This window comes from Elgaria multicarinata, chromosome 5 (assembly GCF_023053635.1).
Source record: "Elgaria multicarinata webbii isolate HBS135686 ecotype San Diego chromosome 5, rElgMul1.1.pri, whole genome shotgun sequence".
NCBI lineage: Eukaryota > Metazoa > Chordata > Lepidosauria > Squamata > Anguidae > Elgaria > Elgaria multicarinata.
Window position 1 is genome coordinate 100,548,469 of NC_086175.1, and position 143,060 is coordinate 100,691,528.

Consider the following 143,060-nt stretch of genomic DNA (forward strand, 5'->3'; position numbering starts at 1 on the left):
GATAGAACTTTAGATGGTGCATATTATTATAACATCAATATACATTTACTTTTATTGAGTTTTAAAAGTTAGCGTACATGAGTCCAGACTTTCTAAATGTGAATTGTCACTACTTGTTTTCCTATTACTGAATTGTCATTATTTTATGGTGCAATCCTATGCATGTTTAGACAGAAGAAAGTCCAACATGACTGGCTGGAGAACGCTAGGAGAGGTAGAACTTTTTTCTGTCTGAACATACATAGGATTGAACCTATACAAAGAGCTTCAAATGCCAAATGAAAAAGCTGTATAGATTATTATGTTGCTTTCAATCATCCTATCCCAGTGCAATTGAATGTCACCAAAGCAACTGATTCCTTCTGAATGTTGGCAGGAAAGCAGGTTTAGACAGGAAAAAAAGTCCTACAACTCCCAGCATGCCCCAGCAGGCTGGGCAATGCTGGGAGTTGTAGGATTTACATGCCTAGGATTGCGCCCTAACAGTTTGTGAGTTTCCAAGTGGCCACAGAAACACATTGAATTTAGGGTTCTCTCTTTTAAAGTACGTCTCCAGCTTGGACAAGTGACCAGCAAAGGCGTCAGCTTCTTCGCCTCATAAGAGTGAGTCTGATTTGCACAACTGCAACTTTATTGCATGACATATTTTTTGAGTTGTTGTTGGGAGGCGACATCAACACATACTTTTTTGCACGAATCCCTTGTGCAATACAACCCTTAGTGCGTCTGCACTGAGAAGTTAAAATTCATTATCGCCGAATTCAGGGGATCGGCTCCCCAGGTGAACGTGGGTAGATGACAGCGGCGCTACGTCCACCTCACGCGGCGCTGTGGCGTCCCACGCTCTTTCCCCGTGGTTTTGTCCTACGTGCTTTAAGCCCATACCTGCTGTCTTGGGCAACTAAGTATTTACCCACTTCCACGCCCCCTTTCCTCCTACTCGGCGGCACGTCTCAGTTGGGCGCTGCTGGGAACTGTAGTGTGAAGGCAGCCTGCTAGCGACACGCGTGGCTGACGGCGGGACTACGTTTCCCAAGAGCCATCGCTCCGGTCTGCCTTGCCTCCCCTGCCGCTGAGGCGAGGGGTGTGTGCGCGTTTCCTTGTCAGGACCGGCGGCGGCGGCGGCTGTTGTGAGGCGTCTCTGAGGGAGGTCCGCGCTCGTCGGTGGCGGCCGTCATGTCTCGTCTTTTACTCGGGGTTTGCGCTATAGGCGCCCGGGCTCTGTCGCTAGGCCCTAGGCGGCGCTGGTCCAGGAGTTTCTGCTCCGGCGGCTGCGAGTCGCCGCCGGGCTGCTCTTCTCGCTGGACGGAGAAGGGGTGGCGGCGGGCGGCGCTAGCCTGGGGTGCAGGAGCGGCGGCGGCGGCGGCGGCGGCCGCGCTGGGCTTCGCACAACGGGCGGAAATGGAGGAGCAGCGGCGGTGGAGGCAGCGGCAGCAGAAGCTGCCCCGCCAAGAGCCCGACGGCGCGGGAGACGACGGCGACGACCTGGCGCGGCGCTGCGAGCGCTTCATGGCCCCACCCGTGAGCGGACTGTGCGACCTGCGGGACCGGCGCGGAGACATGCGGAGTCGCATGGAGCTGCTTATCATGGAGACGCAGAGCCAGGTGTGCCACGCCTTGGCCCAGGTCGACCGCGGCGCCTCTTTCACCGTGGACCGCTGGGAGAGGAAGGAAGGTGACCCAGGTTCTCGGGGGTAGGGTGTGAAGGAGAGGAGGAGGGAAGAGTCTCTCTTCTTTAACCGCGCCTACGCGCAACCTCTCTCTCTCTCACGCACACACACAGGTTGCATCCAGTGTTGGTCCTACTTACAGTAAACCCGTGGAAATGAATAGGACATGCGGTAGTTCTGATTAAGTCAAGTCCCATTCAAGTAGACCCGTCGAAAAAAATGGGACATGACTTATGTAAATCCCATTCATTTCAGCCACTCTGCTCCAAGTAGAACTAACACTGGATACAACATTTGTATTAAGGGTTAAGTAACCCAGAGTAGTTGCCACTGTATGTGGCTCTACTCACAGGACTTGGTTTGATCAGACTTGCAGTCTTATCCCTTATCAGTTCAGTGAAGTTTTAATTTCCCAGTAACTGCGCAGGGTTGAAATAAACATCTTGAATTTATGTCCCATTTTCTTAATTAAAACCCCCAAAATGTTTAGGCAGCACAGAGTACTGTACATGTTGGAGCTGCTATAGAACAGTAAGCAGGGGTTAGAAGTCTTACATTGAGGATTAGTTCACTCTGACACATTTCAGCAGATCTGTCATACTTACAGCTTGGCTAAAGAGTATTCGCCTCATCCACCCTTTCACTGTGTATTTATTTATTACATTTCTATGCCGCCCAATAGCTGGAGCTCTCTGGGCGGTTCACAAAAATTAAAAACATTCAAAGTATAAAACAACAGTATAAAACCATAATATAAAATACAATATAAAAGCTTAACCAGATAAAAACAGCAGCAATGCAAAATTACTAATTTAAAACACCAAGTTAAAATTTATTTATAGACTGTTAAAATGCTGGGAGAATAAAAAGGTCTTCACTTGGCATCTAAAAGCATATAATGTAGGTGCCAAGCGAACCTCTTTAGGGAGCTCATTCCACAGCCGGGGTGCCACAGCAGAGAAGGCCCTCCTCCTGGTAGCCACCTGCCTCACTTCCTTTGGCAGGGGCTCGCGGAGAAGGACCCCTGAGGATGACCTTAGGGTCTGAGCAGGTACATATGGGAGGAGGCGTTCCTTCAGATAGCCTGGCCCCAAGCCCTTTAGGGCTTTAAATGTTAATACCAGCACTTTGAATCGGGCCGGGACCTGGACTGGCAGCCAATGAAGCTGGAAAAGGACTGGCGTAATGTGGTCTCGTCGGCCAGTCCCTGTTAGTAAACGTGCTGCCCTGTTTTGTACCAGTTGAAGTTTCCGGACTGTTTTCAAAGGCAGCCCCACGTATAACACATTGCAGTAATCCAAACGAGAGGTTATCAGAGCATGGATAACTGTAGCTAGGCTATCTCTGTCCAGATAAGGGCGCAGTTGGTATATCAACCTAAGCTGATAAAAGGTGCTCTTTGCCACTGAGTTCACCTGTGCCTCAAGTGACAGTTCTGGATCCAAGAGCACCCCCATCTTATGAGTGAATTTGAATTCCTTAGTGATGGTGACTGTTCAGGTAGGATGTAGTAGTTTATTTTTGTGTACAGGAATGTGATCTTTATGTACCTATCGAGAAAATGCCCAAAATAAGGAAGTGACAGATGGGAGGGGGAAGCTTAAATAACTTGACACTCTTCTGATATATGTCTCATTCTGTGTATGAGAGGGAATTGTATTGGAACGTGCTATATTATGTATGCTATATCATGATGAAGCTGTTGCTTTATTCCCTGGAACGGAGTCGATTAATCGTCTAAAGCAATGAACCCAGTGGCAACAAATGAATAAAAGGGCCAATAGGGTGTCTTGCCCAATGGAAGCCGTATCCAGATGTTTTAAAGCATTATTGGCATGCATTTAGGAAGTTTGTGCTTGATGTTCAGTATAAAAAATAGTCTTAGGACTCTAAATATATCATTAAAGTTATGGGATCTAACGTGCAAACTGTTTCTGCTGGTAATGCTGTGTGCAGGTCCCCCTGGTTCATTGAGACCAAGGCCTCAAGAGTTGTTCATTGATGCTTTTATACTTTTTTCTCAATTAGCCATATTTGTGTAGTTCTTCTGTAGCTCTGGACTGATGTTGTCAGACCTATAACAAAATGTTTTGTAATAGGAGCAGAAGGCTTGTAAAAGTTGAAGTTGCATAATTGCTTGGAATTGGAACCAGTTTTAGAGGCAATGAGTCTGCATCAGTTGAACAACTGGATGTTAAGGATAAGCAATACTCATTTCATGGGAGGGCTTTTTATGACTGAGTCCTGTGCTGCATGCATGGTGTATGAGGTGAAGAAGATAAGAAAGGAGGATCCCACTTGGAGGTCCTGTCTACTCTTGACAAATATCAAAGAGCACCACGTCTTTAAAACACACCACACACACACAGAAACCTATCACATATATAAATAAATAGTTTGAGGAGAAAAGTGGCTGAAAGTGACTGTGTATCCCTTTATTATTCCTGAAGTTAGAGAGAGATGGCCAATTGAAATTCCTTTTACTTATAGTAGCTCTGACTACAGTCCTGCTTCTGCTTAGTGACAGAATGTAAATATTCTTTACAAACTTCAGGTCACCAATGTCCATATCCACATGGTTTGAATGTATTAACTGTAATACTTGCTGTGAACTTTTAATGCCTCAAGATATAACATGATTATTATTTAGTGCTTTATCCACCTTTTGTCCCAGTGCTTGAATTAAGGAGAAAAATTAGGGAAGGCTCTAATGAAATCCATTAGCTCTACCCATAACTGAAGTCAATTTTAGCCAAATCATCTCCCGTACCTCCCCAGTAACCGCCTAAAACTACTAGCTAAGGGGAGGACATAAGAAAGAATAAAGGTGTTGGACTCCTTGACATCCCTCTAATTCAATGCCTCCCTTTTGCATAGGCTTGGGTAATATACTTTTAATATTTTAAAAATTGTTTGGTAGTGGAAGAAAACACTGATTCTTGTATTTAATAGGTGGAGGAGGCATCAGCTGTGTACTTCAGGATGGTGAAATATTTGAGAAGGCTGGAGTCAATGTGTCTGTTGTTTTCGGACATCTTTCTGAAGAAGCAGCTCAGCAAATGAGAAGCAGGGGGAAAACTCTGAAGTCCCAAAATGGTGAGACATATTACTTGAAAGTTGTTGAAGCACATAAGAGCAGTCCTCGTGGATAAGACCAAAAATCCATCTAGGCCAGCATCCAACTTTCCATCGCCAAAGGCTTCTGGGAATTCACAAGCCCTCTATGCATGATGTTATTTGGTTATACATAATGCAAACTTATTTTATTTATTTAGAGTATTTTATGCATGTCTATGTAGACATAAGTCCTATTGAAATTAGTGTGATTTATTTCCAGGTAGCTGAACATAGGATTGCAGTCTAAGACTTGAAGATGGCCTAAAGCAGGAAGATGATGTTACTATAGAGTTCTCATTTGATTTTTTTTCTAGATTTTAATGTATTGTGAACAATGAGATATGATGCTAATTTAGTTTTCTGAAATATTGGTGTCTTTGAAAAAAAATTTGGCTGTAGGTGTGTTGTTTTAGAAATGCAAGCTGCAGAACTGGAAGCACAATTAGAAAGCTTTTGTTTTTTAAAGATTCATGGGCTAGGATCCAACAGTGTCCCAGTAGCGCAAGCGATGTTGCTCTAGCATAAACCAATGCTCATACAACATACTTAGCGTAGTGGGGAAAGCAACAATTTTCCATTGATGTTGAGGAAGTGTTGGTTTATGCTAGCTCAACAGCATTAGCACTTGCACTGGGACACTTTTGGATCCTACCCAATGTGCTACTCTTGTTGTCAAAAAAGACTTCTTTTTTGTTTTACCATCCAGGAAAATTGCCATTTTGTGCTATGGGTGTAAGTTCTGTTATTCATCCAAAGAACCCATATGTTCCCACCATACATTTCAACTACAGATACTTTGAAATTGAGGAGGCAGACGGTAAGATCTGTATCTATATAGTGTTTATGTAAGACTCATGGTGACAAACTTCATATTACAGTAATGGATTAAGAATTGTGTTGGACCTCTCTAAACTTTGCTGTCAAAAGCTCATAAGGCATTGTAACTTTACTTTTTTTTTTAAGGCAAGCTGCTATATGAACCTGCCATAAGGTCTTTGGCTTATGTGTAAAAGCATCATAGATAAAATAAGATGAGTAAAGGTTGAGATAAAGAGAACCAAAGATTACTAGGTCTGGTAAAATATTGGTTCAGTAGACATAGGCCGTTTCCATACCTGCCTTTTTTCCGGGGATCGTCCCGGGATCATCCCTGTGCATGCAAATGACACACAGGGGATCACTGGAGCAGGCAGGGACGATCCCTCCATTTTCCTGGGATGTAGGTGTAGAAAGGGCCCTAGTTTGTGCAGCAATGGTGTAGTAGTCATTTGTACCTTGGAAAAGCAAGAAGAACAGATCAGGTTGTAGTTAAAGTACTTTTTATTTAAAGACAGAGACAGGGTCTTTAAGGAGAAGCTAGACACTTTTAAAAATTCTCTGGAATTATTCAAAATATCATTAATGTTTTCAGGAGGCCAGCCGTTAGATTTAGAGTAAGAGGCTTAAAGAAAGCTAGACCACCTTATAATAGCCAATCAGTAAACTTATATCATAATAGATAGGAAGGATGGTATAAGAGAAGTGTTAGCATAAAAGGAAATTTTAGTTGATGGGTGAAGTTCCTGTCTTTTTGTCTCAACTTTAAAAACTTCTTTTTGGTGAGAGGGGACAGGGCCTCTGCTGCAAGATTTATTGCAAGTGTAACTCTTTTTAAGTATGAATGGGTGTGTGAATGAATCTTTATAATAAAAGTATTTCATTTCTCTCTGTGTGTAAATGATAGTATTATATATGAAACTTCAGCACTTTATTGTGTCAACACAGTCATATGTCCAAACCCAAGTCAAATTCTAGAAGGCAGGAATTAAAATCCCGTCCAGAATCATTTTACTTCACTGCACTTTGGCTCCTTGGTCTCACATAATGTCCTGGTGTATATATACACCAGAAATTATGTGATAAAAAGATAGAAGTGGCAAGCTGCCTTTTATATCTGTGATGTTTGATTTTATGTCACGTAGTTCTTAGATTGCGGTCTTCTCTAACCTCTAAGCATGGGAAAGGCTTGCAATTAAAATAATGACACCACATAATCAGTCTTCTCTGTTACTACTGTGATCCTTCATAAAGTATATTGGCAAGTATAATTAAGGCAGTTGCTTTAAGTTCACTTTTTTGTGTATTACTGATCAGTTAGTAAGTAACTGCATGTGATTATTCATATACTACATGAGTAACGGAGGGAAAATGTGCCTAACTTGTTCTTATAGGTAAAACATTAAACTCTGGGGTGGGTTTTTTTCCCATTAGGTACTAAACAGTGGTGGTTTGGGGGCGGAACAGACCTTACTCCAACATACTTGGACAAAGAAGATGCAGTTCATTTTCACAAAACTCTGAAAGAAGCCTGTGATGAGAATAATCCAGAGCTGTATCCTAAGTTTAAGAAATGGTATGTAAGATGCCCTAATCAACTTTTCTCCTGTGGCAAGATTGGATTATCATAAAGCATCTGGGGTTTAATTTACAAATCTGCTCTGTCAGTATGAGTACTGTGGAGGTGTTTCTGAATGAATTTGCCTGTGAATGTTCTCAGAGAACATCAACAGTCTTTTTGTCTGAATTAGTAAAGAAAATGTTTTTCCAGCAGTTATTCTGAAGTTATGTTTCTAAGTACCAATTCATGCTTTATCAACTTAATAAGAGGATCTTCCTTCCACATATATCAGCCTTTGGAAGGTGGTGACAGGTGCTCTTCTTTGGCCAACACAAGTGATAGTGACTAGAAAGTACTTCCAAAGATGGACTCCAATGCCTTGCTGAGCACTGCTAACAAGAAGAAATTCTCAGTTTTTGTTCCTCCTGCTCATTCACGCTGAACCCAGCTCTTCTCATTTCTTATTTGCTGTGGCGGTGGCTCTTTTCGTTGGAACAAATGGTGCAATTGTTTTTCTTAACAGGCTGTGAGAAGCTTCTTGCAGAGAAAATGTACTGGGCCTTTCAGATTAGGGTTGTGAGATCAGTAGCGGGCAACTTTTTTGGAGTCAAGGTCGGTATTTCCTCAGGAGAAAGTGGGTGGGGACCACGTGCTGGCGACAGACAGGGCCATTGTCAAAAGTGGGCAAGGATGACCCTTTCCTCTCTCCTTCATTCATCCATCCATGATGATGGATGAATTTACCCAGTAAATGAACCTCATTTACCCAGTATATCCATCAGCTCTGGGACGTGGAGCAACTCATCCTCAAACATTCCCTCTGCCTTCTTTCTCGTCCATTCTCTCTCTCTCAAACACACACACACACACACACACTTATCCATCCACCCTCATTCCCACACTTTTCTTCCATCCACATATCCTCATTCACAATTCCCTCCCATGCTGGGTGGGGAAGAAGAAACTTCTCTGTCCTCCAGCCTAGCAGAGAAAGAAAAGTGGGAAAAGCAGGGAGGTGGGAAAATTCGGTGGGGGGATGGCTTAGGGCGCCTGCTGTGGGAAACAGTGAAAGTCTCCAAAGGTTACCCGTATGTATTAGTCACTGAATTTTTGAAGACGTTGTTCTTAGTCCATTTGATCTGTGACCTATTCAGATTTTCATTCCAGGCTTCATAAACCCAAACAATCATCCAAACAAGGTCAATGATGATATATCATTGTCTAAAATTTGAGATATTTTTGAAATTTGTTCTGAAACTATGTTTTATTATAAACATTTTTTTGATAAATCTTAAGTGCGCCTGTAAACCGTCTTGAGTGCCAGTTTGTGGTAGAAAGATGGATACAAATCAAATAAATATATAATACAATATATCAACTATCCAATAGATTAAAAGCTTCCTGTATGGAAAGGGGATTTGCCTTGCTATAGAAAATTCTGCTATTGTACAACTAGAGTTTTCAGTGAGAAATGTATTTGAAGTTCAGTGTCCCAACTTCAGAAAATAAATTTTTAAAACTTGTTCCTCCTAACCTAAAAACATTGCTTATGTGTCCACCATAATATCTTTTTAAAGGTTTGCTTGTCACTCATATATAGCAATATACTTTAAAATCTGCTTTTGAAATGCATTTTTGTGCCCAATGTTTATATCCAAAGGAAAAGTATTTGCCATTTTATAATGTGTAGTCTTTTGGTTATGTTTAACAAGCGTAATCTTTTCTATAGTATACAATTTGGGGATTTTAGACTTCTGTACTTGTGTGATATCTTTGATTTGGACTGTTGGTGATTACAGGTGTGATGAATATTTTTACATCAAGCACCGTGGAGAGCGACGAGGGATTGGAGGCATATTTTTTGATGATCTGGATTCACCTTCTAGAGAAGAAGCCTTTAAGTTTGTGCAGAGTTGTGCCAAAGCCATTGTGCCTTGCTACATTCCCATTGTGAAGAAACACTGCCATGACAAATTCACACCAGAGGAAAAATTGTGGCAGCAGATTCGTAGAGGAAGGTGAGTGACAGAGGGCCTTGTATGTTTGGGAGGAAAGATGGTGTTCAGGCTTTCAGTTGATGTATCCATCTAGACCACAAATCCAGAACATTTTGATTCTTTTAAAAAAATCACATGTAATGTAATACATTTGAAGTGGCCAAAAATATTCTTAATTAAGTTGGGGTTGTCCCAAAGTTCAGTGCTGTGCTACTTGTTTATGGCTGAAAATTCATTGAAAAATCTGTATTGTTTATATTTTATTAAATAAATAAGCCTATTGACTTATTTACTGTTGGTTTATTTAAAAGATTGATATATTGCTTTTCAGCAAAACTTCCGAGGTGTTTTACAAAATAAATCTAAGATTAAAATATAATAAATAACACCATGTTTTTAAAAAATACATTTTAAAAACCTGGGAGAACAGAACGTTTGGTGCCGAAAAGATGACAATGTTGGGACCAGGGGAGGGAATTCTACATACTGTGTGCCACCACTAAGATAGCTCTCTCTCTGGTTGCCACCTGCCTTACCTTTAATAGCAGGGGCATCTAGAAGAGCTTCTGAAGATGACCTCAGTACCCTGTTACATTGGTATAAGAACAGGTATCCCTTCAGTTTGCTACCTGGGTCCTAAGCTTTAAAGGTAAGCACCAGCACTTTGAGTTGTGCTTTGCATTGGGCTGGCAGACAGTGAAGTTCTTTTAGTAAAGGCAAGATATGTTCCCAGTCAGCCTAGCAGTTGCATTTTTTCCTAACTGCAGTTTCTGAAAAGTTATGTTCTGCTGTTTGTAATATCAAATATTGACAACTTCTGATTAAAGGACTGAGTATTCAATGATGTTTGTAGAAAAATGACAGAGAAAAGAAGTTTAGTGGAGGAGAATACTAAACTACCAAGTTTAGTATCTTCCTCTAACGGCATGGTCCATTGTTGGTGTGTACCGTACTGTTTTGATGGCTGGGTGTTGGAGCAGAATTGTGTGTGTGTGTGAGATTAGGGCATTGTTTGAGGGGAAAACAACTATCAGGGTCTTTCATGCCTTTTGATAAACCATGTAAAGTCTGGGATTAGGTTAGCTGTGGGTCGTTAGTTGAGTTCTGTTTTTCTTTGCAATAAGATAAGAAGTTATTACAGCCCCTCCTCTTCCTATCATCACGCATTGTGACTGGTCCTAAAGATTGCGAGCTCCATGCTGTGAGGATTTTGAAATGAAGTAAATACCAGCTTTTGCAGTAGTTGAGACTGTTGCTCAGTTTTCTCATTAGATAACGAGAGCTGAGGCAAAGTATCACAGGAGCCAGTTTGGGATGAGGCTTCACAGTTTAAAATTGCAGATATAGAACCTCTCAACCTTGCGTTTCCTCCTCTCCTCTACTTGCTCTCTGCCCCATCCAAAAGTTACAAGCTACTCATTATTCTTACACTTGTGAAGAAAGTTCCATAGAAGACACATTTTTGCCTTACTTTTTGCTCATCTTTTGAAGGAACAATTTGCTGTTTCACTACCCCTCCACTGCCTGTTTCTGTTCTTTCTTTTCAAAATTAGAGCTTTGGAGTGAGTCATCTATTAACGCCACTCTTTCCTTCTTTTATTCAAGGCACTGAAAATACGTGCCATTTCCAACTTTTAGAATATTGGTAAAATTAGTTACTGGGGTTTTTCATCTTATTGCAAAGACAGTGGTTTATTCTCTCAGGATGCAATTAGATGAGATGACAGGAGATCACAATCGATCTCTAATAGGTTATTTACACAATAGCTGCAGCAATGTGGGAGTCCAATTTGGATTGGCATTGGAGCACAGTAAGAGAGTTTTTTAAAAAAAACTTCCCAGCTTCTGCTCCAGAAATATGTGAAAGGGCTGTAGCATAAGTAAGAATTTACTCAGTGGGATAAGGATGCTATTGTAGTATCAAGAAAGCTTTTCCGATTGATTTGGGTGAGGGAAAGGAAAGCTATGCTAAAGTCAGTAATTTTCAGTCCATTGTGACAGTATGCAAGTGTGTTCTTATTTGATAGTCCATTCAGATTGCTTATTTGGAACCCATTTTCCTTCTTTTGAAATGTGTACATTTTTCTGCACTTCCTGTTGTTTTAAAGAGGCAATGCTGACCATTCATTGCTATACAGAAGTTGGTTCCACTGATGCTTTTGATTCTGAGCCATACCGTTGAACCATGTAGTATTATTCAAATGTTTCATTTATTAGCAGTTTTAATCTATATGTGGAACTGTGTGTACTCCAGGATTCTGTGCAAGCATGCATATTTGGCACTGAATCCAATAGTTCAAGATCCATAGATTGTGTGTTGTGTTCTTTGCTGCCGGTAAAGATTGGCTTGAAAATGTGTGGGCAATGTCTAGTAAAATCTTGAAAACCATAGTAGAGGCTGAGCAGGATTTCTATGGTCAGATACTGAGCTGCAGTGTGCTACATTGCTCCTTGCCTTTCTCCATGATAAACAAAGCTTGAGTAAATGAGACAATTTTAAGGAAACAGGAATTGCTTTTCTTGAACACAGTTTACCTCTCACCACTACTACCACCACATGTCAATTTGAGATTAACATTTCATGCATCTGATGAAGTGGACACCATCCATGAAAGTTTGTGCCAGAAGAAATTCGTTAGTCTTAAACTCTTGTGTTTTTGCCACAGCAGACTAACATGGCTACCCCTCTGTAAATTGAGTTTTTCCTGTCTTCTCCAACAGGTATGTGGAATTCAATCTTGTTTATGACAGAGGCACAAAGTTTGGTCTTGCAACACCAGGATCAAGGATTGAAAGTATTCTAATGTCTTTGCCACTCACTGCCAGGTAGGATTATAATTATAACTAGCCAAACAGACTTTTCTGGTATTCTTTTGATAGGAAATTAATAGGTTCTTTTACTTTTTGTTGTAAATGAGATATCATTGCAGGTGTGTGTGTTAAAGACCCTGGTCCAACTCCACATACGTTCATCTAGTCTTGTGTATCCCCCATCAAGCATATTTCCATCTGCCCCAAGCTCTGCATCTAGTGTCGTGATCAGCAGGGTCAAATGAGTTCCAGGATATGGGTACAAATGTGCATGCAGTTAAGCATTTGCATCTGTTATGTATATCAGCCTGGTTCTGCATGCAAACCTCTGTTGCTGGGTTGATACAAACAAAGTATTGCATTAAACTTGAAGGATTTTCTACTAATGTAAAATACATAGTTAAGAAAAAGGAGGAATTCTAATTTGATAGTTGCAGCAAGACTGGTGTTAGTCTTTGGAGATGGAATAAGAGATGGAATAAGAGAGCCGCTAGAAAAGAATGAACAGCTGGTTACTGCTTTGGTATGTTTTACTTGTGGTCTAAAGGGCAGTAGGTGAGGAATGTCCTTGCCACCATGAGGCTGGTTCCCTGTGGAGAGACCAGAGAGACATGGGGATAGTAGCATACAGCTGCGAGAGAGGTTAACTGTTGCTAGGTGCTCACTGAGTGGGTAACAGAGAGAGGGAGACAGGCGCTCCATTCTCCCAGTGAGTGCACACTTGCTTATAGTTCCCTGGATACTTATATTTGTGGGAGCTCGGGTGGATGTGGATAAGACAACCTGCTTATCCACTGTAAGGAGTTTCATTGGAACTCTGCATGTGGTCACTATTTGTTCTACTGCCTTGGCTCTTATGCTGCAATGAGGAATACACTGAGTATTTGGCCAGCACTATCAGCCATGCTCCCCCTTGCCTGCCTCAATGCACGGTGGAAACTCTCCTGGTTTTGTGCCCGACAGTTCACCCCCCTTTATGCAAGTTCAGGCACTGCGCAGGGGGTTGGATTCGATGGCCTTATAGGCCCCTTCCAACTCTACTATTCTCTGATTCTGTTATGGAGGTTGTAGTCCAAGACATCTGGAGATCACATCTGTCTACACTTGTTCTAGATCATACTTCCTGCTATGTAGAAGAAATTGTATGTTAAAATTTGTAAATTAAAGTATTGGTGGAGGGAGAAAGACATAACAGCTGTTTCCCCTCCCCTCTTGTATACAGGTGGGAGTATATGCATTCACCTCCAGAGAAATCCAGGGAAGCGGAAATCCTAGAAGTTTTGCGTCATCCCAAAGATTGGGTGCACTGACATCTGATACCTGCTGTATACAGTCAGCCACGAGGAAAGGACATAAACACTTGACCACTTGGTCATCAAACTGTCATTGGGTGGCAGTTCGTTTTTGTCTACTTGTTCTCTTATCATGTGCCTTAGAAATAGTTTTCAGTTTTATTATATACAAGTATTCTCTTCAAAAGTCACAAGCGATTCCATTTGCATTTTCCTGGTGGATGAATTCAATGACTGTTTGTACAGGTATGAAAACACTTGAAATGCAGAGAGCTTGGGGAAGGTGGCAAGAAGGGCAAGGTAAGGTGTACTCAAAATAGGAACAGCACAGACTGCGTAAAATACTGCAAATTGTTTAAGATTTTGACTCCCAAGTCTCTGTTTGAGACCAAGCAGGCAGTTATTCTAGGGGCCTATTCTTCATTACCTTTCTAATTGAAACAATTACTTATAGAATGCTCTCTAGCCTATTTCAGCAATTGTTGCCTGCTAGTGTTTGTTATACCTCTAAATCCTGTTTCTGCTGTGATGAGTCATTTATTTTAAACTGACTTGTTAATCCATTTGGCCTTTTATAATTTGTCAGATGTATTGTGTGGCAAGGAACCTTATGCAGTGGGGACACTGCTTCAGTAAATTGTGGAAGAAATAACATCACATGTAGTGCAGCGGCTTCCTATCATTGGGTAAATCATTTTGGTGAAGCTTGGTAGCACAGTTCATCTTCAGATAGCTTAGGAGCAAGAATCTGCAGCCACCCATGAGATGTCCTGCCTACATGTGAAATATTCGCTTCTAGCACAGCGTTTTCTGAATGGTCCAAATTCCTTGCTTCGTACATGTTCAGTTTCTGGCACAGATCTTGTTTTAACTAACAGAATTAGGTTTCACTAGAAATAACTTAGATAAAAAAAAACTCTTAACAGTTGTGCTGTAAAACTGGAGTAGAACTGAATGTTAATGAAAAATATTGCTAAAGCTGTGTTTCACCATTAGATTGTCAACCATTGTTCACACATTGCCATTGTCATTTTGCAAAACATATATGGGGAAAGGTGAAAAGTTCAGGTTCTTGTAAGACATGTTCACTGCTGCCACCACTACTGTACTGATTAATGTATAAATTATACTGTATATGCATGCATGCATAAGCATGCACTGTTTGCCTACGCATGTACAGAGTAATGTTCCTCTTGGTAATCAAGCGCTAGATCATCTAGTTGAAAGCTGCACTGATTAGAATGTGTACCTTTCAGTTTTAAGAATTCTGTCAGTCATTAACAACATTCGCAAGTGACTCATCCCAGTCCAAAAGGCATTCCTAGTGGTACTTTGAAAATTACACTGCTTTTGAACCAGAAGGGCCCCCAAACCAGTTCTCAAAGAATTAAAATATAAGTTGGTCCTGTTGAGGTTGGCAGAATTCACTGTAGGGATATGTGGTATGACTCTGTCATCTGTGGGTGTGGAGATGGAACCTGAACATCTGACGACTGTCACAAAAACACCCAGGAATGCCTAGAATAAGAGCAAAACATACCTCTGACACACCTCAATCCTGTTTACACTTTCTGGGAGTAAGCACATTGAACAGAATAAGAGTTACTTTTGACTATACATGTATAGGACTACATTACTGGATGAAATCATACTACTTGGTGATTTTATGAAATTTAAGTTTAAATGCCTTAATTTTATTCAAACAATAGTTAAAAGTATGCCCAAAGTTAGATGGAGCTTCAAATGGCTCAACAGATACAGTGGGCTGGGTTCAGAGAGATAAGCAGAACTCCACTTACGCAGGAGGACTTTCTTGACTTCTCCCTCACTGCCCCGACCCAGCTGCTTCTAAGGTCCAAGAGTCCCTCCAGAATGGTGTGTGGTGTAACTAATGTAACTAGGTGCTAAACAGGATGGGAATTTGGGAGCATTTGGCAGCGCTGTTTTGTACAAGTAGAAGTGCCTTTCCAGTTGGGCAATATGTCTCTGGATCAAAGCCTATATATCTAAATATAGCTAAAAAAATTCAGTTGAGAAAATAGGAATGAAATGACAATTGAAGAAACCAACACTGAGGTCCAGATTTTAGTGCCTGGGCTCAGAAGGACTGGCCTTGATACAAAGGACTGTGCAACAAGTTCCACACACTCAAGGAAGCTATGAGTTTGTGCTTCCCGAACAGTACCCCCTGCTTTCAACCTCTTTGAAACTTGCCTCAATTTTAAAAAGCTGTCTGTGATATGGCATTGGGGCATTAAAAAAATAATCCTGGGCATCCCAAAGGTTTTGGACACATAGACCTTGATATTATTGTGCAGAAATAAAGGCAATTTGATTTTAAGAGAAAGCTCAGAAGAAAAGCATCTCTATCATGTTAGGTGTAGTAATAAATTTGGATATTAATTACACTGAATTTTTTCAATAGTAAATCATGCACTGAAAATGTAAAATTTTATGTACACTTATCTGGAGTAAGCCCTGTTTGAACTTTTTAAGGCACTTCTGCATAGGATCTTTTACTTTGAATGTTATGGGCTTCAGAAAATGGAAAAATTGCATGAATTGGAAGAAACTTCACAACTTTTTTAGATGTTTATTCCTTTATTATGTGTGTGTGTCTTCAGACATTCATCAGTTTCACACTTGATGCAGAAGATGCAGGAATATAAGACAAGGGAGAAGAGTCAGAGGCTATGTTGTATAAAGGTTTTGCCATGTTTAGTAGGTTCCCGGATTTGACAAACTACCTAGAGCTTTTCTACATGAGACATTGTGTGCTCATCATACTTTATTCACAGTTGTTTACAGATTCTTTAGACGACATCTTAATTCTCCACTTTCACTTCTGTTTTTAAAGAGCACTTTCCAAGGTTTTTTAAGAGGAGGGAAAATAAATTATCTGGAGAGCAAAAGAAAATGTAGTTTTTACTTGTGTAATGGCAATATTCCACTATAGCACAGCACCACCTAGAGGTTATGAAATGGAAAACCAAGAAAGAAAAAGCTCTTTGTATAGAACTCTTGATCTCAATTTTGTGGTGAAACCAAAAGTAGTTACAGTGGATTAACAGCCTCGTGTAGAAAAGCTTCTAAAGACATTCTGTATTCAGCAACATTTAAAAGTGCATTCTCCAACATACTGTTGTGTTTTGCACTTGCTTATTGAGTAATCCAGTTAAATACAGGAGCAATGCTATTACATTACTAGCTTTGGCATTTTAGATCTCTGAAATTTCCAATAGCATTAATTGGCAATAACAATGTTTTTCAACATTGCTCATAATTTTGAAAGAGAAAATATTGGATAACTTCATTTTCAATTTTCCCCTGGATTTCCTGTCATTTTATGGCTCTGGGAGCTATAGGTGGACTTTATCCCTTGATTTCAGTCTTTCTCCCCCCTTTTCTGGGCCTTCAGTCTCTACCTAGAAACTGTTAAAATGCAAGTTTTACTCTGTGCTTAATTTCTGTTGCCAACAGGGCTTGTAATTCTCTACTGTGAAACCAAAACTGTGAATAAAGTTGCTGGGGCTACAAACAAATCCATATGGTGTTTGTTTTTATTTTAGGCCTTGGGGAACAAACATTTTTGTTAATCACTATACATTTAGATGAAAAGTCATTAATAGTAATTTAAATAGGATCTAATCTTCTGTCGCTAATAAGGCAGTATAAGCATAACAAGAAGCCTAACTCTTTTTTTAGTATAGGTAGGCTGTTTTATAAATCAGAAGGGCCTGTATTATGTAAACAAGTACATGTGTATGTGTTGTTTGTGTTGCAGTGATGGGAATTGCTTCCCATTTATTAACTCCCCCCCCCCCCTGCTGCTGCTGCTGAATATCACAAATTCATTACCCTTCCCATCCCAAAAATTTGGGGTTGGTAATGAGGCATACAGATGGTTATAATGGTATTACAGCTACATCTCTCTACCTACCTATCATTAATCCCAGAAATGCAACCCAATAGATAGGCTTTGGAGTTCTTGAATGGTAGGGTTGCAACCCAGTGTAACACACTTAAGTTGAACTATTCCTATGAATTGTCTATTAATTTGCATTTGGGTAAAAACTTCATAAAGCAAGAAGTATTTTGTTTGGGTTGGATCCAGAATCTGCCTTCCTGAAGAGGAAGGGCTCCGCTACCCAAACACCCACACCCACCCCTGTTCTGCAGGGTATCTTGACTCTAAAATTTTCTGGGGGCTGAGGGGTTGCTGTGTGAAAGGAGGGAGTGGTGAAATCCATCATCAATGCAGTTGATCTATCATAAATCTGGATCCAACCCTTTGTTTTTAGATGATGGCATATACATTGTAATAGGCATCACAGAAGAGGCATTCCTGTATGTGATGAGAGAGATTTCCTCTTCTCTCAGGATAGTGCTTTTTCCATCTGCATTAAAAAAAAAAGCACTTGTGTTAAACATTTTAACTGCCTAATTAAGCAGGGGCATCCTTTTTAGTTGCTTGCAAAAACTTTTTTGATTGATTGAACATTGCAGCCCCATTAAAAAGCTTTTGGCTTTCAGTTTTGTGAAGAAGAGAGCTCCCAAGAAATCTTTCCTATCCTTTACTTTTGAACCTTTAACTGAAAGTTTTGGATTTCTTTTCTGAGTTGCAAAGTTTGAAATTATGGGCTTCTGTGAAGGTTGTTCAGTTTCCCCAAATGATAGAATTATCTTAAGAAAGGAGTACAAATCTCTTTATTTGATGGAAGGAAAAGAGCTTGACATGCTGGTAACTCCCATATTGCCTTTTTTCACTTTGCCTTTCCTTCCAAGAAGTGGGCAAAGGATTTATGCATTTTGGTCTGATGACAAAATGGCATAGCCCAAGAATCCAGAATGACAGTCTAGAGATCTAGAACAATCCCAGCCTTGGATCCCCAGATAAAGTTGGACTACAATTTCCAACATTCCCAGCTAGCACAGCTGATGCAAGGATAATTAGGGTTGCGCACCATCACATCAGGGGGCCTTCAAATATTCTTGGACTGCAACTTCCATCATCCCCTCATCATTGGCTATGATGGCTATGGCTGATGGGTATTGCAGTCCAACAAGCAGCCCCCACCCCACCCATAGTATCATGAAAATTGTCATACAAGAAGCAGTTATTTGTGACACTCTTGACTCAAGTTAGTTGTAGAAAGGGTAAGTAAAAAATTCACCAAACATTTTAAATATTTATCCAGCTGTGCTGTCCAGTTCTTTACTTTGTCTGAATAGAGGAGAGGAAAAAAATAAAAGGGTGTGAGCACATACAACAATAGAAGAGTAGTCTTTTACTTAGATCAAAAGTGGAGGGGGAGGACTCAAGAAGTCATGACTAACGTGATCAAAAAACAATGCAACCAAACCCTGTATACTTACAGTAGGCTGTCACAGTAATAAAATAGTTTGAAATCTGCCCGGTTTGTCATAAATTTAAAGCAAATCCTAAGGAAAGTGCATTCTTGGCGATCCGCAAGGCTGGGGAAGGCTGAGCAGCTTTTCTTGCAGAGAGGGAAAACAGTAAGAAGGAAAGGCGTCTTTAAGGCACAGTCCTATGGATGTCCTACATCTCCTAAAAGTGCTGGCTGGAGCATGCTGGGAGCTGTAGGACTTCTGTGTAAACAGGCATAAAATTGCTCTCAGCGCGTGCGACCTTTCCTCTGATGTCCTGAGCAGCCGACAGATGTGCTCCCGCCCCCGAGTTGGGTCGCTGAAAAAAGCTGCGCCCGGTTGTGACTGATGATCGACATGGGCTAACAGGCGGGATTCATACAGAAAATAAAGTCATGACTTGTCCTTTTGTTTCTCCCTTTTCTATTTTTAATAACCCGAAAGAGACTCATCGCGGATTAATTCAAAGTCGTGGTGCAGCGCGATCCTGTACATGTCTACTTTAGAAGTAGGGCTAAATTCAGTGGGAATTACTCCCAGGGAAGTGTGAATAGGCTTCCAGCCTAAACGTAGTGGAGAATTTATGCAGCTGGCGGAAAACCTATGCACGCTTTCCTGGGAGTAGCTGGACTCAATGAGGCTTACTTCTGAATATAAAGGTATAGGATTTTACATCGCACTGTTCAATGTAAAATGTGTCTTCGGTGTGAATCTTTAGGACGCAGAACGTAGCGTTCAAAGCATCAAAACCGAGGAACACCGAAGAAAGGTGGTTAATACTTCGCTCAGTTATACTTCGCTCCAGAGAGGTTTATATCTCTGCTGAGCCGCTGCCCATATGATAATGTGTTTTTTTCAGAAGAGAAAAGTTTGCTTGTAATTGCAACTTCCGACTAAACGTAGGATGAAACCAGCGCCACCTTTCTCTACTAGTCTATGATATAGAAATTTGCAGGCTTAGTTTGGCAGCTCTCTGGTGGCGCGCCGTGATCGTATAGTGGTTAGTACTCTGCGTTGTGGCCGCAGCAACCTCGGTTCGAATCCGAGTCACGGCAGTTTCTTTTTCTTCCTGTTTTCTCAGTCTAATTTAATAAAACATAGAAGCAAATTTATTAAAACGCATTTTGTTTTCTGCCTTTGTATTTCTTTTAAAAGTATGATTTTCATCATCAAGAGTAATAGGAAAGTATCTCTTTTCTAGATACTTTTAAGCATAATTTGGAGATGAAAGATACACATGTGAACGACTAAAATAAATCGTTTAGTACAATTCTAGACAAAGGTGCAGCATATGATTTAGAATTTTAAATTATTTAATTAAAATGCAACTGCAATGCAGAGATTATCGTGGGGAACAAACTGGGAAACGTGATACCGGCTACGGAAATATCCCCATCGAGTAACAAAAAGTCCCCCGGAACGAGTTTTTGCCCGAAGTGCAGGGCGAGGGGGGATAAAATGAGAAAGCATCTGGCCCGTACGGGGATCGAACCCGCGACCTTGGCGTTATTAGCACCACGCTCTAACCAACTGAGCTAACCGGCCGTGCTTGCAAAAGGTTTTCAGATTTTCCCTCTTCCAGAAAATCAATGCTAGGCCGAATTTTTTATTTCTGGTCCAAATATATGTGTAATTTCAACTGATTTCTTCAGTGAACAAAAAAAGAAAAAGAAAGGGTCCCGTCCCCCCGCCCTCCACTGCGAAGGAAAATTGAGACTGTCGCGCAGCCTCTTCCACAGGCAGTAACGATGATCAACAAAACGCAGTAGCTTCGGCAAGCATGGATAGATTCTGCATCTGCAGTTCCAGCTGCTTTCTGTCAAAGAGAATCCCTCTCGGAAGGATCAGAGAGGTGCCTAACACAGCAGGCTCAGGCTGTGCAGGAGAAAATCTGGGTTATAATTCATCCATCTTCATCTGGGTTTTTAATCCCAATCCTATATTGTTTTCCCCAAAGACAGAGGGATGGGTTTGTTTTGGGGTATGAACAGTGGACATTAGAAAGCATCAGCCAATGTACTGAAATCAGGGTCATTAAAAATGATTTATAGCAATAGTCTGGCAGCTGAAGAGGAAACTAGATTGCTCAGGGCCCTAAGATGGCTTTTTGTCACCATCCAAAGGTGAGAAATATAAAAAGGAGTCGAAAGGCAGGCTGCCTTCATCAGCTACTCTCTAGCATTGAGAGGGCTCTTAGAAAAGTATTCTTCAGCATCAGTGAGCTTGCCAGACAACGGCGGTGGTGCTACCTTGGTAGCCCCAGCTTCAAATGGGGTGCCTGGCAGCCACTATTTAAATTTCCTACAATGCCCTGACATGACAATGCTATGGTGCATTGTGGAAAATTTAAAACAGCACCCCAGGGCTTGTGGTGGTGGGGGATTGTTAAAGGAGGGGCTCAGCTCTGGTCAGGCATGAGTCGTAGGTCCCAGCTCTTTGCTGATGTCCGGCGTGGCGAAAAGACATCCAATATCAGAAGTCTGGATTTCTGCAATAAAGTTGATAGTTTTTAAAGGTACCACCAGAAGTCAGGCATTTATAAATGACTGCCATCACTCATCAAGTAGCAAACTTCTAATGGCACCTGTTCTAAAGTAACAGGTACCTTCATTGGGAAATACAAGGAACTATTATGATTCAGGAATTCCTACTCAAAATTATAAAACACTACATGCATTCTTGAGAGGGTGCCCTGACCGCGCTATGACGTAACTTTGGGCGCCGTGGCTTAGCTGGTTAAAGCGCCTGTCTAGTAAACAGGAGATCCAGGGTTCGAATCCCAGCGGTGCTTCGGATTCTCTTCTTCTACGGCTCTCGTTTTTGAAGATATAAAGCAGGGTCTCCAGAGCTACCGCTTTCACCCCACTATTCTATGTTTTTTGCTTGGTAGCACTCAAAGTGGGCAAAGTATTCTTAAGCTTGCAAAAGAAAAGGGTTAAAAGCACAAGCCACCGAGCGCGGTGGATGTAGAAGGATTTCTCCCCACTGCATTTGTCCTACTTACGAGTTTCCCAGCCGTCTATTTAAAGGGCTCTGCTCCCCTTAAGAATGGAGAGTGGAAAACAGAAAACGACCTGTCTTAACTCGGTAGTCAATACATTAAACAAAGAAAAACACACTTTCTTCACTGCCATGGCACGTTTTCGCTTCCGCAGTCTGCTTTTAGTACCAGAGCTCAGCAGTAATCGGGTGAAGTGGTAATAGTTCCATCTGAGCATGTGGAGAGTGCCACGCCTTCCCCAGAGTATCCGCAATCAAATAGATCATCTATCAGAGGACCTGGGGGCATCCAGGCAGCCTTGAAGCCCAACGACGTTTCAAACAAATGCATGGAGGAAACTCCCAAGGGCTGCAGTTTCTTTAGGACCCGTCGCAGACTCGTGTCTCCTTGAGGCTGCCCTTCACGCTTCTGTAGCCCTGGACCTCATCTCCCTTCCTAAAGGCACCACTGACACGCGCGTGCGTGTGTGGACGCTTCCTTCGTCCCTCTAACTTCCACGCTATTAGCCGCTTCTTTTGCATGCTTAAATAGTGAAAGTGTTTCTCCGCCGGGTTTTCTTGAAACGCACAATACCCAGCAGCCTCCAAACACTACATTAAAACAAGGGTTATACGGATTCGAAATTTAAAACAATATCTGAAGGCATTTTCTAATATGGGACCACCCCAGCTTTTTTAACAAAATGAAAACGGTGGGACTAAATAGTGAAACTATAGTTCGTAGTACTATGGACATGAAGAAAATATGTGCTTGTCAGAAGTGGGATTCGAACCCACGCCTCCAGGGGAGACTGCGACCTGAACGCAGCGCCTTAGACCGCTCGGCCATCCTGACAGGTACACGAAACTCTCTCAAACTAGTACTAGTAATCAATTACTATTTATATACACAGTCTTGTATCTACATTATTATGTAGCTATCCCTCAAATTTCCTTCAGAAAAACTTACCAGTTTTTTTTCCTTCCACACACACACCTCCTCCTCCTTAAGTCTCACCTTAACGATTATGGAAATTTGTTCCACCAAGCTTTTAATTGTATTTGATTAGAAGAAATTAAAATACCCATCTGTGCTAAGTTTTTTTATTTTGTTTAAGTAGATCTGTATGTGGTAGATCTGAAGAGGATACAAAACAGGATTTCAAGCCAATGAGGAATCACTTTGTAGTTTAGTAAAGCAAGACCAATTTTTCATAATGCAAGGCATAATTAGGCAATTTACTGAGTGCAACTTGAAATGAACATTGCAAGTCTGATATAGCAATATTGCAGTTTTGACCATAATATGAAACAAAAATGTCCCAAAACTATACTTTTTGAGGATCAAACAGACTACTCTACCTTGTTTTATTCACAGCTAAAATGCTTCCTTTCTGAGACAGCACAATGAATGAAATATATTTACAGACCTACAACATTAATAATGCAATCCTAGACATATCTACTTAATGGGACTTAAGACTTCTAAGTTCAGTGGAGCTTACTCCCAAATGAGACATCAGATTGCATTGGGAAACAGATGAGATGCGGCAGCACATTTGTTCCAATATCATGCTCCAATATTTCTGGCTGGTACTTTTTGGTATCATTCAGTATAGGGACTGTTGCACCATGTCTTACTTTGTTGGTCCCTGGTCGACAGCTGGTTGGCCACTGTGTGAACAAAGTGATGGACTAGGACCCTTGGTCTGAGCCAGCAGGGCACTTCTAGTTCTTGAAGATGCGTTTCCCAAAAGCATTGAAAAAACACCACAGTCTGAGTCTTCCCAAATACCACGAGGGAGTCCATTCCAGGCACTACGTTGGAAAAGGCATGGAGGGCGTGCCCAGTTCTACCATCCCATTTGAGCTACTTGTCCATCCTTCCATGTTTCTGTTCACAGTAAATTGTTCAATCTGAATATTAACAGAGTGCAATATTAGTTGTTGTTCTGGATACTATTGGTGTAACACTTTTAATTATTTTGAGCAATGTGTCTAAAGTTCTGCACCTTAAGGAGATTTCCTATCTAGGTGGCCTTGATTGGCTTGTTCATTTGGACAGAAATTCAAACCAGTGGATCCTTTTCCTAGCTATATGATGTGAACAGTAGTCTTGGAATGGACTACATTGGATAGGTGAAAAAACACTGGGTAGGTGAAAACACACACCACTCTAGCAACCATTCAATATCAGGCATATTTTTGCATCCCCAAATTTTGCATTGTCTCTGTTCCTATTTTTCACAGGTACGGCAAGGCCTTCCTCCTAGACAGCATGCTAACAAAGAACGAGACAAGGCAACTTGTGCAGTAGCACTGACCCAGTATTTATTAATACACGATAGTCAACTTTTAAAAAGGCACACATATGATTTCTGCATATAGGGATGGGAGGGGGAAGCAACAGTTAAATGCCAAAAAGGAGTTTGAGGTCTGCCAAGGTGAGCTTTGTGAAGGAGTCTCCTTTTCCGGACAGCACTTTTTGGGCCAGCTCTTTTTTCTTGGTTTGTAGCTCCGAGATCTTCTCTTCTACTGTCCCTTCACAGACAAACCTAAAACCAAACACAAGGCATGATAAGTCCATAAGAAGAGCCATGCTGGCTCAGACCAAGGGTCCAGCATTCTATTCACATAGAGGCCACCCAACTGTCCATAGGAAATCCACAAGCAGGACATGAGTGTTATAGCACCCCACTATCACCCATGTTCTACAGCAACTGATGTACATAGGCATACTGCCTCTGATACTGGAGGTAGCACATAGTTATCAGGGCTAATACCTATTGATACCCTTCTCCTCCATGAATTTGTCCAATGGCCCATTAAAGCAATCCAAATTGGAGGCCATCGCAACATCTTGTGGAAGTGAATTCCGTAGTTTAACTAAGCACTATGTGGATAAGTACTTCCTTTTATCTGTCTTGAATCTCCCACCAATCATGGGATGCCCCCGGGGTCTAGTATTATGAGAAAAGGAGAAAAATAGCCCCCTACCCACTGTCTCCACACCATTACAGTTTTTGCACTGGACCAAACTATTAAAAAACAGTTGGTTCCCCATGGACAGTTTGTGGAGAAAAATCAAATCTAATGAAAGCTTTAAGTTAATTAAAGCTGTACAGAGACTTCTACATGTTCTTTTGTTAAATTTAACAGCTGAAGACTTCATTTCTGAGCAATAACTAAACTTTGACGGGGTTCTTTTAACTGTAGATGTCTCTTAATTCCTTCATGATTTGTTTACAGGTCGTATGTTACTGGTACATCATTGTATTTTGGTTTGCACCTGTGCTTATAAAGGTATACAGAGTTTTTGTGTGTGTTCAGATTTCATTTTGCTCCAATTTGCAATTAATTATGTTTAATTATATTTTTATATTAAAAATAAAACTTTATAGTTGTTACAGAAGATAGCCTAATTCTAATTCTAAAACAACAACAACCCCCCAAAAACCTTTGTGGACATAATTAGATTCCTGACTTTTAATTGTAGTGAAAACCATTGTTATTTGTGGAATCTGTGTATCAAGAGCTTTCCAATGAAGTGTGTTCCATGAGAATCAGTTAAATGGAAGGCAGTCAAAAAGGGATGACCAACTAACTCCTGACTTTGAATTTTATACATAGATAGATATTTTAAAAAAACTGAGCTATGGTCACTTTAAAAAACCAGATAGTGATGAGCAGAGTGGGCTGCAAGAATTTCGCCAACACAACTCCCTTTGATAAGACACTTGAAGCAACATCACAACTCATAGAAATTAAGACACCACCAGTGATGGTGCAAGACATTTAGCGAAGCTTGACCTGTGAATCATGACATCGTTTCGCTGCCCCACACGGTAAATACGGTCACAGGCTTGATCCTCCAGGGCTGGATTCCTGAAATATAAGGAAACTGCTCTAGCATTCGGCTATTTATGATTGTAGTTGAATTCTGCTGAAAGCTAGAAATTTTAGTCCACACATTAAGTTGAGTGAATAGTATTGGCAAGTTTAAGGCTGCAGAGGTCTCCTAGAGGTTAAAATTAGGTGGGTGGTGGGGTGGTGGTCAGGCCTGTGAGCCAAATCTAGCCCTCCTGGGATCTCAATCCAGCCCTCTGGGGTTCCCCAAATGGCCACACACACCCTTTTCCCAACCACTAATTATTGGGGGGGATTCCTGGCTTTTGTGTATCCCCCCGCCCCAATTCTAAAAGTTCAAAATGGCTTTCCTCAGGCTTAGTTACTGGCAATGAGAGCTTTAATCTACAACATGTTCGCATTTATTTCTTTTTGCATTTTTGGCCCTGCCTCTTTGCTTTGGCTCCACCCACCCACCCTAAGAGCTTCTCCAAATATATTTCGTTTCCGCAGCTGAAAGAGGTTCCCCACCCCAGGTTTAAATCCTTCCCTGGCTTGGAATAAGCAGTGACAACAGCAGGGCCCTCTTGTTTCCTCAGGCATCATTTCATCTATCAATGCAAAGAGCTCATCTAGGAGTGGATTAGCCAGTTTAGGAAGAATATATGTTTACTGTCCTAGTCAGCCAGCAAACATATAGAAGATACTTTAAATTTCAAAATATATTTTAAATCACAAGGACTGAACCAAATATATAATTTGGACACATTAATTCATGATCTGATCCTTTAATCAACAAATCTGATTCTTGCAGCTGCAAACAACATAGAATGCCTCTGCTATTTATTTATTTCAGATGTGGAGGTAAAAGCTGCCATATCTTTACCAATGCATGTCAAGGAGGAAGAGATGGTTTCCTCCTACCAGATTAAGGCCAACGCCCCCAGCCAGGAGAGAGATCAACATCACCTGTGACAAGTGAGAGAAAGCAGTTATTACGCAAGACACAGATACACCATTTCTTCTAGGTATGGTTTAAGACGAAGCACCCACAATGAGATCCTAAGTCATTTCCCATGCTTATTTGTGGGGAACTTTGTAGTAGAACCACACCCTTTGAGAATAAGACACCCCTCTCTATAGGAGCATCAGATTTCACACATAGAGAACTCAAACCCTCTCCCAAAAAGCATTCAGCAAGACAGCTCCTTGACATCCCATTTAGAATGATCGGCCAGAAAAGGAGAACAGGGCTCTTGTGTCGTTAACATTTAAGACACTTCAACAGGCACAGTTTGGGGCTCTCTAACTATTATCCCCCTCTTCTGTAGTGCTATGTAATTATGAAGCTACAGACAGTTGAGTCTTTGCATTTAACGTACATTATCTTCAGTTCATCGATAGTACCTGTTGCCATGCCTACTGTTTGCACTCTTGTGAAGCTTCGCACATGCGCAACTGTGAAGGAGCAAGTTGGGGAAACCAAAACAGGAAGCCCCACAGCAGTGCCAGAGAGGTAGAATCTGCCCCCAAAGTACGCCCACCGTCCTAACCGCATTCACCCCACCAGTGACACACGATTGGAGAACTGCAGCAACGACACACCAAAGCGAAAATATGTGGCAAAAAGCCACCATGAAAATGCGCAGCTTTGGGAGGAAAACCACGACGTGGCTGCGAATTGATGGCTGTGCCATGTGTGCAAAGGTGTGGAAATTCGCATCCCCGACGGAATAAATATCCCATGTAGATATGCCCCTTGTCAAGTAGAGGCATTATTACTTCATCCAGCTATTAAAACTGCAGTCCTATGGGGCCCAACTTGGAAGTTAGGCCCCATTGAACTCAGTGAGATTTCTGTGTGAACATGCATAGCATTGAGCTGTCAAGGCACAGAACCCCTCCCTCCTTTGCATATCCATCAACCAGGGGAAATATTGATTTATGTGACCTATTTCAATGAGATGTGGATATACGGAGTTATTTTACATTATTTATGTATTTATTTTGCTGTTCATTAGCAGTCAAAGACCTGAAACTCTGTTTCCAGCTACTGATAAATCTGGTTGGCGACCAACTTTGGCTTCTGATATTTTCAAATGGCATTGCCTGCACAATTTTTAGGCCTTAGCTAGACCTAAGGTTTATCCTGGGATCGTCCTGGGGTCATCCCTGTTCATGTAAATGACACACAGGATATCCCGGGAGCAGGCAGGGACGACCCTGGGATGATCCCGGGATAAACCTTAAGTCTAGCTAAGGCCTCAGTCTTTTGAGCTATAGGTGCTAGAAAATTGGGGTTTTATTCTGTTCTGAAAAAAAGAGAAGATTCTCAGAATTCTGGGCCTAGCATTGCACACTTACTTGTAATCTATGAAGCCCTAACCATGATGAGTATCAACTATAGGACTTTCTCTTTTACTTGCAGTTCAGAGCACAGCTTCATCTTGCAAGTCTAACCCACTAAACTCACTGCATTAGACTCTAAAGTTGTTCAGATCCTTGAATTGCATGTGACCTTTGGAATGAGTCACTCCGGTATAAAACAAACCGTTCTCTCTCACACACAGAGGATATTAAAGGGCACACAGTGTGTAACATTTCAGTACAGACCTTGGCCATCGCGTCATTTTGAGCAGCACTTTACTTAGACCAGTATTACTTAAAAAAACAGAAATGTGGTAATTTGAACAATATCTGGATCAAACTCGAGAAAGAGAGATTTGGTCAGTCAGGGTTAGGCCAGTGGAGGCTGGTGGCTCCAATGTCAGTGAGGCAGTGAATCTGCTTCAGGTTTCAATCAGAACCAGTCAGAACTCTAAAGGAGCTATCCAAGGTGCAAAGCATGGCTGGCTCCTCCTCCCCACCCTCTTTCTTTTCCACTTCCATTTTAAAAACAACAACAACAAAGTTTATTATTGGCAGCTGGGATTGTTTCCAAGCAAAGTGAGGGCCTCCAGATGCTGCTGTTCTTAATTTCCCATGAACGCCTCTGGGCCACACATGGGGCTCAGAGACATTTTTAAGAAATAAAAATGGAGAGTGTCTGCAGACTGATGCTTTCATCTGCAGCCCGTCCATCCACCAAGAAAAACGGATGTCACTTCTGTCTGGTAAGCTACATCTCCAATGGCAGCCATTTTGTGGTGATGTCCAGGACAGTTTCTCAAATTGCCAAATGGGCCCAAAAAGGTTGCCTGGAGTAGACTGTCACTGCCAAGTCATTTAAGGTAGAAGATTACAAACCATAGTGAGTTGGATCAAGAAAAGTTTATCAAGTGAATTATAGACAGAATATTGGGCTAAAATGACAACTGGCGTACTCCTATCTGGCAATTAAGGATCTGGTCTAGTACTAGAAGTCACTGACAAGAAGCTAGCTACTGCACAGCTGCACTGAAAACTCTAGTCTCTTTCCGTACCTCAGGTCCTCTAGGATTACTGTTGAATTCCTCAACCACATCCATCCTCTGCTTAGGGTTTACAGAGCCATCCACTGTGGCGTATCTCAGGCCAAGCCTCTGAAGGTGTCCCGCCACGACCTTCAACATACTAGTCCACTGGGACACAATGACACTGGAAAGACAGGGCAGAGAGTACAAATCTCACCTCAACTGCAAACTCACTAGGCGGTTTTAGGGAAGTTACTGTTCTGGCAACCTCCACCCCCCTCCTCCACTCTATAGTATGCCGGGCTATTTTACAGGGCTGGTGTACGGATTATGGAGATGCATGTATACAGAATGCTTAAACACACTCAATGTGTACTATATAAGCTGTGAGTCTTCTAAAATGGCTAAAATACAATACATAAACATCTTAAGACAAATATCTTTCTGAATGTTAAGCAATCAGAGGGGGTTATTCATCTCCTTCCCCATTTATTTAAACAATGTACTGAGCCATTAGCCATGGGCAATATTCCTCTATCCTTAAGTACTCTAGAAATGAAGTTAGAAATGCCAGCCACAAGCTTTACTCTTCATATGGGATCTATCTTTTGAGTTGCTCTACAGATATCCCCATATTCCAATGTATTTGGAAGCCTCAGGTTGGAATTCCAAATTTTCAGGTACCACACCATGCTATGAAATCCCATTTTGAAAAATTGCTCCATTAGTATCTCAGTCTTCCTCCAAGGTATTAACACTACTCAGGTTCCTGAGTAGTCTCCTTCCCAGGTACTGACCTAGTCTTTTGCTTCAGGAGAGGAAACCGTAGGTTCCTCCCACCATTCTCTTCACTTTTGCATTGGATAGCATCCCAAACCCACAATACCCTCTGACAGTTGGTATGCCCCGACTCACCTTTTTTGGGAATTCCTTTGGATAGCCTTCAGCTCTTCCAAGAGATGCGATAGCTAGAAGTATGAAGGAGAGAAACAACACTTAAAACCCAATACCAAGCACATTCCCCGCCCCCTCTCCAGAAATAAGTCCCAGAACCAAAGAGTTGAATGGGGCTAATTTCCAAATAACTCTGCCTAAGATTGGAGCCTTATTTATTTAAAGCATTTTTACCCCACTCTTTTGTGGCTTACATAAGATCAACAACAAACTAGATAGTTCCCACCCTCAGGCTTACATCTAACAGATATGACAGAAAAGGAAAAAAAAATATGGGGACAGAAGAGGAAAACAAGCAAACTCAAGCACCAGTTCTTAATGTTACTTAATTGTTCTTATAATGATCACTGAGTGGAAACAATTCAAAGAGAGGAGAAGCCAAACAGAGATGGTCTTTCGGCAGAACCAATGGAGCGGGCCCTACTTCACCTCTACCCCTGTACTGCAGCCTGCCTTAGTAGCTCTCCTGTAATTATGAGAGAGAGTTTGAGGTCAACCTAATTTTAGTCATACAGTTTTTTGGAAGGGAAAAGTCTGACCTAATCTAAGACTGGCTTTCCCACCTTGCCATAAGAAGTAGCTATAATGTTGAAACAGATGGGCAATATACTGGATTTCACCTATATGCATGGATATAAAAGAGAAAGCAAACCCAAGGACTTGTGTCCTGGGCAATATGCATATAGCAACACTACCATCTCGCAACGTGATGCAAGACTATGTAGTAAAATAAAATACAGCATTTTGTTATTTGTACACTTTACTCCTTTAAGCAGACTGTTTTGTGGTAGCAATTGGGGGTGGGTGGGAATGGTAGTCCTGCCCTTTCAGTTAGATCTTTAGTGGGTCTGTAGTTGTATTTTGATGCAGACTACTAGTTTATTGCTGTCGTACAGTGCAATCCTGTGCAAGTCTGCTCAGCAGCAAGCCCCACTAAGTTCAATGGGACTTATTCCATGGATGCGTGTGTTTGACTGCACATTGTTAAAAGGGAAAAACAACATTTTGTAATAATGGGCCGGTTCTTATGTCATGGTGGCAAACTTAATTTAATTTAATTTGCAGGGACACACACTGCACACAAACTGCTTCCACTTCCTGTCAATAGCCTCTGATCAGCCCTTTGGAGGCTGTGAGTGTGACATGCAAACCTGGACCAATAGACTGTTATGAGGCTAAACAACTCAGGGGTTAATCCAATAACAAACCATGGGTTAACCACTGGGTTGTTTAGCCTATAAACAACCCAGTGGTCCAGGTTCACAAAACATGCTCACAACCTCCAATCCATCTGTTTGCAGAAAGTGGAAGTGGCTAGCACACAGCCTGCATTCCCCAGAAATCATGGGTTTGTTGCTGTGACTTTCAAACCAGTTCAATGAATTACAGTGTATTTGTAAAAAAGTAAGTTAAATTGGCTAAATGAATGAACCTGAATTGAGATTCTAAAAAATAAAAAGATAAAAAAGAGGAGAAATTAATCCACCCTTATCACCAGAGTTTTCTAGAAAGGGTTGCCAAAGCCTCCATACCTTGGTGCTCTGCCTGGTAGTTTCAAAGAGATCCACACTGAAACCAGTACCAAAGAGGTACACCATAGACTGAGGGTCACTGCTCTCTGGTTCAGACAAGGTCAAGGCACTGAGCTGTTCTTCCAGTGTGAGAGAGATGCCTTCGCTGTTCAGGTTAGCCTGGTCCAGAGCCTGCAATGAAAAGAATCAGTAGAGCCAGGGCCTGGCAACTTCTAAACCTGGACACAGAAGCAGCAGTCAATGATCGTACACGTCTGTCACATAGTTACCACTTTTAGTAGGGAAAGATGACAGCAGCACTGACGGAGCCTCAGCAACAGGGACAGGATGTGAATGGTCGTGGAGATGGGAGGAAGATCTTTGCCAGTCTTTTCCAAGGAGTTTGGTTGACCAAGTCTAAACTGCTGTGCTCCTACCCAGAGACAAAACTACATACATGTCAAGAGCAATAGCAGCAGGCTATTGATTGATGTAAGGAGAATAAAAAACAAGAACAGTTTTCTTCAAGCTGGTGCCCTCCAGATGTGTTGGACTACAACTCCCAACATCTGGAGGGCAAATCAGCTGTGGGCTTGAAAACATCTACATCAGATTCCTTTCAACACATTTCTATAGATACTGGAGGAAGGCAGATTGAATACTGACCTTTGTCAAATGGGTTCTCCCCAGCTTTCCCTGTATGCTGGGCCTCCTGCCGCTTAAGGTAGGATTGGAGTGTTGACCTGGTGGAAGACAAAGCACAATTAACAAACATCCAGACTGTTCCGCGTGCCGAGAAATGTAGACAGATGGGGACAGTTTCAGCATGAGGAGAGAAGCAAGCTGGGAAAGGGACAGTGTCTCAGTAGGACAAGTCAGTCCCACCAGAAAACCCTCCAAACCCTGACCAGAAGAGAGCTGCAGAGACTGAACCCAGTTTATCAAAGTGATTGTCTGCAAACACTAAAACAAACAGCAGATCACCAAGACAAGTCTGAAGAAACTAAACTTATAATGGTAGACATGCCAATTCACTCCCCACCCCTCAAAACCTCATCCATTATAATATCAGGGGACTGGAAGGATTTAGGCCATTGAGAAACCAGAAGGCATAGGAATTCAAGGAGATGGAAAAATATTGTACACCTAAGCTTGCAGAGGGATCTCACCAAGGTGGCAGCTTCTACCACAAAGAGAATTGAATTCTCAGTACATTTTGGGGGGATGGGGGGATGGGAGCAGAGCATGTTTGCATCAGAAAAGATACAGAAAGTGAAGAGGGGTCTTGTATCTCCCATCCTTTAAATGCTGTTCCATAGGGGGAACCTCTAGCTTAGGTTGAGTCAACCACCGAAATGAATTTATTCTTCAGGATTTCACAGACATCTCTCGTACCGTGATCTTGCAAACAGCACATCATACACTGACTGTTCACCTTCTGACAGTTTTAATGTGTGCAGTCGAGTGCGACGCTGAGGCAGTGGTACCTAGATAAAAGGAAGAACCAGATAGTGTTTTTCTAAAAAAGTGTGAAAGCACAATTGGCTACAATGCAGCTGTGCAAAACCAGCAGAAGCGTCACGTCCCCTACGAAAGGGCCAGGTGGCACATTTTGCTTTAGGCTCCCCTGACTATGAGCTCTAGGAAAGCTATGCAGATGGAGTATAAGCACCTTTTATGCTTCTTTGGATTTGTGACCTGAACTACTGGGACAATGCCTAGACCAGGGATGGGGAAATGTGTGACCCTCCAAATGGTTTTGGACTGCAATTCCCATCAGCCCTCACACTGCCTACAGTTGATGGAGTTGGAAGGTCACAGATTCCGTACCCCTGGCCTAGATTCAAGCTTCCCTAAAGCTCAGCATCACATGGACTTTTCAAACAGTCAAGACTCAACCTTAGTAAGTCCAAAGAGGAAACTTCTATCTGATACTTAAAATTAGGGCTGTGCACCCCCTCCCCAAACCGCTTCAGATCCCGCTCCGGACCTTCTAGATCGGGCCTGAACCGCTTCGGGTCGATCCGGACCTCAGCTAATCCGCTCCAGAACCGGAGCAAGATCCAGAGGTCCGGATCAATATTCGGCCCCCATTTTGCCCCCCCTTCCCCACTTACTTGCGGGGGCAGGTAAGTGGGGAAGGGGGGACAAAATGGGGGCCAAATAAGTCTCCCTCCCCCCCCACCTGGCTCCACCGTCTGCTGCCGTACAGACTGCGGCAGCGGCAGCCGCCGGTATCAGGTAAGCCCCCCTCCCCCTTACCTGCGTTCATAGCAGTCTAGGCGGCGGCTTCAACTGCGGCCCAGGCCGTGGCCTGCTTCTGGTCTGGGCTGCAGTTGAAGCTGCCACCCAGACCGCTACAGATGCAGGTAAGCCCCCCTCCCCCCTTACCTGGCTCCATCGCTGCACGGACTGCGGTGGCGGTGCCAGGTAAGCCCCCCTCCCCCCACTTACCTGGGTCCAGAGCTTCAGAATGGTCCAAATCGCTTCAGACCGTTCCAAACCGCTCCGAGCTGATCTGGACTTCCCCCAATCCGCTCCGGAACTGGGCTTCGGAGGTGCGGATCAGCTTGCTCCGCTTCGGATCCAGGAATCCGTAACGGAGCGGAGCACACCCCTACTTAAAATCCCCATGCCTAGAATGCCTCTCCCCCTCTAAGCAATCAATCAAATCAGTCATACGCACAGAGGATTAGATACCTCAGTTTAGAAGTAAACTACAAGTCAAAAGTGGCATCGCTCAGGTCCTGTGTCCAATGTCATGGCATTTTTTCGTTTTTTCTTACTTTCAGCTGCCCCTCCATTTTTCAGATTAAAACGATGAAGACTGGTGCACACATGCAGCAGAGTGAGATGGGGAGAGTAAACCATGCAAATTCAGATTGCACAGAGGGGATGGCATTTTAGATTGCCTTCCCATGTAGAAAGCTAAGTTCCTGCATGTTAAAACACACATGCTAGCGTATCAGGAAGAAAAGCTCTCTCTCAGGCCACTCCCTGCTCTATCAGAGCATGTAATTTATGTGACACAGGAGAGCATTAAAATCTGTGATTTTTTGACCTCCATCACGGTGCGATTCTTCCACCTCATTTGGCTGCAGAACTGGCCGTGAGTAAAAGGAGCAAAAGAGTTCTTTTTCCCACCCGGAGGAAATGAAAGAAAAGAAAGGCCAGTTGTTACCAGAGGCTTTCCAGACGAGTCCAGCTGGTCCTTAGTTCTTCGCAGTAAAAGGCTCCGGGTTAAAATGGCCAACCTCTCGCCTCCTTTTCTTGTGTTATTATCCACCTGAGTCTTCCACACCTTGAATTCATCGAAAGGAGAGCAGCGAAGGAATCTATGACGACAAAAGGCGGGGAAGAGGAAAGAAGTTGTGACAGGGAAAGCACCACCATTAAGGTTTCGGGGAATCAGGACCAATTATTTTTCATCTAAATCTAGGGTGACCCTATGGAAAGGAGGACAGAGCTCCTGAATCTTTAACAGTTGTACAGAAAAGGGGATTTCAGCAGCTGTCACTTGTATGCATGCAGCACCTGGTGAATTTCCCTCTTCACTCACAACAGTTTAAGCTGCAGGAGCCCTGCCCTCTTTTGTATCTGGTCACCCTATGTAAATCAGTTGGGCAAATCCGGACCCCTAATACATATGTGTGTGCGTGGGCCTATAAATACACACAGAGACATACATATATTAGGTATGCATCTTCTTCCCACAAATTCTGGTAGCAGACACACCAGGAAAACAGAAATTTGCCTTTCTGCCTGAGCGCTGAATTCTATTTTGGAGAAGAGGGAGGGAGGGAGAACATTCCAGGGGAGGGAGGCTCAAGGCAAACAGGATGGGGCCACTACGCTCAGCCCCAAAATACCAGCATGTTGTAGCTTAAAGCTCTTACTGCCTTAGGAGAGCCATTTTCCTTTAGGAGAGGGGTGGGTGGGTGGGGGAAACAACACAAAAGCCAGGAAACCACCCAATGATGGCTGGCTGGGGGGAAAGGGGCGTGGCCTTTCAGGAGACTCTGCAAGGCCAGACTGGGGTCTCCATCACACGTAATTTCCCCCCCTGCTTTGCCTCTGTGTTTTTTTTTACCCCCGATGCATAAGCATGTCAAGCTTACAGTCCCTTTCGCATGAATATGCTGCGCTTTCGCTTGTTTGCTCTTCCACTCCACACCGCCTCTTTTATTTCCCCTTCCCCCACTTTAACAAGACAGGTCCTGTCAGATGAGTACTTCAACCATACCGCCTTTCTGCCCAGCAAAAATTGAATGACACTTTAGTCTGGCTCTTTGGGAGCATCAAGGGAGTACAATCCTGTCTCTGCAGAGATTTGGGTGTTGTACGATTTTGAAAAATGCTTTCGAGCCTGGGATGCAAGGTTTGGGCTTTCTATTGAGGCTTGGAGCCAGCTGCTGGGAGAGATCGCTTTTCCCTGCCAGGACCTGATGCAATCCATTCTAGCCGACAGCAAGGCTCTCGTCACAGCACATGCCCCCAAGAAAGCAAAACACGCTTAGGGAAAATAATCCAGACTTTAGGCGTTCTAGGAAAAGACGGGGGAAGAGGTGGGGTGTCAGCAGGACAAGCACAGCGTCATGTGAGTACCGTGATGCAAATCCACACACCAGGCAAATCGCTGGTGTGATGGAGCTCTGGGATCCCCAGAGGGCTCAATTTGGCCTCCAGGTCTGAAGTTCTGTACCCCTGAGGAAGTAGGGTCCTCAAGTTTAAAGTCCTTTAAGGAAGATACTTACAAACCAGGTTTAACCGCCAAGACTTATGTATGCTGTTGCGAGTTCACAAGTGAGATCAGCTTACCTCAGCAGAGAATACATATCTAAGAGGTTGTTCTGAATGGGCGTGCCCGTGACAGCCCATCTGGCAGTAGCTTTCAGTTTACAAGCAGCTATTGAGGCCTGCACTTTGGGGTTTTTGATGTTGTGGGCCTCATCCAGTATAATTCGGGCCCAGTGTATCCACAGCAGGGGAGAGAAGGGAAGTGATTTATCCTGAGGAAGAAAGTAGATTTTGCATTTAAAGTCTTAAGAAAAGGGGTCTGAAGTACAGCACACATATTAAAATCAGCTATAAATTAGATTTATGAGGTCAGGGAGGGGGAAACACACACACCCCGACTAAGTTCTTACATTCTTGTTAAGGATTTGATACTTCAAACAAATAACAAATATTTTACATTCCAACTTTAGAGAGAATAAAATCCTGTGCCCAATTCTACCTAGCTCTGCAGTTACATGACTCAGGTACAGTGAATGGAATTGAAGGTTTATCAGATGTGAATTGCTAATTTACAGATCGTCCTGCTCCTGTTGGTTGGGGAAAGGGGTAAGATGCAAACAAATTCAGCATCTGGGAGTTCAAAAGGGAAGGGAAACAGGACGAAGCAAGAAGAACTGGCTGGTATAGTTAAGTGCAGAAGGCCCAATCCTGGTCCCTGGAATTCTCTCCCACCTGATTTATTTCTATGTTTTAGCAGGAAAAACCAATGAATCTTCAAGATCTCTTTCTGCTTTCAACTGAGAAACTAGGGATTTTCACTCAGTGGCATTTTCACATGTGTTCACTCATAAGTCCATTCTGTCCAGTTTCTACATTCATCTGCTGGGGGTCGGGTGGGGTTGGGGTCTTTTTAAAAAAAAAAACCACAAAAATGTGCATGTAACTATATACTTTAAAATGCCCTTCTAAATGTGGTCTCCCTCAACTGATCTGACACATCTTTTGAGCAGAGAACTGCGTCAGAACATTCGGACCAGTGCGCAATGGTAATGGATAGTTAAGTTCCAATCCACATACTAGTCCAGAAGGAGCAGAGGTAGGTCAGTTTGTACCGGAATTCACAAAGAGCAGATTCTTCATGCATCCTATGAGAAACACGAACATGCCTCTCTCATTCCGTTAAAATCCATAAAGTATAATAGGGAGAGGAAATTGCATCATCATCATCATCATTATTATTATTATTATTAAAAATTATGAACTGTCCTTCATCCATAAGGGATGAAATTAAAAACAAGCAAGCAAATAAATCCGATATGAAAATCATACAATTACAGATTACACTTTTATAGGCATCATATTTAAGTGTTATAAATACATGTAATTAATGAACAGATTTTTAAACTTCTTGCATTATATTATTATTATTATTATTATTATTATTATTATTATTATTATTATTATTATTAATATAGTGCTGTCAATGCACATGGCACTTGGACTACTTACAGTTACAATACAGTAGCTTTCCCCAATCTGGTATCTTCCAGGTATGTTGTACTTCAACTTCTAGAATCCCTCAGCATGCATGGCTTGGGGATGCTAGGAGTTGTAGTCCAACACACCTGGAAGGCACGAGGCTGGGAATGGATGCAATACAGTGTTATGGCTATCTTGAGGATTTTTGTTATTGTTGTTGTTTTCAAAGCTACAAGAGTCAAAATATGGCACAACCACATCCACTGAACAGATTGGGTTGTATGCAGAATCTGCCTTCTGTTGATGGAAGGATTTTTTGTGGCAGGAACCCTCTTGCCCTCTGCACGTGCCCCCCACCCCCATATCCAGCAAAATCACCTGACGGTCTGTGTAACATTTCTAGGAGGCTGTTAAGGGCTCCCATGGGAAGGCAGGGTTATTATTATTATTAATTATTACATTTATATCCCACCTTTTTTCCTCCAAGGAACCGAAGGCAGCATACATAATCCTCCTCCTCTCCATGTTATCCTCACAACAACAACCCTGTGAGGTAGGTTGGGCTGAGAGTCTGTGACTGGCCCAAAGTCACCCAGTGGGTTTCCATCACCGAGTGGGGACTAGAAACCAGATCTCTCGACTCCCAGTCCAATACCTTAGCCACTACACGACACCCGTTTCTGCTAGCCCTCCTGTACGCACCTAAATCTAGCTCCAACCATTGTTCACTGCAATTATAATGAAAATTCAATCAAAGGCAGCACAGCCTGATAATCTTCCTCCATGTATGTCTTTGTAGAAACTGACTCTGAGCCAAAGCTCTACACATACATACACACACTTGAACATATGGCTGCAAGAAAGGCAAAAGCTATTTTGGGCTGCATTAATAGAAGTATAGCTTCCAAATCACATGAGGTACTGGTTCCTCTCTATTCAGCCCTGGTTAGGCCTCATTTAGAGTATTGCGTCCAGTTCTGGGCACCACACTTCAAGAAGGAACCAGACAAGCTGGAGCGTGTTCAGAGGAGGGCAACCAGGATGATCAGGTGTCTGGAAACAAAGCCCTAGGAAGAGAGACTGAAACAACTGGGCATGTTTAGCCTGGAGAAGAGAAGATTGAGGGGAGACATGATAACTCTTCAAATACTTAAAAGGTTGTCACACAGAGGAGGGCCAGGATCTCTTCTCGATCCTCCCAGAGTGCAGGACACGGAATAACGGGCTCAAGTTACAGGAAGTCAGATTCTAGCTGGACATCAAGAAAAACTTCCTGACTGTTAGAGCAGTACGACAATGGAACCATTTACCTAGGGAGGTTGTGGGCTCTCCCACACTAGAGGCATTCAAGAGGCAGTTGGATAACCATCTGTCAAGTATGCTGTAAGGTAGATTCCTGCATTGAGCAGGGGGTTGGACTCGATGGCCTTTTAGGCCCCTTCCAACTCTACTATTCTATGATTCTACATACAAACACACTGTTATGCCTTTTGACTCAAACACAGCCTTTATTTCAACATATATCCTAAAACAAGTATACACTTTTCATTCACCTCTACTGTATAGTCTTTGGCTGCAACGTCTGCTTCTTCTTTTTGTGTGGGAATTTCCTTGGCTAGAATACTATATGTAGTGACAACCATGTCAAACCCAGCAAGGCTGCAAAGAAGAAAAGAGAAGGCTGGTGAGCCAAATGATCTCTCGAAACTACCGTTTTAGGCAGGACCTCCTAGCTTTGCACTTACGCAGTAGTACTCTTCATTCGGTTGGGTCCATGATACAGGCAGACTTTCAGTTTACCATTTCTTACATGTCTTTCAGCCTCCTTTTTCCAGTGATGGATCAGCGACGCAGGGCAGACAATCAGAGTGCCGTGGGAAAAGATAACACGGGAATCTTGAAATGCAAACATTAACAGGTGAATACAAGTGCGGGATTAGACTGTTGCGAAGAGCTTCACATGCCTTTGAAGGTGGCTTGGCAGCGGCCGCTAATGCAAAACGCCATGGCAAGGCTGCTTAGTGGAACAGCCTACAGGACACATATTACCCCACTTCTGAAGAAGTTGCACTGTCCACTTATCTGCTACAAATGAAGTTCAAGGTGCTTGTCAAGACATACAAAACCTTACACTGCTCAGGACCTGGATACCTGATGGAGAGTTTTCTCCCATATGCACCTGCTTGGATATGAAAATCTAGTGAGGAGGTCCTCTGGCTGGTGCTTCGCTTGCCAGGGATTTGATACGTGGCAAGCCGAGAGAGGGCGTTCTCAATACAGGCACACTGACTGTGGAATTACCTTCCTGCTCAAATACTTAAGAGACTTCTAAGCGTTCAGCACCAACTGAAGACCTGTTTATTCACCCAGGCTTTTGACTGAATCTGTATTGCTGCACTTTTAAAGTCGCTTTTTATTTGTGTCTGTGCTCTCCCCTTTTTCTCTTATTGTTTACTAATTGATTGTACGATTTTATTGTGTTTTATTGGCACTGTACACACTCTGAAATTCTTCTGTCATGAAAAACAGTTAATGACATAAATAAATATTTATTTATTATTATTGCACTTATATCCTGCCTTTTTTTCCACCAAGGAACCCAAGGCGGTGTACATCCTCCTCCTCTCCATTTTATCCTCACAACAACAACCCTGTGAGGTAGGTTGGGCTGAGAGTCTGTGACTGGCCCAAAGTGACCTAGTGGGTTTCCATGACCGAGTGGGGACTAGAACCCTGATCTCCCAATTCCAGTCCAACACTTTAGCCACTACACTACACTGGCTCTGGTGTTAAGTGGCATCTGCAACAAAATTTAGCAGCATAGATGACTTCTGTTCAGGGTTCCAGCCACTCCCTTCCATTCCCCCCTCCCATTTTCACTCCCCCAAAGTCTACCAGCATTCTATGCCCACTGAGCATGCCCAGTTCTCATTATGCTGTTTTGGGGTTCCCCCAACCCCCTTTAGATTTCTCCCAAAGGTTTCTCTTATTGTTTTGGTACCTCTGCAAATCTTGGGGTGCTCCCAAACTTCCAGATACCCCCTTTTGTATGCAGGGATGGTGCCATTTTGGCAACTTAAGAACCAGCCCTCAAGTTTGCTGTTAGTATTATATAATATATGAGAGGACGTTTCACAGTATCGCCACAGTTAAAAAAAAAAAGATGACAATACTGCAAACAGCTACCTCAGACACCATATTTCCTTTCTACACAACCAGTATAAGAGAATTCAGTTTTACTAGGCTGCACAAAGAAGTCGTCAGACAGTGGCAGTAAAGTTGCCAGTAGCTTGTTATTTCTCTACCTTGCCTTGACATCCACAGCTCTAGTTTCTTCTCTTTCCCCTTCTCTTTCTGTAAAGTCTTTTGGGTCAAGACAAGAGCAATCATAGTTAAAGTTTTCCCTAAGCCCATATCGTCCGCTGGAAAGAAAAAAAAACAGCATAAAAGAAAACAGAAATCAGGGCATGGACAGATTGTAGACATTCACTTTCCAAATGGATTTTGTCTCACACTTCAAAGTGTGCAAATTCTTAAAAGAATTTGGTGAGTATGACCCTGTGATGCTCCACCCTTCGGCACAGAAGGAATGTGGATTTGTCAGGCCTTTTTAGCCAAGCCGTAGTCCTCTGGGGATCTCGTTCATGGTTGGGCAACTGGTGGCCCTCCAAATGTTTGGCCTACAACTCTCATCAGCCCATGTTAACATAAGCAGTGGTGAGGGATCATGGGAGTTGTAGTAGAGCATATGCTTTGCAATCAGAAGGTCCTAGTATTGACCTTTGGTCCGTCCACCCCCGTATTGTCGACGCTGACAGGCTCCAGGGTTTCTGGCATGCGTTTCTCCAGCCCTACCTGGAGATGCCAGGGATTGAACCTGGGACCTTCTGCATGCTAAGCACATGCTCTACCACTGAGCTATGGCCTCTTCCAGGATTGCACTGCAGGTGTCCACTGATCCTCAGTAACAACCTTCTCTTATTCCAAAAGAGTTGCTTGCAATCCTTCCAAGAACTAGAGGGCTGAACCCAAGACTCCTTTTCAAGGATCAGATGGATATATATTTTCCCACTCTTGGGTGGGAATAAGAGACCACACTGTAAATTACTCACCCACCCTATGACACAAACTCTAAACACAAAGCTATTTTCATTACTGTTGCTTAAACAAAGAAAAGCACATGTTCCAGAACCATACATTAGCTAAAAGTTCCTTACCCAGAATTCCTCCATGTGGTTCCTGATTCTCCCTCCATATGAGCCATGCAAGCGCCTGTTTCTGATGCAGCAGCAGGGAGACCTGAGAAAGTCAACCACAAGGTGTGGAATTAATTTTAGTATATGTATCAGTCTGGAGTCCAATGACACAACATCTGCAGGGTAACCAAAACATGCATACATGCATCCTTCTGATAATTAATTGCTATTGGCAGCAAACGGCACTCACACTTTGGTCCCAATAAAGCTTACAGTTTGGCTTAGCAGAAGTCATTTCATTTATTTACAAAAACAATTGCATTTATTATTGCATGAATTTGTTTATAAAACACGTGTTAGATAAAATATATCCAGGCAATGTATAGAAATAAAACCATAAAAATAAATACACAATATAACTAAAACATAATCAAACCCATTAAAAACAGAGAAAACAAATAGAAATGACAGACAACACAAATAAAACACTGAGGTGAACAAGGGCGTGATCCTAAGCATGTTGAGACAGAAAAAAGTCCTACATTTCCCAGGATGCTGGAAGTTGTAGGACTTCTTTCTGTCTAAAAATGCATAGAATTGTACCCTAAAAGTCTTTAACATGTGTCTGAGCTGCATCAACGTTGGTGTATGTGTTATTTCTGAGTGCCACCACAGAAAAGGCCCTCTTCTTGTTTGCTGCCAGATGGACATCTGTAGAATGTGACACAACCAGGAGAGCTTTATTCCACTTTTCTTTGAACCACTCACATGGGGCTCCTACAGTCTCCCATCCAGGCACTGAACAAATTCACAACCACTTCACTTCAGCAGTGTTACAGCACTGGGTGCTCCCAGACCATTAGAACCAGGGTAATGCAGTCAACCCACACATGTTGAATTACTTGTTGATTTTTTAAAACATTTAAAACATTATAAATAGAAACAAGATAAAAAAGCTACAATGAAGATTCATTTTTGAACATACAGAGGCCTGTTCTAACAAATACATTTTTCTGTACCCTTGCTTTGACTTAGGTATCTCTACAGTGAATAAAACCAACACACTTGAACCAATTCCCAAATGGAGTGCAGTCCTCTATTCCTGATCTTTCAGCAATGGATAGTCACAATGAGAGAGATTACGCATGGGCACCATTAACTAAAAGCAAAGATGGGGACATCTTTCATTTCAATAGACATAAATGAAGTGACATTATATGGATAGAGAAAACTACAATTTTGGGACTTTAGTGGAATTTCAGGAAGGTGAACAGTGCATTAGGAAGGCTGCCAGTCCAGGTCTGGGCCCGATTCAAAGTGCTGGCATTAACATTTAAAGCCCTAAACGGTTTGGGGCCAGGCTATCTGAAGGAACGCCTCCGCCCATATGTACTTGCCCGGACCCTAAGGTCATCCTCAGGGGTCCTTCTCCATGAGCCCCAGCCAAAAGAAGTGAAGCAGGTGGCTACCAGGAGGAGGGCCTTCTCTGCTGTGGCACCCTGGCTGTGGAATGAGCCCCCTAAGGAGGTTCACCTGGCACCTACACTATATTCTTTTAGATGCCAGGTGAAGACCTTTTTATTCTCTCATCGTTTTAACAGTCTATAAATTTAATTTTAACTTTGCTGCTTTAAATTTGTATTTTAAATTTGTATTTCTGCACTGCTGCTGATTTTATCCTGGTTGTGCTTTTATATTGTCTTTTATATCATGTTTTTATACTGTTTGTTTTATACTTTGAATGGTTTTAATTTTTGTGAACCGCCCAGGGAACTTCAGCTATTGGGTAGTATAACAATGCAATAAATAAATAAATAAATAAATAAATAAATAAATATTATTTCGTCCTTAGAACCCTCATAAACTCTTTTAAGTCCCTTTCCATTCGCCCAACCCCACTGTTTGCGCAAAATCATTCAACGCTTAAAAGCACTCTGCTAACGTGCTTCTTAGGGTACGTGAAGTTGGTGAGAGACCAGATGATAAGGAAAGCAAGCTGCACAAAGGGTTTTCTTTCACTCTGCTCACCTTCAATTCAGGTGGATCTTCAACCACTGTCTTCTCCGTGGGGCAAGATTCAAGGGTTTTGTGGAGCTGGTTAATCGCATCACTTGTGGCATTGTACACAGCCTGGACACGATCTTCAGTCATCCGGCCTCCATAAAGGGCCTCCATATGGGAGTCCTCTAGAAGACAGTACCAAGTAAGGCAGACAATGAGCACAGATCCCTAAGCAGGTGTGATGTCATGGTTAAGGCAGAATGGTCAACAAGTGAACCAAGTTAAACATCTCAATGGGAAAACATTTTCTCTAAAACATGAGAGTACAGCTAAACATGTATTTTATTTTATGGTATGCCATCTTCTTCCTTCCCACTAGTAAACAGACGAGCCCAAAAAATGGACAATCTTTATAATATCATCTGAGACACGTAAGAAAACCATGTTGTTTTTACTCATTTCATTACTAAGTGCATAAGTCCCATTAATTGCTAATGTTACAGCTCTTCCCCCACTCTTACCTCTGGAAGCATTACTGCAGTTCTGTCTAGATCCCAAAGGAGGATGGATCTCTAAGGAGCTGGCTGCACGATACTCCTGGAACGGGTGTGGTCCTTTCCTCATCACACTGCATGGCTGCTCTAGAGTGGTCTTGCTGAATGGATTGCGCTGTATCTCTGCACTCCTCATACTGCTCAAACCTTCTGCTGCACCAACGCCAGCTGAAAATACAGATGTGGTTCCTTCCTTTCTGACGGGACTAAGTTCTGACAGCAAGTAGGGAGCGTGTGTGTGTGTGGGAGGGGGAATGGCATATTTAAATGCTTCTCTGCATGTGGAAAGATCTCATATCAAGAAGACTTCAGCATGGAAGATTGACTTGAACCCCTGTTCACCTTTTTGGTGTTTTTATACTGGGGAGCACTCAAAGGTGCAACTCCCCCAACAGTGGTCTAAAGTGTCACAGTCGAGGAAGGGATGTCTCACACAATTTGGGCATGCAGTTCAGAGGAAGATGAACACAAACGCACTGCAACGTTTCAGAGAGAGACAGACGCATAGCATGGTTTAGAACCAAAGAAGGATTTCGCAGACGCCCACAGCAACTGGGCTCACCCCTCACCCCTCTGCCAATATGAGAGTCAGTAAGTGGTCTGTCCAAAAACGTTGCTGGCTATTAGCTTAGTTTCCAAAGGCCATACCACAGTAGTTCAAACAGAGAATGAATAACTATTGACCTACTGGGTAGGGGCAGGTAGGCTGCCAAGTCCCAGAAAGTCTAAAGTGCCTGCCCTTTTTGAGAAACTTTTTGTAGGGAACCCAACAAAACGCCCATACTACAGTAGTTCTTGACTATGTTCCTCTTTTTCTGGCTAAAGAATAGGATCAGAGTCTTGCATATTAACAGAGACCGGAGTGCTGAAGCACCATCGCAAGAGAAACCAAGCTCACAGAATCATAGAATAGTAGAGTTGGAAGGGGGCTACAAGGCCATTGAGTCCAACCTCCTTCTCAATGCAGGAATCCACCTTAAAGCATCCCTGACAGATGGTTGTACAGCTGCCTCTTGAATGCCTCTAGTGTGGGAGAGGCCATGACCCCCCAAGGTAATCGCTTCCATGTTTCTCCAGGTATCATTCAAAATATTGGTAATTACCTTTAAAGTCCTAAACGGCTTAAGTCTAGGATATCTTAAGGACCACCTTCTCCTATATTATCTTGCCCTCTGTCTAGAATTGAGACAGAGGACCTTCTTTATGTACCTGCTTATTGTGGGAGCATGGATGGATAGGACAAAAGAGGCCTTCTCCGGGGCCACACCCAAATTATGATACACCCTTACCCTATGAATGACTGTTGGCCCTTCCCTTGCAGTTTTTCACCCATTGTCAAAGAGCTTTTCATTCTGGAAGGCTTTTGTTCCGCAAGGCAATCAGTCAGTGCCGGCTCCAGGTTTTTGAGGGCGCTTTGGCAAGGCACCCTAAATTGGCTCCTCCTCCCTCAGTGAATTTGTCCTCTCATAGCCCTTGCCACCAGCTGCTATTGCTCCCCGTCCTCTTTCTCAGCACTGCTGCTTGCTTGCTTGTCTTGCCTGCCAGCAAGAAGGCAGTGGCATCTACTGCTACGCCGTCCCTCTCCGGGCCAGAGAAAGAGGCAAGTAAACAAGCAGTCTAATGGTGAACAGAAGCAACAAGTCCAGGGGGCTCTTATCAGTGGGCCCCTCTTAGGGGGTTGGGTCCTCGGCACGTGCTCAACTACGGCTACTTTTGATGCTGGCCCTGCAGACAATGATCTCATGGTTTGGTTTTAACTGCTGCCCCTGTCTCCTTTATTGGTACTTCTATCATCTGACGAAACTGTCATTTTAAACTGTTGGAAGGTGCCCTGAGTGGACCAGAAGACTGGGATACAAATGCTTGAACAAACAAGCCCTCCCCCATTAAAACAGGTACGCGTGGGCCTGTGCTCTCACTAGCAAGTTTGTAATTAGAATAAATTGATGTCTGTCAAGAAATTGGGCCACACAATGGCAGATGCAGACAAACATAACTTGGGAACAGGTTAAAAAAATCAGCGAGATGCACAAGTAAGTTATGAGAGTTGAGACAGTTGATGGGACAGGCTAAGTCTTGGGGCCTGAGTAGTTCTGAGCCAAGAGGCTGCTTAAGTGACTGGCTATGCTGCTAAGAGATCTAGAATAAAATCACATATACTCAGTTACGAAGAAAATATGTTTCCTTAGACATCTGGAACATTCAGTGGAGGTTGATATTCTGATGTCACTGGGGCGGTAAATCCACTCTGGGGGCATGTCTACACCAGCCCTATATCCTGGGATCGTCCCTGTGCATCCAAAGGACACACAGGGGATCCCGGGAGCAGGCAGGGACGATCCCTCTATTTGCCTGTGATAATCCTTAGGTGTAGAAAGGGCCTGGGTTTCGGTCAGAACCAGTCAGAGCTTTAAAGGAAATATCCAAGGTCCACTGGGAACAATCCTACCCAATTCTGAATGAAAATGCTTTACCTCCTTTTACACCTCCTTCTGCTTCCAGGTTCAGAGAGCTAAGTGCAGCTTCCAGGTCATGCACCTGTTTTAATAACCGTTCGCCTTTATCTGGCAGAGCCTGCACGTTCACCAGTTTCAAAGTTCTCTAGAGACAACGAGGAAGGAGGGGAAGATGTTATTGCTTAGTTACAGGCTTGTGCCCTTTATCTAATAATAATAATAATAATAATAATAATAATAATAATAATAATAATAATAATAATAATAATAATAATTTCTTACCCACCTCTCCATTTTGATCGAGGTGGGGAACAACAATAAGTGATAAAATACATAAAACTGAATTAAAACATAATATATATTTTTTAAAACATCCTAAAAAACATCCTAATAATAATATTTTTTTTTGCTCCACAGCAGCTTTAAAATATTTAAGTGTCACATAGGATTGACTAGCAAGCGGCAGCAGCAGCAATAATAATAAGAATTTAGCTGTGTTTTATGACAATTGCTAATGCTCACAGAAGTCCACATTTCCAATCCCACCCTCCCCTCGCTGTGTATTGTTTAGGGACTGGGTGTTGAACCTTTTCCACCCTGATGGATGTTGTAGTCCAACAGTGTTGGAGGATGCCAGGCTCCTCCAACTCTGTTGGACTACTATTTATTTATTTATTTATTACATTTTTATACCGCCCAATAGCTGAAGCTCTCTGGGTGGTTCACAAAAATTAAAACCACAATAAAACACCCAACAGGTTAAAAACACAATTACGAAATACAGTATAAAAAGCGCAACCAGGATAAAACTACACAGCAAAGTTGATATAAGATTAAAGTACAGAGTTAAAACAGTAAAATTTAAATTTAAGTTAAAATTAAGTGTTAAAATACTGAGTGAGTAAAAAGGTCTTCAGCTGGCGACGAAAGCAGTACAGTGTAGGCGCCAGGCGGACCTCTCTGGGGAGCTCGTTCCACAACCAGGGTGCCACAGCGGAGAAAGCCCTCCTCCTAGTAGCCACCTGCCTCACTTCCTTTGGCAGGGGCTCACGGAGAAGGGCCCCTGTAGATGATCTTAAGGTCCGGGTAGGTACATATGGGAGGAGGCGTTCCTTCAGATAACCTGGCCCCAAACCGTTTAGGGCTTTAAATGTCAATACCAGCACTTTGAATTGGGCCCGGACCTGGACTGGCAGCCAATGAAGCTGGAAAAGGACTGGCGTAATGTGATCTCGCCGGCCAGTCCCTGTTAGTAACCTTGCTGCCCTATTTTGAGTGACAACATCCATCATCCGTCAGGTTCAACACCCATTCCCTAAACAATAAACAGCGAGGGGTGGGTGGGATTGGAAATGTGGACTTCTGTGAGCATTAGCAAGTGTCATTTGCAAAGGCTCAAGCATTGCTATTTTGACGCAGGAAACTTTCCAGCCCCATTGAAAAGGGATGCTCAGAGACACAGGAAGAGCAAGCAAGCATGCAATAGCAAGAGAGACCTTTTTCTCTTTCAGCTGAGCTGAAAGTTGGCTGTGAAGAGCTTGGGAATCCACATTTTCTTCCCTCTGCAGGGAGGTTGTTTCCGGAGACACAGAAGACAAATTCCTCTGATGGTGATCGTTTCCCTGTTGGAAAATGGATCCCTGCCCAATGGGAGGTTTGGAGGACACAGATACATCGTGCTCATCACCACAAACATTTTTACTGGTACAGATCCTCTCTTCCAGAGCTATTCCTGTCTGTACTACTGTTGATAGTTTCTCTAGGTTTGCTTTAGGGTGCACCGTTGGGAAACACTCTTCCGTTCTCCAACTGCCACTTGATTTCATTGTTACTCTTTCGTCCCTGCAGGTTTCTGATCCTCCCTTTTGGCACTGGTCCTCATGAATGGGCTTTGCGCTTGCTGGTTGGCTACTGAAACCTGGCAGTGATTGCTTTGGTCTCTCTCCTTTTGGCAAACCCTGTTCAGTAGACCTCACAGCTGAATCCTGTCCTGTGCGACCAGAGGGCATCTCATACTTTTCTCTAGAACTACATTTGTATGCATCCAACGATATTTTCACCCCCATTTCAGTTGTGGGCTCACTTGATTTTGTTTGGGTTTCCCTGTGTGAACTTGCACATTTTTCTCCAGGCTGTTTGTTCTTGATCTTCATGGCTGCTGGGAGCTCATTCCTAATAGATTCAGATGATAACTTCTGCCGATCCTTTCCTTCAGAGTCTTGAGCCTCTCTTTTCTCCATTTCTTTTTTTGCTGAATTTCCGTCCCCGCTGCCTTTTGTTTCTCTCAATGAGTCTGTTTCATGATTCTTGTTTAGTACTTTGAATGGATTTCTTTGAGCTTGATGACCATGAAGCAATTCCAAAGTGTGCTGAGATTGTGCTTTAGTTGGCAGTCTGGTGGCTTTTGAGTCCTATAAAACATACAAGGAGAAACCTTAGATCTACCAGATCACTAGATCTCATGAATGTTAAGGCTGTGTTTTCTCTGTACTTCTGCATAGGAACTGATATACAGCATAAAAATTGACATCTAGAAGATCTTAATTTTCCATGAATTTTGCAAAGTTTCTAACTGTTATAATCATGAAACAAGTAACAAACTATTTTTCTGTAACCACTGAATATTCAGAAAATACATCAGTACCGGGCTAAACTTTACTGTCCTGTACAGGATGGAACTGTACAGGACAGTAAAGTTTAGCCCAGTACAGTATACATATACTGTATAGACAGTATTTCCAGTACTGGTTACCGTACCCAAACCCAATACTCTTCCTCCCACTCTTTCCTTTCACCGTTACCTCAAGTCCTTGCCCAAAAATTCCAAACTGTTTGATCCAGAATGATGCAAGTCAAACACATGTGTATTAAATTATGCTAAATATATTTAATCTACAGATGAAAACTAATTTCCTCAGTGCAGAGCCAAAATGATCTTTTAGAAGAGTACATTCAACCTAGACCAATACTTAATTCTAGATCCTTAAACCTAAAATTCCTTAGTGAAACTTGATGGTTCAGAAGGCTCAGGATTAACTAACTTCTTCGGCTGTGCCAAGATTGTCTGGAGTAAGATTCCAAAATATTATGGTACCTAATTTCACTGAACACCAATATGGCTTTGAAATCTTTATGCCCAACAGAAGCCCCCAATAAAGTTTAAAATAGCTTTTCGGAAGAGCCAGGGAGTGAAAATGAACCTGTGGATCCTTCTTGCAAAGCAGAATACACTGTGAATCTTGACCCTAAAAACACATTCCTCTATGGAAATTACCATCATTAGTCTTGGGGCAGTATCCTATTGCGTCCATATGCCAGTGTGAGAAATGGCTGGTTTAGCAGGTCTATGAACAACCCAAAACGACAGGAAATGCTTATTTCCAGAATGGTGCAGGCCAACAAAGCTCACAGAAAGGTGCTCTGCTGGCCTGTCTTGATCTGGAAATGAATGTTTCTACTCATCTCGGCGGTTGCTTTTAGGACTACTAAAACCCTGTTGCAGTAGCAGCAGTTCCTGTTGGCACAAGACAATCAGTAGAAGCACAGGGGCCCTCTTGGATATGGCCCTGTGTTTTCTAAGATTGGTAGTTCAGATCGCAATGAAGAATTGCACCTCAGCTAACCAAGCCACACTCCAAAAGCTCAATGATGCCAATGGCTGGCAAAATATAATGCTTAAGGAGCCATGAAGTATTTGTACCTGCCATGGGACACTTCCACACCACTTCTTTCCTTCCAGTTTAGCTTGACTGCATCGATAGAACAGCCTAGTGAACAAAATGAAACAAAACACGGAGTGTCAGGCTGGCTATTAATATCTGAGCCCCCCATCCCTGCCATAATAATGTCAAAATGTCAAGAGTTCTTCAGAAAACATACTTGTACGTATCCACCTTCTGTTGCTTTAGCAAAACTTGCAGGTCCACAATGTACTCTTCATGCACCAAGCAATGAGAAGGGCAAAGCCTGTGGAAAGGAAAATGGTTATTCACAATAAGTAAGAACATTTAAGTGTTACTGAAAGGCTTTCAGCAAAAATTAAATGCCCATATTCTACTATTCTCTCAACAGAGTGGAGCAAAAATATTATCGCCTGATCCCAACTATGGAAGGCAATAAACACTGTGAGCAAAGCAATCCCCCTGCCATCCTCAAAGAAGTTATTATAGCACACAAATCTATTTTCATATGATAACTAAGAGCCCTCCCCTAAACACTAATCAGGAGCTAATGTGTATGTGTATGTATGTATGTGTATATATATATATATATATATATATATATATATATATAAATAAATACATTTCAATTCTGAATTGAAGACATGAAATTTTACATTAAAAAAAGATTTTACTGTGCAATTATGAATGGCAGCATTTTTTTACTTTAACATGAGTGGTCTAGGCAAGCAGGTAGAAATTCCCAGAGCTTAGGCTTTTAAAGAAAAGCGTCCAACCTACTCTGTGGGGAGTGCAAATCCACATGGTTGCTGGCTTTGGATTCCACACACATAAAAACTTTTGCCTTTGTTTGGGCCATCCCGGATACCGGTCTTCAAAAAGCAAGGATGCCCTGTGCAGGAAGAAAGCGAGAGACAGAGATGAAGAGAAAATCAACAAGAAGGCTCAGTCAGCCAAGTCAAAACCTCATCTGACCCAGACCTCTCACAATGATTACATTTTGTTACATTTTCATCTCACCCTTCCTCATTTACCTTCACTAGAGCCCTGAGAAGTAGATTAGTCTGAGAGAGTTGGATTGGCCAAACGTCAGCCTCCCCAGTGTTGCAAGCAGTGAGACCTTTCTGTGCCTTTTGGAGGCATATACATCTGTGGCCCTTTCCCCATTCCCCTTTAACATTTTTGAGCAAAAAGGACCACTGAAGTTCTACAATACTGCATGTGGGTTCTGCCCCACATAGGAGCTTAACCCCATGTTTTTTTTCCAAATAGGTAAAAATCCCCTTTGTCAACACTGCAAACTATTTCATAAAGCTTCGTTAATTGCCCAGTCTGCAGGTTAGTGGGGAAGCGAGCAGAGTGCACCAGCCGCAGTACAATTTCTATACCTGTCTACTCCAAAATAAGCCCCACTGAGTTCAATAGGACTAAGGGGTGCTTCCAGGCAGAGTGCTCCTAACGCTACCAATTAGAAGGCATTGTACAACTATTCCATTCTTTTTCTCCTTAAGAGTTATTCTGATGTAGGAAAAAAGGTTAGAAGAATGGCAGGAAATCACAGGAGGATTCCAAGTGGAAGACGATGCTGTCTAGACCCCCGATAAAATTCCATGAAGGGGACAGGTTGATAGTGCAATAAAAGCTCTGTCTGGAAGCAAGCTTACTCCCAAGTAAGCTACCACTAGGCAGAATGAGGAGGCCACTTCAATCAGGTGGTTTTGGGAATCAAGGAAGGACAGCAAGTTATTTTTATGATAATGATTACCATATTATTATATTTTATTGCTAGGAATGGGTTGAGCCCTTCCAGGATTTTCTGCCTCAGGTGCCACAACAACTTGACTGACCTCAGTTACTATGTTCCTTTGACATGGGCTGGTGGGGGCATTTACTAGTCTGCCTCAGGCAGAATGTGTCTTGGGCCTGCCCAATTTACAACCCCAAGCACCTTAACCTGAGAGCGGTACACACTTGTAAATAAAAGTGCAGGAACATAGGAAGAAGTCAGACCATTGGCCCATCTTCCTCAGTATCATCAAAACTGACTAGCAGCAGTTCTTCAGAGTTTTGGACAGAATCCTTTCCTAGCCCTACATGGAGATACCATGGATTGAACCTGGGACCTGCAGCCCTTTCCAAAACACAGCAACACCTGGCTCTTTTCCCAGGCATTTCTACAGCTGCCACCGCCATCTTCCCCTCTACATCCCTGCCCTCTTTGAAAGCAGCAGGGAGGCCACGGGCAACAATGAGGGCAGCCTTCTCAAAGCTGGTGCTCTCCAGGCATTTTGGACTACAACTCCCAGTATTCCTGACCATTGGCAATGCTGGCTACGGCTGATGGCAGCTGAAATCCAAAACTTTCACTTGGAGGAGGAAAAGGTTGGGTGCCCGGCTGTCCTATTTTACAAAGGGCAGTTGACTACTTGAAGGCCTAAGGATAGACCCCTATTTGAAGTATTCAGCTTAGGGCACAATCCATAGCTCATTGTGATAGAGCTATGGATTACACCCTATGGAGGCTGTAACTCATTGTGACAGAGCACCTGCTTTGCATGTAGCAGGTCCCAGGTTCAACCCCCGGCTTCTCCAGTTAGAGCAAGGAAAGAATCCTGCCTGAAAGCTTCAAGAGCCGCTGCCAGCCAGTGTTGAAAATACTGGGCTAGATGGATCAATGGTCTGACTCGGTATAAGACAGCTACTTACGTTTCTCTGTTTAAACAGAAATGAATCCTTCAGCTCCTAGCATTTATGGTGCAAACAGATTTAGGGCACAACCCTTTGCAGAAAAAAGCCCTACAATTCCCAGCATTCCCAAAATCCCTAAGAAGTTGCCCATCAACGGTTAGCACCTGGACAGCAGAGGGAGCAAAGGGCACTTGGTCTGTCTTCTTGCCTATGGTAAGATGTCTTGTATTTCTATTTTAATCACAGTAATTGTTTCCAAATTTGCATCTATACATATAAATCAGCGCATACAGGCTTTGTGCAAATTGAGTGCCCTTTTTGGGCGATGTGAGAAGGCAGGAAGGCAGGCAGGCTGAGCCTCACCCACTCCCACCCCCACGCCCCCAAATACCAACCCAGCCACTCCCAGGAGCACAGCCAACTTCTGTTGTTGGTCAGTCTTCACCGCATCGGTCTCCCTGCCCACTCCTCACCATGCGCAGCGCACAACACTTTCTCCATCGGCGAGCCCTAAGCCTCACTTTGCATTCACTTCTCATTAACCCGGTGAAAGGGAAGGGAGGAGCCGAGCCGCGACCGGGATCGCCCCCCCGCGCACCCAGATTCACGAAGCTGCCAATCCCAGGGTGGTCTCTGCCTGCGGAGCCAACCACCACGAAGAATAGGCAAGATCCCGCCCACTCCTTACACCATCACGACGTAGGATTTTTCGCTTCAAAGCGCGGAGCGGACGCCAATGGAGTTTCTCCGCGCGTGTTCTACCCAATCCAGGAGAGGAAGAGGCCGTGGAGTTGAAGCGCTATTGGACGAAGAGGCAGCCAATAGGTCCAGACTGAAATGCTCCACGCGCTGGCACGGAAGGACGACTTTGGACAAGTTGGGAGTTAAAAAAAAAAAAAAAAGGGAGGACGGAGAGCGAGAGCAGGAGATGAGGTCAAACAAGGCGGAGTGAGCAGGTAGCGCGGTATATATAGGAGTCCTCCCCAACCTGGCGTCCTCCGGAAGTTTTGGACTACAGGCCCCATAATCCACAACATGGCTGGGGGTGATGGGAGCTGTAGTCTGACACATCTGGAGGGCACACCATTGGGTAAGACTGGTTTATCATTAGATCGGTCTTCTGGAGATTATCCTGGAAAACAAAGTATTTATTTATATAAATTATACACTCACACGCACTTATATATAAACACGCATCCCTCAGTAGGCATGTATAGGATTGCTCTGTCAATCTGTTAGTCTGAGGATAGGAAACCTGTGGCCCTCCAGATGTTGGGATTCCCAATTCCCATCAGCCCTAGATTACTGGCCAACAGTCAGTAATGATGGGAACTGGAGTCAAACATTAGAAAGCCAAAGGTTGCCTACCCTAATTTTTTTTTTTTTTTTGCAGATCACTTGAAAATGGCTGGGGTTTGGTGGACCACCTTTTTTTATTCCACAAAACAGAACACACATATGATTTATTATTTTTATGGCTGTTTCCTTTCTAATGTGATGGCTATGCCTGTTTTGTGAGCAAAATTCTGTGAAGTCATGTGAAATGTTTGTAAAGGATTGTTCTGCACATCAGGTAAGTGCTCCATATGTAGATTATTGTACTGAGAAGTGATGTGGCATTGCTATTAAATTACCACTGGCTTGTTTTGCACATGATACATGATTTCTATAGATCACAGCAGTATAATAAGTTACAGAATGCCAATCTGGGGCACAATTTGTAATTAAGACTGCAATACTGTATGCTTACTTAGGAGTAAGTTCCACTGAACTTTGTGGGGCTCCCAATTTATTTATTTACATGTTTTATTTATTGAATTTATGTACCGTTCTTTACAATCATAAAGCGGTTTGCAAATAAAAATACAAAACACAAACACTAATAAAACCCTAAAAAAAATCAACCGGTTGTTAGAGAATAAATACAATAGATGGTTCTATTACCTTGATTCTATAAGTAAATAATTTCATCTCAATTTGAGCTGCAGGAAATTGGGCAAACATACTGTGATTTTGAGCCATCTAAGCAGACTTAGTTTAGAATTGGTATTTGGACAAGGGATTGGATCCAGACTTTGTCTCCCATGAATGGAAGGTCTCCTTTTGCCTGTGGAAGACTTCAGAATCAGCAGAGCAATGCTGTTAGTGGAATTCAGGTGATGATTTTAATTTGTTCCCTCTCTTCCTGTAGCCCTTGATCTCCACTGCTCCCAAATTTACTTCCCCTGTTTCCACTAGCAGGAGCATCCTGAACAGAACTCTGCTGAACGGTCACAACTGCAGGTGGAAACAACCCATAATCTATGTATTACCTTTTCTCCCCTGAGGTTTTCTTTGAGATTGGAAACAAAATTCCACAGTTTTCATACATATTTATTTTTCAAACGTTAATATAGGAAATCATGTATCCTTTCTAACACTTGGGAAGGACATACAAAATGAACATGCAAGACTTTTTATGAGAACATCCTTTCAGTAACTTAATTTTGTCCTCAATAACAGGGTACCATTAACACTCCCCGAAATTTTTTCCATTATAATGGCAAACATGGAGGATTGTTTTGCACAATCAAATAAGCCATCATGGTTTATTTAAGCTATGGCAGGCTGTGGCATATGCCAGTAGCCATTTGGAATATTCAACCATGGCTTGTCATGTTGTTCAAACCCAGGCAGTGTGCATTGTGCAAGGGTTAAACAACCCTTCCATAATCTATGGGCTGTTCTAGGGTTTATGAGGGCTGTTTAACCCTTGCAAAACTCACTCTGTCCAGGTTTGGATGACAAGACAAGCCGCAGGTTGAAAGTTCAAAAACTGCATGCACCACAGCCCACCGTGGCCTCTACAAGCCACGGTGGGCTGTGGGTTGCAGTGTAGCTCACTGCCTTATCTATACCTTCCACTGTAAAAGTATAGCCAGTATCAACAGTCCAATTATTAACTAAGAACTTTTCTTTGAAAAATAGAAAAAAAGGCGTATCGACCTCTTGAAAATACTTTTGTTTTCTTAACATGGGGCATAAACTTGACCGGGGATGGCCTGAAGTCTGTGAAGGCTGGTGGCAGTACCTTGAGGACACATCATAGATGTGACAATAGCATGGAGACATTGCAAGATGCTAAGCCATTGGCAGGAGCTGTTAGGATACTCTTCCCCCAAAGTGATTTTGCATCATTCATGCTTGTACTATTTTTAGTTGCCAGCCATGGGAACCTCCAGCTGGTACTGATCTGAAGCTGATTCCATTATATTTGGAAAGTATGGCTGTTCTCAATTTACAACAGTGGAAGAGGAAAAGCAAATATAAAAAGTATCATTTTTCTGTAAAAAAGAAAAAGACATTAACAGAAGTGTTTAAACACTTACCAAAGTTATTAAGAGCTGCTCTTTACACACATTACACACAGTACATTAAAATGTTTCAAGGCTGTTATTAGCACAGTTGCAATGTTGTAAACATAATTTTGGGTAAATGGTTAGGGAAAGGGTCTGTGCAAAATGCTGACTCCTATCACAATAGCCCTGTTGGGTTAGAATAGCATTGGCTTTCTTTAAGACTTTTGAATATATTTTGTCACATTCAGATATAAGGCTCACCTTTGATTAAACTTTGCCAAAGCCTGAAGCTACAAAGATAGCTACTTAGGGATATAATAAATTGCCCCTAGTTTCACTGGATTCAAGTTTTCACGTTTTTTTGCAATCTCTAAAACAAAACCTCTTAAAAATCAGAGATCGATAGGTTCCCATAAACATCCGTACCATGAACAATTGAACACTTGCATCAGCTTGATGGCATATGAATGGCCTGAGACAACATGATAGTCAATGGTGGGGTAATAATCAACTACACAGTTGTTTATCTAGGTGGTTGCTCCCCACACAACATGCCATTAATCAATCGTGGTGTAGATTAGGATCAGCGTTGAATTGACTCTTAGTCCATGCTGAGTTGACTCACTCATCCCCAGCCCCCTCTCCCCCCTCAGTGCTCCCACTAGTATCCCATCAGCCATTGCTGCTAAAAATCTATCCTGCCAGCTGGACTAGAGTAGCACCCACTGCTTTGACCACTCTTGCCTTGCAACTCTGTGGCTGATGAAATAACCAATGGTGGCCAAATAAATAACCAATGGTGCCCTCCACACAACACAATAACCAATGGTGGTTCATATAGCCAACTGTGCACAGCGTTGGTTATTTGCATTGGTTAATTCGGCCAAATAATCAATCGTTGGTTATAAAACTCCCTCCACACAACACAATAATCCATGGTGGGTTAAATAACCAAACATCAATTATTTAAACCACCACTGGTTATCATGTTGTCTGAACCCAGCCAATATGTCTGAATGAATTCCAGGCTTGTGCTTCAAACTTTCAGTTTATGTTATTAGTTATTAGTTCAGGAAAACCTTGATGCATAGCTTAGATTGAAATTAAATCAATTGCATGGAAGAACTCATTCAAATATTGTGTATTCTTTAAACCCATGGTACTCCTCATTAAAGCAGGGGTAAGCAACCTGGTGCTCACCACATATTTTGAACTACAGTTACCATAAGCCCCAGCCAGCATGGGCAATAGTCAGGAGTTGTAGTCCAAAACATTTAGAGGGCAACAGGTGGCATGAAAGGAAGACTATACTTTGGGCACTTCTATCCAACTGTGAAACCTCATGCTTTATTTTCCTTCCCAACTCGGTAAGGAACTAATCCTTGATACTTATATAAATTACTTCTTTTCCATTTCTTCATTATGATATACCAAGGCTGCTTCCAAGTGGGCAGCTCCTAGCACAACCCAATCATTGTTCTTCCACTGCAAACTACAAGTGGAATTAAAAAACCAAAAAAAACAAGTGGAATTGCAGTTGACCTTCCACACCACTGGGGGTTCTGCGCTTTTTCTCTGTACACCAGTGGTCATGACATAGCTGCTGAGGCTAGCCATTTGAAGCTTTGCACCCATTCACTATCACCCTTGCAATGGACACAATTTTATCGAATTGTTGATTTATTTTTTAATCAAGCTTTTAGGGCTAAAATGCTTTCCCAAATTTTAAAAATATTAAAGTATTAATAAAATACCACTTAAATGAAAGAGTGTCATTGCTATATCATTTTTTTTAATGATGGTATATATGTGTGTTATAACGCCATACTGGCCCCATTCAGAAGACACCTTAAACCATGGCTTTAACCATGGTGGTTAAGTCAGAAAGCCAGGCCGTGTTCAGAAGACACCTTAAGCCACAGCTTTAACCATGGTGAATAAAGCAAAAAGTCTTGCTCACCATGGTTAAAGCCATGGTTTAAGATGTCTTCTGAACACGGCCTGGCTTTCTGACTTAACCACCATGGTTAATGCCACGGTTTAAAGTATCTTCTGAATGGGGCCAATGACTATTTGTTTTTAAATGATTCCCACCCACCCCAGTACCATTAGAGCAACATGCTTAATAGTTTTAACTGTTAACGTTATTTTTTTAAATGGCTCACACAACAAAGATTATAGAGTGTTGAGTCGTGATAGGTTCAGTGGTCAATGTGTCCTTGCCCACACCAAAGCCCACCCTTTAAAAAAGATGGAAGAGTGCTATAGGGACACCTATACACCTGTGGAGGTTGCACTCCTATTCTAAAAAAAAAAAAAGTTGAACTTTCTGCAGCCTCACAAAAGAAAGGAGAACCACAGGGAAAATACAGGATGACAATGATTGAATGACATCATAATGCAGACACCCCACAAAAAGTGAGCAAATGAAACATGGCAATTCTACACTAAAGGCCTAGCATGGAAGCCATTACTGAGAATTTGACATTTGTTCTATTAAGGCAACGTTTTTTTCTTCATTGTATTGTTTTCTAGGAGCATGTGGAGGACATTGTAACATTTATCTAAGTGGGGAGAGGAGGGAGGGAAGCTATCTTGAAAACTGATTGCATCTGTGGCTAGAGTTAAAAGGAAACAAGTAGGAAAAGGATCCTTCAAGGAAACCCGTGCTACTAAAAACAGGAAAACAACCTGCAGTTTATCATGGAAGTTGTGAGCAGATGCTTCTCCACTCCCAATTTCCCTTTTGCTCAGCATTCAGGCACATACATGGTGGCCCTAACTCTATCCTACCGCAGGGGTGGGTAACTTTGGGGACTCCAGAGGACAATTTTAACTCCCGAGAACCCCCTGGGGGGTTGTACCCCCAAATTTAGGGGGCAGCAGCAGCAAAAGGATTAATGTTTTGCTACCGTATTTCAGCAGCAAACCACAACGCTGGCCAAAAAAAAGGCCAAACGTAGCTTTAAAGCAAGGCTTTAAAGATAAATTTGGCCTTTTTAGGCCCCCATCATGGTTTGCCACCAAAATTTGGTAGCCAACCGGCAATTGTTTTGCTGCTGCAAATTTGGCAGCGGCGGGAGCGGCACTTAAGGCCAAGAGACGGTGTGCAGCCTGCCTGTTGTCTGCCCCTGCCTGACAGGGTGAGGTACATATTTTATATATACACACAAATTCTAACACTGTTAAGACACGTCTTCGGGTGTTTTCAAAGTCCTTGACTAATGCACTGGAGGCTGTTTTGTTTTCCTTTAGAAAAAGAACAGGCCTGTATTGTCCTTAGTGGTTTTGTCTGCTCCCTGTTGCAGGGGTTTTAAGTGTTCCCTTCCTCGATGCTTTGTAGCTGTAGTCTCTGACCCGCGTGGCTCCTGCCGCCACGCCGCGCACAGGCGTTGCTGCCTGCCACAGTTCGCACTGGAAACAAAGAGCCAGGCAAAGCGTCTCCTCCGAACAAGGTGATTCTCACATCCGCCTCAATAGCTTTGGCCAAGCTGGAAGCATAACTGTCCAGAGACTTATGAACGTCAGCTTTTACGTGAAGAACAGAGCTCTTTGCTGATTCTGAATAGAAAAAATCAGAGAGGGAACTTAGCATACTATTACCATATAGATGCATATATTTGGTTATTATAGACATCTTTTATAGGAGAGCAATACTTCAGGGAGTATTTATTTATTTACACTTTAGTTTCGAGGATTCAACTTGGAATAACATGACAATTTTAAATCTAATAAAATGGGGAGCTGAGCCAGCATACATGTGATACTTATAACTTAACAAATAAATAGAAGGCAGTAGTTTTTAAATGACTAATATATAAGATGCCTGAAAGCACGCAACTACCCAACACACTAGTGAAGAGAGATGATCAACAAGAAACCCATTTATTTACAATTATACAAAAGTTATGAAAAGGCTAAATGGGTTTCTTGTTGATCATCTCTCTTCACTAGTGTGTTGGGTAGTTGTGTGCTTTCAGGCACCTTATATATTAGTCACTTCTAACTTAACAAACATATCACCCATCCATAGGCTTAAACTAAAGTATGCTGGTCTCAGAAGCTACCAGCAATAGGAACAAAATCTGACCCTAATGGAAAAGACAGGTAATTTCAATTTAAACAAAAAATATATGTAACAGGAAGAATACCTTTATGAAAAGCCCTGCTCCTCCTGTCCCGACAGCTAGCCAAGCCCAGTCCAAGTATGGGGTGGGGAACCTCAGGCCTTGGAGGGGGGCAAATTTGACCCTCCATGTGGCCACGCCCCCTTTTCCTTGGCTCCACCCACCAATAATTTGGTGGTTTCACAGCTTTTGTGTAGTTTTTTTATGGTAGTCCCCGCCCCTTTTCTAAAAGGTTTTGCCTCTCCTGACAAAATTTTAAGCCAAAATATATGGGGGGGTGGGGTGGGGTGGGGTGGCCCTGCTCCCTTTGCCTCCACCTCCACCACTGAATGTGATACCTAACAGCTTCTCTGAAACTGGGCTAAAAGAGATTTCCCACCTCTGTCTCTTTTCTCTAACTTCTGTTGCAGCACTTCTGAAAATTGCCCTTAAACAATTTGCTGAGCTTAGGTTCCCCCTTAATTTTGTTACTGTCTTCACTTATCCTTCTAACTCTGTACTCACAATCCAAACCTATCGGTCCTCCTATTTTTAAAATGGCGTTCTAATCCTATCTTTCTTAAATTTTACTTCCATTTCCCAAGGTCCTCTGTGTGTCATTTCTTAATTTCCTTCCTTTCTTAGCTGAGGAATCTTGTCTGAGTCTCTGCAACCTAGTCTAGTTCACCATGCTAACTATTCATTACAAACCTTTTTTAAAAAATAAATAAATCCATCATTATGATGCAATCCGTGTTTGTTGATTTGGCATGGAATGACCCATGTTCATCCCACTCCTTATACAATACAAACATACCCAAGTGTTGTACATCTTATTGTGCAATGGCTGGAAAGCAAATGTAGTAAATAAATCCTTTTGTTTTCACCAAACCCACTCCCCCATCCCGCCTGTTAGATCATGTCTTTCTTAGCTGTAAACTGTTTCAGGAGAGGTTTGACTAGTTTTTAACTCCTGCATTGCGCCTAGTGCTGTATATTAAAATAAGCAACCAAAATAGAATGACTCTTTATCGACAGAGTTCCATTAAGAGGAAGCTCAGCGTTCACATTCCCGGCCTCAGCGCACCTTTAATTTGTTCCACTTCATCTTCAAATGTCACAGAACTCCTCCGTCGGTGGGGATACACACAATGGGGGTGATGAACGCCATCAGAACTATAGTCTTCAAGTAGCATGATGTCAGTTCCTAAACGGAGACCATAGTTAAGGAGGACAGTTAGTCAGTGTCAGCTGGTGGCACTGATGTCAGTGGGGCAGTAAATCCGCTCTGGGTTTCAGTCAGAACTCTAAAGGAGCTCTCCAAGGTTCACCTTCTGACTGAAACCCAGAACAGATTCACTGCCCCACTGACATTAGAGCCACCAGCCTCTACTAAGTTATGGAAGCATCCTAGTCTAGAACCCAGGCAAACATCTGTCAGTTTAAAGCAACCATTCTTAACCTGGTTCCCTCCAGATGTGTTGGGCTAAAACTTCCATCATCCCCAGCCAGCAATGCTAATTTAAGGGTTGTTGGTTTTGTTTTGTTTTAAATGATAAATTTCTAAAATCTGGAAGTCTCCCTCTAGTGCTAATACATGGCCAGGGTGAGTGGGAGAAGGATTTCCTAGAGAACAGGCAGGTAGGAGCAGTACTTGACCGTTCCCCTGCCTATTCTTCCTTGCAATTGTGTCACCTCGGCCTTTAAAAAACAAAAAAGCACTATTCCTGAGACTAGAAGTCATCTAACTGTGGGGGAAATGACTTAGGTGGCATTTGCGGTGGGGAGGGGGAATCAGGGAGTACAGAAACAGTTCAGTACCTTTCATCTTTGATTCCAGCCCACCCCTAGTCCTAGCCTGCAGATGTCCCCCGCTTCTCCAACATTTGTATTAACCTGCAGGTGTTTTTAGGAAATGAGTTTGCCAGTATAACATATTGTTCTGGTCTTCATCAGTAAGTGACGTGAATCTGTCAGATGAACTGATGCGCACCGATTTGAAATAATACGCTCAGAGGAACTTCTTTGATGTGCATAGGGTTGCAGCCCTAGTTCTAGTATCAGTGACATCCATACTACACGGTGTGACTGCAACTGAAAGTCCAGTACCACTTAAGCCCATACCAGTAAGTCCTATGTCTATAACAGTAAGTCCAATTGAACTCAAAGCCTTTATAATCTTCTGACTATACATATCTGCTTCCCTGCAATCTCCACCCATTAGTTCTAGTTCTGCCGGCTGGAGCAATAGAAAACAAATCTGCTCCATTTTCTATGTGACAGCCCGTCAGATATATGAAGACCGCTACCATGTTTCCCCTTAATCTTCCCTTCCCCAGGCAAAACATAGCCACCTCCTTCAACCATCCCTCAAAGGACTTGGCTTCCAGACCTCTCCCTGTCCTGCGTGCTATCCTCTGTACACACGGCAGTTTGCCAATGTCTTTCTTAAACCATGGTTCCCAGAACTGGAGGCAGTACTCCAAATGCATCCTTACTAGCGCAGAGCAGAGTGGAGCAATTACTTCCCGAGGTCTGGACACAACGCTTCTGTTAATGCAGCCTCAGACTGCATTCGCTTTTTTAGCAGTCGCGTCACACTGCTGGCTCTAGTTCAATGTAAGTGAACTCATACGGAAGGACTTACCTGAATCCTGAGAGCAGCTGAAGCCTGTATCTCCGGTGCTGCTGCTGTGTCCTAAAGTCCGCTCCCCTGCCATGAGAGCTGTGAGATGTGGAGATAGTCCCAAATCTGCAAAAAGAGTTCCAGCGTTAGCAAACCACACTTGACTGGAGATCTCACCAAATCACCCTCCAAACTCTCTCACTGCTTTTGATAAAAATGCTCGATTTAGCCAATGGCTGGATTTGCAGCATCTATACCGGGAAAGAATCGAAATACCACCACAAGTGAATTTGCATACTGAAGAGTTAAACTTCATAGGCTAGAGATACTGTCGCCATAGGAGAAACCAAAGGCAGGGCAATGCTCACTCTCCCTTTTAGTTGTGTAGTGGGAAGTGTTATGCAATGGGATGGGAATGTTTTCCTGTCAATGTGAGCAAGTGGTGATTGCATAACTTGAAAATACCACGTTAGGGTGCTTACCTATTTAGTCTCATTGCCACACAGGTCTTGAACCTCAGGCCTGTGATCTAAATCCAGCCTGCCTGGGGTCTCAAACCAGCCTTCCAGCCTTTCCCAGATATATTTATTTATTAAAACAGTTGTATCCCACCCTATATCATTGGGATCTCAGTGCAGCATACAGATAAAAACAATAAATGATGCACGCAGCTAAAAATGTATTAAACCATTAATAAGCTAAAACCACTGGAAATTTAAAAGCAATAAAAGCAATTAAAACTATTTGCAGCTTTAGGCAAATTTAGCTCTCAAAAGCTTTGATAAAAAGCCAAGTTTAAACTTAGTACCAAAATGAGGCCTCCAAGGGGAGAGTATTCCACAACCAGGATACCAAAACAGAGACTGGGTATGGATGACACGATAACCAATGGTGGGTTAAATAGTCAACAGTTGGTTATTGCGTCATCTGTAGGGACTTTTTCACGCCATGGTTGGTTATTCAGCCAAAATAACCAACACTGTGCAGAGTTGATTATTTGAACAACTGTTGGTTATTGTGTCATCTTTTGGGCACCGTTGACTATTTCGTTGCACACAGTTGCTTATTTTTGGCAATTACAGAGTCCCCTGGCAAGAGTGACTAAAGCAGTAGTTGCTGCTCTAGTTCAGCCAGCAGAACTCGCAATGACTGATGGGATACCAGCAGGAGGACTGAGGGAGAGAAGAGGGTGGGGGATGTGTTAGTCAAACACAGCATTGACTAATAGCTTGACGCTGCCTTAATCCACACCATGTTTGATTATAATCATGTTGTGTGGGGAGTACCCCCTCGATAACTGTCCGAACGCGCCCAGTGAAAGCCCTCTCCCATGTCCCACCATAAAGTTTGTCACACGTTGGTGGGACGCAGATGAGGGCTCCTCCCCAGATCTCACATCTCAGGCAGGCATTTATAGGGAGAGGCACTCTCTCAAGTATGAGATCCCAAGCCTTTTAGGGCTGTCCTTATCCCCTTTCCCTGACTGCTGATTGTTTGGGGATTGGCTTTTGTGCAGTTTACACACACACACACACACACACTCTTTCTCTCTCTCTAAACAGGTCAAAAAGCCTCCCCTAAGATTTAGTTAATGTCTGTAAGAATTTTAAGCTAAAATAGGCTGGTGTTTTTGCTATTTAGATCCCACCTCTTTGGGCCCCAAGAGCTTCTACAGAATTGAATTTGGCCCTTGGGCTGAAAGAGGTCGGGCAGCCTTGCATTACAACCTGGAACAGATAAAAGAAAGCCGGGCTTCTATTACCTGTGATCCTATTAGAAATACTAAATAATCTGGATGTCCTCTGTCGCTGAACAAAGGATTCTCTGTAGTACCGGTCTCCAAAACACATTCCCAGCAACTCCTTGCGTACTGTTTTATTCCAGAGTCCGTAAATCAAAGGGTGGCAAATAGCACTTGTAAAGGACAGCCAGGTCGCTAATGTCTCCAAAGCTGGGGAAATGCTGTTTTTCCCCCAAAGTGCCTCGGAGGTAATGACCACCATGTAAGGCCCCCACGTGATGACAAAAGCACCAATCACAACCAAGATCGTGATCAAAGCTTTGCACTGATTGGCAGAATAAACAACCCCCTGGAAAGCGTTCCTTCGACTGCCTGATGAGGAAGTTGAAGTGCTGGAGTTCTTCCTCCCGTTCCTTTGAGTATCTTCCTCGGCAATGACCACGCTCCCACAGTGGATTTTCCTTGCTTTAATCCTAGCCACGCGGAATATGAATCCGTAGCAAATCATCATGACGATGAAAGGCAGCAACGCACACCAGATCTGCCAGAAGGCAGTGTAACCTGCCTGCTTATGCCACGCAGCCACACACATCCACTTGAACTGATCGAACTCTAGGGAAGACCAGCCGAAGAGTGGAGGAAGGCATCCAATGAGAGAATGCAGCCACACGTACACAAGGGCGACAACAGCTCGGTTCCCAGTAATCTTCATTGGGTAAACCATTGGGTACAGGACAGCATAGTACCTGAAAAATATCAGAGAAGGATTCTGCGGTATCAGGACATATTCACTAAGTAGGGGAAAAGGGTTTGTCTTTCTGAAACCTCACTCAGGGGTTATTTGAAATGCATCCCAACACTCAGCAAAGTGGGGGAAGTCTACATAGAGACCCGACAAAGTATTAACAAGTATTGTACAGAGTTTGGAGCTCAAAGGTCAGGAACTGATGAGGCTAAAGAAGAGCCCAAAACTGCCTGGGGAGCTTCATGGATGATTGGGGACATGAACTCAGATCTCTTGAATCCCAGTCTCTAACCAACTACATCATGCTGGTGCTGTTGGTAATTAGCCATGTTAGAGCATCAGCTGATTTCTATGATGTAAACCATTAGGCACAATGTAATAAATGTAGTACATCTTTACTCAATGTAATAACAAAAATAAGCCACTAGAAATTTGTCCTTATTTGCACTTTACTCCTATTCTTTTCACACTGCACCCAGCTATCCTTTGGCAATCTTTGCCTGTCCTGCTCTGTTTTCCCAATTCAGCTGTTTCCATGTCCTGGTTATGGGAATGGGGAGGGGGGGTGAATATTCATCAGTGAACTTCACGTTTGTCTGTAAATAGACATTCCTTACGTTGAATTTGCTGGGTGCTTCCGGACGGAGGGCTCCTAGCATTAGCAATTCAGAAGGCATTGTGCAGCTCTTCCATCTTTTTGTTTTGATGGATTTTCTGTGTTTAGTAAAAAGACTGAAGAAGCAATGGGAACACACGGGAGGGTTATGGATGAACGATGATGCCATCTGGACACCCTGTAATATTCTGTGAATGAGGCATGGTGACGGCATTGATAAAAGCTTCCTGGAAAGTCCAATGTTACAAGTATTACAACGTGCAATGGGGATGTTTTGTACGTCATCCAGGGTGCTTCCAGATGAGGCTTTCATCGTGCAATTTGCCATGTCTTCAAAGAATTGTATGAAGGCTGCAAATGACATCTTCCACTTGTAACCCTCCAATGCTTTCCCACTGTTTCTTCTGTCTTTTTTCTTTCCATGAAAAGATCCGTTAAAGAACAAAAAAATGGAATAGCTGCATCATGTTAGGGATGGGCAAACTCCTTTGTGTCCTGTTTGCGCTTTGCTTGCTGGACTCCAACCAGTTGCCTGACCTTGGCAGGCACATGGGACAAGCTGCCAAATGGTCCATGGGCACCCGTGAGAGCTTGCATTTATTTATTTATATATATATATATATATATATATATATATATATATATATATATATATATGCCACGATTTTGCGCAAAATTGTGGGTGGGAATATTTACAGAAATTGTAATTTGCACAAAATTGCAGGGCTAAACAATCATTTATGCCTGCATTTAAATGTGCTGTTTAATCCTGCAAACTTGTGCAAATCACAATGTCCATAAATTTCCCCACCTGTGATTTTGTGCAAATGTGAATTTGCACAAATCCACATTTGCACAAAATCATGATTTACACACACACAAAAGGGTGGAAAACCATGAGCCAGCTCAGGGATCTGTGAGCTGGCATCCATGGAGCCGAGCTGGTGAAAACACGCCAAGCTTCACCCCCAAACCAGATTCCTCTGACATCTCTACATCATGTCTTTTGATTAGTATTGCTCACAGGCATCGGTCTGAAAGCACCCAAGGTTTGTGACCCAGGCAGGCAGCCCCATGATTTCCCTGTTTTGATTTCCTCAAATAACAAAATGCTAGAACTACATAGTTGAATCCTGTTTGGTCAAGAGACTTGGAGAGAGGTGGCATCCCTTAGGGCAGGAGCGGTGGGCAAACTTTTTTTGGTTGAGGACCACATTCCCTTGTGGATGATCTGTTGGGGGCCACATGTTGGTGGTGGGTGATCAGAGACAAGAACAGGCTTTCCCAGCTTAACTCTGAAGAAAGCCTCCTTTCTTCCCCCATGTCCCCAGTGTCTACTTCTGAGCAGATGGGCATGGAATTGAGCTGCACTTTAGCACTGAGGAAACTTCTGTTTGACCATTCTTTGCTAATGCATAACCACTCCCATGATTCTCAGCTCAAGGACATCATCATACCATATGACTTGGAACACGTAGAGCCAGTGTGGTGTAGTGGCTAAGGTGTTAGACTGAGGGTCGGGAGATCCGGGTTCTAGTCCTCACTTGGCCATGGAAACCCACTGGGTGACTTTGGGCCAGTCACAGACTCTCAGCCCAACCTACCTCACAGGGTTGTTGTTGTGAGGATAATATGGAGAGGAGGAGAATTATGTACACCACCTTGGGTTCCTTGGAGGAAAAAAGGCAGGATATAAATGCAATAAATAATTGTAATAATAAATAAACACAGCATCTTTCTGTGCCCATGCACATATAATTCTGGTATATGTTCTGACATTTTGTATTTGTTTGCTGCTCAGCCACTTCTAGTTCATAATGAAAAGAGGGCGTACCGGTCGATAGCAATCAGTCCAAGGGTGAGCATACTGGCCGAGCTGATGAGCATATAGAGCAGGGCGGAGAAGTTGCACCAAACAACGCCGAAGATCCATTCCCGCCGGATGGAGCTGGTCACGACGAAAGGCAGCACCAGCACAGAAAGCAGGAAGTTGGACAGAGTCAGGCTGAAAACGAACTTGTTGCTGAGCGTGAGGAGGTACGACTTCTTGTAAAGGGTGAGGACAATCACCAGGTTCCCTAAGCAGACGAAAATGGCAATGACAATGAGAGCGATGGACTCCGTCACTCTGCCTGCTCCGTCTTCCAGCAGCGTAAAGTTCCCAGTGGTGTTCTTGTTGCCGAGGGAGGAATTGATGCTCATGGTCAGAGCGTGCTGGGGTGGAGCAGCCGGGACATGCCAGGCACCTGCAAAAGAAGAAAAGAACACAAAAGAGTTTATATATGTATACACGCTGCACCAACCTATGTGACATGCACAGAATTATCATTATCATCATCATCATCATCATCATCATCATCATCATCATCATCTCCGTACTGCCCCAAAGCTGAAGCTCTCTGGACAGTTTACAAAGATTAAAAAAGATAAAAAATACAGTACACAAACTTTAAAAACCGTTTCATAAAAACCCACAAACAGACAGTACACACAGAGACAACATATATCTAAAGACAACTTTAAGCAATCAACCAGAAAATTTTGCATGCTTGGAGTTGTCTTATTCTCTTCTATAATTTGGGAGATGTTGCATGCACATGATGGGAATACCCTGTTGACATACAAAGCAGTCCCCAAAATCAAAGGAAAAACAAAACTTTTATGTATTCAGAATTCCATTTGTGCTCTGGAACCCTATAGATCAAGGGGAGGACACCTGAGTCCCTCCAGATGTTTTGGACTACAAGCACCATCAGCCTCTGCTAATGGACAGGGATGATGGGAGTGGTAGTCCAAAACACACAAAGGGCACTAGGTAGCCTATCATTGCTGAAGAGCTTTGGGTCATGCCCATATTATCGTCTTATGGCATTTTAGGAGGATTTAATCTGTGTCTTGTGGGGAACTTTCAGAAAGCGTTGATAAATTGGGAGGAGCAACTTTCTGCACAAAACAATTTCAGCTGAAAAACAACATGTTATTTCAGCATTTCCCTGACATTTCAAGAGCTTCAACCAGTTATATATAGGAGTAGATTTTCAACTGTGGACAGGGAAACCAGAGGTTCCTCCAAAGCTTATGAGGGTCCACTGATGAAAAGATAGATAATGGAAGGCGAGCTTCCCTGAAAAACAGCTTGCCTACCGCTACTGACATCCCTTGCAAAGTGTAGGCATGGGAGATTGTTGGGTGCATTCTAAGTCATGCTTTTATTTGTTTATTTATTTTTAAAAACCCATCAAGGCAGGATTCTTAGTGCTCTTAAGGTGCAATTCTATGTGTGCTGAGACAGAAAAAAAGTCCTATATGTGCAGTTCAACATTTTCAGGCATTTAGTGAGGACCAGCCAAATTGTGCTGCGGCTTGCTGCCTCCTCCCTCTCCTGAGTGGATGCTGAGAGCAAGATTCCCAACCGCCAATCAATCAGAAGTACCATCGAGCCAAATGTAAGCACTTTTAAAAATCAATTGACTTTAACTTTAGAAAAGTACACACATGCTTAGTTCTCCTTTTTAAATTAATGGGCCTCTAAAATGCTTGATTGGGATCACTTTATAGTTTTTGTATAAGGACAGAAATGTACAAACCCTGCCCTTTTGATCGGGATCAACTAAGCCAGAATAAATGATACCACGGTTTCTTCGGTAGACCACTGACCCAGATTAGAATTCTCACAATGTGTACGTGTGTATAGAATACCCATATGGGGAGGACTAAATAGTGTGGGTCTCCTACTTGTTTGTAGAGTCTTGTGGCACAGACTAACACATTTATGATGGCATAATAAGCTTTCTTACGCCGTGATAAGAGTTGCTAATTTTTAAGGTACCTTAAGACCGTTAGTTTTTCTCTCTCCATGTGGTTGGCTTCATTCACCCATTCCCATTTGACATGGGGTTGCACCCTCACACACGCTTGTGTGTAAGCAAGTGTGAATGTGCAGAAACTATGGAGTTTGCTATCACAAGACATAGTGATGGCCACCAGTTTGGATGGCTTTAAAAAGGGAGGGGAATTCCTGGAGGGGGAGGCTATCAATGGCTGCCAGTCCTCGTGGCTATATGCAGTTGCTGGGGACCATGGGCAGCAGGGTGCTGATGCACTCACTTTCTGCTTGTGGGTTCCCACGGGCAGCTGGTCGGCTACTGTGGGAACAGAATGCTGGCCTAAACGGACTCTTGGTCTGTTTCAGCATGGCTGTTCTTATGGCTGGTAACATTAACTAGGCCTGAAGGATGGATTCAGACAACCAAGTTTCCTTTTCTCATTTGCCCTGGCACTGCAACCGAAGATTTGCACTGCGCTCGGGCGATGACTGGAAACTCTGCCCGCGTTCTTGTCTCCGGTTCACAGCGCCCCAAGCGAAGAGGAGATCCTGTCGCTTGCGGGCTCGAGACTCCTCCCGGGATGCTTCCGACACATCACCCTGTGTTGAGCCGATCCTGCGCAAAGACAGCTCATTCCCAGCTGTCTTTGCGCCGGATCCGCTGCACCGAGGATCCCGAGAGCCCGCGATTTCCCCGCTGCCAAGGCTCAGTCGGTTCGGCGCCCAGGGATTTCTGCCCAGTTTCTCTCTCCGGCTTCCCTCCGGGCGGCAGCAGGCGGCGTGCGGCGCTCGTCTCCGCTGGCGGCTTGTGCCCGCCGGAGTGCGCCTTCGCTCGGTTTGCCCGCCGCCCCATCGCCGCCGGCATGGAGACAAAGCGACTTCTCCTTCGGCGGAGGGGAGGCCCCGCAAGAGCGAGGGCGCGCCCAGGGCAGCCGGCTCCCCAATCCAAGAGGCGGGGACCCCGCGCTTACACAACGGGGATCTCCATGGCGCTCTGCTTGGCACGAGAAGAGCCCCGATCCCCCCTACTCACCGTCAAGTCGCGCTGCTCCCTTCTTGCTTGGCCCCCTCCTCCGTTACCGACGAGGGCGTCTGGTTTCTGGTTACAGCGCCCCAGACCCCCCACAGTCGCCGCCAACAGAGTCCCAGAAAAACTGTCCGGCCCCCCTTTTTCTCCCCCGTCCATCCCCCCCCCTCCACCTACCCTTTCACATCCCTCCTTCTCCTAACCACCCCTCCATCCCCACTCTACTCCTCCCATTACTCCGCCCCATGCTTTTCCCTCCTCGGCTCCTTTGTCCTTTTCCAGTTCGCTTCCTTTCTCGCTCATATTTCCTTCGCGAACTTCATCTTTTGCACTCCCAGGACAGCTAGAAAAATAGCGCTGTTTTCGTTACATGCTGTCTTTATCTTCGAGACCAGCCCATTTACTTCGAGGTTAACTGGCGTGAAGTTTTTCATAGGCAACGGTTACCAGCAGTGCTAAATAGTTTATATTCGACGATAACTATTTCCCACCCAGCCCCTGCATTCCTAGCTTTCACACCCCGTATAACTTTCGTGCTCTGGGCTATTTTATTGCCCTTTCTTCCTCGAACTAAACACACACGCGCACACACACGATGGTTTGTGGGAGAAAAACAGAATTTAGATTGAATTACATATATACAGCAGGCATGATAAAATTTTGATAGAATATGAAGTAAAGGTGTAATCCTAGGCATGTTTAGACAGAAAGTCCTAAAACTCCCAAAAAGTTGTAGGACTTTTTACTGTCTAAATATGCCTAGGATTGCACTATAAATGAAATAAACCACCACACTTTTAGTAAAGCACCACACTATAAATGAAGTTAGGAAATTCAGTTTTCTTTCCAATATCTGCTATCAAGTTTTCGTTGTTGCACTGAGTCTGGCTTCAGTTTCTGAACGCATCTGACTGATCTATAAAATGAACTATTCTATTGGAGAGTCACCTTTCTACAAGAGGTTTTTAGTGTGTGGTGGTGATTCTTCACTCACAGTAGTTTGCAGGTGCTTTACACAAGGGCTTCTCTCAAGCTTGCAATGCTTATCAGGTGTGTGTTGTCCTAAATGGGAAATTCTAGTATTTCTTCTGAATGGTGTTATGGAAACCTAGTGTAATTGTGCAACTCTGTTATACCACAGCACCACCCAGTGGTTGTTTATTGGAATAGGGGAAACTCCTCAGAAAAAATAACACATGTAAAGGAGCAGATCTTAATCTCTCAAAGAATCTGGAAACAGAAGCCTCGGTAAAAGTGCAGGATAAAAGCCTTATGTAGAAAATCCCCCAATATGGTGCAGTAGTTATACATATCAGTCTAGGGGAGCTTCCAGGCAGAGACTTCCTAGCACTACCACTCAGAAGGCATCGTGCAGCGATTCCATCTTTCTCTCCTGCTGTATGGAAAAAGGCTGTAGAAATGGTGGGAAAACACAAGGGTTGTTGTCTGGACTCCTGTAAAATTCCATGCATGAAGCAGGGTGATGACATGATAAAAACCCTATCTGGAAGCACCCTAGTGCTGGGGAGGCTTGGATTCAAACCCCTGTTCAGCTGTGAACCTCACTAGGTGCTTTTGAGCCCTTCACTGTCTCTTAAGCTAACCTAGCTGCTACGATGCCTGCGAGAATAAAGTAGTGGTAAGAGTCATGTATGCCACTTCAACCTCATTGGGAAAGGATAGGATAAAAATATATTTAAGGAATAATTCCTTAAACCCATTTCAAGGTTTTACATTTCTCTTATTAGTGTCAAGCATTTTGCACACTTTTTTGAGACTGGGTGTAGTGGAAGCAAGCAGCTAGGTTTGTGCTGCTGCAGAAAGGCCAGACAAGTTCAGGAAAACATATGAGGTTGTATCCATTGTTAGTCCTGCTTAGAGTAGCCCCATTGAAATGAAAAGGAGTTAAGTTTGATTAACATTGCATACAGCCTGCTGTAGGCTATAGCCCATTGTATCAGAGCAGGATTTGATACAGTGCCGTTACATTTTCTGCTATTTTGATTCCTATAAAAGAAAGATGCACCACAGATGACCAGATTTAGAGCTGGGTTGCTCAGATTAAGGACTCACTGAGGAATATAGCTACAACCCTGGAAAAACAATAGTGGCTTCACAAAAGGGTCATGGTGAAATGTAACATTATTAGTACCAACATGGTGACATAAGATGTTTTACAAAATGAATTGCAATAGCATTTCAATAGATTGATTATTGCTGCGTCATTTCTAAAGGACAGAAGATACAAATGGATAAAAACGTTCTCTTTCATTCTGTGGACTTAGTCTAATGTGGCGATATAATAGCTTTCAAGGTCTTCTGGCTTGAACCTATGCATGTTTACCATTCTTACTTTCAAGTAATTGTACAGGTAAAATCACAGCCGATATCTGGCTGAAAAACGAAGAGCAGTCAACACTTGTAACCTAACTGTGGAAATAGCCCAATAACAGCAAAGCAAAGTGTAATGTGCTTGCTCTCTGAATAAACCAGAGATACTGCTAACTCTCCATTCTGTCTGGTGAAGACCTCTGTAAACCCCCAAAGTCTGCACAGCTATACTGTAAGTGAAGTTGAAAACCACCACCACCTCATAATATATTGATGCTTTTGAAAAAATATATTATTATTATTATTATTATTATTATTATTATTATTATTATTATTATTATTTATTACACTTATATATCGCCCCATAGCTGAAGCTCTCTGGGCAGCTTACAAAGATTAAAAAGATTGGATTAAAAAGACTGAACATTAAAAACCAATATACAAAATTTAGAAACATAATAGTTAACGTTTAAAACAAATTTTAAGCACTATGCACAACACTATATTTTTTCTTACACTAGAGGTGCAGTCCTATGCATGTTTAGACAGAAAAAAAAATCCTACAATTCCCAGCATTCCCCAGTCAGCATGACTGGCTGGGGAATGCTAGGAGTTGTACAATTTGGGGCAGTGGATTGCCCCCTAAGTTTTACAGAGACCTTCCATTGGACCAAATGTTACAAGAACTCACTTCTGTCTCATCCTTGAATGTAAAGGCAACTCTTGGGCAGTTACACTCTTGGCAACATATTATAGCAATTCCTTCCCACAGAATAATGCTACCCAGATACACAGTTTCATGGCCTTGGTTAAGTTACTGGCTTTCACTGTCAGTTCCTTATCTATTAAATGGGAATTGTTTAATGATGATGTATCTGTTACATAGCACAATCCTATACGTATCTACAAGAAATAAGTCTATGGAGGTCAATGCGGGCAGGTAACTGGGTATAGAATTGATAATACATTTGTTTGTATTTGGCCTCAAATAAAATAGGAGGGTTAGAGGCTCTTCTTTTTGTTGTGGTGCTTTTTAGGTAAAAGTTAAATGTCTGATGTTGATGTGGGCCACTGATGCTCTTAACTTTAGTGAACAGGAAACGTGCACACATAGATAAAACAAATACCAATGCACTCCTCTCCCTCTCCCAACTGGCATATCCAGATAGTAAATGTTGCTGGATATGTCTGAATTCCAACTATTCTATAATAAGAGGAGCCAGATTATTTGTGAGGTTAAACAGTAAGTGTTTCTTTTGAAGGTAAACTATTTAATGCACATTTAAAGGAGCCTTAAGGAACATGTAAATCGTATGTGTGCGTATACTAGGAATGTACGGCTTTTGTTACAACTATTCTGTTAGTGTTTCACAGATTATCAGGCTGTCATCTACTCACTGATGGAATTGGATTTTTTTAATGAGAATTTCGTTCGTTTGCAAATGCACATTTGCGTGAATCCTCCCCCCATTTTTTTTTTAAATGGTCTGTGGAATCTGCACAACTTGGAAAAACCTAGCCCTCTGTGGAAGCCACAGATCAGTTTCATAGAAATCCAAACTCATTTCAATCCATTGTGGAATTTTCCAACATCCCTAGTGTACACACAGACTAACACTCATCTCATCTCCAGGAGTTCTCAAAGACTACAAACAGCAGCTGTGAAATAATGTTCGCAAGCTTCTTCAAGACTTGGGATGTAATCCATCTGGCTGTTGAGACTTGAACTCATTTAAAATAGAGAAGTACTCTCTAACCATCTTCTTACTTATTCTGAGCTGCAAATCCCTCCATATATTGTTTTTCTACATATCCCAGGTTGAACACGGGTCCCCTTGTGGGAGAAGACTGGGGCAAAATAGGAATCGAGCAATTCCACATGCCCTCTAACATCTGCTAACAATTCACCATCTTCCCTAAGCAGTGGACCTACCCCTTTTTTGATCTTCTTGCTCCTAACATAGACAAAGAAGTCTTTTTGTTGTTGTTGTTTTTAGCATCCCTTGCCAGACTCAGCTCATTCTGGGTCTTTGCCTTCCTAACACCCTTCTTGCAGTTTCGGGCAACTCCTCCTTCATAATATGTCCTTCCTTCTGTCTCCAAACATTATCCCTCTGAGTCTCAGAGCATCAGAGAGCTCCATGTGCAGTCACACAGGCTTCTTAAATGTCCTGTTTTCCTTCTCACAGGTAGAGTTTGTAATTGTGCCTTTAGTATTTCAGTATTCAAGATCTCCCATCCCTGGGCATGTCTATCACAGTCTACAGGAAGGGTTTGCCCTGGGGTGGCTTCGCGATAGAGGCACGTCAGCTACATGATGCAGCCACCATTTTGAAGCCATCCAGGGGCAAACCCTGGAAACTCCTCTGAAAAAAAGTTGGGCACTTATCCTGACTTTTTTGGCAGTGGAGCCCATGGCACGCCCTGATTAGTCACCATGGGCGGCCCCGTACCTCTAGAAATGGGAGGGGGGAGGAGAGGAATGGGCCATTTCTCCCCCCTTTTTAAAAAACTTATTATCTATATCTGTGGAGCTCTGCAGATACACATAATAAAAATAAAAATAAATGGGGGTGGGTGGAGAGGAATGGGCAGCCAAAGAGAGGGACGTGGTTCGCCCAGTCCCTCTTGCGTCCTCCTCTGGCTGTCTCATTCCTCCCCATTTTTATTTTTATTATCTGTATCTGCAGAGCTCAGCAGATACAGATTATAAAATTAAAAAAAGGGGGAAGAATGGCTCTGTTCCTCTCCCCTCCCTCGTTTTTTTTTTTTTAGATTTCCAGAGAGGGCTTCCTGGTTTTGAAGAAACTTCATAAATTTCAGGAATTCAGGAATTTATGAAAGCTGAGCTTAGTACATTAAGTGCCTTGGACTGCAGGAAATCCAATTTTTAAAAGCTCAGGGTAAGGTTGGGGGTGGGCCCCTGGCTAGAAATCCTAAAGATTAAAGAGTTCAAGAGGGATAGGAAATCTTGAATACTGAAATACTAAAGGCACAATCGCAAACTCTACCCGTGAGAAGGAAAACAGGACATTTAAGAATTACATGGTCACTTTCCCCTAAGGTTCCTACCACTTTCACTTTATCTACCATTTCTCACCTATTGGTCCAGATTAAGTCCAGGACAGCAGATCCCATTGTTCCTTCTTCCATCTGAGAGATGACATTGTTAGCAAGACAAGTCAAAAACTTATGGGATGTTCTATTTTTTGCAGAGTTAGACTTCCAGCAAATGTCAGGCATTAGGGAAAAAAAATGCTCCATTACTATTATTGCTTGCTTCTGTGAAAGTTTTGTCATCTTTCCCAGGAAAGCACCATCCATGTCTTTCATCTGGCTAGAGGCTCTGTAGTAAATTGCCACAACAATATCACTCTTATTTCTTCCACCTTATATCATTACCCAAATACTTTCAATGGGTCTTCCATTCTCAGAATCGTGAATTTCCACTCAGTTGTGTACATTCCTTACTTATAATGCTACCCTCCCTTTCTGTTGGATCTATTCCTTTGGATCAAAGGAATCCCCTCCCTTCCTGTTGGGTCTATTCCTTCAATGGCTATATTCTAATCACAAGTCTCAGTGATACCTATTAGATGGTACTTACCATCTTGAATTAGGATTTCAAGTTCATTCTGTTTGTTTCCCATGCTCTGTGCATTAGTATATAGACACTGGAGGCTATGGGCACCATTAGCCTGGGCAGCTGCTTTTCTTTCTCTACATCATCAGAGGAAAAGGGTTTCAGAGACAGAAGAGAAGGATGAACAGCAGCAGTTGTTCACTTGCCTTCCAGTTCTCACTTCCCATCCAACCCCACCCCATCTCATTCAACTTAAGATGAGATGACCAACGGGTTTAAAATTAAACATTAATATATAACATGTAAAAATAAGTGCCTAGTGCCTGCTGGTTATCCCAGTCCTCGTTGTCCAGAACACTGTATGTTGGGAGGAAGTTGTAAGAACAGAAAAGCCAAACCGAGGTCCATCTAGTCCAGCATTCTGTTCACATAGTGGCCAGCTAGCTTCCTGTGGGAAACCCACAAGAAGAGCATGCGTGCAATAGCACCCTCCCACTCATGTTCCCAGTACACTGCCTCTGATACTGGATGTAGCATGGAGCTTTCAGGACTAGTATTCATTATTATTATTTATTTATTTATTTATTTATATAGTACCATCAATGTACATGGTGCTGTACAGAGTATAAGTCTTATCCTCCTTGAGGAGGGGCCATACTTAGTGTGAGAGAGCACATGCTTTGCATGCAGAAGGTCCCAGGTTTGATCCCCAGCTTCTCCAGCTAGGGTGAGGAAAGAATCCTGCCTGAAACTCTGGAGAGCTGCTGCCAGCCTGTGTCGACAATACTGGGCTAGATGGACCCATGGTCTGACAGCATAAGGCAGCTTCCTATCCTATAATGTATCTAAACTCCATTTAAAGCCATCAATGTTGGTGACCATCACTGCATCTTCTGGCATTGAATTCCATAGTTTAACTATGTGCCGTGTGAAGAACTGAATAGGGTCTTTATTCTTATAAGATAGGAATTCAACAGGTGACACTTTCCCTATTACCTATGTCTCCTTTAGGGGGAAGATTGCAGCTGTTGAATTTCTGCCTATCACACAGCCTTTAAAGGCAGAGTCTCCCTCCTTTATTGGTTTTTGTTTAACCCTGTGTACCTTGCTTTCTATCCCTTTCCTTGCATGATGACACTGAAAGGAAAAGGAGCATGTGAGTTACACTCTTGAACTATTTCAAATCTAGATCGTAGATTGAAACTCAAGTGTCATCATTGTATGCTCCTGTCAGGGAAATTCCCTCTATCGAGTTTCTTTTTAAGGAGGAATTGAAAAGCACAGAAGCTCCGTCAAGCAAAGAAACAGCAGGAGACCTGCCAGGGTCAACAAACTAACTCATTCTTGTTTAGCGCCTTTCCCTTTTGTGTGTGTGTTCTTTTGGCGGGGGGAGGGACAAAATTATTTCAAAAGCCTTTAACCCTTGCCTGTTTTATGCGAGTGTTTCACATGAACCCCTGATCGTTTGCCCAGCACATGGACAGCTCTGCAAGTGACAAACAGGAACCGGAAGCCTTGCTAGGAAATCATGCAGCCCGCAGCCGCCTCTGTCCGTCAATCCGTTGATGAACCCGGAAGCGGAAAGGGGTTCTGTTGGTTTGCTTCCGGTGGTAGAGGAGGTGGCTGCGGCTATTTTGGCCAGGGAAGCTTGGGGCTATTTCCTTCCGAGGCGCCTTCCTAGGGCATCTTTGCTCCTGTAAACACCGCCGGAAGCCTTTCTCTCCATGCTCGCTCCGTTGCCGCCGCCGTCATCATGATGCCCGTTTTCAAGAGCAGCCGGCGCGACTTCACCTTCGGGCCGTGGAAGCTGACGGCTGCTCGGACCCACATCATCAAGTCGGCCGATGCCGAGAGGTGCGCGTGAGTGGGGCTGCTGCTGCTGCACAGGCTCGGGGAGCTCCTTCTCGGGGGCCTGCGGGCCCTTGGACTGGCGCCGCCTTGAGTTTGGCCCCCGAGGATGGTGGCGGCGACGGCGGCGGGGGGGCGCAAACAAACCAACGCCCCAAGAGCCGCAGGGAGCCTCCATCTCTCTGCATCGGCCGGGCCCTTCGTTTACAGGAGCAACGCTGACTCGTTTGAAGCTTTGGTTTTGCATTTGTAGTGACGGATGTGCATGGCTCGTGTTATGACAGCAAACGTGGTTTGCGTGTAGAATGGCCCGCTTCGTTCCTGGCACCTCCATTTCAGGCTGGAAAAACTCCTGCCTCAGCCCCTGGAGAGCTGCTGCCAGTCAGTGTCGACAGTAGTGGGCTAGATGGCTCAAGGGTCTGATTCGCTATAAGGCAGCTTCCTATGTTTTATGGCCACGAGGAAACCTTTATTTGCTGCTGAAGTGCATGGATGTAAGGCAGCCTTCCTCAACCTTGTGCTCTCCAGATGTTTTGGACTTTACCTTCCATCAGCCCCAGCCAGCATGGCCGGTGGTTAGGAATCCTGGGGAGTGTAGTCCAAAACATCTGGAGGGCACCAGGTTGTGGAAGGTTGATGTTAGGTGTCCCCCTGCATATGGCAGCCCAGACTTTCAGCCCTTGTCTTTTTCTTAGTTTCCTGCCATCCCAAATAAGCAAAATGTTTGAAATGTACTACAGGCAGGAGAGAAGAAGTGTCTCAAGCGCAAACACCTCTGAAATGTCAAATTAATTTGCGGTATGGTAGCAATGGAATAAGGATATCTAGTCTGGGTAGTCCTTTCCATGTAGGATACTTTTTAGGCTTCCATACTGGCAGATCTTTTCATTATTATGTTATATTCTACAGGTCTTCTGCAAAATGACTGGTTCATCTGGTCATTCTCACCATACTAATGTATTTCCAATCAACTTCTCAGTGTTCATAGTTAATTTTCTAAGGGCTGCTTTCCATGCTACCAAATTTGTTGTAAATTCTTCTATGAATGCTGGTGTGTCATGATCTTAAATGTTTGCTGTGTTCACATGCTGAGAAACAGATCAGCAGGGACTCCCAGAGCATGTAGGCTTACCATACTGTGGTCTACATGCTAGTTTCATATTCATTCGTAAATGGTATTGCCTTTCATGTAGGAATCTGGTGACCTTTAGGATTATTATTACATTTCTATACTACCAAAGCTCTCTGGGTGGTTTACAAAGATTACAAATATTAGAAACAATATGCAAAATTTTAAAACATATTCCCACCACAACAGACAACATCCATCTAAAAAACAACTCTGAGCAATCGGCTGATTGTAAAACAAATTCAGGGTTGATTAAAACTCATCACATGCTGTCAAATGCACGAGAAAAGTCTTGACCTGGCACCGACCAAAAAGATAGCAATGTGGGCGCCAGGCAGGCCTTGATGGGAAAATAATTCCATAATTGGGGGGTGGGGTACCACTGAGAAGCCTGTCTTCCACGCCTCCCTTGGAGTAGGTACCTGGAAGATTATCCTATAAATAAAAGGAATGTATTATGGGGTTTGCAGGTAAAGATAGTGTAGTCTATGTGTTGCTAATTTCATTTAAAATGAATTGACAGTATTAAATATGACATACTAGAATACTCTGCAGAACAAAAAAAGACCTTAATTCATTTAAAGGCAGGTAATCAGTGATAAATTGTTCCAAAGCAATACAGTTTCCTTGTTTTCATGCAGATTAGCTGAAGAGTTACGCATGCCTTGTGTTCCAGAAATGATGTTTGGAGACAATGTTTTACGAATTCAACATGAATCTCTCTTTGGAATAGAGTTCAATGCAACTGATGCTTTAAGATATGTAAATAACTCTCAAGGAATGGTTAAAGTTGCTTGTGCAGAGGAATGGCAAGAAAGCAGGTAATAACAGTGTATCTCCATCTACCTAAGATAAGAGAAATTGATACAGTTGGGTACCCCCTTCTTTTACCATTACATGAAGAAATGGGACCTGTACATATTTCCCCTCGGGATTTTTGAGATCATAATGCAAGGTCGACTGTTAATGCAAAATACTCAGAAATGCATTCAGACTTGTTCATAATTCATTGCCTATGTGCATCAAATAGTATACACAGAAAAATCAATTATGTTTATGCCTAAAATGAAAGTTATTCTATTTAATTGACACATCAGTAGCAGTCTGTACTTTTCTTTTGAAGAGCTATAGCCTGATCCTATGCTTATTTCTAGTGTAGCCAACAACCTTGAGCATAAAATCTTAGAATATAATGTTAAGCTACACTTCTGTGTGATCTGGAATAAACAAAGCACGATTTATACAGTTGATAATTTTGTGACGAACTTTAAAATCTCTAGGTGTTTATAGATGCATGAACACAGGCAACACCACTGTAAATTTTGTAAGAAATAAGCTTTGTCTGGTTCTGAATCTAAATGCTAAACAAAAGTCTATCTTTTTCTTGAGGTCTGAGCCCGAGCACACAAAGGAAGTTGTTAAACCATATGACTGGACCTATACAACAGACTACAAAGGAACTCTGCTAGGTGATATGTTAAAGTTAAAGGTATGTTTTGAATTCTCTTCTTGATGGTTGAGTACCTTGTAAGTCTGAAACTGCTAAATGCTAATCAGTGTTTTTATAAGAAAAAACAGCTTTTAATATGTTGTGCTTTTTCTAGGTTTCTGCCACGACAGAACATATAGATACAGAGAAACTAAAAGCCAGGGAACAGATCATGTTTTTTGAAGAAGTGCTACTGTTTGAAGATGAACTTCATGATCATGGAGTTTCAAGCCTAAGCGTAAAAATAGTGAGTTCTGTTGTATCCCACAGTAGATAATGTTTTTTAGAGTTTGAAGAAAAGGCAGAAAGGTGCAGTCTGCAAATCTTCAGCTTCAATATTGTTTTCAGTTAAAGTAACTGAGGAATTCAGCTGCACAAACTCCTTAAAGCATTCCTTTAACAATATCCTGATAAGCAACAATTACTGTATGTCACTTAGATCCTCCCCACCTCCTCAAATGAGTTACAGGGAAGCCTGAGGTCTAGCAGAAGCTGAAGGCCTGGCAGCAATTTTCATGTTGACTCGGGCTTTGCTTAAGGCATTGGTTAGCTCATGAGATTCTTTGGGATAAAACAAGATTATGAGGTTGTAAACTCTAATGTGATTCAGTTGGAGTTATATACTGGTGCTGTTAACTTGTAGTAGGTACCGTGTACTTGATCATTCTTGCACCAATTGTAAATCTAAATTTGACCTAGCGATCATCATTACTGCGCAACAATGTATGTTTTGTAACATAGAAAACCTTTTTTGCAATTGTATTCAAATTGAGAACAAGTCAGACTTTAGTTAAGGTTCACTTTTGTGTAACATTTAAACTGAAGTGTTTTGTTGTACAGTGGAGCAAGAGCTGGCCTGCTTTTGACACCACACAGTAGTTCAATTCAGATGGCTTTCAGTATTGAAAAGGATTCCTCCATACCTGCAAGCAATTCTGCAAAACTTAGTAGCTCACACAGTTTTCCTAATTTGGCTCTTTATGCATTTGTATGGTGTTAATTTGTGCCTAGATGAAATTAAAGAAAGAATTTCTTTCAAGATTCCCTGTGTTGTTGCTACAGCCAAGATGCTACTAATGACACTAATTCAGGCTTCTAAGACATGCATTATGTTTCTAAACTAGATAAAGACTTGTTAGAGTAAAATGTTGTAGATGCATGCAAGTGAAATGTATTCTTAATGTTTTTGACAGAGGGTAATGCCTTCAAGTTTCTTTGTGCTGTTGAGGTTTTTCTTGAGAGTCGATGGTGTGCTTATCAGGATGAATGATACCAGGCTTTACCATGAGGTAAGGAAATCTGTTCTGTAGGCTATAAAAGAAGTGGGATAATCCTTTAGTGTTTAGAAAGGATGCCAGTACTACAGAACCCCAGAGGCATTTGAGATATAGGGAGGGAGTGGATGAAGGAGGAGAAAAACAATCCAAGGATTGAGAAACCAACTATGGTTTCTTTGATCGTCTGCCAGACAAACCCTGGACCAGGCAACAAATAATGGGTTAAATAAACTATGGGCTAATGTGACCAGGTTTGAGCAACATACTGTGACTCTTCATGGGTTAATTTAGCCCATGACCAACTGTGGTGCCCGTGGGTGCGAGGTTGAATATGCAACTGCCCCTCGCATAACCCACTCTTACCGGGTTTGCTCAACATGACAAAGTGGCGGCCACATTTACCCTATCCTCACTGTGGGTTTGAGCTATCATGTTATGCGAACAGCCCCATTATGTGTGAACCAGGCCAGTGACTATTTCTTCACAACTGCCTAGCTAGTTTCACTAGGTTTCTGTAATCCCAGAAAGGCCATCTCCAGACTTTTCTACACTGGAGTTTTCTCCCCAAACAGAATTGCCCACTGAAACTGTTGTGTGGCCCATCAGTATTTTAATTTCTACACATTATTGTAGCAGAAATGCCATAACGTTATTCAAATCCTCTTCTTACTGCATTCAACTGCATTAAAATGAATGGGATTTAGATTAGTCTCATTGATACAGCTCAATGTCTGTTAAACTAGGCAAAATAGTTGAGTTGACCCACCAGATATATGGAAGTACTGCCTAAGTATTATCTCTATATTGGTATTGCCAGATTAAAGATGACACTTGGATCCATATATTCTGTGTAATATATGGCATTTCAGTGAGGATACTGTTAGGAGAAATATGATTTGGTTCATTATTTATTCATATTTGTAGACTAATGTCAGTAGCTCAAAATTTTCATTGGAAATAGGTGTTTTTTAAACATTGGATGCAATAGATGACCATTTGGGGCGGCGTGTGTGTGGAATCTCAAATCCAATCCTCTGCATTGAACTGTCAATTTGTTTTAATCTCTATATTAAATTCAAATTATTTAAACTATGGCTTCATGTAGATTCTTCTACCACCTTATGAAATCACACTCCATTGTTTTCTTTCTTAGGCCAACAAGTGCTACATGTTGCGGGAATACACCTCCAGGGAAAGCAAAATATCAAGTTTAAAGGTATTAACACTTAAAGCATGATTGATGGGGTTTTTTTGTTTTGTTTTTAGTTTGTCATAGTTGGTAACCTCCTGGTACAAATTTGTGCTAGGGCACTGACAAATTTCTGAGCTTTTACTGAGTTTTGCTAGAGAAATAAAATTAACAATATCCTAAGGAAAGCCACTGACAACCACATAGTACTTCAGAAACTATTTACAGTAATGTGATGTATTTAAGATTAATTAAAGAAAAGATACTTATTGGCAAGCCCTCAGTCATCCATGTTCAGGGCTTTGAATACAAGAGTTCAAAATATGAACAGTAGTGATACCAAATTCTAATTAATGCAAGCTTGACTGTGTATCGAAGCATTTTTTCTTTTTTTCTTTTCATTTGGCTTTTTCTGCGTAATTCTCACTTTTTTCTTCTTTGTTTTAAGCATGTTCCTCCACCGCTGTTCACAGATCCTAATGAGATTGCTCAGTATTTACCAGTTAAAGAAAATATTTGTGAGAAGCTGGAATTTCCAGAGAATTTGTGTCCTGAATCTGCAGCTGCACCGGAAGGCACTTAAGTGGAATCTCTGTTATTGGGTGGACTGGAAATAGACCTTGTTCTGGAGACCATATAACTTCTTGGCCATTACCCTAGAAGATTTCACTACTTGCTGGATACGATCTATTTGGATGTCTGGCTAATATTTCTGTAGCCAAGGGTGGGTCTGGGCTAATTTCAAAATTTTGCCTATGTTTTCATGTTTCTCTATTTCATATTTGCTCAGAACTAGTGATAAACTTGTTTGGAACTGGAATTAACTGACATTTGAGAATAAGCCCCCAAATCAACAGCATTTTTTTCGAAGCATACAGCATTTCAAGAAAGCTTGGAGAGTTTTGAAAAAATAAGACGCATTCATAAGCTCAAACAGCTTCTAAGAACTTTAATGTAGTCTTTTGTTATAGAAGGACTCTGTTTCATATAATGCATAAAATGGAGTGCATTGATTATGCTTCATCTCTAAAATACATTGGATGTATTACTATTTTTATCAGTTGCTTAATGTCTGTCTTTAATTAGACACGTGGGAGATGCTATTTCTCTTCAGGGGTGGGGTGGGGTGGGAACCTAAATATTTCACAGACCTGAAAGCAATTTCAGAAAGAATTGAATAATTTTGGCCGAGTACAGGTAAGGGTGGGAACCTATTCTGCCTGCTTTCTACCAGTTTTGACTTTGTAGTTCTTAAGCAGGCTAGATATTAATAGGATAATGCTTGTTTAAACTGCCCAGCACCATATTCCTATAGTCTAAAGACATTGCCTCCAATTTTTTAAAAAAAGAACACAGGGAAATTGATTATATTGTTAGAGTGGGTAAATTCACGTGATGTTTCTTGTATAAAGTGCTAGTAACTGAGTTTGTATTTTTTTAATGGGCTGCTGCAAATATGTTAGAAATGTAATTTTAAGTTATTGGTATTTTAACATAAGGATTACAAGGATATTCGTATTTGCATTCAGTTGGTAGCTTATGCTACCCTAAACACCCCTCTTTCCTTGCTCTCCCAATGATAAAACCTGTGTTTCATCTGCTTAAGTGCTCTGTTCTGGTCTCATACCTTATTTCTTGTAAGAGGCAAACTATACAGCTTGGGGAGCTGTTTTTTAATTAAATGTTTTCCAAGCATAATAACATTCAGTCCTTCAACATTTCTCTTTTACTTGGCCATTTCTCTTGGAGGTGGACAAGAAGCAAAATTGAGGTTATTGGTAATATTAGGAGAACAGTAAACTTGTGATGGCAGCGGACTTAGTACTATTCTCTACCTAGCATACGCTTTTCTGCTGGCACGACTATTGTCTATTGGACTGAAGGGAAAAGAGGCTGTGAACTGGGTTGCTTGTTCTGTATTATTCATTCACTTTGCGGTGATGAGTAAACTCTTCTCTGTGCCTTAGTTTCCTTATTCCTAAAGGGCCAAACAACCTACCTTATGGGGAGACTTAAGATACGAAGTCCAGTCTTATGCACATTTAGTTAGGAGTAAGTTCCAGTTAACCCTGTGGGATTTACCTCTGAATAAACATGTATAGGATTGGGCTACATTTTAAAGACTTATTAAGGCTCACTCAAAAGGAGCGGTGCTAAGGTCACTACTGAACATACCTGCAGGGGGAGACCTTGACTTTATGAAATCACTCATCAATTTAGTGACTCAGCTTCCTCCGAAAAATGACTCCTTTACTAGGTATATTCATTGTTTAAATAACACACATGTGTTGATGCCAGAATTTACTAAGGAAGAAGTTAGATGGCCAAACTGATACTGTATTCTTAGGAATCCCTCAACTGGTCATACTGTATATCCAGTCATGACTGCCTTTCTGTTCAAGAATAATAGTCATATGTCAAAACAGGACAAAGCTGATGACTGCTTGACCTGGGGAAAGAACTAGGATGAAAAAGATGCGGCTAGTTTTCACATAGAATTTATTCGATGAAAAGGAAAGATCCTGAAAGTAAAGGTAAACTTGTAAGTATGAGGAAATTAGTCCTATGATGTTTAGTGTGTGTTTAATTTCAAGTAACAAAATGGCAAGAAGATATTAGAACTGGTGCCTCTCTGTACTGCCACCTGCTAATTTACAAGTGTGCTCAAATCCAAGCCTAGTAATATTTATTTATATGTTTACTATTCTTTTCAGGCCTAGCTGGGTTATAGCCTTGTATGGTGTAAATACACCCAATGTCAACCTGGTAATACAACACACACAGCAGAAGGGGGTTGGGGAGCACACCAGTTCCCTGCAGGAAGAAATGCCCAATAGCTCTTTACCATTTTACATCTTTTTGTATACTGTGTCATACATAAGAAAGTAAAGTCTCTTGTATATGGGAATTGTTATAGTAAGCATTTCCTTTCCTGGTGAAATTAAGCAACCTTAAACCTTGGTGAGGTACAGTATACCATCAATATCTACAATACCTCAAGCACTAGTTAAATTAATGGAAACTGCATTGTATAACTCCCCTCCGTTTCAATGGGACTTGTACAGAAGCATTTGCTAGATTGTACCCCACTCTGCATGAAAAACGGTCTTTCATGTTGTTATGATGTTTATACTATAAGCACCTGTCACTAAATAAAAATATCACATTTCACAATTCCCTCTACTTCAATTTTCTCTGTTTTGAGAATGGGAGTTGGAGGGGGAGATTCCTTAATAGATTGCAGAGCTCTATTGCCTTCTATTTGTGTAACATCTCTTCTATGACCAACTCCAACCCCAGGGGAAGACGCTTGTTTTAGAGTAAGCATGGGATATGTGTGGCCCTCCAGACGTTGTTGGACTATGCGCTAGGGCTGATAAGAGCTGCAGTCCAATAACATGGATGATGTGTTCCCCATCCCTGCTTTAGACCATAGGCTGTAGAAGTGGGATTATATGCCTTAAACCAGGAGTGAAGAATGTGTCATCCTCCAGATGTAAATAGATGCTGCTATTTACATTAGGAGAAAAACTCCACTGTTGCCTGTAGTTACAACACTACAGTGAATTGTAGTATGCATAAGTTACTATGCTCCAATGTCATCTGCATAGCTGCTCAAAATAAAATATTAGCATGAATCAATTAATGAAGCTTTATCTGCACAACTGCAGTGGGGGAAGCCCTAGGGGTCTGTGCTGGAGAGTCACAGAGATATTTATTTTGGCTTTCTGCTGCAGATGCCTCACTTCTTAACACTTCTTGCGGGTTCTGTTCCCTCCCGTCATGTGATGCTGATTAAGCCATGATCCATGGATGTGCACACATTTTTTTCCAGGGTGGGGTGCGGCAAAGTATATTGTTACCAACATAATATATACATACAGAACAGAAATATGAATGCATAAAATTAACCTTTACTATTTAAAAAAGTTATCTTCATGTTGCTTTGTTCTCTCTTCAAAATGTTGTAATTGCTCTAAAATAACTTTATACCATCCAACATTGAAGGGTTTTTAAAATAATTGGTCATGTCATTGTTGACCTTAACCAGGTTTTCACCCTTCTCATAGTGCTAAATGACCTTTCCACTCTGCAGGTTGTTACAGGCAATGTTAAAGCAATAAGAAATGCTTCCTGAATAGAAGGAAAGAAATCGGTGTGCTTTAGTAAATCCAGAAGTCCATTTTCAATCTCCCATGCTCTTGTTTCTCCTTATTTAGCCTCGTCTCAAACCAGGTGAATGCTTCAGCTTCTAAGTTTTTAATTTTATACACTTTGATTTTTTCCTCAATCCTGGTTTTGAACTCTTCATGTGCCATTTATACTGGGCCAAGCCAGACTAAAAAGATGCTTGTATTCTGCAGCAAACCAGCTTTCCAGTGATGAGATTATTAAGTCTAAGTATGGCACATAGATTGATCACTGAAACTTTTGAGCCACCAAAATGGGAGCGGAATTTCTGCTGTCCACACTGTCTGGGAATGGTTAAATCAATATCCAGCCTGTCTGCTAATTTTTGAACTAAATTGAACATTTCCTTGAAGTGCTCTTCTGCATATTCTCTGTGGCCATGCAATAGGCTTCAGAAGTCCTCAATATGATGGTATACTTTCATAATACTAACCTCAGTAGCTTGGAAAACTTGTATCACAGATCTTAGCCTTGCAGAATAGGTAGAAATTACAAGAAGACAGAAGAGGAAATTTCCTGAGCTTGCAGCTAATTGTAACGGATACGCCTACTGGTGTGTTTTACCTGAAGCTGAAGTGGCTAGAATGCTTAACTCTTTAAAAAAAAATTCAAAGGAAAGGATTCTGAAACTTTCATATTTTGCCGTTCAACTAGTTCCACTTAGTAATGGCTCAGCTGGAATTAGACATCTCATCATACTCTCATGGAACAAAAACAACTGATGATAGCTTTAACTGCTGCACAGTGGAGAAAAGCAGCTTTCGGAGACCTACTCTTTATTTTAGTTTGCACACCACCTTTCTTTCCTGCCATTGTAAAGCAACGATCATATCTTTGGTTATGTAGTTTTTCTAGATTTAAGCCATGTTTTGTACACTCACTAATAATTGTATTGGCAATTGAGATAGCATCTAATTCATGTAGTATTGCAAAACCAAGAAACTCCTCTTGAATCACATTTTCAGAACCAATTATAATTCATTTCATTTCTATAGTTCCTAATAGGCAAGGCTCTCTGCGAGGTTCACAAAAATACACATCACAATACAAGATAATAGAAGTTATCACATAAAAGGTCTAACGTACAAAATTTTAAAGAATTTAAACTGTTAAAAGTTTCAATAAGATACTGGACCTGATAGAAACAGCTGACATAAATGCCTTATCGTATACTGTCAAATGCCTGGGAGTAGAGGACAATTTTAACCTAGTGCTGAAAAGATGGCCATATTAGTCAGTGGGGAAAGCATTCCATAATTTTGAGGGGGGGGGGGCACCACAGAGAAAGCCCTCTCCCTTGTTGCCACCTTCCGAGCCTCCCTCGGTGGAAGGCCTCTGATTTTGACCATAGTGTGCAGGTAGGTTTAGGTTGGGAGAGGCACTCTGTCAGATATTGTGATCCTGAGCAGTATAAAGCTTTATAGGTTAAAACTAGCACTTTGAATCAGGCATGGAAACAGTGGCTAAGGTGTTGGACTGGGAGTCAGGAGATCTTGGTTCTACTTCTCACTCAGCCATGGAAACCCACTGGGTGACTTTGGGCCAGTCACAGACTCTCAGCCCAACCCCACCTCACAGGGCTGTTGTTGTGAGGAGAAAATGGAGAGGAAGAGGATTGTGTACACTGCCTTGGGTTCCTTGGAGGAAAAATGGTGGGATATAAATGTAATAAATAAAATAATAAAAAAAATATAGAGATAGCCAATGCAAGTGGACCAGAATTGGTGTTATATGTTCAGACCTCTTGGTTTCTAAGCTATGAACCTGCTCCTTTGGGGTAGTGCAATCCCATCCAGAACAGGATGAACATCCACCATCAGTAAGAAGAACCACCCACCCCTCAGTCTCTTGTCTTGATTCAGGTTCAGTTTATTAGCCCTCATTGAGATCATTGTTGTAGATGTCCTGCTCTGGAATGTTAATTTGTGGCAGAGCAGCGCTAGGTTTTCAGCCAGCCAAAGAACAGAACATGAGAATGGTTGAGGGAAGCCAGGTCGTTCCTGTGGAGTCTGGAATGCCAAACCAGGGCTGTGTTATCAAAAGTATGCCAGGGTGGGAAGCTGGGAAGATAACAGTGTATGAAGATCAACGGAACAGGCAGTAAACAGGGTCATGAGCAGTCTGGGATTGTAAATCAGGAGCAAGAAGCCAGAGAATCAGGCAAACAAAGTGCAGAACTAAAGACAGGTTTTGTCGCCATAAAGATGCAGAATTATTGGAAGTTTTTTTAAAACTTTGGATCCCACCCAGTCCTCAGATGCAACCATACATGGACATTCAGACATACTCCCTCCCGAGGAGACCTTGCAGCTAGGAGCTGCATCTTGGAGAAGGAAGCTGAGCTAGTCTCTTCAGATGGTTTCTCTCTCTTGGGGTAGGCAGATGTCTCCCCTCCCACTCTTTAGTCCAAGCTCTCTTGTGAAACCTGAGATGATCCTGGCTGTTCACAGGCAGTCTGGCAGGGTGCCTCCTGGATTTCTCCCTCTGATTCCTCGTAGGGTTTCTTGTCTGACAAGGAATCCTCAAGGGGAGGCATGACAGCACCATTCTATACATCCACAGCCTCAGCTGATGAAGATGAAAAGGAGAAGTAGAGTTGTGCCCCATCAGCATACTGGTGGGAGAATACAGGGGAACTTTGGATAATGGTTTCATGTAGATATAAAATACCATGGGAGACAAAACCAACCCCTGAGGAACCCCATGGTGGAGAGTCCATGAGACCGAGCAATATTCCCCAAGCACGACCTTCTGGATCTGACCATTCAAGTAAGAGTAGAACCCTCACTCCCAGCTTAGAGAGTCACCCTGAAGAATTCCATGGACAGCTACATCAACAAAACATATACCAAGTGACAATTGCTCCTTTCAAAATATGTCAGTACTTTAATCAGCAGTGAGTGAAAATCCAGTTGAAATGTTGGCTGAAGAAACAATTTCTCTTATTGTATCTTAACACAGCTTAATCTGTTCATTTTCCACACTGACAGATGCATAGCAAGCAGTAACTAGAGAATTTTCCAAATGTTTCCATAGTGTTTCATCTGTTTCAATGTGAATTTCAAACATTGTACATTTCCATTTGTGTTTTTTCTGCGTAAAGCAATGCCACAGAAAATAATAGTTGGCAATAATGGTTTCTTCCAATTTTCCTCTATTAGATGCTTCATAGCATTGTCTGTTTGAAATACTATGTTCTTCTCAGGTTGATTTTTGATGGCCAAAAATGTTTGATGCATCTATTTGCACATGCCTGTGCAAGTACTTGAAATATGATTTCTTGTATTTGCATTAAAATTGTACTTTGTGCAAAGTGCAATGATGAAGGCTCCTAGAACCCACCAAAGAACATGCTATGGAAAAATTGTGCAACATTTACAAACCTTATGAGTTTACATACAATCACATAATTAGGCTTATCTCCCTGACTATGTTGACTATATTCAGCTGTCACTGTTGATTACAGATAGTGTTGCTGTGGAAACTGAACTAGAGCTGGTGCTCTGGCCGTTTCTTGTTCTTTTCAACAATATTTCTGTTTCATCTAATTACGTTTAGTTAAGAACTTCCTGATATCTATTTATAAAACACATTTCTGCCTCTGTCTGTTCTAAAACACGCTCTCTGCTTCAGACTGTCTCCCATATCAACAGTGGATGAATACACATGGAAGAAATATGAAATGCCCATCCTTGTAATGTGACAGTTAATAATAAAAATAATGGTGCAAATCAACACAGCCAAATTTGCTTTGAAGGCTGCTCAGCTTAGACAAACTCATGTGGCCTGCCTTGAAAGGTTTTAGTTGTATGCCCATGTATATTTTAACATTTTATCTATTCTTTTGTATATGACACGTTTTTATACTGTCTATAACTTTTGTGTATGTAGTTGGCTAACACCTTGTATTTGGTTGCCTTCAATAAACTGATTGGTGCAATTCAAAATCCAGAATAAAAAAACTTGAATTCCAATGTAATCCAGTCTTACCTTGTAGTGACACTGGCCCTAGGCACTCCATCCTCCCAAGCTGGATTTGGGACTGAAAGGCACAAGACAAGTGTGGGTGCATGGAGGGTAATAAACAAATACAATGGGCTGGAAAACAACTCATCGATTTACTTAGGCTGACAATATTCAAAGGAGGACAGGGCTCCTGTATCTTTAACAGTTGTAAAGAAAAAGAAATTTCAGCAGGTGTCATTTGTAGGCATGTCGCACCTGGTGAAATTTCCTCTTCATCACAACAGTTAAAGCTGCAGGATGTATACTGCAGCTATACTGTGACCAGATTTAAAAGAGGGCAGGGCACCTGCAGCTTTAACTGTTGTGACGAAGAGGAAATTTCACCAGGTGCGACATGCATACAAATGACACCTGCTGAAATTCCCTTTTCTATACAACTGTTAAAGATACAGGAGCCCTGTCCTCCTTTTCATATGGTCACCCTAGTTTACTTTACTTAACAATGCAGGCAATGCTTCTTTTAAATGTATGCTTTGGCAATGTCCAGTAGTTGTTTCTTTTTTGGAAGTTATTATACAGATTACTTTTGTACCAGAAGATTTTAATATTTGATGTACATGCTCTTAAATTATCTACCTGCATAAATGGATTCTCTGTGCTCTTTTGACAACCAAGAGATATTACAACATTGGAAGAACAAACACTCCCCTCCTATAATGCAATGGACTGAGAAACTTACAATGCTTTCAATATTTGAATGGGTGGCATATAGATGCCACCATCAAATGGGTACTTATTTGGAGATCTGGTCTGTTTTTAAGCTTATGTTAATTGCTAGAAAGTTGTATTTTCACATATATGCATTTCATATGTATTTGTTGATATGAATATATGCAAATCATTTATGTATTCATATCTTTTTTCTTATATTCTCTCTTTTGTTGTAATTTCACAATGATAAAAAAGCGAATTTATCCAGGAGGCCATGCAAGGCAGAACAGGATGGGAAGCCAGTGATTTGTTTTGTGACACTCAGCGAGGTAGGAAGCCCAACGTACTGTTGCCCTTTTGGGCAGGTGCTCCGGCGGCTACCAAGCCCAGGGCCTAAAGAGGACGCGGCACCACCTGGCTGGCCTCACCGCCCCTTCTAGGTCCACGTTATAGCATTTGCTTTCCAGCTGTTCTCAGTTGAAAGAGAAGGCCCCATATCTGGTTCTCAGGCGTTCCCTCTGCATGCTATGGGAACAAATGACGAGCCCAAGGCCGGAGCGGGCGTCGCCCCGACTGTCACAGCTTTACAACACCCAGCTCTAGAAACCATATCGACTGCACTTCCAGAATGCACTGCGTCAGAGGAATCGGATTGGTCGCTCTTATAGACACGGGGGTATGTGGGGGAGGGGGAGGTTTAAGGATTGCCGCATGCTGGGAGTTGTAGTTTTCGGAAGCGAAAGGTGGGCTGATTGGTTGGTGTCGGGTTGAGCCGAGACAACATCGCTGTGGGCGGAACTCGGCGGGCAACAACAAGTGTCTGGGCCGTGTGGAATGGACAAGTTGAAGCGGGTTCTGAACGGGCGGGACGCGGAGGACCCGGGGCCCCTGGCTGAGGTAAGCTTCTCTCCCGCTGCGAGGGGGTTCCGCCCGGCGACTCTTTCTCCCGGGTGCCTCCTTCGTCGCTCGGGTCCGGCTTCCCTCTTGGACTTTTCCCTTTGTCTCTTCTGTCATGCCCTGCTGTCTTCCTCCGCAGCCGCTGCGTCGCTTCTTCGCCCGGGCTCCCTTCAGCCCCCCGCACCGAGTTCCTTCTCACCACTCAAACTTCTCAGCATCCCAATAACCAATTCTAGGATAATCATCGCAATCCGGCTTGACTTGCTTGTCAAGGTGTTCCCAGCTTATTTATATATATATATATTTCTTGACGCTGACTGGCCACTGTGTGAACCGAATGTTGGACTAATTGGATCCTCTTCTGACGCAGCATGGCTCTTGCCTTCTGACCCTGTCCGTCCCCCCCTTTTTAGGAAGACCACCCCTTCACCCTTTGGCGGGGCTCCTCTGCCTTTAACTGCAGCATGAAAGACTCCTTCGAGAGCTTAAACCATCCCCGCCCCCCTTCAAAAGGTGTGAACCTTTGTCTTTATTTTAATTACTTCCTTTCTTCCTGCCAGAATTTTTAGCCCCTGACATCACAGGCAGAACCAGGAGATTGGAAAGGCCTTTTTAAAAAAAAAAAAAAAAAAAATCTACATTAATTAACCCGAGAAACTTGTCATCCTTTCTTCGGTAACCTGTTCCAATGGATTCGAAACCACACGTTACTTACAGCTTAACAGGCTCTTGTAAAAGTGCACAAAATCCATCCTCAGTCTGAGTGTGGCAGAAGGGCTAAAAAGGGATTTTCGTTAGAGCCATCACGATTTTAGCTCAAACCATCTGTTGATTATTTAGCCGTTTCAACTCAATATTTTAGCTAAGCTTGCATATTACAAAAAAGCTTAAAATACATGTATTTTTTGACGTATTGAAGGAACTGTGAAGAGAAAGTGTGTAATAGCTGTTTACTACCAAAGGCACCCTGGGCAGAATTTGCAAGGCATAAGGAGGTGAAGAACAAAATACCACTGTCTCAAGGTGTATCCTCAAGATCATTAAGTCCATTCTAAAGCTTGAGCTGCAAGCTGTATTGGGTTTAATCCACACATTAATCAACAATTGCTTTAGAGGATCAGTTGGTATTAATTTGTGAAGCTGGTAAAGGGTATTAAGATTCTGTAGTGTGTTACTAATAGTGATAACTAGAATGTTTCCTTCTAACAACATGCAATGCCTAAAAAATGCAATACAGGCAAAACCAAGGCAGTGTTCGCAGATTGGTGCCATTTGTCTTTAAATAGGGAAATGTTCTATTAATTTAATGTGATTAATATAATTTTAGATAATGGGCTGAATCCTGTGAAGATTGGAAACAGCACCTGATTTTTTTTACTGATCTTCCCCACCTGTTGCAGTCCTCTGCATCATATCTCATATTGTTCTGGAGGAACCCCAGCCATCAGGAGCAATGTTAGGGATGGGAAGCTCCAGTAGGTAGATGAAAAACAGGTGCCATGCCTTGTATGAGCAGAAATACTTTTTGCTAGCTCAAAGCCACTCTTAGGTACAACCCAATGATATCAATTGATTCTCCAAAGCTATAGCACTGATATATTTAGCTTTCATTTTGAATGGTGGGATGGAAGATGAAAAATATCGTAGATCCTCTTTTTTTTTTTTAATCCTTAGCACTGCTTATGGTGCTCACTTGTAACTTGGCACCTATTACATGATAACCCATTACCATACAAAAAGGACTAATCCTGCAGTAGGGAGATGGCCATGCTCCCAGTATGTCCAATTTGTTTTGTAAACAGAGTTTGATAAGTACTCTAGTATTGGTTTTGCATAATAGTGATGTGCACAAATATTAAATAAAGCCTAAAAATGTATAGCATCTATAAAAGGTTTGCTAAATGGAGGTAGCCATGGCTGCTATCCAGGATAAGTGCTCCAGGATGGCTGTAACACCAGGTTTACAAAATGGGATGGCTGTGTTTGTGTGTGGACAGACTTGTCGCTATCACTTCACTAGTGACATGCCTGTGACACTTGCAGAATCACAGTGTCATACAGCAGTTGCAATAGCAATAGATGCACAGTCTGAGGAAAGAATTGTATTTGCCATTAATAAAACATCTCAACTTTGTGCTTGGAGAACATAACATCCTTGCAGCTGAACTGCAACCCTGAGGGAATATGTCTTGAAAGGCTAAGGGCACAATCCTTTGTTGATGCCCATAAGCCTCCAAACTTGGAGGCTTAAAGGCATCCTATGCAGAGCGGCAGAGGCAATCTTCACCTCCCCGCTTCTTCCGCTCTGCATTTTGGCTAGATAGGCTTTTTCGCCTGTCTTATTGGAGAATGTCGGTGGAAGGGAAGGGGGCTGGAGAGGCTTCATAATACATCATATCTCAGTTTTCCCAGTCCCCCTCCCCACTCACCGGCATGCTCCCTTTACCCCCTCTCTGAGATAGCTGGTGTGGGTCTCTCTCCACTGGCTGTGGTGGTGGTGATGGGGAAACGGTGGGGCATGCAGATTCCTGGGACTTCGGTTGGAGCTCTGTCTCTGACCTTGAATCAGGTATCTGAATTATCCTGTCTGGGGGCCATAGGATTGCTCTTAACCAGGTGTAGTGTAGTGGCTAAAGGTGCAATCCTATGCATGTTTAGGCAGAAAAAATTCATAGAAATTCTGGAATTCCCCAACCAGCATAGGATTGTGTCCTAAGAGACTGAATCAGGTAGCCACTGCCATGAACTCACTAGGTGGCCTTAGGTAAGCAAACCTCTCTGTCTGTCTGCCTGCCTCAGTCCCTCCATCTGCACTATGCATGGTATTAATGTTAATTTATCTTACTGCGTTGTTGTAAGGATATGTTAACCTCTTTAGAAATTTTGGAAATCCCAACTGTAGGACAAGCAGCAGAATATTTATTATGTAGCTCCCTTAGTTTAGTGTTGCTTTGACAAATCCATTTATAACTTCAGATTAATAATATTGCAGTTGCCTAATAAAAGCTGTAAGTATCCCTCTACTATAACTAAACTGATGTAGGAAACACCAGTTTAAAACAAATTTAAAACTTGCATGCAGATTTGATGTTTATGCCCCCTTAGATTATTGTGAATAATAACTTTCTAGAAAGCATGCTTGTATAATGTATTTTGCTTCTTTAGTATAAATAACTCTTAATTTTCGCCATGGTTGCAAAGAACTATTGCATGTCAAAAGAAACTTTTGTTTCTCAAACACTTTCTAAATGATATTGACTTGTGAAATTAACAGCCCGATACTATCTTGTTAGTATGCCTAAACCCATTATCTTTTTTTCCTTTTTCTTTGAAACGGAGAATCAAAAAGCCCATGAGAATGCATGAGAATCTGTATCCACCTGTTTAGGATCACTGCCTCTATTTCTTTTTTTCAACAACAACAAAAATCCCCACAGCTTTAAGTGTAAAATTGCTTGGATTTCAGACTGTAGCATAATAATTTGCTTAGAAGTCACTTCTTGTATTTCAAAAAAGGATAAATGTTTGTGCGTGTATTGGGTTTTATAACAATAGAAAACTGATTCAAATATGTTTTTATTAAAGGAGTGTCCCCCCCCCCTTTTTTTTTTTTTTACAAAAACTACATTATCCCATAAATAACTCTCCAAAATATAGTGAAATCTTGTGTAGAGTAGAATAAAACAAAATACAGTTCATAATTATGTGAACACTTTGTGTAATAAAAGATGGAATGCTTCCATTCGTCTTTATTTCCTTTTATTTCTCTACCGCCCCATAGCTGAAGCTCTCTGGGCAGTTTGCAACAATTCAATTGAAACATCTTAGAGTACAGTTGATACAAAGCTATGACTATGGTAAAACAGGTGTCTTGATTTTACACAAATACCATACTGAAACAGAGTTAATGAATAGGGAAACCTAAGAACTGCTTTCTGTGAACATCTGAAAGGTGCAAGCACAAAGTTACTTATAGTGCTGATCAGTAGCACATATTTTTGAAGAAAAAATTCTACTTTTTTTTTTAAAAAAAACACTTACTGGTAAAGGAATATCTCTTCTAACAAAACAGATAAATAGGTAGAATTTAAAAAATGATATTAGTTATATGTTTTTGAATTATTAGCTCAGGAAATGCACTTAATTCAGTAACAGTTATAACTGTCATTTATTCAGCTGGAAATCAAGTTATTCTTTTAGCAATATTTTATTATATGGAGATTATGATATTGTATACATGAATTTTCTCTCATGTTAGGCTGCTTGAAAGAAATTGAAAACAATTGGTTCTGTATTGGTTTACACACGCTGATGCTTGCCTTTTAAATTCTTTTTAATATTTCCAGGTGGTTGATGCATCTTCCTTAAGCTGGAACACAAGAATAAAAGGCTTCATAGCTTGTTTTGGTATAGGAGTTCTGTGCTCTATTCTGGTAAGACTGCCCTTCACCTCTCCCTATAAGCTTTTGTAGAATAAAGTTTTGAGTTGTTGTTGTTATTATTATTGTTATTATTATTATACAACTTAATTTGCTAAAAAGCTATCAGTGTGGTACACAGCAAAAACCAAGAACCTTAAAAACAGTAAAAAAATATTAAAACAACTACACAATTCAGAAGGCTAATTAAAATAAATTTATAGGCCATGTCACCTATTTTGATATTGTACTTGATTGCATCCTTGCTGAAGCAAGGCTCAAGATTTGGCTCTATGTGGAAATACCATTTTGATTGATCTATTCCGTTAGATTTTCACATCAGTTCAAACAGGACAATCTTATGCATGTTACTCCAAAATAAGTTCCACTGTAAATCAGAGGCTGGTTGCTCCCTTGTATGTAACCGCAAGTTTGCCATCTAAATGTAATTTAATGTAGAACACTGGGTTGTATGGTTTTCCCTTAGCTGAAAGTGCTTCTGCTTGCTTGTGTTGGCACAAACAATTTTTACTGATCTCCCTGCCCCTATGTCCTGCTGTTTCAGAGTGTCCAGAGTGTAGATGCATTTTCCACTTATTCAAAGCAGTGAAGAAAGACTTGAATAGATCAGAATAACTTATAATGTTGAAGAAATAATACGTTTACATGCTGGATCAGGCAAATGGCTCATGTAATATCCTCTGATGAGATGCAGCCCGTACTAGATGCTTTAGGAATGTACAATAAATGATTCATTTCATTCATGGTTGGTGTATCAGACCCTTCTGCATCAAAGGAGAAGTCATAAATTGGCTTTTGTTCAGTTAGCACTTTGGTTGACAGAAGGTGACATGATTTTGGGTGCATATAGATTGTGGTGCTTATTTCCCCAGTGGGGTAAGCCTTGTTTCCTTCCACGTTCAGAATGCCAAAGACAAAGTCATCAGCAAATTGAAAACTGGTTCAGTTGATTGTCTTGACCCTTCCTCTGCCTTCACTTGAGCTGTCCACTTTTTACTTTTTTAGCCCACCATTCCTTCAATAGGATGGTCATTCCTCACTTTAAGAAAAGAAAAAAAAACATGAAAAATTGCTCTGAAGAAAGACATGGGAAATGGCTCATGATGTTGCCGGAAGCCAGGCAATCGCTGCTTTACATTATTCAATTCTGCTGTAGACAAGAATAGATTTCCCTTGAGCCAAGTCCTTAAGACAAGATTGCACATCTGAACAATATGTGGGAATTCCACTTCCACAGTGGATTCACTGCTCTAATTATTTGCGTGCAAAGACAACCTTAGTTCATTCTTAAGAAACTCTATTTGACTTCATACTAGCCAATGCCCATGCTGGCTAGGAATGAAGGGAGCTATAGTTCAGCACATACAGAAGGCACCAGCTTGGGGAAGGCTACTTTACACTGGGTCTTTTCAGGCGGCATGCTAAGCCATGGTTAAGCCTCTAACCTATTTGCAGCTAATGGTTAGTGAGCGTGTTTAAACTGGTTATGTTGCCACCATGGTTAGAAATGGTTCATACAACATGGTAAGTCATGGTTCACATAACATGTTAAGCCATAATGTTTAGCTCAAAATGCTTAACCACAGTGGCTTAGTGTGCCATCTGAATAGGGTCTATTCCATACTGCCTGAAACTATATGCTGATTTTTTTTTCTATTTTATTGATTGTACATTTATAACACACCTTTGTGGGTTATCAATACATGGTTCACCACCACTCAGTACATGAAAGCTTGTGCCATAATAAATGTATTGGTCTTTAAGGTGGACAAGATTTTTTTTTTCTGGAACAGGCTAGCACAGCTGTCCTCTTAGAAAGGTAAGGTAAGTGAACTTTATGGCTGAGTGTGGATTTGAACCTAGATTTCTCTAGACTTAATCTGACATTGAAACCACTACACCACACAGGTTTATGCAGCGTGCAGGTAGTATAGAATGTATAGCTCTTAGAATGAATAAAGGAGCACTTTTCCTATTTAACATTTCTTCTTTAAAGTTTTAATGTTTTCCTTTGATTCTCATTTATACATCTTTTTTACAACATTGAATTACTTTTTTCACTTTTTGAGTGTGTATTTTCCTCTTTGGTACCATTTTTTATTCTTTATTTGTGTGTAGGTGAACTTCTGTTCTATCATATCTGTATAAACAGGGAGAAACTGGGGTGGGGGAGGGAAAACGACAAAGTTTCAAGATGTTGAGTTTGCCACAGATTGTACTACAGTGTTCTGAAACAGCGTTCTGATACTTTTTTAATATTTACCATTTTTAACTGTTGTAAACCGCCCAGAGAGCTTTGGCTGTGAGGCGGTATATTAATGTAATAATAAAATAAATAAATAAATAAAAAACATGTAGTGCTATACCATAAGTTTAAAGCCCATTATGAAGAGCCAGTGTGCTGCAATGACTGCAGTTTGTATGGTATGGATATGAGAAGCCTAGATTCAAATTCCTGCTTGGCTATGAAGTTCAATAAGTGGCCTTTAGCAAGTTTGTCTCAGCCCAACCTGTCTTACAGCGCAATCTAATACATGTCTACTGAGAAGCCCCATTTAATTCGGTGGGGTTTAGTAGTGGTAACAACTGGGATCTGCAACAAAGTATAGAGTGCTCCTGTTCAGGAGTCCAGACACTCCATTCCATTCCTCCCCTCCCTTTTTTTCATTTCCCACCTCCAGTAGTCACTTAGCATTCTGCGACACTGAGCATGCTCAGACCTCACTAGGCTGATTTTAGTGGTGTTTTTTGGCCGGGGGTGGGGGTTGTCCACTTAGGGATTTTTCTTAAAGTTTTTGTCATATTTCTATAAACCTCTGGGTTCCCTCAAGCCTACTAATGCTTGTCTCTTGTGTATGGGTTTTAATTACATAAGGATTGGCCCTTGAGTTTGCTCTTGGTATATATGACCCCCCTCGCCTCTCTTTAAACTGTAATTGTTATATAAATCAGGGTTTTCACTGAATGGTCTACATAGTGAGATATTATTTTTAAAAGACCATGTCAGAAGGCTTGATGTTCCATTAGGTAATTGAAACAAGCGTCTTGTGAGAATGAATGAGACAATCTGGAATTTATATTTATTAGACCCTAGTGCTTCCCCCCCCCCCCGTACACATTACTTACATTTGTTGTAGACACTCTTTGTTGTTTCTCCCCTCCCCATCTTCCTTTCAAGGGTACTGGCCTACTATGGATTCCCAGGAAAGGATTAATCTTGTTTGTAGTATTTTACACGCTGGGAAATATCTCATCCATTGGAAGGTAATATTTTTTAAAATTCATAGTTGGTAGTAGAATATTGCACAAGTGAATTAACTATGCAATTCATTCTTGGCATTCATAATCTCTCAGATTTTTTCTCTCTTTACAATTGAATCAAACTATTTTGACAGAATAGTTGGCAAGATGGGTAAGATCTCATGCTCATGAGTTTTAATTAATTTGGGGTGTGGGAAGTAATGTAACTATAATGTCCCAGTTTTCTGATCTTATTAATCAGTGATTTTGCTTCTTGTTCTTCATAGAGTAATGTTATTTTATGAGTTACATCTTTGCAGCTAATATGGTATCATATGTCATTGGAGTCATCATATTAATGACTCCAATGATACAGTTATAGTATCAGGTTAAACTTTGATAATGTGCAAATTTAGCATTGCATATGTGTTCTTTGTTTTTTGCTGTTTGCATTTGTGTTAAAATATGTTTCTTGTTACAGTACCATTTTCCTCATGGGACCTATGAGACAATTGAAAAGAATGTTTGAACCCACTCGTTTGATAGCCACTATTGTTATGCTTGTAAGTAATGAAGCTTTTTTGTTTGTTTAAAGTTGCATTTGAATCGTGTTTTCAGTTTACTGCACTTTTAAAGGGTTTTCTTTAAAATATCTTTATGCTGTTTTAAAATATGTCTATATGTTTCCTTTTGCTTGTATCTCAAAGAAACCTATCCATAGTTTGCTTTAATTCCCTGCCTTTTCCTCTTGTATCTTCTACCTGGACTTATCTATTGTCTCTGTATAAGGAGAGGGCATTTAGTTGTCATGGCAAATGGTAGATTGTTCTTCAGGAATTTGTCTAAAGCATCTTCATTTTTTATTGTTACTGGATCTCTGGTTGCTGATGTGTTTGAGATGGGGCGGGAGGTAATCTTATGTATTAATTAGGGGCAAGATGCTGGCATTATTTTGAAATTATTGGGGCTTGTTTTGTTTTAGCGATCCTTAGATTCATATATTCTCTTCTGTTGCATCTGCATGGGCTGGGGATCCCCTTATTAATATTGAACTTAATAATTAAGTACTCACACATAAGGAAACCTGGAGGAAAGTGTAGACTCCACCTGAAGTCAAAAACTTTTGTGATGTGTGGACCTAAAGTATGCTGTGTGTTTGAAGGGGTGGGGAGAACCAGAATGCTGCCATAAGCCTGCGCAAAATCCAAAATATTTAGGCTACTTTTGTATTGTCCCTACTTACGTTACCTTAAAATAACCACAATGTACTTCATTTGCCTCAATTCTGTTGTGTCAAATGCGGATGCACCACGTGCACCTCCATCTTAAAAGAACTGCCTTGCTCCATCAGTCAATGTAGTCTAACATCCTGTTTCCAGTAGTGGTCTATATACAACCCTCCCTACCTCATCCTACCCCATCCCTCTTAAGTTATGAACATAATGTTGCGTCTGTTTTAAAAATATTTTTTTCTATTTTCTTCTAGCTGTGTTTCTTATTAACGCTATGTTCAGTTTTCTGGGTAAGTTCTTGAATCTCTTATGTCATTAGTATGCCTTAATAAAATGCATCCACATTTTCTTTGCTGAATTTGTGACAATTTCTTTCTTTTTCAGTGGGAAAAAAAGGGACTTGCCCTAGTCTTCTGCGTTTTGCAATTCTTTGCCTTGGCATGGTAGGTAACAACTCCTTCTCCTCGCAGGTCTTCTCCTCTGAGCCAGAAAGGCAAGGGAGGGGCAAAGTAGACTAAATCAAAGCCTTAAGGGGTTATGTCACAGATGCTCCCATGGCTTAGCCTTTCTCGGTTGAGGGGGAACATAGGGAGGGGCAGGTGCCTCATCTTAGCCTATGCAAGGGGGGCTGGTTTGGCTTCCTTAAAGTATGGCCGCTGAGATCCAGCTTAACTACTGTAACTTTAGTTCATCTTCCACATTTGGGTGCTTTCCTCTTGCATAATACAAGGGGTCTACTTGGGAGCAGTGTTGCTTCAAAAACAAACAAAAAAACTGCTACCACTGAGAAATGAGCTCCTGCCTCATATTTTTCACAATTCTCCTGTAAGTAAAAAGCTAATATGAAGTGAACTGACTCCGATTTTCATGAATAGTTTGAAAAATAAACTGTGTGAAGTGGAGGCTAGTCTGAATTTTACAGACACTGTAGTAGGTCAGGCTGCAACTTTGTGCAAGCTACCTATCATCTATGCCAGCTTATCAGTTGCTTGGCAGACAACAGTATATGGTTGCTTGAGTATACTTGTCATGGACCATGTGTTATGCAAGCCTGCTTTAGGAGCAGTGTGGGGGAAAATAGTGTATTTGCTCTTGCTAATGAATGTATTTATGCTATCTCCTAGGTACAGCATTTCCTACATACCATTTGCAAGGTAATTTTTTATTAAGACTTTCTCCATTAGTTTCAGAAGGCATCTAGTTCATAAAATAAAAAAATATCAGTGATGTGTATAGTTTGAGAAATTAACTTTAATGTATTGCTATTATATGTACCTGGCTTCCAGCAATTATAAACCATATGGCTGAATAATTTGATAATGGAACTAAAATGCTTCTTCCTTTGAAAGTTGGAATGGCAGTACATGACTGACAATATAGAAAGCCCAGCACCCTTGTAAATGGAGTTTTTAAAAATTATATATTTGTTTTAATTGAGCGGTTATAATCTATATTTCTACATAAAGAGGCAATAGAGGAAGGAGATGGATGTGGAGGCAAGAGTAAATAAGGCAAGAATATGTGGCTATTTCAGATCCACATATTTGGTGTAGTTATATATTAAGGCACATGGGCTATGAGGTTGTACCAAAGCTTCATGGAAAAGGTGGGTTTTGAGGAGGTATTTGAAGGAAGGGGGGGGCAAGGGAAGATAATGCAGTTTTGTTTGTGGTAAAATTACCCACATATTATGTCATGTCTGCGTAGAGAGTTTAAATATATAAGAGGAGAATCTCTTTGTTTAATCGGTATTTCTCTTTATCCCCAGGGATGCTGTGAAGAAATGCTTTGCTGCATGTCTCACATAACAGGCAAGCAAACAACTTGGTAAGTACTAGGAAGTATAGTTGTATCATAGCAAAATTGTTATATCACCAATTCTGTATTTTTAAGCAATGTGCATCTTGGCTTATAATAAAGAACATTAGAGTTCAGTTTGGATGACACATTACTCAATGGTGGACTATTTAATCAACTGTTGATTAAATAGTGCACCTTTGACTAATGTGTTGTCTGTCAGGCAAAAAACACACCATGGTTGGTTATTTTGAAAAAATAACCAACAGAGATAACCAATGGTTTGTAGAGTTGTTTTTCTGCACAACCATTGGTTATCGTGTCATGTAGCACGACTGTTGATTATTTCCCCTGCCAACAGTGTCGCAAGGCAAGAGCGGCAGAAACCCCGGCTGCTCTAGCACAGCAGGGCTCCATCAGCAGGGGAAATAATCCAGTGCCGGCAAGTGCTTGGGTAGCCCCGATCGTGCTGTCCCTTGGTGGGGTGGCACGATCCTCAGCTCTCCACATGGTTCCCAGCATGGGCACATGCCATCCCTGGATGGGCTGCTGCCGATCGTGGTGCCCCACAAGTTCCCAGGGATGTGCACATCTCTTGCCCCCACCACCCCTCTGATCCATCTGGAGATAGGCTTGAGGGGATAGAAGGAACCCCTTTCATCCCCTTGAGCAGATCTCCAAATGGATTGCGGGGCGGGGGAGAGGGCAAAAGATGCCTCTCGCGGCTGGATGTGAAACATCCAACTATGGGAGAAACCCATCCTCTGAGATCGGAGCAGGGGGCACACACAACAAGGATCCGAGCTACTGCTGTGACGAGCATGATGGATTCTTCTGTGACCTGTCCCCATTCACGAGAACAGAAAGGGAGTCCTTTGCTGAGGCAGGAGGTATGCTTGAGAGTCCAATTCCCCTGCATCCCTCCTGCCTCAACAAAGGACTCCCCTTCTGTTCTTGTGAATGGGGATGGGACGCAACACGGAAGAATCTGTGCTGCTCGACGCAGCAGCTCAGATCCTTGCACAGTCCTCTGCCGGCATCATTTCCATAGCAACGGGGCAGTGGGTGCCATTGGTGTAGCTGCCCCCTTCCCTGTTGCTATGGGGACGAGGATGAAGGACACATTGACGCAGAGAAAACTTCTCTGCTGTGAGGGTATCGGTTGTCTTGGCGGCACCTCTTCCATCCCCATCTAGTTTTGAGGCAGAGAGTGGGGAAATCTGACTATCACAGGTCTCCCTGCTCTCTGCCTTGAAACTACATGGGGACAGAAGAGGCTCTGATGAGACAAATGATGTCCCCTCAGCAGAGATCTCTCCGCATTGATACATCCTTCTCTGTTGGGGCCATGGCAACAGGGAAGGGGGCAGCATTGTAAGAGCCGCCCATTTCCCTGTTGCCATGGCCCTGATGGAAGGATGCATCAGCATCGAGCCATGTGATCCCCTGTGAGGGATGACATCGCTTGGCGTTGCTGCATCCTTCTCCGGAGGCTGGATCGAGCACCCTGACACATGAAGAGACCATTGCAAAACCTCTTGCTTCTGCGACAGGGGCAGCACATGTTTCTTCATGCATTGCTGCTGCAGAAGCAACGGGCTTCGAAAAGGTCTCATCGTGTATCAGGGCACGTGATCCAGTCTCTGGCAAAGGCCACAGTGTGTCCTTTGCAGTTAGCATCGTTGGAAAAAGAAGCCCTGGCGGAACCCTCTCTCCTCTTAATCTGTTACCATAGCCATCTCTCAGCAGTGGGCGTGCCACCCCCTCTCCTCCTCCCCGCTGAATGGCAGGGCTGCCATTCAGTGGGGAAGGCTAAGAGGTGGTAGTGGGGCGACGACAACTCCACAGAGTGGGAATAGTCCAAAGAGCAGCACTTCCATGTCACCCAAACACACCGCAGAAATAGCCATCTATGGAGTGGACTATTTCCACTCTGTGGACTAAAGCGTCGTCCAAATACACCTTAGGTCTCAGTGTCTTTCTCTGATCCGCCATAATCTCGGGGTTTATGCTTAAATTAACAAAACAAGAACAACAACCTGAAGCACTTAAAAATAATACCTACACAGAGGAATACTGTCTTGCATACTCCAGGTATTTAAACTGGCACCTCAATCCTTAACAGATCCTGAAAAGATTTGGAAGTAAGACAAATATGACTCCAGTGGAGCTTCCTGGCAAAGTGGGATGGCTTAAGAATGTTCCTTACCAAGATATCCCTATTTCCCCCCTTGCCTGTCGTTACTGCTGATGCTGAATTTTGGAATGAGAAATTATACGGCCTTTTTACAGTTCTCGTAATGTTGGCAGTAAAGGCCGGAAACTCACTTGTAAGCATATCTTCCATTTTAATTTTGTTCTGTGGTTTTTCTACATATGGGTTCCATTCTGGAATTCTGCATGAGCAGTATCTGCAAATGTAGACCAGGGTAGGCAACCTGGGCCTAATCTACACCAAGCAGGATATAGCACTATGAAAGCGGTATATGGTATGTGTCAATGGGCCCCAACAGTTGTCAGTGTACTTCAATACTGCTATAAAGTAGTAGTGTGGCCCCTGCGTTTTATATACCGCTTTCATACCACTTTCATAGTGCAATATCCTGCTTGGTGTAGATTGGGCCCTGGTGTCCTTTAGATATTTTGGACTACAACTCCCATAATCACTGATCATTGGCCATGCTAGCTGGGCTGAAGGGAGTTACAGCCCAAAACATCTGGAGAGCACCAGGTTGCTCACCCCTGCTCTGTACTAAAGAACAGTCTATGATAGAAAAGAAAAGAATGGGCACCCCTGTATGTGCAAAGTCCTCTGTGTAGCTATGTGCAATTGCATCCAGTAACTTCAGGTACTTATAAATGTATTCCCAAGCTCAGCTTTGAAATGATAAGCCACGTTCCCTAGAGAAATGGCTGATATATTTTAACTTCTGCTTTCAAAAAAGAAAACCATTTAAAGTAAAAATTAACAACTTTTCATCTTCATTTAAAAATATATTTTGCTGCTTTTTTGCAGGCCAACAAGATACAGTTCACCTCTACACACTGAAATCTCACATGGAGGACTAGAAGACTTGCACAATCATATGACCTTCCTGTCTGCACCCATTCATGCAGGAGCACAACTATTAAACTTGCTAACTAAGTCTGTGAGCTACAGGACAAAGCTACCAAATACTGTGCTCCCAAGGATAATGTCTTCTGTGTTAAGAAGCCCCGAGATCAACTAATCATTCCTTTCACTTGCTTAGCCAAGCTATTGTGTTACTTTGGTGCAAAGTTGTCTACTTCTGATTATGCAGTTTTGTTAATGAAATGGATGTTACGGTAATCCACAGTAGATAGGATTTGAAATTGCAGCTTCCTGTTTATACATTTTTGACTTTCAGGGGTCCAAAGAACCACCTACACATTGAGTATTGCAACTAGTTAAGAACATGGTGGATTTTCTGGAGCTTTAAATTGTTTTTGTGTCATATTTTCTAGAATTCATTGGTTGGCTCCCAATGTCCTTTGTTTTCAACAACTCTTAGAACTACAAGGGAACTTAGTGGAGCTAAGTTAATGTCTTCTAACAGAACAGCAAGTGTAATTCCTTATTATAATATAACTGTGCATTAATACTGAATCATGGTCTGACCAGCAACAGAAGAAGCAATGAGTGGATGCAAGTGGGAATCATAAAAGTCAACAAGTGCCCTTCCATTTCCGCTAAAAGTTCACTGCAATCCATTTATGGTCTCTTAAAATCCCATAAAAAGCCTGGATCTGAAATAACACGAAGACCTCTCGGCCTTAATGCTAATATTGCCTCATGAATTATTTCTCCACCCCTGCTGCCGCAGTTTTATAGTTGGTGAAATATGACTTCCTACAGATCAACAGCAGACTATAGTCTATATATAGAAGGGATCATATTGCATTTTTAACTCCCTTTTTTCCATTTCACCTTCATATTTGATTTCTGTTCACTTTGGCTGCTTAACCTAGACCTTTTCCTTTTTGGAGGGGGTTGTATTAGGTTTCATATTCTGGTTTCCAAATAGGATAATATCATGTAATGATTTTAGCATGCTCCCAGAAATTGGAGATCTTTGTTACATTCCTTTTCTCTGAAATGTTGTCATATTAACTAATTTTGTCTCCATGTAATAAGGAATGAAACGTGTGTGTGCACGCGCATACACACACACACATGTGTACACACTCTGAGAAACTTAACTGAGAGTATTTGAGTAACTAGTCTCTTTAGTGCTTGTGTCTTTGAATTTTCTGTGGCATACTTTGAAATAATTGATAAGCTATAGATGTTTGGTTCCAGAAGAAAAGGGCCAATAACCAAATTTCATGTTTGTAGAACTTATTCTCTCAGTTCTTGATAACTTCCACTCTGCGCTTTCCCATAATTTGAAAGGGACTAGCACAGTGTATCTGAGCATAGAAGTTTCCCTGAACAACTCAGGAGTACGAGGATTATTCTTAGTTTTGTACATACTGGATCCAAGGTTTGTATGTGCATAATTGGCTAACTGCAGATTTTTCATTGGATGTCAGCTTTTTATAACCTGGAGCTTTTGGAAGCTTATTTATACTATGCCATTTTGCCAAGCAAGCAGATTTAGAGATTTACAAAATTAGACATGCATGAGGGTTTTGTTTTTGTTTTGTTTTTTAAAAAGGACAGGATTCAAGTATTGCATCTCTGATGTCAGTAAGCTACAAAAAAGTTATTTTTAAAAAAAATTCCTTGATTGCAGTTCTCAGCCACTTTATGAGAAGCCATTGGAAAGCTGGATTTTATAAATCATGTTTGCATTGCATATGAATAAAAAGGGCTGGGAAAATCAAGATTTGACTATATTAAGGTTAGGGGTACACTCTTGAAGAATTTCTAGAGTATCCTGTTACTTTTAATTTCTGCTCCATGTATGATTGCTCCCCAACATGCTACCATCTTCAGGATCCTTACCATTATTGGTAGTTACAGATTGGATTGTCCAGAGCTACACATGATAGTTTTAAAGTCAGAGCACATATATGTAAGAATTAGCATGACCTTAGTGGTCCCATATGAACACAGGTTCTGGTTGTGGTAACCCTAATTATATTGTAGAAGTATTTCACAAGTGAATCATTGCTGTAGAGAGGAGAAATGCCTGGTGTCATAATCATAGACCTTTCTCAGAAGTTTTGGATGTTTCTTGAACAGAAAACAATAAGAGGTTAAGTGTAAACTCAAGCTCTTTCTGAAGAGTGAAGTACCTAAATCCTTTAAGAACTGTCTTAAAATACCTGGCCAGATATCTTACTGGCCTACCTTTTAGGCGCAAGACAATAGTTTCTTCAGAAAATTGAAAGCAATTTAAAACAGGGATTGCTGCTTGTGATGTGCGCATTCATCTAACTTTCACCTCTAGCAAAATAGTATTTGACTGGAGGGTAACAGGGATTTAAAAAATATGCATGCATGCACTTTGTGAGAAGCACTGTCTGTCTCAAATAACTTGCAGCCCTCTCAAACTTTTGTGTGTCTCCTGCATCGCTTACTGATCCTGCAGAACATCGAATAGTACCAAACTTAGAAAAGGAGGCCTTCAAGTGCCATGCTAGTATATTGCTTCAACTTTAGAAATCTTTGGAACAAAAACATTAGCAGTCTTGTCTAGCTTTCCTCTCTGTAGCAATATGTTCATTTTAGGAGGAGAATGGGAGTTCTTTTCACAAATCAAAGTTGTTAGGTTTTGGATAATTTGTGTACCTGTTTACAGAATGTGAAGCTATAGGATCAATAGTTAACTCTTGTATATTTAGTGCATTGAGACACACAAGCCAGCAAAGAGTTTCTCTTAAAAAACTAAAATACATAACTATGAAATCTACTTCAAATATTTACGTTGATGATTTCTAGTGGTATTTTTTCTTCGTAAAATCTGCCTTAAACTTGAGTAACTTTCACATTTTAACACTTATGTTCAAGATTAATAAATAAATAAATCACAATTTTTAAAGGCATTGAGGATACCAGTAAAAGCATCTTTGAATTATGACAGGATTACTTTTACTGGGAAATACAGAGCTGTGCTTAATGTGCATGAAGGGAGCAAGGCGGAGTTGCTGGTATCTTTATGCAGTTGATTGGCCTAAATTCCCAAAGTCTTCAAATTTATCTCAATACTGAATCAAATTTGGGCTGTTGTTCAGTCTTGTTGTTCTGGGATAAGGCATTTTTGAAAATTACAAGAAAGGAGTAGTTAACCTGTTTTCTGATTTTCTTGTCCTATGTTTATATTTTCACTTAGTCAAAATTATCTGGTAGCTTTTTACTACACTATAATCCCATAACACAGTTTAATAAAACCCAATCTTTGCCTTAACTGCAATTATCAGTGTCATAGTTTAAGGTCTCATCCACTAAATTTAAGTGGTCTCTTCAAGATGTCCTTTTTTTCTGGAAAACAAAGAAGTGCCTAACATTGAAATGTAACACTATTGCATTAATAGGGACTTTTGTAATCCTTTTTGACTTATCAGCTTGAATTAACATTCCATTTTTTGTACATTTCTTGGCTATTGTATGCTGGGTGGTTTTCTGCCTTAGGAAAAATACCTCTTTGTATGAACTCTTTTACTGCACAACTCCTTCTGTAATAAAAACTTTTCTCAACACAATTACTTATTATTTTTTAAAAAATAAAATTGACTTTGAAGAAAATTTCAGGAATTGTAAAACTTGATACTGAGGTACCCTTTGGACAATGTGCTCAGGGGTAGGCATGCTTGGACACCTTCTGAGGGGCCCATCCTCCAGCAGGGGTTCATTGACAAGCCCCCCCCTTTCTGGAGTTGTTCCTCCTTTTCACCTTCACAAACCTGCTTGTCAAGTAAACAAATGGTAGCAATGATGAGAAAGAGAGCCAGTGTGGTGTAGTGGCTAAGGTGTTGGACTGGGAGTCGGGAGATCCAGGTTCTAGTCCCCACCCGGCCATGGAAACCTGCTGGGTGACTTTGGGCCAGTCACAGACTCTCCCAGCCCAACCTACCTCACAGGGTTGTTGTGAGGATAACGTGGAGAGGAGGAGGATTATGTTCACCGCCTTGGGTTCCTTGGAGGAAAAAAGGGGATATAAATGTAATAAATATATATAAATAAATAAAGAGGATGAGAAGTGATAGAAGCTAGTGCCAATAGTGAGAAGGTAAACTCACTGAGGGTGGGGGCCTATTGAGGAGGAATGTTGTCCAAGGATACTCAGAAACCTGGAGCCAGCACTGTACACCATAATGCAGTTTGTGCTCAAAAAGTTGGTGGTATAGCAGGGCTTGGCCTGAAAATAAGTGTTATCTCTTGGGCTTGGAGGTACATGCTTGGAAAGAGAATATCAATTGATGCATAATATGAAGTTCTGTAGAATGGAGCGGGGGGGGGATGTGCTTACTACTAGTGCTAATTGCTGTAGGTTTCCATAGCAGTTCCATACTTTATTTTTTTTAAAATGTACACATTTGTTGGTATGAAGACTGGTAAGAAAATAGGTATTGGTATATGTGCTAACCTAAAGGTTTCTCATTAAACACTTTAGACAAATATCTGCACACTTTGGTATATTGTTTTAAGTCAAGTTTACTGATTTTGGTTATAAAAAATACAAATAAAATGATTGCAATAGAAGAATAGTAGGCTGAATAGATACATCCAGGCATTCAAACTGTAGTCACGTAAGTGATCAACAACAAAAATAATTGGACAGCAGTTGGTGACTGCAATGCAAGTAACTCCTTGGCTTTCATTTATAGGTAAACATTTGGTAGTAGCATATTAATGTGAAACAAATGGTAAAAAATACATTAGTAGGTGTTTTCTGAGAACCCTTCATAGTAGTTTTCTGTAAAACACTAAATTGTTCAGCCTGCAAATAGAGAAAGCAAGTTAGTTTATGCATAGTACCTAATCACCACTTACTATTTTTTTAAAAAAAACTATGCCACATCTGTCTGGGAACATCCTATCAAAATACATTGTGTGGCTCTTCTATCTCTTCCACATCAGTGGATTTTAGTGGGGAAAGAAATTGGAAGGAGCAATGGAAAAACACAAGGTCAGAAGTGGAAGATATCATAAACTAGAATTCTGTAAATGACAATAGACAAATGGCACAATAAAAGTTCTAGTCCTTTTAAACCCTCTGAAATCATTCATCTGGAGTAACTACCATCCCCTACTTCTACTCTGCATTTTAGCTAGCTGGGGAGGCCTTGGGATATGTTGTATCTCAGCTTCCCCAGTCCTCTCCCTGTCCAGCAATACACCCCCTGTATACCCTCTCTGAGGTTGCCTTTGTGACCTTGGAGAAGCAGGCAGTGTGCTTCTCTCTGCATTGGCTGTGAGGGGGAGAGGTGGTCAGTGCGGATTTCTAGGTCTAAGGGTGGGGCACGGTCACCAACCTTGGATCCAGGAATCTGAATTAGCCTATGATCCTCTAGACTCTATCTAGGGACAATAGGATTGCTCCCTTGTTCTGAATAAGGAAAAGGTGGAGTGCATGTTTTGCATGCAGAAAGTCCCTGGCTTAATTGCCACCAGGTATGGCTGAGAAAGTATCTTGTCTAAAATCCTGGTGAGCCACTGCCAGTCAGTGTTGGCCTACTGTTCTGACTCAGTATAAGGCAGCTTCCTATGTTCTGTGTCCCATGGATGATTATAGTGAGGTAAGTGAATTAATTTGTGTAATGTGGTTGGAAATGGGTACCGTAGGTATGTACATACAAGAGTGAGAAATAGCATTCTTTTCAGCTTGTTCATAAATGATCTGGAATTAGGAGTGAGCAGTGAACTGGCCAATTTTGCCGATGACACCAAATTATTTAAGATGGTTAAAACAACAACAAAAAAAAGGATTGTGAGTAGCTCCAAAAGGACCTCTCCAAGCTGGGAGACTGGGCATCCAAATGGCAGATGCAGTTCAATGTAAGCAAGTGTAAAGTGATGCATGTTGGGACAAAACACGCACACACACACAAATTTTTTTTTAAGTATACCCTCATGACATCAGAGCTAGCAGTTACTGACCAAGAAAGAGATCTTGGGATTGTGGTGGACAGCTCTACGTCAACCCAGTGTGCAGCGGCTGTGAAGAAGTCAAACTCCATGATAGGCATTATTAAAAAATGAATTGCGAATAAAGGCAGGCAGTATGATATAAAGCCAGGATCATACTGCCTTTATACAAATCTATGGTGTGACCACACTTGGAATACTTTGTACAGTTCTGGTCACCACACCTAAAAAAGGATATTGTAGACCAAGATTATGGCAACCAGCTTGATTGACAACTGGCAAATAGAGGGAGAAAACGTGGAGGCAGTGACAGACTTTGCATTTCTGGGCGCAAAGATTACTGCAGACGCTGACTGCAGCCAGGAAATCAGAAGACGTTTACTTCTTGGAAGGAGAGCAATGACAAATCTTGATAAAATAGTTAAGAGCAGAGACACCACACTGACAACAAAGGTCCGCATAGTTAAAGCAATGGTATTCCCCGTAGTAACCTATGGCTGCGAGAGCTGAACCATAAGGAAGGCTGAGCTAAGGAAGATAGATGCTTTTGAACTGTGGTGTTGGAGGAAAATTCTGAGTGTGCCTTGGACTGCAAGAAGATCAAACCAGTCCATACTCCAGGAAATAAAGCCAGACTGCTCACTTGAGGGAATGGTATTAAAGGCAAAACTGAAGTACTTTGGTCACGTAATGAGAAGACAGGATACCCTGGAGAAGAGGCTGATGCTAGGGAAAGTGGAAGGCAAAAGGAAGAGGGGCCGACCAAGGGCAAGATGGATGGATGATATTCTGGAGGTGACAGACTTGACCTTGGGTTTGCTAGGGGTGGCGACAGCTGACAGAAAGCTCTGGCGTGGGCTGGTCCATGAAGTCACGAAGAGTCGGAAGCGACTGAATGAATAAACAACAAAAGAGTTGGACAAAGTGCAGAAGATGGCAACTAAAATGATCAAGGGGCTCAAGTAAGTCCCCTATGAGGGAAGGTTGCAACAGCTGGGATTGTTTAGCTTGTGGAGAAAAGAGGGTAAGGGGAGACCTGATAGAGGTGTACAAAAGTATGCATGGTGGATAGAGAGACGTTTTTCTCCCTCTCCCATAATACTAGAACCCAATGGGTCATCCCATGAAGCTGATTGGTGGGGGATTCAGGACAGATAAAAGGAAGCACTTCTTCATACAGCGCATAGTTAAACTATAGAATTCACTGCCATAAGATTATTATTATTATTATTATTATTATTATTATTATTTATTTATTTATTTATTTATTTATTTATGTAGCACCATCAATGTACATGGTGCTGTACAGAGTAAAACAGTAAATAGCAAGGCCCTGCCACATAGGCTTACAATCTAATAAAATCATAGTAAAACAATAAGGAGGGGAAGAGAATGCCAACAGGTGATGGGTATCAGTTTGGATGGTTGTAAAAGCGGTTTGGATAAATTTGTGGAGAGGAAAGCTATCACTGGCTCCTAGTCCTGATGGCTAGGTGCTGCCTCCAGTATCAGAGGCACTAAGGCTAAATACACCAGTTGCTGGGGAACATGGGTGGGAGGGTGATGTTGCCCTATGTCCTGCTTGTGGGTCCCTGGTTGACAGCTGGTTGGCTACTGTGTGCACAGAGTGCTGGACTAGATGGAACCTCAGCCTGATCCAGCACAGCCCTTACTGGAGGTTCAGACAATGTTGTCTTTCAATTGTAAGCCTCCTGAGTTTTCCAACTTCTTCCTCCATATTTTTTCTTATCAGAAAAAAAGTCTGATAAGAAGGAAAAGGTGGAATAGGTGCACAATTCCTTTTGATTGGTAGCTCTAGGAGTATTTTGATTGGTAGCTCTGGAGGCATCCGTAGTGTAATTCTACATAATGCACAGCCTTGTTTTTCAATTCATTTGCTAAACTAATTTCCATCAATACGACAAATAATAACTTAAAGCATACTTTATATGAAGGAGTCTTATGAATAGGTTCACAGGCAGGGATCACAGTTCTGTCAAATGCATTATAGATTGTTTGCTTGCTCGGGTTTATTAGTGAGCATAATTGTCTAGATGTTGCTTAGATTATTTCTTGTTTGATTAGCTGATTAAACTCAATCTAAAATTCCCTGAAGGTAACAGCTGCTCACATACAACAGGGGGGGAAACTGAAAGGTCTTTCCCCTCTTTTCTTGATACTCGATAGCTGTTTCCACCCCACCCCCCTACAGATGTTCTTATTCCATTTAAAAAAAGAAAAGGGAAATTCTTGATCAAATGAAATCCACGAAGAGGAAACTCATTCTTTCCATCTCTCTGGCGTCCCATTTGAACGCACTCCCTTCCCTGTACGTTCAGTTCCCGAAGCCGAGGGAAACCAAATATCTAGCTAGCCATGACATCCAATGCCAAGTCATAATTACAGAGGACAAAAAGACAGCTGCTTTGCTGGTGTTTTTAATCAGGGTTTGACACCGTGAGCAATTATCGGACTTTAAGTGATTTAAGGCAGATTAGTCTTTTCATTACTTTTGCAGGGATCAGTTCAAATAAAGGGCCAATTAGCCATATTTCTAGTGGCTGAGACAGGCAGACTGCAGGATTTATGTGCATCAGTGATTAATAGCTAAGGTGATCGTTCCTAATAGCACAAAATGAGACCTCAATTTTCATAGCGTTCAGTGAAGCCAAGAAACGTATGGATGAGCAGTCAGAGCAGTCTGGAAGTTTTGACTCTTGTTTGGGCCAAATATTGCTTCTCATCCATTCATTTTCCAGAAGATACCTGACCCATGAGGATATGGAAATCAAAGGTTGTCGGGTGTGGTGCTGATACATTCTTTCCCTCAGGAACCATCAATTTTTTTAAAACTATGAAAATATAAAGACAGAACAACCAAGTACTTTGGGTTCTTATTGGTTTGTTTGTCAGGCTACAGAGACAGTGGATTAAAAACAACAACCAGCCACTCTACATGGCACTGCAAAGGCATTTCGAATAGAGGGAGGGAGCAGGTGAAGGAGGAGGAAAACAAACAGCCAAGGGACTGAGAAAACAAACCATGGTTTGTTCAATATCTGCTAGGCAAACCCTGGGTAAGGCAACAAACCATGGCTGAAATAAATCATGGGTTAGCATTATGAGTGAATCAGTTCATTGTAGGTCCAAAATAATCCAGAGTATAAAAACAGAATATTATTCTTTAGGGGACACTGTGAAGCTTCTGATTCACCAAGTATTCTTAAATTCACAAACATTAACAAAGGATCTGAAGGTTTAAAAATAACTACTTGTGAAGGGCCAGTTTGCATAGCAAATTACATCTTTTCTATCCCTGTGGCCACTAGTGTGCCCCCGAGAATACAAGCCGTTATCTATCTGTACATTACAGCAAAATCCACTTTAAGCCAGAAACATATTCAGGCTGTTCACATAATGCAAGACTCCATTGTGGGCTATTTAACGTGTGAGGCTATGGCACATGCAGGGCTTGTACAGTTACCATTTTGAATAATAAACCTTCATTCGGGGATGGTCAAGTTGCACAAACCCAGCAAGAATGGGTTATGTGAGGGTTAAAAAACCCTTACATAAACCATTAGCTGTTTTAGTTTTATGTGAGCACTAGGTTCACATGACATGGGGCCATCTGAGAAAACTAATTGCACCATCTCCTCCCCATCCCATCTCCCAGAACTAGCTACTTATGCTTAAATATGGGAAACTTACACAAAGTTTAAGTTTCTCCAGTTACAAGTCCACAGAAATATGGCTGGATCATGAGCGTAACCTTTACTGTTGGGAATTAAATTGCGAAAGATGTAGTTGCATCAAGAAAGACCAACATATTTCCACAGATTGCTTTCGAATGTGGTTCTTTCTCCCCCACCCCCCCACCCCTTTTGAGCAGGAATTTGCATCTGCACGGAGATGGGCTTTCCATTCATTGTTTCAGTTGAGACATTAAACCATTTTCATTAATGGAAAAATAGTTCTTGAGCAGAATAATTAGACCCTCCTCAAAAAGATAAAAGCTTAGTGATTTGAATGGAAGATTCTTCTTCAGAGCCAGCCAATTGCCTAATCAGGCTGGCTCCCACCTGACAGTCCGTAATTAGGAAATGGTTGTGTGTGCATGTTAAAACCTTAACACACAGGTGTCATCCTCCTGTTGGGACATACTGGGTGGAAGAACGGGTCCGTGGCAAGAGGCTGAGGTGAGCACATTTGTTCCACTGTGGCTAATTAATTGGTTTAGGTTTAGATCTGGGTGGGGGGAGAGTTTTTGTTGCTTTTTCTTTTCTTCTTTCCTTTTTTTTTTTTTCAAAGTCATCTGAGAAGTTTCTGACCTTAAAGTCACCATGACTGATTTGGGCTGCAAGAAACATAGTGACTGCACTGTCTCCAGGCTGCTCAATGTGGTGGAGAGTGAGCTCCAGGCTGGCAGAGACAAAGGGGACCCCACTGAAAAACAGCTCCAGGTGGTTTTGGAGGATGCTGCACTTTGGCAGAGGTTCAGAGAAGTTACGAATGAGATGATTGTCACCAAGAATGGCAGGCAAGTATCTTCTTCTTCTTCTTCTTCTTCTTCTTCTTCTTCTTCTTCTTCTTCTTCTTCTTCTTCTTCTTCTTCTTCTTCTTCTTCTTCTTCTTGAAGGAAATGAGGGATGGAGAGAAGGGTGTATGGAACAGCAGCTAACTCTGCTCTGAGGTGGATCAATGATCCACTGGGAACATTCTCCTGTGCAAGCCCCATTGAAGTGAATGTGACCTGCGTAAGAGTGTACTTTTGACAACCCCGGACATTTCACTGGAGCTTATGCACATTATCTTCCCAGTGGAGGATGCACAAAAGCATATTTTAAAACAAACAAACAAACAAACAAACAAAAAACTTTTCAATACTAAGAGGTATTTGGGATCTGCTATTTCTGTAGGCTTAGGAGCAAATGAAACAGGTAAATGATGTTTGTACATTTTAGTATGTGTGTCAATGCAGGCTATTCAATAAAGCAAACTAAATTTAAAGAAGAAAGATTTTCTCTTCTGGGACAATATGTGCTGGTAACAGTGTACAAGCCTTCTGGATGCACAGAGCTTTTTCTGAAAGTTTGTGTCTAATGAGGGCCTCATCAGATGCAAAGGATTTCCAGGGCATATGTCCATATACTCCACATGATTGACAGCTTGTGTGGCAAATGTACACAGATTGCTTGGCAGATTTTTATTTAATTTTATTTATATCCTACTTTACAGGTCCTAACAGGACCCACAAAAGACTTATAGCATAATTCAAATATATAAAAAATCAGCCTAAAACACTAATAAAATAAAATAAAAGCAGTTTAAATGACTGGCATGACCCCACCAAGGGAAGCCGTGATTATTGATGGGTTTTTTACATGATAAAATGGTTGTGTGCACTTTTGTCACATCTGACAGGGTACACACAATTTGTACTTACAGTTTGTAAGTATTTAAAGTGAAGAATGAGTCTCTTCCTGTTTGGATGGCACCAAGCCATTTCTGCTGGATGGCACTTTCATCCCTTATTGGATGGATTAAGAATTTTGCTGGATTTTGACATAATGGCAGGATCAGTCCTCTAGAAAAAAGATCCTTCCACCATCAACAGTGCAAAACGTATGGGCTGCTCTTTCCCAATTATTACAGTGGAATATAGCATTTTATCCCTATATCTCAATTCCAGTGGGTAATACCTTCTCATCATTATATCACAAATGGGAAGACTGAGGGCCACATGTGAAGGGTCAGTTGTTACTGGTGTGAATGCATTTCACAGCCATGTTTTTGTTACGTAAATAGTAGCCGGTGGGAAGCCTGAGCAGCCTCAGGATTTTAGAGGGTGGGAAGGAGAAATTTATCACCCTCTTTCTCTCTGCCATTGTCCCAACAAAAATCACCTCTCTGGGGCTGCTATTAGCAGTTTAAGGGAAGCCTCCACTGGCACCAATGGCAGCTTCCTTTGTAATACAACTAGCTGCTTTAGAGAGGCGACCAGGGCAGCAAGAAGGAAGAACTTCCACTCCTCACAATTCTGCAATGCGAAGGCTGCTCATGGCTGTTGCTGTCCTCATAACATTCCAAGGAAGCAGTTTCTGTGCTAAACCGCTGTTTGTTGGCAGTAATGGATTGGATGAGGGCGAACAAATTGAAGCTTAATCCAGATAAGACAGAGGTGCTCCTGGTCAGTCAAAAGGCAGATCAGGGAATAGGGATTCAGCTTGTGTTGGATGGGGTTACACTCCCCCTGAAGACATAGGTCCACAGCTTGGGTGTACTTCTGGATTCAGCCCTGAGCCTGGATGCCCAGGTTTCGGCGGTGGCCAGGAGTGCATTTGCACAGTTAAAGCTAGTGCGCCAGCTGCGCCCGTTCCTAGAGATGTCGGACCTGGCCACGGTGACACATGCCTTAGTTACATCCCGATTGGATTACTGTAACACGCTCTACGTGGGACTGCCTTTGAAGAGTGTTCAGAAACTCCAGCTGGTTCAAAGAGCTGCAGCCAGATTGCTGCACACAACTCCCCTGTTAAAACAGCTCCACTGGCTTCCAGTCTGTTTCCGGGCACAATTCAAAGTGCTGGTTATGACCTATAAAGCTCTATATGGTTCGGGTCCAGGTTATTTGAAAGAACGTATTCTCCCTTATGAGCCTGCCCGTGCTTTGAGATCTTCTGGAGAAGCCCTTCTTTCAGTCCCACCTTCTTCACAGGCACGCTTGGTGGGAACATGGGAGAGGGCCTTCTCGGTGGCTGCTCCGGTGCTCTGGAACTCTCTTTCTGGGGAAGCTAGGCTGGCTCCCTCCTTGATGGGCTTTCGGAAGCAGGTTAAAACTTTTTTGTTCAAGCTGGCCTTTGGAGAATAATCCAGCCCTCCATCTATGTTAATGTCTTATAATTTTGTTGTGTATTTTTTAAATTGTTTATGGTTTTGTTTCCCTCCCCCCCCCTGTATATTTTAAACTTTGTAAGGCTGCCTTGAGGCCCAGCATTGGGCAAAAGGCGGGATACAAATAAAATATAATAAATAAATATAATAATAATAATAATATAATAATAACATAACAAATTTTGTTTCAGTAAAACCGAACCTAAGAATTCCCTTGCTGATTAGAACTAAGATTGGTCAAATCCTGCATTTTGTTTCGAGTAGCAGCCAGGAAATGCCACCATCTGTAAGCTCATATGCAGACATGATAGCAACACCCTGTTATGTAGTTCCTCACGTATATCATGTCTCTGGACTGGGGGGAATGGAACATTCTTTATTTTCTGCTGATGGCCACATTCCTTTGGGGGTCATTTGTCAGGGGCCGCATGCTGATGATGGGTGGAGTCAGAGCCAGACATGGGAAGGACCAGGGCCAAAAGTGGATGGGTTCACCCCATTCATTCATCCATTCTCTCTCTCTCTCTCTCTTTCTTCCTCCCCACCCAGCAAGCTGCTTGGGAAGGACAGCTCACTTTTGCCAGAGGTCTGAACAGATTTATTTATTATTGTTAAATTTATATCCAACTTTTTTCCCCTCTTGCAAGGAACTCAAGGTGGCTCACATGATTCTCGTCCTCTCATTTTATCCTCACAAGAAGTCTGTGAGGTAGGTTAGGCTGAGAGTTATTAACTAGTCCAAAGTCACCCAGTGAGGTTCATGGCTGAATGGGGACTAGAAACCAGATCTCCTGAATTCCATTCCAATACTCTAACCACTACACCGCATTGACTACACTACACTGCCACTACATAGATCACTTGCAGAGTGTTTCCTTCCATCCTTCCATCACTCCAGCCATTTCAGTTCCCCCTTCCACCCTCCTTCTCTCCATCTGGGCACTCCCCACCTACATGAAATTAGGCTGAAGTTGCCCACAGAGATTTCGTCTTGACTAATGTTCATGGAGAATAGGCATATGGAAAGTTTGTCTAACTCTTAAAAGCACACACACTTAAGCTAGTAGCTGTCACGACATCTTGATGATCTGTTAGTTATTTATGCATTGCGTGAAGAAATTGTTCCTTTAGAGAACCTACTGCCAATCAGCTGCATTGGACATCCACAATTTCATATTGTGAGAGAAGAAGACAGATCAATATGCTCTCTCCAGCTTTTCATAATTTTATAAACCTCCATCATGTTCCCCCTTAATCACCTGTACCCCAAAACTCAAAAACTCTCCAAACCTTTAGCCTTTTCACAGATTAATATAATCATGGCATTCTGTTCTTTGTTGCTGGCAGGGAGTAAAATAATAATTAAAATATCTGATGTGAACAGTACTTTCTGTTCCTGCTATGCAGATCAATTTATAAAGAATACCTGAGAACTGATATTTATTATGGGGCCAGATGCTGTGCCCACAGTGAAAATACTTCCCAAAAATGCATCCTTGTGATACAGCTTTTCTTCCCAAAATGTTTACATGCACTCACCATCAGCATATTGTGTTGTGGTTCAGAAGTAATGGCAAATCATAGTTTCTGGCTACTTGAACAAGCTGTGGTGACCTAGGACTGGTAGATTCCCTCCCCTCCCCCCTCTCCTCTCCTCTCCTCTTCCATGCACCACAGGAGAGCAGTAGAATCTGTTTCTGGTTTTAAATTAATCACAGTTTCCCATGATGTTAGAACTCAGGGAACTGTGGTGTGTTTAAACTATGGTTTCAGAACAAGCTAGGGGTTGAAACCATGTTCTCATTAGCTATAGTTCAAACAGACCATACTCCTTGAGTCTAGTTGTCAGAGGGAACTGCAGTTTGTTTTAAATTGGAAGCCCCCCACCCCATCTTCTTGTTGCAGGCCTGGAAGAGGAGGATAGGGTAGGGGGAGCATATTATAATTTGTTCATGTAATTACATCTGAGCCAGGTTAGATGTAATTACCTGTAAACATCTAAATTACCCGTTAACATCTAAACCTGTTACATCTGAACCTGTTATATTTGAACCAGGCCTATGGGTCTTCTGATTCCCCAGTCCTAGCAGCAGCTAATGATATGAAACAGAGATGGAGAAAATATATGATATGCTACATGGCAGGTGTACTAAAATGTTATGGAGAGGGGGAAGACCCACCCTATGGATGCCCCATTTGGCAGTATCCCCATGACGGATGTAACATCTATTCCTGCTCTGATTCTGTTCTCTCAGTAGACAAAATTCTGGAGAATACGGTATTAGTATATGCAAGTAGCATGTTGGAAATTCCTCCCCACCAGAAGTTAAATATTTATCACTGACTTGAATGATCATAGAACATAGCAATATTTACAATATGACATAGCAATGGTAATACTCCCTTGTTATAAACTCTTATGAGGGGAAGGTGACTTTCTCTGGACCTCTTGTAAAATTCTGTGAATGAGGCACAGCAGTGGCACCATAGACGCCTCATCTGGAAGCACTCCCAGGCCTAATTTGCACCAAGCAGAATATTGCACTATGAAATCAGTATTTAAAGGCAGGAGCCACACTACTGCTTTATAGCAAAATTGAAGTGCACTGACAACTGTTGGGGCCCATTGACACATACCATATACTGCTTTCATACCACTTTTGTAGTGCTATATCCTGCTTGGTGTGGCTCCTGCCTCTGATATATTGCTTTCTTACTGCTTTCATTGTGCTATATCCTGCTTGGTGTGGCTCCTGCCTTTTATATACCTCTTTCATAGTGCAATGTCCTGCTTGGTGTAGATTAGACCCTGGTCAGTACCTGGAAGTAAGACGGTCTGGGAACTCTATGTACACCACCTGAAGTTTCATACTGCTTTAAAAAACAGCTGTCTCCAATTACTCACTGTGTGTTCAAATACTCAGCATCTTTTCTTGGAATTAGCAAAGCGTAGGAGACCATGGGTATGAAATAGAAGTAATATCTTGCGTTTATCGAATTACCCTTAGGGTCTGAAACGCGTCGGATTTTGATTTATAATAAACTACATCCTTAGTTCCACCCCTTTGCCTCTGGCTTTTTTGGAATCTCATGTCTACACTGCCCAGCTCACTCACCTGGGTCTCCCTGATGCATGCCAGGTTGAGTCCCTCTTCCACGATCTAGTCTAGAATTTATTTATGTAGAATTATTTTTAGGCCACTTTTAAGGGTGAATCCCTCTTACTTCTCAGTTGCGGAGGTCGGTAGCCTTGGCTTTGGCTTGCGCCTACCCTGGTGCAATTTGTTCCCTTTCTTTTGGTTTACTTCCTTGCTGACTGTCATTTTGTGCTGCACTGGTATGTTTGCAGAACACACATGTAAAGACCAGCCTAGGAACATTGAACTTACTCATGTATAGGGGTGGTGCCTATTTGCAAATAGATTTACGTAAGGATAAGTGCTCCTTGATTACCATTTCAAATGGCAAGTGGCTAAGTTCATCATTTTTCAGATGTCGGGAAGAATATGGTGGGGAAAGCTTTAGCAAGATAATGACTCTACCAGGACAAAAACTGAAAGCGGAGCCCTAATTAGGGACAATATGTGAAGTATAGTGAGGACTGAACCAAACTGTTCTCAGAATGCTTTGTGCCATACCTCAGGGGAAAACACACACACACACACACCCTACCTAACTACTAATGATAGTGCCAAGGGAGACAAAACCAGCCTGAGGCATTACAGTAATGTGTTGTTGCTCTCTCCCCTTCTACAAGTCAAGGTGCATAATATACAAGGCTGGCTAAGTTATTTTGGCACCTGAGGCTCATAATCACTAGGGGTGTGCACGGACCCCCCGCTCCGCTTCTCTTCCAGATCCACGATTTGCGGATCGACCCGCTCCGCCCATGTCCGCTCCGCTCCACTGCGGAGCTCCGGATCCGGATCGGAGCTCCGTTTCCCCCCCCCCCATAGGCTTGTATTAAGCTAAAAAAGTATACAACTTTTTTTCTGTGAAGTTAGAAACCTCAAGTTTGACACCTCATGGAGGTATACACACGCACGCCAAGACTCAAGGCAATCCCATCATCCCCTGATTTTTGGGGAATTTATGAAAATCGGGCACCCCATTCACACCCCTTTCGATAGCTCCGTCAATTTGCACGTGAGAAATCTCAAACTCGCCACCATGATAGCTTATCCAGGGATACACACGCACGCCCAGACTCAAGGCAGTCCCATCATCCCCTGATTTTTGGCGGAGCTCAAACCTGCAGACAGCTCAATGGGGCCATTTCAAAGGAAATCCCAAGATGCCATGAATTGGGGAGTAGAGAGATGAATCGTCTTCCACACTTGAAAAATGGATTTGGAACTTCCAAAAGTCTAATTGAGCGCAGGAAGGACTTCTCCCCTGAGTCAAAGCCAGACACACACAACATCCCTGCGAGGCGGGCAGGGGAGGAGGGAGGGAAGGCAGGCAGGCAGCAGACATTTCTAGGGGTATAAGGAAGCGAGCCAAGGAAAGCCAGTAATGCATATAAAATGGAATAAATAAATAAATAAATAAACGAAGGAGGGGTGGAATTAAAAGCAGCAGTTTTGCTGAATAAACAACAAGAAGAACCTTTTTAAAAAGGCTATATCTGTCTTTTACCAGTAATAGGGGGACATGCCCAGGGGAGGGGGAAGCAGCTGCCAATTTGACTGGTCCTAGTGACCAGTCTTTTAAGAAGCAAGGCTGTCAGTTCAGCTCATGAAAGCCATTGCTCCACCACGAGAGCTCTGAAAAGTGGAGCTCTCACTTCAACTCATGATAGGCATTGCTCTACCGGGTTACTCTCTTTGGAAGGCTCTGATGGCCTTCCAAGTACAGGAGAGAGTGAGGGCACGTCCACATGGGATGCCCTAGGGGAGCTCATCCCCTTGCACCACATGTATTCAGTTGTTCCCCAAAGTTAGGGTGGGTAGCAGTGCTGTGTGTTTTCCTATCTGTTAGTATGATTTCAGGTTGTATTTGTGCATTTGGTGGAGCTACTGTTTTAAAAAAAAACACTGGGAAAACTCCGTTCAGAGTAGAAAGAGAAGTTTCCCAGAATCCCAAGTTACCCGTTTTGCCTATCCCCTCCTCCAACTTTGGGATCATGTGATCATGACCGGGAGTTGACTCTACCCCTCAGCCCTTCGGAAAAGGTATTTTTCCCGCCTGTTTTTTAAAAAATTCTAGCAAGCGAACCGCACCACGCAGAGAGCTGAGAGTAGGCTCAAAATGACCCCCATCCATGACTCTCTAAGCACAAGAATTTTCAGAAAGATAGCTTCAAAAACAGCACAGTTATCCCCCTTTCTTTTCCGCAATGCAATCCTATGGGCGAAATGTTTCAAGATGGCGATCGGACCGGACCGTGGAAAGAGGAGCGCTCCGAAAATGGGCGCTTCTCTTGGCCTTGGTTCTAGGGGTCCGCGGTCCACTTCTACTCCACCTCTGGGCAAGGCAGAGCAGGCCAATTCGCTCCTGCTTCTGCGCTTCTAATCGGAGCGGAGCACATGCCTAATAATCACTCATTCAGCACATATCCTGAATGGCCAAACAGGGCTTTGGAGGAAAGAAGAGAAGGCAGAGATTGGGAAGAGATGTGGTGAGGGAACCGTGAAACAAGAAAGGCTGAGACGGAAAAGAGAGGACCCAAGGACGCAGAGTAAAGACCATGAGTGAGAGCAGCAGTATTCTGCCCTTACCTAACAGGCAGCAGTGGCTCTAGAACCAGACAATCGTCATAGTTCAGGCCTACAATTAGTCCTGGACTTAAAAGTTAAAGATAGGTTGTAAGAAATAACCTACCTTTATGGAGTACATCACCATTGGACACCCTTCCCTCACCTTATTGTTTAGAGACTCTAAATGATTTATTCATTTGGATGTTTGTTTTGCTTCCTCTCCCCCCTTTTATCCTTTATCTGTTAAAGAAATCTTGTTTTATAAGTTGCTCACTGGTTTTTCTTCACCTGCTTTCAGGGAACAGGGGTCCTGGAGGGCTGGAGGCATCTCACACTAGTTTGATGTCAACATCTTTCTCCCTCATCCGTTTCAGTTTGTGTTAACCCAGATGAGATTACATTTCAAGGCACCACTGGGACCTGAGTTCACACAAACAAACTTGGAGCAGCACTGTGGTAATCATTTTCTGTGCCAGGTCCTACCTTTGTAATATGCAAACTGTTCCCCACCTCCACACTTTTAAAGTTTTTTTCTTTAACCTTTCAACATGTGCAGAGTGGATTTTCCTCCCAATTGAGTCACCAGAACACTTTAGTGCAGTTTTTTTTTAGATCAGAGAATGTACCTTCCTTGCAAGGTTCTGAGCCCCCAAATGTTTTTTGGTTTGTTTGTTTGGGCAGAGACATATTTAAGAATAGAAAACCGATTTTGATGTAGGGCCAATGGAGGCTGGTGGCTCCGATGTCAGTGGGGCTATAAAGGAGCTATCCAAGGTGCTGAAACCAACCCCCAAAATAGGTTCTGTACCTTGGATAGATCCTTTAGAGTTCTGACTGATTCCAACTGAAACCAAGAGCAAAGTCACAGCCCCATTGCTGTTGGAGCCACCAGCCTCCACTGTGTATGACTGGTTCATTTCTCATCACCTGTCATGGGATTTGTTCCTTTCCAAGCTCTTGATCTGTTCCTGAAGGCTCCTCCCCTTCTGAGGGTGACACTAGGGGTAGTATCCAATGTTAGCTTGTTTAGCTTAGAAAAAAAAGGCAACTAAGGGTAGACATGATAAGAGGTATACAAAATTATGCATAGTGTGGAGAATGTGGAGAGGGAGACATTTCTCTCTCTCTTTCTCAAAATACTAGAACCTGGTTTCATTCCATGAAGCTGATTGGTGGGAGCTTCAGGTCAGATAAAAGGAAGTACTTCTTCACACAGCACATAATTCAACCAGGGAATTCATTACCGAAGATGTAGTGATGGCCACCAATTTGGATGGTTTTAAAAGGGGGTTGGATAAATTCCTGGAGGAGAAGGCTATCAACGGCTACTAGTCCTGATGGCTATGTGCTACTGCCAGTATCAGAGGAAACATGCCTATGTACACCAGTTACTGTGGAACATGGGCAGGATGGTGCTGTTGCACCCATGTCCGGCTTGTGGGTTCCTGGTTGGCCACTGTGTGAAGAGAGTGCTAGATGCTTGGTCTAATTCAGCATGGCTCTTCTTATGTTAGTTCTATTTAGAGTAGACCTATTGAAATGAATGAGACTTGTTAGTCTCTATTTTATCTTCACAACAGCCCTCTGAGGTCGGTTAGGCTGAGAATCAGTGACTGAGTTACGTCATCCAGTGAACTTCATGGCCACGTGAGGGCCAGAACCCAGATCTCCTGAGTCCCAGTCCAGCTCTACCGCTACACACACACACACACACGTACGTCTTACATTGGACTAATGTTGCATATAGTTATACAATGCAGTTCAATATCATATGAAATCCAAACTTGGAATCCTTCCTGTGCCATAAATTTGAAAAGTCCTTAAAAGTAAGCCACTCTTTCTCTTTCTCTCCCTCCTCCTGTCTCTCCTGCTTTCCTCATTCTGCACCTACTACACAGGATTTTTGTTTCAGGATTACAGAACTAAGCAGAAGCCCATGTGGGACATGTACAGGAAGAGGAATGTTTTATCTGTGGTTCTCCTGCACTGTGCAGGGGATTGGACTACATGACCAGTCCCTTCCAACTCTATCATTCGATGTGCACTGTGCATAATAGTTGCCAGCTGGGTACTTGTAACATGGGATGGAAGCTTCAGTTGCATGATGGCTTCAGTTGCATAGACTCCATGTGCCTATTTCAGTGGACAGACAAATCTTGGACATAGGTCCATTGTTCTGCCACTGACAGCCATCCAACTCCAAGACAGTAGTGGAGCTGGAATTAACCACAGCATAAGATACCGTACCATACACATATTGCCCAAATGACACATCTGTTAAGGGTGTGGTCCTTAACAGCTGTAATGTAATGCCCCAGCATTTTGGAGCTTGAGTGAACATGTAAAGACCTTAAGACAGCATATCAAACTGAAAGGTTTTTCATTAACTGAATGTGTTTGTAGGTTATGTGCAGAAGAGACAATTAACATGTGGAGATCATGGGGTGGGGTGAGTGGGCATGATCCTGCCCATTCTCTCTCTCCCCCCAACACACACACATTGATTAACCCCAGATTAGTCATCAGCGCAGGGCTACTATGTTGAGTAATATGGTTGCTAGAATATGCCAGTCATAGCCAAATGGAATTGATAGGTTATCTGTATTTCTGAATATGCTCTCGGATTTCACACAGTTTAGCCATATGATAAATGAATAATCCATTCTTCTGGATGGTGTCAGTTTTTATACTTTTTATGCTTTTTAATTTTGCATATTTTTTTTTAATGTTCACTAATTTAATCTTTGTAAACCGCCCAGACAGCTTCTGCTATGGGCTGGTATATTATTATTATTATTATTATTATTATTATTATTATTATTATTATTATTATTATTATTTCTCAGATCCTTTCCTTCAAGATTGCTGTACACTGTTCTTAGAATTGCAACTCATCATCATCATTGTCACTGTAGCATATCAATATAATACAAATCTGGAAGTGTTCTTTATTTTATTGCCGTTTACAAGGAACACAATAAAACTTCAGAACATCTTAATGTTTGGCTTTTGCTAAGGAGTGGAAGGGTCAAAGTGTTGGATGGGAAGCATGTGGCTTAACAGGAAACGGGTGTGGCTACGTACATTTGGAAAGTGGGGTCAAATAAGCCCCAACAATAATCTGGATTGCTCTGGATAGAATGACAGTGGTGTATGTGTACATCAGGAACAAACACAAACATACCTGCAGATGTCATGGTATTCATCATGGTATTCGGTAGGTAGCAGGAAGTTCTCAACTTTTATCCTGACTGATGTTATCATTAGCTGCTGCCCTGTCTCTTGGGTGTCCCAGTCCCACTCCTCCATTTTATTGTTTTCTTATACTTTGATTATTTTTATTAACTTGTTAGCTGCCTTGAGTACTATATTTTAGTAGAAATTCAGAAGGTCCCAGGTTCAATCCCTGGCTTTTCCAGGTAGGGTGGGAGAATCTCCTGCCTGAAACCCTGTAGAGCTGCTGTCAATCAGTGTCAGCAATACTGGGCTAGATGGACCCATGGCTTGGCTCAATGTAAAGCAGCTTCCTATGTTCCTATGATCCAAATTGAAATAAATTAATTAATTCACAAATATTTTTATTTCCCAAAATTTTGATGCCTTGGGTTAAGTGGTTTTGAATGTATCTAAAGTTGTTGTTCTTGTTATTGCCTTTTTTCTTCTTGCAAGGAACCTAAGGTGGCTTACATGGTTCTACTTTTCATTTTAGCCTCACAACAACCCTGTGAGGTAGGTTAGGTTGAGATTCAGTGACTGGCTCAAAGTCACTCAACTTCATGGCTGAGTGGGGATTAGAAGCTATATCTCCTGACTCCTGATCCAAGCACTACACCACACTGTCTGTCTTCATTTTTTCTCTTCCTGCCCTCCACAGAGCATAGTTGTTTTTTAAATGACTTGAAAACATGTCTTCAAGACCCTGAAAATAGGAAGACTGACCCTGTAAGGGTTTCATGTGGATGGGTGGGTGAACTTCACAAGCATAAGCCCCCACACCCACCAACCCCCAGTGAATAATTGCAGGCAGTGGAGGCTGGTGGCTGTGATGTTAATGGGGTGGTGGAGAATCCACTCCAGGTTTCAGGCAGAACTAGTCACTACCCTAAAGAAGCTACCTTGGACAGCTCCTTTACGGTTCTAACTGAAACCTGGAGTGGATTCACCCCCTCATGACAATGTAGCCACCAGCCTCTACTGATTGCAGGGATCAAATGCTTTATATAAGCATATCCAGTCCCCAGCGTAATTATTATGGTGCTGACATGTCCTGTTGCACCATGTCCTGCATTGTTGGTCCCTGGTTGACAGCAACTTGGCCACTGTGTGAACAGAGTGCTGGACTATATGGACCCTTGGTCTGATCCAGCAGGGCTCTTCTTATGTTCTCATGCAGTTTCTTTGAGAGAGGTTGACAAGTAAAACAGAGACCTGATGTTGAGCAGTATGCTCATTAGTCTAAGCTCATCTGTCAATTACATTAGGAACAGAAAGTGCTGCCATGATCAATGGCATGCTAGCTCACGGAATCATCAGCGCACGACAGAGAGGTGACGCTTACCTGTCTGTTTCCAGGAAAGTATGTTGCGGCTTTAAGCAGTTCCGTAAGGACTATGACTCATGTAATGAAGCTATTGAAAAAATGTAATTAAAACCAACTCCTTCCTAGTTATAAAATGATTCCCTCCTCCTCATTTACTCCATCTGGTTCCTCTTACAGACGGATGTTCCCTGTTTTAAAGATCAGTGTCTCAGGCTTGGACCCTAATGCCATGTATTCTTTTCTGCTGGATTTTGCTCCAACTGACAGCCACCGCTGGAAGTACGTGAATGGGGAATGGGTCCCAGCCGGAAAGCCAGAGCCGTCGACTCACAGCTGCGTTTATATCCATCCAGACTCTCCCAACTTTGGGGCCCACTGGATGAAGGCTGCGGTTTCTTTTAGCAAAGTGAAACTTACCAATAAGCTGAATGGCAATGGGCAGGTATGGGCACCATGTTTCCTCCATGCTTCTTGGCTTTGGTCACAGGCTTCTACCAATCAAGAAATATCAAGGGTGCATTTATGCAATTAGACGGGCCCTTAGAGACCTCTTCACCCGCAGATGCCAATTATTCCATGGAGTCCAAATGTAAACAGGAATAAACAGGTCTTAATTGGAGCTTTCAGATTTTAATGGACTCCTTGATGTTAAGAGAGGCAGAGCGTGCTGTGGTTTAACCATCAGGGATTTCCTCCCCCATAGTTTGCCTTCTGTGTTGAGGTTTTTACACAGGACTTCAGAGAAGGGGAAAATGATTGTGCGTATTAAGGTTTTGTTTTCTCCCCCATGCCGTTGGGTGCATAAGTGGGATGCTGGCAATAGTCAGGTACTTGAATAAAAGGCTGCTCCTAAATGAAATAATTACTGTGCTTGCTTCTGCTTCATGATAATTATCAATATTCTATTGAATCATCTTTGGCCTTTGGAATAATAATAATAAAAAGCATGTACCTGTACCAGAAAATAAGTGGCATTCTCTCCGAGACCCTTAAAAATGCAAAGAGGAAAGTTGGCTTTGTTGGGCTGTTTGTTTGATATGCAACTAGGACTACAATGTGATACGTTATCTTTGACTTGTCTTATATAAAACTCCTACATAGGAATAAACGTATTGGCAAACCCATTAGCAAACAAAGAATGAACTCTCAACTTTGTATCTGATTTACATCTATTCTGGCCTCTTTCTGGCATTTTCTACGCATCTCTGTCCACATGTTAAGATCTTATCAGTGGAGGCTGGTGGCTCTGAAGTCAGTGTGGATGTATATCTGTTCTGGGTTTCAGTCAGAACTCTAAAGGAGCTATCCAAGGCGCTGAACCTAATTTAGAGTTCTGACTGGTTCTCTCTGAAAATCAGTGGATTTACAGCCCTGCTGATGCTGGAGCCACCAGCCCCCACTGGAACTGAATGAATTCAGCTTTTCAAAAACCATCTGAATGAAGACATGGTGCCTCGCATCACATCAAATGGAAAAAAGCATATGGGACTCCATGTTGCTGATCCAATCACACAATGGACTAGTGGCAAAGTTGAAAATGGAATTGCCAGGTGCCGGCTCTGGGTTTTTGAGGGCCCTTGGGCAAGGCAGCGGGCCTCCTCCCTTAGTGGGTTTCCCTTCCCACCGCCATTGTCCACATCTGCTCTTGCTCTTCATCCTCTTTCTCGTCCTCTTTCTCTTATCCTTCCTACCATTGCTTGTTTGACAGGCAGAGAACTGGTGAGCAAGGAGGCATCTACTGCTCCTCCTTCTCGCTGCAACCGTTGCCTGGACCAGGGTGAAAAGCAAGTGAAGAAACAAGTTGCAATGATGAAGAGAAGGAACAACTCCAACGGACTCCTGTCTGTGGGCCCCTGTTGGGGTGTGGCCCCTTGGCAGGGGCCCGGCCATGCCTAACCCTGACGCAAATCCTGACCTATATCCTCAGTACAAGATTGTTCAGACATGGAAAAAAATCCTTGGTAGTGGGGCATACATGGTCATCTTAAACAGTTTACAATGAATAACGGTTACAAATAAATGTTTACATTAGGTTATTGGTGCCCTGGATCCAGGATTTGATTTGGGCATAAGTCTAAGAGGCTCTTGTGGTTGAAATTTCACAATGGAGTTTATGGGGGATGACTGCAACTCTATTGAACATAGCAGTGCTTACTTCTGATTGCACAGGTTCGACTTGTAAAATACAGTGAGCTTCAACCAAAGACCTTTAGCAAGATACTACTACTACTACTACTACTACTACTACTACTAATTTATTTCTTACCCTCCTCTCCCTCTGGATTGAAGCAGGGAACAACATCAAATATAAAAATACTATAAAAATATATAAAACTGATTAAAAACATATAAAACTAATACATTATTAAATAACAGCCAGATATTTTAAAATTTGACTGGGTAGGCCTGCCAGGAGAGATCAGTCTTTATAGCTTTTTTAAATTCAGGAAGACTGTTAAGTTTGCGAATACCTCCCTGCAGACCATTCCACAGTCTGGGAGTGGCAGAAGATAAGGTCCTCTGAGTAATGGTCATCAGCCTAGTTTTCACTGACAGAAGTAAATTCTCCCCAGAGGAGTTGAGTGTGTGGGGCACATTGCACGGGAGAAGGCAATCCCGCAGGTAACCTGGAGCCAAACCATGTAGGCCTTTAAAGGTAATAACCAACACTTTATACTTCGCCTGGAAATTAATTGGCAGCCAGTGTAATGATTTTAAAATTGATGTAATGTGGTCACCCCTAGGTGTACTGGTGACCAACCTGGCTGCCATATTTTGAAATAGTTGAAGTTTCCAGACAAGGCACAAAGGTAGCTGTATTTACAACACATTGCAGAAGTTGACCCTCAAAGTTACCAGTGTGTGCACTACTGTCTTTAGGTCTTCCAACACTAGGAAGGGGCACAGCTGGCGTATCAGCTGAAGCTGATAGTAGGTACTCCTGGCTGTCGTATCTTTCTGGGCTGTCATCTGGAATGACGGATCCAAGAGCACCCCCAAGATGTGAATGCAGTCTTTCAGGGGGAATGTAACCCCATCCAGAACTGGTTGACACACCTCCAAACTCAGGTTGAGGCCTTTGACAGTAAGCACCCCCATCTTGTCTGGATTCAGCTTCAGTTTGTTTTTCCTCAGTTTAACCTTTAGTTTTTAAACAGAAATGCAAACAAGCTTGCAAAAAATAAAAAAGTATTACCATTTAAATGACATGAAGTAGGAACTCCATCAAGGAAAAGGAAAGAAGCAAGGACTTTTCAATTTGTAAACGAATTGCAGTTGCTCTAGGAAGCCCACAATCTGCTTTGCATCAGATCGGCCTTTCTGGAGCGCATAAGGTTGGATCCAGCCTTAGTCATACTTCCAGCAGACCTGTTGAAATCAATGGGACTTAAATAGGCCCATTTGGAATCAATGTGACTTAATTTATTCATGACAATTTAAGTCCGACTGATTTCAATGTGCCTGCTGTAAGTATGACTAAGGCTGGATCTAGCCTATGATCTGGAAGAAAAGGAAATCTTAGCCCCAATCACTTTAGCCAGAAGTAAGTTACATTGAGGCCCATGGAACAAGTTAGGCTCAGTTAATAATGCCTCACTGCTTTAAGTCCCACTTTAAGTCTTCCAGTCACAACTAGCTTTAGTTAAATCAGGATGATTACCTCTGGCTAATCTCTCTCTCCCTTTTTCTCACCGCAGATTATGTTGAATTCCCTACACAAATATGAGCCTCAAGTTCATATCGTTCGAGTTGGAGGCCCACACAGAATGGTAAAGAATTGTTCCTTTCCTGAAACTCAGTTCATAGCTGTGACTGCTTACCAAAATGAAGAGGTAGGTGGGTACAAAATATCAAAAACAATGTAGTCATTACTGGTGGGGATTATTTTTAAAAGCGTACAAATGAGCACACCCAAAAGTAATCTGGCTCCCTGCTTCAATGGAAATACTAGTATTGTATAATATATATATGTTTGGAAATTTTAATCCTGATGGTATATGACCTTTGAACAATTTAATATAAAGCAATATAAAGTCACCTTGGTAGAATCTGACAAAGCTCTAGAGAAATGGATAAAAGTTCCTCTTACCTACATCCATAGTAAGGCTGTCCATTTAACAAGATTCCATCTTTGATGTAGGATTTGTTGGACCAATCCTGTGCCTAATTAAGTAATACTCCCCCCCCCCCAAAAAAAGTTACTACAGTGGCTTGGGCAGAGGGGGGGAGTATTACTCATTATAATACCATATAATGAAGGTCAGATCTACACCAAGCAGGATATAACACTTTGAAAACTGTTTGTATATGGAGTGTGTCCTGGGTCCCAACAGTTGTCAATACTCTTATAAACCATTTTAAAGCAGTAGTGTAGATCCTATGTACAAAATTAGAAAAGGCAGTAGTTGATATGAATGATAGCAGCCAATGAGTGCCAAAGGCACACAACTACTATAGTAAAATACAATATACTAAATACTAAAAAAGGGGTGAACACTTATATCAAACAAAAGTTTATATAACATAATAAACAACCATAAATGGTCATAGTACACATTAGAGTAATGATATACAATTGTAGAAACACAGAATCACAAAATGTAAACACAAATCTCAACAGTATTTTTTTGAATTGACATAAGCTTCTTTCAAAAGGCTAAACAGGCTACCAGTGTGAATTAATTCTGTTTTTGCTGTTTGCTTGAAAAATCAATCAAAATAACAGTATTTTGCACAAGCTAATTTTAAATAGACTACATACTTAAAAATGTATAGGTACAATAAATTGACCAGTAAGTTGACTTCTTTTTGTATAAGCTAAACAAGCTTTGATGAAATATTAGTGAGGAAATTATTCTTTTACATTGACTTCTTTTAAATGAACTACATGCTTCAAAATTATATGAGCATGAGAAGTTGACTATTAAGATGGTTTACTTTTATATAAGCTTCTTTTAAATAAGCTACACAAGCCTTGATACAAGAATTATTTCTGAGAAACTTTTTTGAAAGAATTTTTTTACTGTGGAACTTTTTAAAGCGGATTTCTTAATAGATTTTTTTACTCACCACCAACAATAGGGATAATGCCATGGCCAAAAAGGCAGGGGTTCCAAACTTCATTCTATATATATATATCCACTGAAAAAAACAGTGTATAAACAATTAAAACCATAAAATACAAGATAGTAAAATGCAATATAAAAGTTTAAAAGTACAGCATAAAATAATAACAAATAAAAACTAGCAGCAGTGTGAAGATTTAAACTATAGTACCAGATTTAAAACAGAAACTGAAAAACTAAAATACCTGGGAATATTAAAAGGACTTTACCTGGTGCTGAAAAGAGCACAATGTAGGCATCAGGTGAGTCTCTCTGGGAAGCTCATTATGCAACCAGGGTATCAGTAGCCACCCACCTCACTTTCTTTGGCGGTGGCTCCTGCCTCCTGGAGAAGGACCACTGAAGATGATCTGAGGGCCTTCCTAGATGAGGCCTTAGCGCGCTGTGAGGCCCGGGTTCTCTGCTGTGCGTCCAGATGACGCACAGGGGAATCCGGGGTCAGGCTGTGCTGAAGCCTCCCCTAATGCGCCATAAGCGAAGTCGCTTATGGCGCGCCTTTTCCGCAGCCCCGGCCTGAGGCCGGGGCTGCGAAACGTCTAGCAAGGTCTGTGGCTTTTTGTGGCTACTTGCTTACGCGTGAGTAGCCGGGAAAAGCCATGGACTGGGCACAGCGCTCATATGAGCGCTGTGCCCATCGGGCCGGGGGGATCCCGGGGGGGGGGAGATAGGGGGGGAAGGCTGGACTGGCAGGAGAGGGGGATGGCGGCACAGATCGGGGGTGGAGGGCGGCACAGATCGGGGAGGGAGTGTGGAGGGCGGCACAGATCGGGGAGGGAGGGCGGAGGGTGGTATAGATCGGGGACGGGGAGGGAGGGCGGAGGGTGGCACAGATCAGGGATGGATGGCGGAGGGCAGCACAGATTGGGGATGGGGAGGGAGGGCGGAGGGTGGCACAGATCGGAGAGGGAGGGCGGAGGGTGGCACAAATCGGGGAGGGAGGGCGGAAGGTGGCACAGATCGGGGAGGGATGGCGGAGGGCGGCACAGATCAGGGACGGGGAGGGAGGGCGGAGGGTGGCGCAGATCGGGGAGGGATGGCGGAGGGTGGCACAGATCGGGGAGGGATGGTGGAGGGCGGCATAGATCAGGGACGGGGAGGGAGGGTGGCACAGATCGGGGATGGATGGCGGAGGGCTGCACAGATCGGGGACTGGGAGGGAGGGCGGAGGGTGGCACAGATCGGGGAGGGATGGCGGAGGGCGGCACAGATCGGGGACGGGGAGGGAGGGTGGGGAAAGAGTGGGCAGGAGGCATGGGAGGGGATCAGGAGCGGATGGGGGTGCTTAAGTAAAAAAAACCACTTACCTTCTCCGGAGTCTTGGGGGCGCACGTGGCCCCTTTAACAACAACAAAAAAAATGGCCGACACTGCAGGGCTTCCGGAGTCCCTGCGCATCGTGCGTGTAGGAGGCGGGGCGGCGTGCGCTAAAGTTAGCGTGCCGTCGCCCCACCTCCCTGCCGGCTTATCCGGCATCGTCTAGCAAGGCCCTTAGAGTCTGGGCAGGAGTATATGCCCGTTGTTCAACAGCATATAGACAAGGCATTCGTAGAAGACCACAACTAGCCAGGCTAGTGTGGACATTCTGTGTATATTACTCTTCCAGCAGCATAATAAATGTTGCTGCTTTAGGAGAGGGCATTGATTCACTATGGGGAACCTGAGTGAGGTAAGACATAAGAAGAGCTGTGCTGGATCTGACCAAAGGCCCATCTAGTCTAGTTCCTAAAGTGGCCAACCAGATGCCCATGGGAGGCCCACAAGCAGGACAGGAAAGCATTAGTGCCCTCCCACTCATGTTCCCCAGCTACTGCTCTTATTGAGACGCATATAGGTAATATATAGCCATCATCACAAGCTGTCATCGATAGCCTTATCTTCCATTATTTTGTCCAGCCCCTTTTTCAAAGCAATCCAAATTGGGGACCATTACTACATCTTGCAGGAGCGAATGCCACAGTTTGTCTATGTGCTGTGTGAAGAAGTACCTCCTTTTCTCTTTTTGAATCTCCCACCATTCAGCATCACTGGATGACCTCAAGTTCTTGTGTTGTGAGAGAAGAAGGAAAACTTTTCCCTTCCCACTTTTTCCACTTCAAGCATAATTTTATACATTGCTATCATCTCCCACCCTATTATGTATAACTGTACAGTTAAATGTTTGAGCATGAGTGTTGATTGTCTGTAGCAAAATGAAAACTCATTTAATCTTACTTTGTAAAGTGACGGACTTCTAATGGTCAATTGTGAACTTCAAAAGGTCTTGTTAACATGAGCCTTCTTCTTTTTTGAAACTCAAGATAACAGCTCTCAAGATCAAATACAACCCCTTTGCCAAAGCCTTTCTAGATGCAAAAGAAAGGTGAGTTCACTTCTTAGTTAGTTCAATTTCATGGTACCCGCTGCACCTATGGTGCTGGGTTGAACTTAGATAGCTCACTGTCATTTATCCCCAGCCTTGCTATCTGTGTAATGGGTATAATAAACAGAAGGTTATAGTAAAGTTATCTATGCCAATGGAACATCTTCATTATTTTGAGATCACATGTGTATCCCATCCTTCCTCCAAGGAGCTCAGGGCACCACAAACGTTCCTCTCCTATTTTAACTGCACAATGAGCTTTTAAAGTAGGTTAGGTTGAGAAATAGTGGGTGGCCCAAAGTTACCAAGTGAACTTCATGGCTGTGTGTGGGAGATATCTGTGTGAGATGAGATTCGCAAGGATCAAAGAAACTTTCATATTATTTTTCAGGAACCACCCCAAGGATGTTCCAGATATTGCCTCTGAAAGTCAACACATGACATATTCTCACTGTAAGTTTTGTGATGTAGGCAACCTTTTTGCCTCCATGGGCACATTTGTAATTTTTTGGGAGCCTGAGGAAGCATTTGTTCCATGGTCATTTGGGACCATGGCGTTTATTTTGGGGACATTCTCTTCGTTTGGCCTTCTCCATGGATTCTCCCATTCCTTGCTGCATTCTCCCTTTCCTTTCCTTTTCCTTTTCCTTTCCCACCATGGCTTCTGCTCCTCCTTCCTCTCCCAACCCCAAATGTCCTTTCCCCCACTGCTTTCACTTCTGCTGCCACCGCAGGCACCTCCTTCCTCGCTGGCTTCAAAGGTCCTTCCCACCACAGCCCCATCACGTTCCCTTGACAGCCTTTATAAAACTCCGAACATTTCTATCATATGCTGACAGTTGATGAAGCTGAAGAGCTGGTTGCATTTCATTCATGAAGAGAGTTCTGTGGCTTTGCTTTCAGACTAAAAGGTTATTTAGGTATCATACATTTTTTTTTCTGGCCAGTCTAAAGTAATTTTTTTTTGTACAAAGCAAAATATAGGCAAATGAAACCCCACACAAAATATGTGGGGTGTGTGTGTGTGCGTGTGTGTTGAGATGGTCATTTACTGTTAACTTTCCTTATTCAACTCTGTTTTCTCAATGTCTCCTTAGTGGGCGGTTGGTTGATTTCCAATCCAGATGCAGTGTGTGCAACTGGAAGTTCCAGCTATCAGTACAGTGGGACTTTTTCTCTGCCTGCTCCACATTCCCACCACGGCTGTGAACACTATTCACCCCTTCGAGGACACAGAGCTGTTCCCTATCCTGCTTCATACATGCAGAGAAATCACACTCCATCAGGCAAGTTCATGCCATTAAAAATATTTATGGGAAAAGAGCAAAGACTTAAAAAGACATTTATTATTATAGATAAGAATATGTGTTTCTGTCTGTTGGTGAGCAGTATAGCACCAAGACCATGAAACCTAGATACCTGAAAATTGGCATGCATAGTAAGGGGTCCTTATGGACGTGCACTTCTGAGCTATTTAGTTGTGAAAATGCATTAATTAATTTTAATCAATTTAAATGTGTTATTGTGGTTAAAATTTGCAATAACTTCTGCAATTACATCTCCAGTCACTAGCTGGCAGATGTCCCTAACCAGCACATGGCTTTGTGATCAGTTTGAAATCAGGGGAGATTAGTAGCCAAGAGACAGAGTTGTATGCATGCCCCTCTCCCTGCTATGGGGCAGCCCCCCTCAGGGCAATGGAGTGGATAGACCCTTCCCTCAGGGGGCAAAAGGAGTGCACCATGACAAAAACTGTGCCTAGGGGTGCCAGCTAGCATGGCTTCACCCAGATGGGATGGGTTCAGTGCATCGAATTCTGTCAGCTGTGTAAGCTTGCTTAAAGCTTTTGCTGTATTAAACTAAGGGCCATTCTAACTCATGCGAAACGAGGTTCATGTGCTTGTTATTAATAAAATACAGTGTTCCATCTCTAAATAGTAAAGTATACCATACAAAAGAAATAACAAGTAAATCAAAGTGCAAAGAAAATGAGAGAGATTTCCTGCTGACCTCTATCGGCGTCAGAAGCAGATACACAGAGCTCCCGTTCCCTTTTAACGTCAGACCAAAGATGTTTAAGAGCAGAATAGGTAGCAGTGAAGCCCCACCCCTTGAATTCATGAGTGCCTGGCATGCATCTCTTCTCTGTAACACTCTTCCTGACCTCTGAGAGTAAGTTAGCTTTGTACTTGTTGTACGAGCTTTGTGCTCGTTGTCTGGAATGATAAAATACATTTCCTGGAAAACAGATTCTGTAGGTAGGCACTCTGCAGCACCCCAGGGAAAAGGATTTTTCAAGCCCTAACTAAGAGATGCTGGTAATTGAGCCAAGAACCTGTGACATGCAAAGCATGTACTCCATTGATCTACAGTCCCTCCCTCCTAGGGAATAATCACATGTGATTGGAAACATGGGGTGGGTGAGTGGGTGTCCCTTGGCTTCCCTTAATGGTGCCCCAGTTTAAAGCTGCTTTCATGGTACCAAACTGGCACTGCGTTCCTCCTAACCCCCTGGTTTGACTTACCTGGGATGGCGTCGGGTAATCCCCCTGCCAAGGAGGGAGCACAGGGTTTGTGGTGGTCATTCGGGGACTGGAGCTGCCCCCCTGCCCTCTTCCTGGCTTTCGGCGACCAATCCCTGGTCTCCATCCGCCAGGACTATCCCCCGAAATGGCCACGGAGTGGGTTAAGATGGCAGAAGAGAAGGGGTGACCTTGCTCACATTGAAAAAGTTGGGTAAGTCCCCAAGTTTTTCACCATGAAGCTTTGCAGAAAAGCCCCGGTGGGGGTGGGGTGCAGATCTGCAGCTGCATCATATAACCGATGCAGCACAAATTTGCAGCCACCATGGGGCTTTGAGAGCATATAGACAGCTCCTTGTGCATCAACCAGAAGTAAGTATAAATAATGGCATAGGGCAACTTTATCTCAGATATGTGGAAAGCGCAGCAATAATTGTTCAGCAAATTTCAGTGGCAATCTACAATGAAGCCTTGAATTTCTCCCTCTTAAGTCTCTGTTGCAGTTTGCCAACAAAATTCAGCAACAAACCACTGATTCTATTGCTGTTGATTTTTTTTTAATTTGCTCTTCAAAATTCCCTGAAGTTGCCCACCACTGGTCTAAGATCTACTCCTGCCTATTTTCTAATTTATTTATTTATTTTAAAAAGAAATCACATGGCCAGATCTACACCAAGCAGGATGTGACACTCTGAAAACTGTAGATGGAGTGTGTCCTGGGCCCCAACAGTTGTCACTACTGTTATAAAACGTTTTGAAGCAGTAGTGCAGATCCAGCCTGATCCGGTATCTTAAAATAAACCTGCTACATGTTATAATTGCTAAACTCTTTGTGTTTTTCTCTTCTAAAGCAAACGTATTAGAGAGCACCAACAGTGATTTTCAAGTGTCTCCAGGCCATGAAGGCTGGACTTCAGTCCCCTCCAGTCACCATGCCAACTTGCTCCCAGGGCCACATAATAGCAGTACTACTACCCCTGGGCCTAGGTAAGCATACATTGGATTTGCAAGTAGAGCAGGCCAGGGGTGAAAGACCTCAGGCCCAGGGGCCAAATCCAGCCTTCCACAGGACCCAATCCATTCCTCTGTGGTTCCCAGAAAGCCACACATGTTCCCTAGCCCCACCCCATTTCCCTTGGCGACTAATCATTCAGTGGTTTCCTTGCTTTTGTTCAATTCCGCTCCCAATTCTAAAAGGTTGAAAAGCTTCTCCTAATGCTTAGTTATTGACAGTAAGTGCTTTAAGATAAAACAATCTGGCTTTGTTTGGTTTTTGGCCCCACCCCTTTCCCCTTGACCCCACCCACCCCGGGAGAAAGGTCCCTGAGAGCTTCCCTGTATTAAGGTGACCATATGAAAAGGAGGACAGGGTTCATGTATCTATAACAGTTTCACTAAGTTGGCACATTCTTAAACTGTTTTAATCATTTTACTGCTTTTAAATTATATATTGTTTTAACTTGGTTTATGGTTTAATTTGTTTTTAGCTGTGTATATTTACTGTTTTATACTGTATGCTTTTATCTGTACACCGCCCTGAGATCTTATTGATATAGGGCGGGATATAAATGTTTTAAATAAATAAATAAATAACAGTTGTATTGAAAAGGAAATTTCAGCAGTGTCATTTGTATATATGGGGAACCTGGTGAAATTTCCTCTTCACCACAACAGTTAAAGCTGCAGGTGCCCTGCCCTCTTTTAAATCTGGTCACTCTAGTATAGCTCCTGCAGCTTTAACTGTTGTGATGAAGAGGGAATTTCACCAGGTTTTCCATATATACAAATGACACCTGCTGAAATTCCCTTTTCTATGCAACTGTTAAAGATACAGGAACCCTGTCCTCCTTTTCATATGGTCACCCTAGGCTTAAAGAGGTCAGATGCCCCTCATGTAGAGTCAGCAGCAGAAGCAGCCCAGTGGACCTTAGCAGCTCCGAGGATAAGTAAAATAATCTGAAATTTCACTGCCTGGGTTTCTTCCTTGCTCTCTCATTTCCCTCACTCCAATATTATTTTAGATAAACTTCCTGACTGACAATAGGTTATTTCAATTAGAAGGAAGGATTGTATCCTGCTTTCACATTTCCATCACTTTGAGATTTCCATCACTTCTGTTTGGCTTGGGATTTTCAAAGGATTAAGTGATTAAGACTGATCGCTTGACAGTTTACTGCAAGGAGCGCTTTATATTAAAGCTGAACTGAAAATGGCGCCTCAGTTTGGGAGCCCTTTCTCAGGTGGAGAAAAGGGGCAGTGTTTTTGGTGAAGTTCTCTGGGGCTAGGAGAAATTCATAAATTTTCAGCCTTTGGAGGGGGTTGTACTGATCAAGGGACCAAGCAATGTGTGCGTGTGTGTTCTTTTTGTAACACATTGATCTACTCCCACTTCTGCTG

The 143,060-nt window shown here is 42.3% G+C and overlaps 6 protein-coding genes and 5 non-coding genes across 11 annotated transcripts in view; 6 read left to right on the forward strand and 5 right to left on the reverse strand.

Annotated features, from left to right (window-relative positions):
• Positions 1-1,121: 1,121 nt before the first annotated feature.
• CPOX (coproporphyrinogen oxidase) lies at positions 1,122-16,806 on the forward strand. Its single transcript, XM_063126899.1, has 7 exons — positions 1,122-1,675; positions 4,623-4,766; positions 5,494-5,604; positions 7,038-7,179; positions 8,964-9,182; positions 11,883-11,987; positions 13,195-16,806. Exons 1-7 carry the CDS (start codon positions 1,177-1,179, stop codon positions 13,280-13,282), a joined length of 1,308 nt encoding a protein of 435 aa, XP_062982969.1. The 5' UTR covers positions 1,122-1,176; the 3' UTR covers positions 13,283-16,806.
• Positions 16,807-19,635: 2,829 nt separating this feature from the next.
• TRNAH-GUG (transfer RNA histidin (anticodon GUG)) lies at positions 19,636-19,707 on the forward strand. Its single transcript has one exon. It is a non-coding gene; the product is annotated as a tRNA-His (tRNA).
• Positions 19,708-20,123: 416 nt separating this feature from the next.
• On the reverse strand, positions 20,124-20,197 carry TRNAI-AAU (transfer RNA isoleucine (anticodon AAU)). Its single transcript has one exon. It is a non-coding gene; the product is annotated as a tRNA-Ile (tRNA).
• Positions 20,198-21,369: 1,172 nt separating this feature from the next.
• On the forward strand, positions 21,370-21,443 carry TRNAT-AGU (transfer RNA threonine (anticodon AGU)). The gene has a single exon. It is a non-coding gene; the product is annotated as a tRNA-Thr (tRNA).
• A 961-nt stretch (positions 21,444-22,404) lies between these two features.
• On the reverse strand, positions 22,405-22,487 carry TRNAL-CAG (transfer RNA leucine (anticodon CAG)). Its single transcript has one exon. It is a non-coding gene; the product is annotated as a tRNA-Leu (tRNA).
• A 1,407-nt stretch (positions 22,488-23,894) lies between these two features.
• TTF2 (transcription termination factor 2) lies at positions 23,895-53,651 on the reverse strand. Its single transcript, XM_063126903.1, has 23 exons — positions 53,599-53,651; positions 51,218-51,329; positions 50,637-50,723; positions 50,458-50,524; positions 48,254-49,168; positions 46,776-46,902; positions 44,269-44,469; positions 43,775-43,932; positions 41,768-41,849; positions 40,856-40,972; positions 39,296-39,446; positions 39,104-39,209; positions 36,153-36,343; positions 34,516-34,669; positions 32,730-32,821; positions 32,001-32,077; positions 31,625-31,767; positions 31,356-31,526; positions 29,785-29,837; positions 28,900-29,053; positions 26,364-26,446; positions 25,442-25,516; positions 23,895-24,186 (listed from the first exon to the last, which is right to left on the reverse strand). Exons 1-23 carry the CDS (start codon positions 53,624-53,626, stop codon positions 24,042-24,044), a joined length of 3,489 nt encoding a protein of 1,162 aa, XP_062982973.1. The 5' UTR covers positions 53,627-53,651; the 3' UTR covers positions 23,895-24,041.
• Positions 41,407-41,476, reverse strand: TRNAA-AGC (transfer RNA alanine (anticodon AGC)). Its single transcript has one exon. It is a non-coding gene; the product is annotated as a tRNA-Ala (tRNA).
• Positions 53,652-58,502: 4,851 nt separating the features above from the next.
• Positions 58,503-71,242, reverse strand: GPR161 (G protein-coupled receptor 161). The gene is made up of 6 exons (XM_063127637.1): positions 71,157-71,242; positions 68,132-68,543; positions 64,958-65,682; positions 63,217-63,321; positions 61,657-61,776; positions 58,503-60,024 (listed from the first exon to the last, which is right to left on the reverse strand). Exons 2-6 carry the CDS (start codon positions 68,497-68,499, stop codon positions 59,777-59,779), a joined length of 1,566 nt encoding a protein of 521 aa, XP_062983707.1. The 5' UTR covers positions 68,500-68,543; positions 71,157-71,242; the 3' UTR covers positions 58,503-59,776.
• Positions 71,243-78,676: 7,434 nt separating this feature from the next.
• Positions 78,677-85,053, forward strand: TIPRL (TOR signaling pathway regulator). The gene is made up of 7 exons (XM_063126900.1): positions 78,677-78,918; positions 80,683-80,862; positions 81,431-81,530; positions 81,646-81,777; positions 82,724-82,819; positions 83,961-84,023; positions 84,445-85,053. Exons 1-7 carry the CDS (start codon positions 78,818-78,820, stop codon positions 84,577-84,579), a joined length of 807 nt encoding a protein of 268 aa, XP_062982970.1. The 5' UTR covers positions 78,677-78,817; the 3' UTR covers positions 84,580-85,053.
• Positions 85,054-93,609: 8,556 nt separating this feature from the next.
• Positions 93,610-111,138, forward strand: SFT2D2 (SFT2 domain containing 2). The gene is made up of 9 exons (XM_063126902.1): positions 93,610-93,761; positions 98,108-98,194; positions 101,379-101,464; positions 101,922-102,003; positions 102,927-102,962; positions 103,057-103,115; positions 103,797-103,826; positions 104,441-104,499; positions 107,486-111,138. The coding sequence occupies exons 1-8, from the start codon at positions 93,699-93,701 to the stop codon at positions 104,478-104,480; spliced, it is 483 nt and encodes a 160-aa protein (XP_062982972.1). The 5' UTR covers positions 93,610-93,698; the 3' UTR covers positions 104,481-104,499; positions 107,486-111,138.
• A 6,729-nt stretch (positions 111,139-117,867) lies between these two features.
• The window catches only part of TBX19 (T-box transcription factor 19), a 26,348-nt gene continuing 1,155 nt past the window's right edge, over positions 117,868-143,060 (forward strand). Inside the window, exons 1-7 of the mRNA XM_063127715.1 lie at positions 117,868-118,064; positions 130,835-131,099; positions 134,356-134,490; positions 138,080-138,141; positions 138,533-138,594; positions 139,239-139,427; positions 141,515-141,650. Coding sequence (XP_062983785.1) covers positions 117,868-118,064; positions 130,835-131,099; positions 134,356-134,490; positions 138,080-138,141; positions 138,533-138,594; positions 139,239-139,427; positions 141,515-141,650 — 1,046 coding nt within the window. The remainder of the gene's footprint in view (positions 118,065-130,834; positions 131,100-134,355; positions 134,491-138,079; positions 138,142-138,532; positions 138,595-139,238; positions 139,428-141,514; positions 141,651-143,060) is intronic.

What these genes read in the sequence shown, in the direction of transcription:
- CPOX (XM_063126899.1), top strand. Translation starts at nt 1,177, where the DNA reads ATGTCTCGTCTTTTACTCGGGGTTTGCGCTATAGGCGCCCGGGCTCTG. An exon ending in CCGCTGGGAGAGGAAGGAAG is followed by an intron (nt 1,676 to 4,622) that starts GTGACCCAGGTT and finishes TGTATTTAATAG; the next exon opens with GTGGAGGAGGCATCAGCTGT. An exon ending in AACTCTGAAGTCCCAAAATG is followed by an intron (nt 4,767 to 5,493) that starts GTGAGACATATT and finishes TTTACCATCCAG; the next exon opens with GAAAATTGCCATTTTGTGCT.
- TTF2 (XM_063126903.1), bottom strand. Translation starts at nt 53,626, where the DNA reads ATGGAGAAAGTGTTGTGCGCTGCGCATG. An exon ending in CAGAAGGTGGATACGTACAA is followed by an intron (nt 50,525 to 50,636) that starts GTATGTTTTCTG and finishes TTTGTTCACTAG; the next exon opens with GCTGTTCTATCGATGCAGTC. An exon ending in CTGCAGTAATGCTTCCAGAG is followed by an intron (nt 43,933 to 44,268) that starts GTAAGAGTGGGG and finishes ACTGTCTTCTAG; the next exon opens with AGGACTCCCATATGGAGGCC.
- GPR161 (XM_063127637.1), bottom strand. Translation starts at nt 68,499, where the DNA reads ATGAGCATCAATTCCTCCCTCGGCAACAAGAACACCACTGGGAACTTT. An exon ending in TATTTCTAATAGGATCACAG is followed by an intron (nt 63,322 to 64,957) that starts GTAATAGAAGCC and finishes CTCTTTTTGCAG; the next exon opens with ATTTGGGACTATCTCCACAT. An exon ending in CAGCTGCTCTCAGGATTCAG is followed by an intron (nt 61,777 to 63,216) that starts GTAAGTCCTTCC and finishes GTCTCCGTTTAG; the next exon opens with GAACTGACATCATGCTACTT.
- TIPRL (XM_063126900.1), top strand. Translation starts at nt 78,818, where the DNA reads ATGATGCCCGTTTTCAAGAGCAGCCGGCGCGACTTCACCTTCGGGCCG. An exon ending in GAGGAATGGCAAGAAAGCAG is followed by an intron (nt 80,863 to 81,430) that starts GTAATAACAGTG and finishes CTTTTTCTTGAG; the next exon opens with GTCTGAGCCCGAGCACACAA. An exon ending in CAAGCCTAAGCGTAAAAATA is followed by an intron (nt 81,778 to 82,723) that starts GTGAGTTCTGTT and finishes TGTTTTTGACAG; the next exon opens with AGGGTAATGCCTTCAAGTTT.
- SFT2D2 (XM_063126902.1), top strand. Translation starts at nt 93,699, where the DNA reads ATGGACAAGTTGAAGCGGGTTCTGAACGGGCGGGACGCGGAGGACCCG. An exon ending in ACCCGGGGCCCCTGGCTGAG is followed by an intron (nt 93,762 to 98,107) that starts GTAAGCTTCTCT and finishes TAATATTTCCAG; the next exon opens with GTGGTTGATGCATCTTCCTT. An exon ending in GAGTTCTGTGCTCTATTCTG is followed by an intron (nt 98,195 to 101,378) that starts GTAAGACTGCCC and finishes CTTCCTTTCAAG; the next exon opens with GGTACTGGCCTACTATGGAT.